Genomic DNA, 121,896 nt, shown 5'->3' with positions numbered 1-121,896 from the left:
GTCAGTCGAGAATTCGTCTTGCAATCTTTTCCTCTTTGCAGAAGGACACAAGTCTGGTCAAGTTGGGGCCTGTCACGACGGAGGGCTGACTCGACCTTAGGCTGTGAGCTGCAGTCAGATGAGGTCTGCGAGGACGCTGCTGGGCGACGAAGGCATCTGCGCCCAGACCGCGGACCTGCCCGGGCGCAGGCGTCCTGGTCGCCTCCAGGGGCTCTCCCAGTCCGCTTGGGCGGGCGGCGAGGCTTCCAAGGCGGGGAGCCTACCACAGATAGGTGGGAATCGTGAGAGGGAGCCCTAGGCCGTGTTAGCATCATAGAGACCGGAGGAAGCGAGGCCAGGCGAGTGCTGGGCCTTGAGAGCTCCGCGCTTACAGAAGGCTGCCTTTGAACCCAGTTCAGGCGCTCCGCAGAAACCACAGCGAGGAGCAGCAGTATCTAAGGACCTTAAATCCTCCTTTCCCGGGTGCGGGGTGTGGGGAAGACCAGGGAGGGCTGCAGGAACGACCGCAACAAGCTGATAGAGGTGAAGGGGCCTGGCTCGGGTCCCCAGTGTTGAAGCCAGAGGTATTTATTTAAGGTGACAGAGGCATGCCTGGGCTTGGCAAGGAGATTGGACGTGATGGGCCATTCCCGCAGCCGGAAAGCCGGAGAGGTTAGACAGCGGGAGCGCACGCCCGCACAGCAATCACTGCGTTTCTAGACCCGCCCAGCGGTTTTCCCGGGCTCTTGGGCACCCGGAGCCGCGGCCCTCCACCCCGCCCGTCTCGGGCCATCACCCCGCCACCCTCGCCACCCCTCAGCCCGCATGCCGGCAGGGGGCGCCCGCGCGCGGCTAAAAGGCGCGGCCGGCGGCCGGCGGCCTCAGTGCGGAGCGCGGCGGCCGCGGCGCGGACAGGGAGCGAGCGGCGCGGGGCCTGGGCGCACGGGTGCGGCGCAGAGCGCTCCGACGCACACCGACGGCGGGGACCCGACGGCGGCCCCTCTGCGCTCCCAGGCTCCAGCCCAGCGCCCACCCGGCAGACGCCCGGCGCAACCCGCCGCGCACCCCGGGCTCCCGATGGCGCCCGAGGTCGGGGCGTCCCCGCGGGCTCGGCTCCCTCTGCCCTGGGCGGCGCTGCTGTTCCTGGCCGCGCTGCTGCCAGTCGTCTCCTCGGCGGGGGCTCCAGGTATGCGCAGTCCCGGCCTCGGCCGCCCGGCTCTCCGCGCCTCCTCACCGCTTCCCTGTCCGCCTTCCGTGCGCCGCTCACCCGCCTGTCGCTCGGGGGACCGCCGGCCTGCTCTGTACTGGCTGCATGTCCTGTCACTAACTTGTGCGTCCTCATCGCTCGCGAGTCGGGGCGCGGAGGGGCGGCTGGGGACGCGGGTCCGGGCGTTCGGAGCCTCGCGCGCTGGAGGCGGGCCCGGGGACACGGTTGGCGGCATGGGGACCTCAGCGCAAAGCGGTTTCAACTTTGCCGTCGAACGCCCGGAGTCGGGAGACACAGCAGTCTAACATTCCGGGAACATTCCGGCAAAGAAAAGAAGGGGGGGGGGGGGAATGAAAGAAAGGCGACCTCTCGGCTCTGCGGTGGGGGGAGGGGTGACGCTTTCCTTTGCCCAGAATTTCCCCGTGGGCATCCTTCTTTCCTCCAGTTCACCTGCCCCGAGGCACGGATGCCTGGTGAAGGACGGCACTCGGGAGACCAGAGGGAGGCAGAGAGGCAGGACTGTTCTCTAAGGGCACGGGGAAAGCTGTGGGCCGCCGCGGGGCAATCGGGTACCTCGGTGCCCAGGGAGAAGCCGCGCTCTTACGTTGCATCTCGGTGGGAAGTTTGGAGCTGGGAGGGGGGCATCTGTCTTGAGAGGAGGGAGAGGGGAGAGGGAGGGTCATTTCGGGAGAAGCTCACCATTCCCCGAAGGCTGAGGCTGGAGACGGGGTGGATGATTGCTTTGGGGGCCGAAATGTGAGAAACGCTTTTCAGAAAATGCAAGCGCGCTGTTTTCAGATTTCTTGTACGTTTCCCACAGAGCGAGACAAATTTTTCATCCCTAAGCCGTTGGTGGCCCTTGTTTCCACCTCCTGTGCAGGCATTTTCACACTTGACACTGTGTGGCTTTTATTTATGTCATCGGTTTGAAGTCGACATTTTTGTTGACACTGCTTACTCCCAGCTGGGTTATAAAAATTCAGATGCGATTCTAAGGAGGGCTGCTTGCTTTATGACGCTATTTAGTGTGTCGACTGCCCTCCTACTACAAGGGAAAAGGGAGAAGTTGGGGGTCACGTTGCCTTCTGAGTCTTTTTGGTGGGTGCATCAGGCATAACGCTTGTCTCAGGGTTATGCCCAGCGCTGGGATGCTAAATGCCACTTTTTCATAAAACGAGGGTCCAGTTGTAGGTTGTTTTCGTCTCTGTTAGCTACTTCTAGGAAAGCATTCACTGAATATTTGTCTAGTACTTATCAAGAATAAAACTATTTTAAAGCCTTTCAACGTCCCCCCCTACAACCCGTGGCTTTTTTTTTTTTCTAAATTAAAATTCTCTGAATTGGAAAGAGTTTTTGTATCAGAAAACAGACTGAAAGTGGAGCCAGTGCCACCCTGGCATTTTGCAGCCTTGTACCTGTTAGGTTCCACTGCCACCTGCCCGACGGGTTTACATTTGCGTGGGTCCGAAGTCTGGGCGGCGTGTGATCGCTCCCGGAATCCTGCTGCCTTCCGCGTGCTGCTCCTTGGCTCGCCTTCCGCTCTGTAAATCACTGAGCTGTGGAATGTGGGAGCTGGAACGCTTACTGGCACTCCTCTCTACTGTGTTGACGTGGGATTTGCAAGAAAATGATGACCAGACTAGAAGCAGACAAAGGAGGACAAACACATTTTGAAATGCATATCTACTGCATTTAAATGATAGAAGGAAGCGACATCGCCTGCAGAGAGCTCCACGTGCTGGGGAAGAAATCGGGGGGCACGTAATTTATTCACCTGCTTCTCTGGAAGGCTTCCTGCCTGTCTTGCTGTAATAGCTGCAGTCACTGCTCCAGACTTGTACTCTGGTACTTGCAGCAGGGCTGTGGACACACTGCTTCCTCTCTCACTGAACGAATGCATGGGCTTAGCGAGCTGCTCGAGTCAGGCCCTCCCCCATCCCCCAGACCTTCGGGATCAGAATCCCTGTCATGAAATCACCCAGAGCCACCTTCCTAGTGGCTGACCCATCACAGCTCAGGGGAGCTTTCCTTAAAACAGACGTGATTTGCAGGGCATGCTGAAGATCTAAATAAACCCTTCAACTTGGTGGTCAATTAAAATGTAAAACAAAATCAGCAAGTGATGCATGCTCCCCCCTCATCCCTACAATAAAATACTACGCAACAGTTAAAACTGTGATTGCACTTGCCAGTCTGATAAGATACGTTTTTCTAAAAACACGTGAGGACACACATACTCCCATACATTTATAGTGGTTATCTTGGGATGGTTTTGGGTGATTTAAAAGCTTTTTTCTTTAAAGCTTGAGGACCCTTTCAGGGAATCCACAAGGTCAAAGCGATTTTCAAAGTAATACTATTTGCCTTTTTCACAGTGGTGACGTCTGTAGGGAGGGTACAAAAGCTTAGTGAGAAAACTTCAACTGCGGGTGCTGCAGTGTGAATCTTAGCGTTGGTGCCACCGTGAGCTGGTAGTCACTGCATTTTTCAGGCTTTTGAAGTTGAGAAAGGATATGCCAGTGTCAATGAAGAATGTCCTTCGTGCAACAGTAAAAATGATTAATTTAACCAGATCTCTACCCTTGTATGCATGTCTTTTTAATATTCCGTGTGGGGAAATGGGAAAGGCGCAGAAAGCAATTCTGCTGACTGCCCAGGTTCATCAGCAATCCCGCAGAGAAGCAGTCGTGTGACAGTTTGGCTTGTGAGCTGAACCAGCCGCTTCTTTTCAGGGACGCCACCTTCACCGGAAAGAATGGCTGCAGACAGACCAGTTATTTTGACTTGAGTATTTGATAGACATCTCAAAACATGAACGAAGGCGGTCTGCCACTTCTGGTAAAATAACTGCTAGTATGTCTTGCCAGTGAGAAAATTGAGCTGTCAGGTGAAAACTAGAATTTTGCCATGTCAGCTCCAGTGTCCTAAACTTGAAAGCTTCCCAACACTTAGAAACTTTCCTAACAAGGTAGGTGGTGATATAAAAGAACGCGATTTTGAAATACTGTTATAAAATGTGTCAGCATTTAGATGCTCTGCATAAGCAAGTGAACTGGTAAATCCAAGTGACCCATGCACAGTGTTACAATATCTTGCCTGGCTAAAACGTCCACCAAAGTGCAAAATAGCCCAGTGGATTTTTAATGGAACAAAATGTGAAAAATTCTTTTTATGGTTTCAGATTGTACATTGCAACTAACCTTTAAGAAACTGCTACTTGATGAGTTTTGGTGTAGTATCAAAGATTTTCCAAAATTGTCTGTAAGGCTATTAAAATACCTTTCCCATATCTGTATGAGGTCAGATTGTCTTCAGATACTTCAGCCAAAACAACATACTGCAATAGGTTGAAGGCATAATCGGATAGGAGATCCCGCTGTCTTCTATGAAAGAGATTTGCCAAAATGCCAAAAAATGCCATTCTTCTCATTTTCTTTGTGTTTTGGAAAACAGTTATTTTTCATAAAATACAGTTTGTTATGTCAGCTTGTAATGGTTTACTATTGCTATTTTAACATGAATTAATAAGTACGTAGTTTAACCTCTTCCTAGATTTAATTTCTGGTCAGTAGATACGGATAGATAAAATCCACAAAAACACAAACTCTGTGAGATCCTCATTAATTTAAGAGTAGATAGGAATCTGAGAAAAGGAAGTTTGATAACCACTGCCTATAGAGGGGATGTAGGTTCAACATCAAGGCGCCTGGGTTTGAGTCTCAGCACTGCCATTCACCTGCTGTGTGGCTTCGGGCCAGTTGGTCAATCCCCACTGGACCAAGCAAATGGAAAGATTCCTTCCACCTCTAGAAGCCCTCACAGATTCTCCTGTGGCCCAACCTACATGCAGCTCTGTAGGGTCCCCCTCCTACTTCTGTCCTCTTTGAGAGGAGTGGGTGAATACACCCTTTCCTTTTATCTTGTACATTGGAGCCCCTCCTCCCCCAGATGAAAGAACTGTTTTATTTGTCAACTGAGCACACGATTCATTAGTAGGAATTAGAGGTTGTAATAGAATTGCAGAGTGATAATTTATGTCTTTGGAAAGTTATCACTGGTCAGTTCCAGATCATCATCTTACCAAGACCGTTCATAGCTCTATTTAAGACACAAAGGCCTGAAAACCGGCCCTGTTGGGGGTGAGGGCTGGAGGGGTGTATTCGTTTCCTGTTGCTGTTATAACAAATTACCACAAACTTAGTGGCTTAAAATAACACAAATTTATCATCTTACAGTTCTGGAGGTTAGAAGTCTGCGATGGGTCTCATTGGCCTAACATCAAAGGTTTTGTTTCTCCTGGGGCTCTAGGGAGAATCCGGTTCTAGACTTTTTCAGCTTCCAGAGGTGCCCGCGACCCTCAGCTGGTGACCTCTCCAGCAGTGGCGTCACTGCACTTCCATCCATGCATCAGCTTCTCTGACTCTGACCTTCCTTCTCCCTCTTTCACTTAGAAGGACCCTTGTGATTACATCGGACAACCTCCCATCTCCAGATTGTTAACTGAATCACATGTGCAAAGTCTATTTTGCTGTGTGAGATCACACATTCACAGGTTCTGGGGTTACGACATGCACATCTTTGGGGACCATTATTTTGCTACTGCAAGGGGTGAGGGTGTGGGTAAAGGGAGCCTAGATGTAAGCATTTCAGGAAAGGCCCCATCATGATTTGCTGATTAAGGAGCAGAGCTCTTTTCATTGGTCCCTATGGAATTTAGGAATTTCTTGAGTTCTAATAAAACTTCTATTCAGAAGATTTTATTTCAGTTAGAAAATATGGACGTGAGTATTTAAATGTATAAAGATAAAGGAGAGAAAAGAATACATATGTATGTGTATTCACGTGTTTAACCATAGAATATTTATGTTAGGATACATCTGACATTGAGACCTTGGCTGCCTTTGGGGAGAACTGGGTAGCTGAGGGCAGAGAATGGATATTATTTCATTATTTTGAATAATTTTTTAAAATATTTATTTATTTATTTGGTTGCACTGGGTCTTAGATGCGTCAGGCGGGCTCCTCAGTTGCAGCATGCGAACTGTTAGTTGCGGCATGCATTTGGGATCTAGTTCCCTGACCAGGGATGGAAACTGGGCCCCCTGCATTGGGAGTGCAGAGTCTTAACCACTGTGCCACCAGGGTAGTCCCTGTTGCATTATTTTAGTAGACATATTTTAGAGCATTTGGATTCAGGGAGATATTGGTTAAACACATGGCGAACATCGTTTTTTCCTAAGACATTATCCTTGTCTTAGTTACAAAGAAGATGAATTTAAGTTAATTTGGGGGAATTGTGTTATTAGTATCATCTTATCAAGGAAAATTCTGCAGTATGGATCAGGTGATGAAAATTTTGAAATTGTGAATAAGGAATTTTTGTGCCCCTGAGTAGTAGGTGATGCCACGTGGAAGATGCGGAAGACACAATTTTCTCCCAGTTCCTTCCTTTTTCGGCTCCTGGCCCGGCAGGCGGCAGCACTTGCGGTCCACAGCCCTTAGAGGGCGCTCGGGGCCTTCCCGCCGCGTTGCCCCGTTGCCGCCGCCCTCTGGCTTCTCGCGTTCCAGCCCCCGTCGCCGGGGCTTTACAGAGACAAGAAACTTAGGACATACGTTCAGTTACCTGCTTTGGTTTTCCCTTAGTGTTTGCCCTTTTTTTTTTTCAATTTTGCTACTCATTGGAGTTTCCTTCAGATATTAAGCTGGGAAGGACAACTCACTCACTGAGAGTGGACCTGCCTGCAAGTTACCAATTTTCAGTTGCCCGTTGGTGAGAAAGAATTTGAAACCTAAACCTAAAGCTGGGGTCAGCTGCTGGGGTACCCCTGTTATATCTGCAGGTTCTGGTCAAAGCTGCAGCAGCTGCAGGATGGGTGAGCACAAGGGACCCTGAGGGGAGGTTGCCTCCTGGGCACTGGAAGTCAGTTTTGAGTGAGTTTGGGTGAAACCGTCTCTTTCAGTATCTCCCCTCCATGCTCACTGGATTCTCTTTGTAACCAGAGAGAGTAATGCAACTCCTAAGACAGGTTTGGAAGTGCACCGAAATAACTGGAGAGCTGCTAATTCTTCTCCTGTGGCCTCCTATGTGTGGAGGCCATGATAACATCATCATAATCCTTAAAGTACAGTCTAGTTAATCCTGTGTTCACCTTTATGAGGAGTTCTTAGGTTGTGTCTCAACTTTCTTTTTAATATGAACTGGCAGTTAAAAGTGCCACAGTTTACCATTTCCCTGTATGTCATTTCATTTCATTTTCACTGCAGCCTTGTGAAGTTGGTAACATCCTCATCTTACCCCGAGGGGACTGTCCCAGAGTCGGACATCTAGTTGAGTGGGGGTCCTGGGATTTGGACTCCAGTCTCCTGGATTGAGACCCCACGTTCTTCCTGCAGACTCCCCGGCTCCCGCTGGCTTGGACGTTTCCTATGTCGGTCTCTTCGTTAGGCCGGTACAACCGTTTCTGATTTGCTCTGGATGCCCTTCCAAATCTGTGCTTTGGTCACATTGCTGTTGAGAAATGATTCTGTCGTACACGGAAGCATGTTAAACTCTGGTAGGGCTTAACTTCAGATGGGGTTTTAGTGAACCCTATTCCCTGTTACAAAATCGATTTGGCATTTGGATATAAGCAAGATCCTTATTGTGGGGCGTGCCCTTTACTTAGTGGGCCCTGGAGGCCAGTGCTCTGTGTCTAGTTTGTTACATGAACCCTTCAACCTTTAACACAGGGCTTCTCTGGGAATGTTTGACCCGTGTGATGGAATTCATAACCCTGAGCCGCTGGCCTTGGATTTTCACCAGAAGGCTCCCAGGATTCAAGTTTGATTACAGCCGAGGGTTAAATCCAGGACCAGCACTGAGAAGCAGGAGCAGCTCATCTGTGGGGTTGACAGACCTGCACCTGGTGAGACTGCAGTACTACGAGCGTGAAGGGTTTCAGACTTCTCAGAAGAGAGGCGTCATTGAAATGCTGGGATTTGTCTTTTAGGAATTATTCTCTGGTGTCACAGCTCTTCATTCACTGCAGTAGCCCTGACCCAGCCACTCATTTGCACTGTGACCTTAGGCAGGTCATGACTCTTCAGGCCTCAGTTTTCTCATCTGCGAAATTAGGGGATTGGACTAGAGATGTGGAGAAGGGCCCCTTCCAGCTCTCACTTTGTGGGAGTTTCCATTGGAAGGTGTCCATTCATTCATTCATTCATTCAGCAAGCACAGGAATGCCGAGTCCAGTACACACAGTCCGTCTGTGACAGCACAGGCATGGGGAGGGCAGGGGAGGGTACAGGCAGTGGGATGCGTGTTAGGACTGGAAGGTCCAGGACAGCTGTATTGTTTCGTCACAGGCAGATGGTTGGCCAAAGCCAGCAGACATGGATCGGGGATGCACCTGTGTTGCTGTTGTGAGAAGGGTGGATGGTGGGTCCCTGCACCCTAGTGCTGTGGCTGGAACCACTTAGCATCGTAGTAAACAATCTGAGCAGGTATGCAGCCACGACTCCTAATTTGAGACGACACCGCATTTGTCTGCAGGTGCAGTCCCACTGACAGTCACCCGCAGCTGGACCACCCAGCACGGGGCAGGGCCAAAGAGGCGGGAGACCTGCTGGGTCACGTGTGGCCTCCTGGGAGCTCAGAGGAACAACCTGAGCCAGGCCAGGCCAGGTGAGGGCGGCCCCGGCCAGGCGGGCCCTGCCGGCTGGGATCTGAAGAACCAGACCTGTTGACACCGATGGGTACTTTGGGTCGACAGAGGGGAAAGCTGCCGGCACAATCTCACGAGGGCAGCACCACCTCATCCTCAGTGTTTTTTTGTTCGGTATGCGGGCCTCTCACTGTTGTGGCCTCTCCCGTTGCGGAGCACAGGCTCCGGACGCGCAGGCTCAGCGGCCATGGCTCACGGGCCCAGCCACTCCGCGGCATGTGGGATCTTCCCGGACCGGGGCACGAACCCGTGTCCCCTGCATGGCAGGCGGACTCTCAACCACTGCGCTACCAGGGAAGCCCCCTCATAGTGTTTTATAAAACAAAATCCTCTACAGCGAAGGCTCAGGCTCTCCGGACTAGCAATGGCCCAGCTGTGTGGTCGTCACACTGATGCTTCCACCTAGAAAGTGGAGAGCGTGGGTGAACCTGTCACACGGAGGCCAGGGGGGCTTGCTGTACTTATTGTAGGTCAGCGTAAAGACAGCTTTACGGGAGCATTTCCCCAGGCAGAAGGGTCAGGACTTCGGACGACATTATGTGTGTAAAAGGTCGTTTTTTTTCATGGTTTTTAAAAGTTTTTATTTTCAGAGAGCTGCAGATTCCCTTGCGTCACCCAGTTTCTCCCGAAGGTCACATCTCGTGTGACCGCAGTGCACTGCCCTGGTTGGGGAGCTGCCACTGGTGCAAGTCATCAACTTTATTCGGAGCTCACCAGTTTCACGTGCTTTTGTGTGTGTGTTTCTGTGTAATTTCAGCACACGTGTAGATTGTGCGAGCACCAGAGTCAAGATACAGAACACTCCATCGGAAGGACCCCTCCTGCTTTCCTTTTATAGCCACGCCCACCTCCCTTCTTCCCCTCCTCCTTGGCAACCACTAATCTGTGCTCCATCTTTGTAATTCTGTCATTTCAAGAATGTCATATCAGGGACTTCCCTGGTGGTCCAGTGGTTAAGACTCTGAGCTTCCACTGCAGGGGCGAGGGGGCTCCAATCCCTGGTCAGGGAACTGGGGCCAAAAAGAAAAAAATGTCATGTCATATCAATGGAATTGTATATATAACCTTTTGAGATAGGTAAAAGCCTATTTTTAAAAAGTATGTATTTTTGCCCATTCTGCTTGAGATCACTACAGTTAGTTTGCAAGTATTTTGTGTGTACTGAGATATTATGGTGAGTAATTTGGCATGGCAGGGAAGTACTACGCCCACCCTGGTCCAAGCCACCTTACCTGGATTACTGCGATAACCTTCTCACTGGTCCCCCTGCTCCTGCCCTCTTCCCCTACACTCGGTTTTTAAAACAGCATCACAGGGGCTTCCCTGGTGGCGCAGTGGTTGAGAGTCCGCCTGCCGATGCGGGGGACACGGGTTCGTGCCCCGGTCCGGGAAGATCCCACATGCCGTGGAGCGGCTGGGCCCGTGAGCCATGGCCGCTGAGCCTGTGCGTCTGGAGCCTGTGCTCCGCAACAGGAGAGGCCACAACAGTGAGAGGCCCGCGTACAGCAAAAACAAACAAACAAACAAAAAAACGAAAAACAGCATCACAGTGATTCTCAGGATGCATGATGTCACAGAGCCGTCCACCTCTCTCAGATAGAAACCGAAGTCCTAGCAAGTTTCAAGGCTACACATGATCATCTTCCTCACCAGGCCTTCCCTCACTATCAGCTTCAGCCCCTGGGCCTCCTTGCTGCTTCCCTAATGTGCTAGGCGCCTTCCAGCCCCAGTGCCTTTGCACTTGCTGTTCCCTTGGCCTGAACAACTCTCCATAAACATGTGTGGGATATCCCGCACCGTTTTCAGGTTCTTTATGCCGTATCATCTTCCTGTGAGGCCTCACCTGACCACTCCCCACCATTTAACAGTACAATCTTACCCACACCCCACAGCACTTCTTATCCCAGTTTTATTTTTCTCCTCAACCTCTATCACTACCTGAGAGTGTGCGTATTTCACTTGTGTGGTGGTAATCGCCTGTCTTTCTCCTCTGGAACAGAAGCTCCATTTTGTCAGTTTTGTTCACTGAATTCTCCCCATTGCCTGGAACCCTGCCTGAAAATAGTGGGTACTTAGTAAATATTCACTGAATGATCAGATATGCTTTCTTTGGTATTAATTACATATGATATACATTCAATCTCTTTATGTCTGTTGACCTGAGGCCAGCAGGATATGTGTGGTTTGTGGGTGTGGGGCAGGCCCCTGCATGCCTCTCACTCTAACCTGTGGAGTCAGCACACGAATTTTGAGGAGTGTTGGCTTGTGTTGGAAGTCCCGTCTGCAGCGGGAGTGAAGAATCTTACTTACACGGTATTCTTGTTTCCTAGGGCTGCCCTAACAAAGGGCCATAAACGGGGTGGCCCTTTAAACAACAGAAATTTATTCTCTCGTAGCTCTGGAGGCTAGAAATCCGAAATCTGCAGGGCAAGGTCATACCCTTTCTGAAGGCTCTAGGGAAGAATCCTTCCTTTCTTAGCTTCTGGTGGTTTCCAGAATCATTGGTGCTTCGTGGTTTGTAGGTGTGTCACTCCAATCTCTGTCTCCGTTGTCACGTGACATTCTCCCTGTGTGTCATCTTATAAGGATATTGGTCATACTGGATTAAGGCCAACCCTGGTCAAGCATGATCTCATCCTGATTTGATTACATCTGCAAAAACCCCGTTTCTAAATCCCGTTCACAGGTACTGGGCATGAGGGCTCAACATATCTTTCTGGAGGACGCAATTCAACCCACAACATATGGTGTGCCTTCATACCAACACAGTTCCTTTTCAGTAGGTGAAAGAATTCACACAACTTCCAGCCCTGGGCCGTAGTTGAGAAGTGGGCAGATGTGAGTCACTGTGTTGCATTGTGTGCTGAACTGTCGACCCAGAGCTCCAAACACCTACGCACGTTCAGTGAGCCTAGTTCATAGATCCAGCCTGGCTAAAGCCTTCGTTCATAAAGTAAGTAATTAAATAGTTAAATCAGGTCTGCTATGGGCAAGTTACTCTGTTAGGCTCTAAGGCACAGGCTACAAAGACTTAATAAAGAAGTTGGGATTGATGCAACAATAAATAATGGCCTCAAATGTGATCAGTGTAGCAATACAGGATCATCTAGTACTTTCTAATCAACTTCTGCCTGCCAGACAGGGTGTTAAGTTCTGAATGTTTTTACACTGATAACACATAGAATCGTAAGATGAGCAGGAGAAATCACCAGATTTGTCCGAGGACTTGGCCTGGCAGGTGCACTTGGAAGTTGACACAATCTACGTTTTTTTCCTATTTAGTAAAAGTTGGGATGTGTTGCTGTCTTTCTTTTATCGAGGTTGTATTGTCTAGTGGAGTCTTCTAGGTGGTGTGATGTGGCAGCCTTGCTCTCCCAGAGTGTCTGACTCCCTGACATTCTTTGTGTGACGGAAAGCCACCATGTTCTCTTTCTGCTGTAATGCCTCCCTGGCCCTGCTGTTGATAATACTATTTTCTACCCTACCCAACGATTTCTTTCTATTATTTTCTGATAGACTGGGAGGATTGAAGCATCTTCTTACATTGAATAACTCTCAGAAGCCACATACATAGCTACAGATATCCAAGCAGACCATAGTCAAAGGGAAGAGAAAAGAGGGACAGAGAACACCAAGCTCCTTGACTTTCCTGAGACCTGGGCTGATCTTATTTTACGGTTGTCATGATGACATTTTGACTGTAACACCCAGGGAGAGAGAGGCCTGGGAGATGAGGCACCCGCTACCGTCTCAGTAGACTGTGTGTCTCTTGTAGAACATGAGGGCTGTCTGGGATGAGTTCCATAGGGTCTGATGAGGCTCTGAAGTTGTAATGAGCTTTCCTTGCAGGGAGCAATTCAGGAACATTGTGAGGGTTAAAGGGTAGGCTGGGTTAGAGTCTTAAGAGATTAAGTGTCCTATTAGAATGCAAGTTGTGGAAAGCAGTGGCCATGGGAGAAACCTCTAGCAAAGGCTGTCCTTGAGTTCCACTGGTGCCATACTTTGTTCTCCGATCATCCTAGCCTGAAGAGGACGGTCTGAGCCCTGATAACGTTTATTGTTAGCAGCACTCAGATGATATTTAATGTCGACACCCTCGCTCTTCCGTTCGGATGCCAATATAGTGCTTTGCTCAGGAGACTGAAGACCTTTGCCTTTCTTGTATATCTGTGATTACCTCACTTGTATCCCTGGGCAGCGCCTTGCCTAGTAACCCTGCATCACCCAACTGAGTAACACATTCATAGATGCTTACCCTTGAAGGTGGGGGAAACCTATTGGAATGTGGGTAGAACCGTCTAGTCGTGGAAAGCATTGAAGACCATTTTAGACACGCAGTTGATAGGCAGATTGAAGAGGGGAGATTGGATCAGGTTACCCGACTTTCAACTGTCAAGATTTAAAACTTCTAAGTATATTATGTAAGCGTATTTCCTGAGATTGAGGGAAATGAGGACCCACAGCCCACGCCTGCTGTGTGAGGAGGGGGCGCTGGCCAAGAGCCCAGGTACTGGGAATCCTGCCGGGTCGTTTTCTATTGGGTTGTAATTGGTGACATTGGTCCTTCTGTGGCTCTTCTGCTTACTGTTGTATCTCACTCTCATTGAGTGCTTTATGATTTTCTTTCACACTTTATTCTCACAAAAATCCTTGGAGGGTAGCTATAGAAAAGGAACGAATTAAGTTTGATATTTGCAGAGTGAAACATCGGTGGCATGTTTGCTTGGTTGGGGGGCTTTGAATGGGAGTGGACACGTCCTAATAACAAGCGGAGAAAAAGTGAGCTCTTCTGAGCCTTTACTCGACACTGACGGACATTCCCTTCTTCCTGAAAACCTCTCCACTCCTGTCTTCCAGGATGCAATTTGAATCCTGATTCTCTCCTTTATCACTAATGTTTCAGATTTAAAACATTTTGGTCCCCGTCATCCTTTAGACACCAGTGTTCTTTGGGTTTCATTGGAGATGCTAAGTAGACAGTTGGATGCGCTGGTGCTCAGAGGAAAAGCCAGAGCTAGAGTTATGAATTCGGGAGCCATGAGCACATGGGTGGTGTTTGCAGTCCTGGGACTGGACATGCTAACTTAGTGAAGGCCCAGGAGGTGTACGCAGAGAAGAGGGGCGTCCAGAGCGGGGCTTGGAAGCACTGGAACGTTTTGAGTTCTGGCAAAGAGGGAGGAGCTGCTGAAGGAGACAAGTGATGGGAAAGGGAAACCAGGGAGTATGGTGTCCTGGAAGGTGGGAGACTGTGGCTCAGGGAGGACAGGAGAGGTACTTCCACGAGGAGAATGATTCAGCTGTTGCTGGAAGCAGCGTAAGTGAAGGAGTGAGAAGGAGAATTTGGCAGCATGACATCTTCCTGACACTTAGAAGAGCTCGTTCAGTGCAGTGAGCTCACGTGTCCCAGTGAATTCAGCTTCCACTAGTGACTTTCAGTTTTATACCTTTGGTTCTGATTTCTCTCCAGGCCTACATTTATTCCTTGTAGTTATAATGACAGCTGAGAGGCAACCAGGTATAGGAGGAAGAGCATATGGTCTATGATTTCAGACAGGCCTGAGTCTAGTAAGTGACCACGATCACTTACTAGCTGTGTGCCCCTGGCGAGTCACTCAACTCTCTGAGGCTCAGTTTCCTCATTTATACAAATGAGGATACTGTTTGGGTCAGCAGATGTAAGCTTTTACGTATAGAATGGATAAACAACAAGGTCCTACTGTAGAGCACAGAGAACTATGTTCAATATCCTCTGGTAAACCATAATGGAAAGGAATATATAAAAGAGGAACGTATACACATGTATAACTGAGTCACTTTGCTGTACAGCAGAAATGAACACAACATTGTAAATCAACTATGCTTTAGTAAAAACAAAACATTGAATAAAAACGAGGATACCAAAGCACGGTTCACTGGGTTGTTACGGAGATTCAAGAGCTAGTGGTTGGTCATGTGAACTCTTTTTAACCACCTCTGGATCCCCAGCGCGTAGCCCAGAATCTGACACGTGGTAGGGGCTCAGTAGATATCTGCTGCAGAAGTAAATGAAGTGGCTGGCGCTGAGTAGCTACACAACAAATGTTCACTTCCTTCCTTCTCTTTTGCTTCTCTATTTTTTCCTTTTCACAAATGGTCCCGTTGCAAAACTTACAACGTTTTGCTCATTGGGTGTGTTGTGCATTTTTTCATCTTCATCGGTAGACGGTTTGCCTCTGCCCATTCGTAACCAGTAAGTGATTATCTGAAATATTAAAACATTTTAAATATGAAAACGTATTTCAGAAAGTGATTATCCTTAGCAATCTGGGTTGTCACTGGGTCCATGTGGGGTTGGCTTCTGGTCATGTCTGCCTCATTTACTCTGTTTCATACCTTCCTGTCCACAACATTTGCTTGGCCTCTCTTCTAAGGGTATTTTTCAGGCAGCTTTCTGAGTAAGATGAGCGGTGATTATAGCGACAGTAATGCCCAAGTGTTTAACATAGTTAGACAATGACTTTCACATTTTGGGACAAGGAATGAATTTTCAGGGAGGTTTTTTTGGCTGGCACGTCAAGCAGTTTGTAGTAGGCTGAGTTTAAGCTGCACCAGCTATTTCTCAGCTGCGAATTGAATTTGAAGAATGTGCAAAAGATCCCACAAAAGCCTGGCAAGTACTGGTTTCTTGTAGGGTCTCTGATGCCATCCAGCAGCAGGGAGGAGTCCTATGTTCCCTTCTCACATCTAGGCATTTTCTTTTTAGGGTCCCTTGTTTTCCTGTTGTCATAGATAAATATGTCTGTGGAATTCCTCCAATTCCATTTCCCTAAACCATTCTGGGAAGCTGGTGGTTTAGATGGGGAAGAATTCTTGTTTTTGTCTCTGGAACAGTAGCTTTTGCTTACATTGGTTCCTGAATAAAATGGCCACAAGGGCTTTAAAACCTTAACTCCTAATGTTCAAATTCTGCCAGCTCTGCTGGTTAAGTTCACCCTTTCTGGCCACATCATGATCTGGGTAGCAAGTCCATGGCATACTGACAAATAAATCATTGACACTGTCAAAATTAAATTCCTCAGTGTGTGTGGAAAAAAAAAAAAAAGACACATAAATGTATAAAACCAAAAAAGAAATTAAATTCCTGGAGTGGATCCCTTAGAAACACCAAACAGAATGAAATTAAAGTTAAAGCAGTTCTCATTTAGAAATCAAGAGAAAAAGTGATTTGTGTTTATGGATCCAGAAATGATGATATCAGGTAGCAATGGACTGGGCTGCTGATAACACGATATCTGGTGAGCAGTGGCTCAACAGGTTAGGGAATTGTTTATCTTACTCACCAATAAACTCGGGAGCAGAGAGGTTCTCAGGGACCCAGGATCTTTTTGTATTTCCACTCTGCCACCCCAGGCCAGGTCATCATTCTCAGACGTGTTACTTGATTGACGTTCCAAGATGGCTGCTGCATCTCCCGGTATCACATTGACATCCCGGGGAGGGGGAAATGGAGGAAGATACAAAAGGCAAAAGCACAGGACAGCAGATCCAGACCCTTTGATAATGCTTTCCTGGAGGTGGCGGCAGTAACTTTCTCATATGTCATTGGCTAGAATTGACCACATGACTACCCTTAGCTATAGGGGAAGCTGAAGGGTTATGAATATTCAGTATCTCAGCCTCTACTATAGAAGAAGGCAAGGGAGGAAGAAGCAGCTGGGCATGGCTCTTGGGTACCCCACCCACAGTGTCTATACAGCAGTTTCTGAATTCAGTGCAAACTGCTAAACTGTTCTTAATTACTTGGGAAACTTGGCTTGAATGGGACTCATAAAAATTCAACTTAAAACGTCTCAGAAAACATCCTGAGGGAAAAGGCAGATTCATTTTAAGAGAATCCTTTGCGCTGGAGAATCTGACTTTGGCTTTGCCGCTTGCTGTTTGTTTTGAAACAGAATTCTTTGCTGCTTCATTTTTGGGTCAGTTTTTGTGTTTTTCTGCTTTGTAGATCTTTCCCAAGGTGCTGGGGGTCAGGAGAGAAGAAAGAGAGAAGATAATGAAGGGGAATAAAATGAGGTTAAACTATATTAGCAAGTATTCTGGCTTCCACTCTTCACCCCAGTATCCCCCCAAGTACAAACAACCAACCTAGAATCTAGAACATTCTAAGCAAACTTTGTCCATTGGGAGCTGTGAACCCTTGAGGTGATGCGAGAGTGTTGGAATGACAGCGTTGTTTACCAGCATCAAGGGACTGTGGCTGTGTTGAGGGTGCAGGTGGTCTTGGCTGGGAAGTTGGGGGCCAGCTCCTGTGGAGAAGGGGACAAAGGAGAAAGCGCTGTCCATGTGGCATTGGGCTCTTCCCTTGGGAAGTCCCCACGTGCCCACAGGAGTGCCTGGTGGCCTCAGGCGTGACCAGCTTGTGTGCGGCCCCCAGGGGGAGTAGCTTCCCGAAGCCAAGTGTGGGGATCGGCTCAGCCCATGACCGAGGCTGCCTGAAGCCGGCGCAGGGTGGAGGAGGCTTGCACACAGCTGGATGCGGGTGCAGTGGTGCTGCCAGCGAGAGAGGGTGGAAGGGGACTCAGACAAGCTCTACCTAAGGACTAGCCAGTGGCTCGAAGTTTGAGATTTGGATGGCTTCACCATTTGGCTTCTTTGAGCTAACGGAGACAAAATGTGATTCACAATTGCATTCAGTGACCATCCAGCACCCGTATAAGCACAGTGGCATGTACGCATATGAATTTGGCCTTTTCCTCTGACTAGAATGATGCTTTGTTGTTATCAAAATACTGGAAAATGCCCAAGGGGCGAGGGACCTTGTGGGGAATTCAGGTTTAGCAGAGGCTGCTGGCGTGCTGAGCAGGGGTGCAGTTGCACCCAGGGCCCGGCTGGCCCCTCTGGCCATTAGGAAACCGGGACTGATGCTCCAGCCGCACACGAGAGCTGCCCGGGCCATTTGGAATCTTCTAGCTTCTCTGCTCACATACACCCTTCCCAGGTAAATACGACAGGACATATTTGCCATATTTGGGGGCATGGGGTAGAATGTAGAATCCAGTAAGTCACTATTAACCTGGAAAATTGACTGGGTTTTGAGGGATGTGGACCAGGGGTGAAGTCCGGAGAGCCCTGGCTACCCTTGACCTCCCGAGGGACCCGGAGCACCTGCTTGCCTTGGTGTTTCTCTCTGCGTGCGGCCGGTATGTGTGGATCCCCATGGTGGGCTCAGAGGTTCTGTCTGCAAAGCTCTTTCAGCTCCCTGGAGTGTTTTTTACGTTTAAAGACCCCAAAGATCTAGAGTTTGGTTTCATTTTTTATTCAGTTATACCTAAAGAACTGTGACGACCGTGGGGAACACTTTGATGGAACCCCATGCCTAGCGTGAAATGTCAGAAGAGGAGCCAGGCCATTATTTTCATACTCTGACTCTGTCTACCCAGCCCCAGATTTTCAGGTGGAAAACTCAATCAGCCACCTGTAAATTTTACTAGTATCAGTTTTACTTCGCACAGTTGCAAAAGACCATGTACTTCCCCCCTCCCCTTTTTTTTGGAAGGGAAGGGTCATAACTATTTGGCAAATAGAATTCCAACATCCATTTGAAAAATTATTTAAAAAGCAGTCATTTCAGTGTTTTGCGCACATGCTGCCAACCATCTGGTTGTTTCTGCATTTCTGGATAGCCCTGTGCTGTCTGGTATCTTATGGATAATTGTTGAATTTTTCCAGCTTTCCTGGGAATCATAGTCAGATTTGTAGATCACATTGCTTCCTCCCCCAAGCTACACTGCAATTTCAGTACGTCCTAACCTTTTTTGGCGTATCGATTGGATTTTTGGTCAAACATTTGTGGTTACACTGAGATCTGTGTTTTCTTCATTTCAGAGTCTGGGAATTATTTGGCGGTTTTCAGTGGAAAGTCAAACTTGAATTTCAGACAAAAGAGCAGTAGAGAGACTTACACAAACCTGAAGGGTTTTTTTGCATTAAAGAGCAATCCTTGGTATACTTAAGAAATAATTTTAGCATTTTGGGGTTTTAAGGGGCCAGTTTATTTCCAAGGCTTTTAACATTCCTTTGGGGGTTTTCTCCTTAACCAAGTTTGTCCTCTCCTGCTTCTCGGCCTCCGCTGCCAGACTGGGTGGGCTACGAGGCGTCCTCAGCTAAGAGTGGCAGCCGTCCCTGGCTGGTGTTTGCCTTAATTTCTTTGGGTGTGTCTGCACTGGCAGCCTTTTGTGACCAAATGTACTGGCTGCTGGGGTAGCTTCAAAAAAGTTATTTTTGACTTCCATAAAAGACTTAGATTAATAGGCTCTTAATCCATTAGGTTCTGACTGCAAGTGGCGAAAACCCAACTCGAACTAATTTAAATTCCGGAATTCATGGCTTGTGGAACCGTACCTTGGGAAGGGCAGGGGTCGAGCTGGTCTTAGGGGTGCCCAGACTCTTTCTCTCCATCTCTGGTCTCTTCGCCGTGTGACAGCAAGAACTGGTCACCCACGATGCCAACCGAGAGCAAAGGCAGTGTTCAGGGTCCAGCTCCAGTGAGAACAATTCCTGTGAAGTTTTTGGGGTTGGCTGGGTCACAGGACCAGAGAGGTCTGTTACCAGAGAACTGGGGGAGGCTTCACTGGGTAGGGAAAAATAATATGTGTCCTTCACACAGCACATTTTTGGTTCCCTGCCTTACAGAGATTTTAGGGTCTTATTAGGAGTCTTTAGGAATGTAGGGAGCTGAGAGACTTTGGATTCAATTAGTTTTAGTCCAGGGAATCCTGAAGAATTGACACCAGTTCCAGTGAAAGATGGCAGAGGTTGCAGTTCTGAGAGAACCCTGACCCCGCTCTGGGCATTTGAATGAATCTCTTCTGGCTGAGGAGAAACAGGATAAGAAGTAAGGGAATAAAGCAATTTGGGCTTCACATCTTTCTATTTTATTTAAGCTGTGAGGCTGAGAAGCCTTCACTCTTGGACTTTTTTTCCCTGGGACTTTTGTAATAGGAGAGACAAATTGAAACGGGGACTTTTTTATGTTGCTAGTATTATATTTTCAGAGTATTTTTATTTTGTCATTTTATCTCGTTGCTGAAATCCCGTGGGCTATTTTGGACACCATGAGGTGGGCAAAATTTGGGACTGAAATAGGAAAGGGCAGAAGTGGATTTTCAGGCTAGAGGTCAACTTGGCTTTGGACTTGGTTAAAGAATGAGCCTTCCTCATTTCAGAGCTTTTTGGGGACCTGGGGGCGGGCAGTCCCCACCTACGACCCCAGAAAGATACTTGGTGGGACAAGTGATTAGTACTGGGGGAGGCTCTGAAGGGGGGGCAAGTGGTCCTGACCCTCGCTCTGAAGAGGCAGCCGCACTTGGCCTCAGGTTGAGGTCACGCCCAGTGGGCTGAGGGAACAAGCTTCTGGGGATGCTCCGCGACTTCCATCGTCCTCTCTTCATGTTTGCTTTGGCCTCTGTCCTCATCCTGTGCTCCCTCCCCTCCTTGAGGCGTGCAGATTGGAGGGGTGAGTGGTGAGAGCCCAGTCTCCATTGGTCTACTTTCTCTACTCGGTGGCATTCACGAATGAGAAGAGTCAGGCACACAGGTGTCCTCGTGGAGGCTGCTTTGCTGTAGGAAGGCTGCATTTGGCTCCAATCCTGCTTACCCATGGGGAGTGCTGGGTGGAGGCCCAGGCCTGTTGCTCTCACCCAACCTGTGAGGCAGTGGTCCTGAGCTTGTCTGCTCTGCAGGCTCGGCTGTGTCTACCCAGAACTGGAGACGGGAGGGGGGATGGGAGGGGGGACAGGAGGCGCGATGGAGGTCACACATTAGATCCACCTTCTCCAGTGCAGCCTCCTCAGTAATAAACCTGATAGTTTGATTTCTGACTCCTTTATCTACTTTCTCAAATTGGTTGAGCTCAAATGTTCCTAAGGACCGCTTTTGTCCCCTACCCTTCAAATCCTGGAAAAGCTCCTTCACATACTTAGTCAGGTGAGATAAAATTATATGTGATTTGTTATTTATCAGCTCAGCTCATCATTGCTATCTAACGTCAATCTATAAATTGTGTAGTACAATATGACCGTGAGTTTTGAGATACAAATCTATTTTTCAGATTTAGTTTTCAAGTCAAATCAAACTATCGTTTGAGTCATTTCCCTCAGTAAGTATGCAGTAGAAAACTCAAAGAAGAAATACTTATTTTTCTTGTAATGACTGTGTCAGTTATTGTCTCAGAAAATATTGGGTTCTACCAACTAACATTTTATCGGTGGATTTTCCTACCTCAGCTGGCGGGTAGCCTCCTTGTCTAGATGATTCTGTGAGAGGTTGCTCTGTCCAGTGCAGTCACAGGAATGAAAGGATTTGAGCTTGTTTTTCAGCTACTGTTCTGTTTCTAGATGGTAGGTTGACTGTAAATGCAGCTCAAAGTATTCCTTCATTCCTCTGATACTCGTTGAACTCTGTGTGCCAACGCTTTGGTGTAGCGGATTTGACTAAAGTCCACTTGGAAAGCTGTGATGGAGCAGGTACAGAGGAAGCATGCAGGTGGCTTAATGGTGGTCTCACAACTTCTCCCTCACGTCTGCCATCCATCTCCCTTCCCTTCTCTTTTTGCCTGTCTGGAGAATGTAATGAAGTAACTGGAGGGTGTTTTTTAAAAGTAGAACAAAGCAAAACAAACAAACACAACACTTTGGATCCAGAAAGATCCAGTTACTATTCTGAATCACAGTCTTCAGCAGGATTTCCCCATGGATTGTGTCATTTTTTTGAATCACTTTTATCCTGGATTCATTTTATGAATGGATTCTGAACTTTCCTTCTCTTAATCTGAGAAGTAGCCCTTGACAGAGCTCCCTTTCTAGGAACATATTTATTTCCGGCTGTTGCAGATAGGTGTGTACCCTTAAGGATGGGTGGTGAGTCTGAACCAAGAGTTTCATTTTCAACACGTTCAGTTTGGAACTCACGTGGGCCTATCAAATAGGCAGTAGGGACTCTCCGTCTGGGATGGTTAGGGCAGAGCTGGGCATGTGGAAGTCATTGACTGTACGAGTAGTTGAAGCCTAGGTAGCACCTCACACTCCCCTCCCTAGACTCATCCTGAGATGGGTCCTCCTTCCTTGGAGCCTAGGCAAGTTTTTTTCACAACTTTTGGGTCTCTTGGGAGAGAGAGGGAATTCTGGAGGTGGGAAATGAGTCCTTGAACAGATCTGTACCTCAAGCCTTCGGGGGCTGGGTTAGTGCTGGTTCTTCTCCAGGCTTTAGCATATGCACCTTGACCTGGCGCTCTTGCTGATGGACCCAGACTCCCACGGAAGCCTCAGCATTCACACAGGACATTGGGAAGTTGTCAGGATCAGCAACTAAATGGTTTCTTCTGGAGTTAAGGTAGAGGTCACCAGCTGGCTGCCAGTGGACTGAGTCTGGCCAGCTGAGGGGTGTGTGTGTGTGTGTGTGTGTGTGTGTGTGTTTCTTCATATAGTGTTTCTTAAAACTTAAGTGAATTAGTATAAAATTGGGAGACTTCACACAAAAATCAGGATTTCTAGCTTCTTAGAAAAAACTCCCCAGAATATTGGACAGTCTGGATCCTGAACTCCTTTTGGTCAACAGGTGCCAGAAAGTAAATTGTGCCTCTGGTCGGAGCGTTACAGTCCTTAATATGTCTTCGCTTACTTGTTTCATCTTCCTGTCCTTGGAGGTGTTTGGGTTGGGGACCCTCGGTTGACCTCATTAGTCTAAACCATCCTAACGTCTTTCTCTTCAACCCATTAGCCATTTAAGTGAGTACTGAGTGTGTGGTCCGTATCCGATGCCCAGAGAGATGCCAGAGTGGGGAGGTGGGGAAGGGACAGGTGAGGAATTGAGCCCTGTCCACTATGACAAATGAGCCCTGTAGATGTTGGGCAGACCAGGCCGGCCGTGGGACCTAGCTCTGGACCCAGCCTTCCCGAGGGCTTTTGTCAGCCCTGGAGAATCCCTTGAGGCCACTCTGCGGACTCTCTGAGGACCGACACTGCAGAGCCCTTGGAATCTTGAACTCCATCCTTGAACAGATGTGCATGCATACTTGGACCCTTCACCAAATTGGCCTGCTAGGCCCTCTTGAATGAGGCCTGGAGTTTGGAGCCTAGACCAAAGTAAGAACTCTGGGTGCTGACTGTCTCTACTTTTTATTCTCCAACGGACCAACAGAGGTCTCATGGGAGCCATGGCATGGAGATGTCTAGCTTGGCAATTACCAGGTGTCTGATATATCATCAAAATACCATTTTGCCGCTCAGTACCTGGTAAAACATTACTGAATCTGGATGAGGTTTACTGATATGAACTGTAGGATGACTCTGTCATGGTATGAAATTGCTCGAGTCATAGCAGACTCTGCAGGCCGCTGCTTCTGTCTCGAGCACCTTACCGTCTATCTCCATCAAAGACAGCCTCGAATGGGGGGTGATGGGGAAGGACACGGACAGGAAATTCTTTTTGTTTCCTCTGAAATCCCTTAGGGTGCCGCTTGAGCTCACGTCCTCCTTTTGCCTTCTGTGGAGATGAAAAAACAGCTTGTCACAGCCCTAACCTGTCACACACACTCTGTGAGGTGCCCTCCCAGCATCCCCTGTACTGGGTCATGTGATTCCTGTTCTATTGACTTTGGGTTTGTCCTTCTTCTCTTTGGAGAAGCTGTTCGTGGCATACATGGCTTTAAAGAATATACCCCTGTATCATCTTCATCAGATGAGAATACTGAAAAGTATTACAAGAGGGTTCAGTGCTTCATTTATCTAGCAGACAGGAGGGTCTGTTCTAAGTTTCTAAGAACACTTAAAAATAAAGAAGGAGCCAGTGTATGTCGTGTATCCACTTTATGCTACCGGAATGCTGATCTGGAACCCAGAATGCAGTCTGCAGACCCTGAAACCAATTTCACACTCCTTATGTCTCTACTTCACATTTAAGGAATGAAGTCATGAGACCTACAAAACGATGACCACGAATAGAACGAACTGCTGTGTTTCTAGCCCCAAGAATAAGTCTTCTGTCAAGTAATCCAAGTTCACGCACATTGATCTGTGCCTGCTTCTTCCTTAGATAGAGGCTGGTTTGATGAATACTCTCAGAGCGCAGGCACTTGGGGGGGGAGGGGTAGGCCTGGAATGACCACAGATTTCCTTTCATTTAGCCCCCTCCTATTCTTCTTTTCGTCCAAGCCTTTCTGAGGCATGGGTGATGTTGACTAGGCAGCATCGACAGTGATACCAATTTTAAATATCAGAGTTGATGAGAACCCAGGGAATGAAAATGTCGCTTAATTAAGTCACTGTAGTATTTCGTTTACTTGGCCCAATTTGTATGTGTGTTGGGGAGTTGGGTGGGGGGACGGGTTATGGTACATGGGTCTAAAGCCTTTGGAGGATCTTAAATTCAGGACTGATTTTACAAGAAGATTGACCCTAAGGCTGCCTCTAAGGGATGATTCCAGGGTCCCCAAAGGTCTTCGTGTTCAAAAACGACCTTTATTAGGTAACTGTCCAAGGCCTAAAATGTCACCATTAGAAAGTTGTTCCTTTGGCCTAAGATTTTGTTGTAAGAATGCAAGTATTGTTCACTTACTCCATGCCTTCCAGAGAGAGGAGAGGATGAGTACAGGTAGCAGGAGGCAAGGTGACTGTAGGTGAATGCAGGGTACCCCCCAGAGGGGAAAACGGCTGGGAAGGTGGGATAGATGGTGGAGCAAATGATGAACGCAGCTGGAGGCCTCACAGTTGGTTTTAGGATACTAGTGGCTTCCTAAATTAATTTTCCATGAGTGTGGTCATTGGTCATTTATGAGCAGGGACAGAGTCTGAGGGTCTGTGAGCTGTGGACACAGCAGGATTTGCATTCGGTTCCACCCCTGTTCCACACAGCTGTGTGACTCTGGGCAGTTCTCCTAACCTCTCTGTTCCAGGCCTTGCTTTCTTCATCTGCCACATGGAGGGAGTAAATAACACCTCTCAGGTTGTGTGTGTTAAGAGCACCTATTGCAGTGTAAGTTTCAGGGCAGAGGGTGGCAGGTGGTAGGCACTCAATAAGGCCTCTTTTCCTGTCCATTACCCTCTCCCATTTTTATACTTCAGAGTTGTTTTGCACCATATGGCCTTTTTCTTAGTGCACCGTGCTGATACAGGCAGGTATCGAGTTGAGACACGCTGATGGTACTTGATCATTGGCAAGAGGAGAACAAACAAACTCATGCATGGACCCACTTGGAAACTGATGGGGTAAGCGGAACGCAGTGATGTGCATTGGGTTTTGGCGACCCAGGGGGATCTGCCTCTTGTTCTTCTTCACTTTCCTCATCTTACTGGAGCTCCTTGAGGTTTTTAATGCTCCCCTGTGCTGGGCTGATGCAACCATTTGACTGCGATCCTCATGTGACTTAGAAATTATTCCATGCTGTGTCCAAGGACAGATGTAAGGCAGAGCAGGAATGAACAATGAGCATATTTATAGATTGTTCCTCTTTTCGGATGTCAGCAATGAACATAAATCATCTTCAGACCCAGGCCGTCGTGTACTGATTGGATCGCTCGCACCCAGAGGAAAATGTGATGGTGTTAGGGCTTCGCAAGTCACATTTCAGACCATCTGTCTGAAGGGAGGTTTGGAATTGAACTGTAAAGAAAAGCATTATTCACTTATTCATTCATTTGTTTTCTTCCTTAGGAGAATCACCTAACCATGAACATCCTTTCATGGTGCTGGAGTCCTTGCTTTGTTTCCACCGATATTTTGGTCAGGGTGAAATATTGGATCCCTGGGAATGATTTCTGCAATTGTGGGAAATGGGGATTGCAACTAGAAAAGGTCAAACACGTGGCAGAGAAGGAGGGGAGGTTTTTGTAGTGAAGCCTTGGGAGAAATAAAGGAAACTGAGGAAAGGGAGCCCCGGTCCTCAGACAAAGTAAATCCTGAAAAGTTTCTCGGAGGCGAGGAAGGGTCAGTGAAAATTACGGCAGAGTCGCCATGATTGCTAATTTGAAATATCCAGAAACTCACTAGTGTGCTGTCTTTATTGTCTCCTCAACTCAAAATTTCCCCGATGGTGTTAAGCTTCTTGTCTGTGCTCTCTCCCATCTCGGGTTTACAGGACCCTCACCTGACATTGCGGAAGGAATGCTTTCTGGGGTCTGGTCCGTGCTCAGCTTCTGACACTGTGTTTTTGTCTCCAGAGTGGACATTCTTCCTCTAGTGCCTCGAAAATTATTATATTCATACTCTATTTTTTCATTCCTTGAACTTCTTTAGTGGGCGTCCCAGGAGTTCTCTCCTTTTATCATTTTTACTCCTGAGGCAGCAGGGTAATTTGGGGAAGAATAAGTGATATATGTTAGAATCAGCCATACTTATTTTGTTCAGAATCTTCATTGGTGTTACAGTCATATACTAACCAATCTATATGTTATCACGAAACACTCCTTTTTCCCTTTCTTCTTCTATGAGAGTCTAAATTCATTTTTCTTAATGTTACTAAGTTTAAATGTTTCTGTGTTTTTAAGATTACTTCCCCCCACCCCCGAGAATGCCTTGCATCATTGAATAATCAGTTTCAGATCCAGATTTGCCCCAGAATTGACTGTTGCGTGAATATTAGCATCTGTTTATGTTATGTTGCATTGCAATATCGGTTACATTATGAGCTGAGATATTTTGTTTGACAAAATGTTATGTTTCATTTTGGTTATTTTTGAAAATCAAGAACACTCTTTTGGAACTTCATAACTGGAGATAAAAATGTGCTTCTTCATAATTTGTCCTTCCTCTTCTGGGACAAGATATGGAAACATTTAAATTAGCTACATGCAGGTAAAACCAGCGGGTTACCTCTCTTTCAAGGTGTTGATCTTGGTTTGTTTTCTTTGTGGAAACGAATGATTCTGTTATCTCACCTTGGATACAATGGAAATTCTTCCTGATCATGAGAGTTCTATGTTATTCTTCTCAGAGTTGTTCGAAAGATTGTCCAGCTGTACCATGTAAAATCCTAAGAATTTATTTCATACATGAAAGCTTCTGGAGAATATGTCAAATTACTATTTCATTAATCTTGCACTAGCAAGGCAGCATGATCAGGCTGGGGAACGCCTAGAGTTTATTTTGATTTGCTTTACTTTTGGTTTAAATTTACCACCCACGGTTCCCTGAAATACATAAAAGCTTGTAGGTTTGGTATGTCTGTTTTGCTGTCGCACTGTATTGATGTCCAAATGTGATGGTACTTAAAGCCTTCAGGATCAGACAGATTGAGAGTCATTTCCTCTTTCGCTAACCATGTCAGAGAACATTGGAAAAAATTCGTTTTCCCAATCTGCCCTTCCCGTGAGTTGATAGTTGCGCTGTTTGCATAGCTGACCACCCACTGAAGCCAAGGCATGTGAAACTGCTGTCCACTAAAATGGGCCTGAAAGTCACGTGGGACCCACCCAAAGATGCTACCAGTAGACCCGTGGAGCATTACAACATTGCCTATGGGAAGTCACTGAAAAGTCTTAAATACGTCAAGGTGAATGCGGAGACACACTCCTTCCTTATTGAGGATGTGGGTAAGTGACACTCTGGTCTTGTTACTGGTCAGAACTAACTGTGCACCTACATTCTCCTTCCATTCTCAGGGTGACTATTTGTGGGACAAAAATGGTACCCAGTGGTTCTTCGGGGATGGACAGCCAAGGTCAAGCGGCTGTTAAGCAACAGCCTTCATCTTGCCCTTGGGCTTCCCCAACCTGCATTTGAAGTCCAGTACTCCTGGATCTCTCTCCACATTGGTGTAGGGAACAATTTTTAGTTTCTGGATGTGCTTTTGGAAAATACATCGACCCTTTTTTATCTTATAGGAACTTGACAACTGGACAAGTCTGTAGCCTGATCTTGAGATTTCTAACTTATAAACCATGTTATAATTAGGGATTACTCAAGTAATATATCCCTGTAGGGGTGTGTGATGTGTCATGCTTTGCCACATGTGGTTCAAAGATATAACATTTCTCGCCATTAGATGTGATTCTGGAAGTTTGGGGTATTTAGCATTTTGCCTAAACATATTCTTTTATAAGGGCAGGTGTAGGTGGTTTTGAACTTAGGCTTTGAGCTGCCTCCAGTGGATCCTCTATCTTCTGCTTTTTTGGTCCCACTGGCCTGAAACCCTGTTTATTCTACAGTCATCTCATGGTCCAACCTTAAGATGGATCATAGGAAGTAACAGAATTCAGCACCTGTGACAACCAGGTTCCCCAGCGGCCACGTTAGCATTCTGCTGCCTTCCTTCAGTGGATCAAAACCAGCTCGTGGCTTCTTAGTTTCCTGGTCACCGTCCAGTACACTTACTCCTTCTCTACCTCCTGCACTGTGATATTAAACTTTCTGGGTAGCAGAGCAGAAAGTGCACGGAGGAGAGACAAAGAGGGACAGATTCCCGTCTTCACGGTTCCAGCGAAACATACGTTTCACCGGATCTGAATCTCCTCCACGTCACTAGGGCCCCACAGGGTCCTACTGTGAGGTTAAATGGAGTTTCCATCCCACCAAAGGCACGAGCAGCGTCACATGTGCTTGCTCAACCCTTGTTAGGGTTGCTGCAGAGAAGAAAAACATGCAGAAAGAAAGCCCTAGAACTCACTGCAGACTGTGAGTGTCTCCCCAGCATCTTTCTGATGAGTTAACCGAACAGAATCAGAGACACGCTGATGACATTTCTTTGAAATACGAATAAGCTCAGAGCGAAGAGAGAAAGTGCCTGGCGAAAGCTGGTTTTGCTTTTTGTCTGAACCTAGAGCATTTCCCAGTTAGTCCGGCAGGTCGTGCCAAGCCCTCAATGCCACCGGGCCCTGCCGTGGTCAGACAGAAGGCGGACCAGTCTTGAGCATAGCAGGGGTCCCAGATGTGTAGCTGCCCCTGGGCCTCTGGCTTGAGAACTGAAGTTTTGTGAAAGGAACACTCCTCACTTTGAGCAATGCAATTAACGTTATTGCCTTTGACGGAGCTCTTACCTCTCCAACCCTGCATGCCCTCAAGTGCCCACAAACTTTCATCTCTTCAAGGAATCGGCACCTTCACTTACCTTTCATAAGATAATAATTCATTTGGAGGAAAACCAGCACTACTAGAGTTTTGCTTTTCGAAGCCGCCAAGTTCAGGGTACCCTCAATTTGTAACACGGTGTCTAGGTGTCCTTTTGCATCCCAGCAACCTCAGGGTCTCAGCCAAAGAGACCTTCGCTATGTGTCCTTGACCTGTAGATGCACGTCAAAAAATGAAGCCCAATTATTTCACACTTAGCATATCCAAGATCCCAGGAAACGTTTTTCTAGATTTTTGTTGAAATAGTCAGAGACAGCATGTACACATAGTAAGGGAAATATTTTATTATGAAAAGAGGAACATTCCATGTAGCTTTATTTATTGCATAAATAAAGATTTCCCATGAAGATTTCCCATGCACTAAATTTTACGAGTTACGCTGAAATTTTCTCACTATTTTTTGGAGGTTGCCATTTGGAGTTTCCATTGGGAAATATTCTTCGTAGTTACTAACACTGTGGGTTAAACCAGTTATCTAGTGGACAGTGCATGCCTGTTTCCTACATTGATTTCACATTAAAAAAACGCAAAAGCTTTTCTTGTTGACTGTTCGTGAATCCAGGTTTATTACACATGTCATGTACTTTGTATTAAATAAATTTTGTGTTCTTTTGGTCAGATGTGCTTCAGTTGCCTGGGATGAATGTCAGTGATTTTGATTAAAGAAAAGAGAGAAAGCTATAGTTAGACTGGTCACTTAATTCAGATTTTTATATTTGGTTATAACTGGTATAAGGAAGACGGTGACTTAAATTGTCATTCTTGGAGATTTGAAACGGTGGCTTGATATAAACCATATGTTTCAGAGCCGGGGGTAGTGTACTTTGTGCTGGTTACTGCAGAAAACAACAGTGGAGTGAGCCGTCCAGTTTACAGAGCTGAAAGCCTGCCTGGTAAGTCTTATCTAGAATTGGAGGCTGTATTTTTGTGACTTAGATTGGGAGATTCTTTGCTTCATCAGGTCAATACAAATCTAGAATCATTAAAGAGTTCCCAAACAAGAAATTTTTAGACTTGTATGGCAAGCTGAAAGATTGAAAACTAGGAGAGATTTATCCCTTCTTTTAAAATAATTTTGATGTAGGTTATTAGCGTATTGTCTTAAATTTCGGAGTACTCATTAGCGTAAACTATGTATAAAAGACCAAAAATGTGTGTTGTCCATACAGGTTAGGGGCCTAGTCACTCGTATGGCCTGAGCAGATCCTTTGGAAGATTGTTGAAGAGACCATTGAAATATGCATTTAGGGATGCACTGAAATGTGGACGACACAACAGTCCTCCTTTCTAACTGTCAAGTTACATTTTCCTAATTTAGGAGGTGAATGGATCAAGATTGATGGTTTTCCCATTAAGGGTCCAGGACCATTTAATGAAACCGTCACAGGTACTATTTGCTCATTCGGTTCATGTCTTCACCGAAGCACCATCTCAAAAGAGGGCCGTGCTTCTGTCACACACACATGTGCTCACAAACCTTCATCCGGTCCCCATCGCTAAACTAACACACATGCCGCACGGTTTTGGTCGATCTGCTCTGCACCGGATGGACCAGGCTGCAGCCAGTCTGCAGTCTGCACTCCTCACTGCTCTTTCATGTTCTGGTGTGGGGGCATGTCTTCGTCTACATCTGGGGATGCTGTTGCGCTGTTAACAGGCAAATATGGTGGTTGAGATGGCAGTCCTGGCCTGATGAGGATATTTGCACCTCTTCTACCTGTGGATGCAGAAATGAATGGGGCCCACCAAACAGTGGCCTTGATTGGCTGACATGCTACATCAAGGCTTTCTCTCTTTTCTTATCCATGGGATATCTTGTGATATGTTAGATAACCTGCCTTCCATCTCGGCTCCATATTTGTATATATGTGTGTTTTATCATTTGGATGTTGATGTTGTCTGGCCATATTGTTTTACTTGTTGAGAGACGTGTTGACATTTCCTGTGTGCTTCATGAATATATTTGATTCATGGTTAAACAATAATGCAAAATGAAAGCAGTTATTTCAGAGTGTGGTTGGGTGATATCCCAAAGGCAGTGTGGCAAGGAACAGTGTCTTTAAATACATCGATCTGGTATTGTTGTTGAGAGGAAGGTGAGTATGTGGAAACCAATGACCCTAATCTGCTTCTCAGGTCAGATTTGATGGGTGTAGGCAGTTTTCAAAGTCTGCTTTAGACAAAAAGAGAGTGGAAGAACAAAACAACCAGAAAAGGAAACTGGATTTCTAGGAAAGGTGATATGTTCTTGTTTAAATACATTGGATGTGAGGGGATGTAGTGGCGATGTCTTATAGGTGATTGGAGATGAGGGCCTGAAAGTTGGAAGAGAGAAGCAAGAGGTAGGTATGGGTTTAGGAGTCATGCTGTAGAGGGAGAACTAAAGCAGGGAGAGTGATGAGTGGGTGAGAATTAGGAGAGACAAGAGTAGAAGCCAAGGATCAAACCTTGGAAGACATTGACAGTACAAGAGTCAAGAAGGTAGTAGTACACCTAAAAAATGTGCAAAATAGGAAAGGACGTTTATTTCAGAGGTTGTCTTCCCCTAAAGATACACGTGTAAACATTCACAGGCACACATAAACCTTTTACTGACAGATGTACTGTGCCTTGTATTTGAATTTTATACTTTGTATTTTAAATAACCATTTTATTTTTATCATCTTCCCGATAGAGTTTTCTGAATGGCAGTTTTAGAACAAGTAATTTCCTTACTTTTTCTTAAGTAGTTAATTTCTTATGCCTTCTTTAATAGAAACAGGTGTGTGTGTGAGAGTGGGTGTGTGCGTCCTTTCTGAGTAAGCACATGTGACAGAAACCCTGGGAATTGGGAACCACAGACGATCATGCCCCAGCTCACTCTTGGTTTTATGGACTGTGAGATCCTTTAACCTCTCTGCAGGAGCCTCTGTAGGCCCTAGTTGCCAAAGAACGCTCTGCTATGATACATAACGCTGTATTTGCCATACATGATGTTAATAAAGATGCTGGAAGAAATTGCTAGCCAAAACCTTTTGCAGTATATGATATAAAGCAGAACTTAAAAAAATGCATATACAGAATGCATAGACTTGGTTACAGTGCTCCAGAAAAGAATTACATTTCATTGTTAATGAAAAAAAAATAATTTATGGGAAATTATCAGTAAGGGATCAACATGCATCTGTACCTTTTTTAATATGGCCTGGGAAATATGCTATGCTATTTTTCTGAGGAAATTGTTAATATATGATAATCCTGTTAAACAAAAGAAGTACTATTCTGAATTCCAGGTATCTTCATGCAAAGGAAGGGATTTGTCCTAGAAACGCAGACATTAGCATCTGCACCTGGTGTGAGGCCCCAGGGGTTGGCTCTGGTGCTTTGATCAGTAATACCTCACGTTCTTCCAGTGTTTATTTGAAACCAGAGGAAAATCCGTTCTTTTATTCTGCTGGAAACAGTGGTTTCAGTTCAGATTTCAGAAGGCCTCCTTTGCTGGCTGGAATCTATCTTCACCTCATGGTCTTTACTTAAAAACAGGACTTTAATTATTTAATTCATTCATTCAGGGCCTGCGGCTTTCCAGGCAGAGTTCTGGGTGCAAAAGACGCCACAGTGAATAAGATAGACAAGGGCCTTAATGGCCTTAATGAAGACTGCGTTCTAGTGGGAAAGAAAGACACTAAACCTGTAAGCAAAAAGTAATGCATACAACCTGTATGAGTTTGGTAGGGATGCCGTAACAAAATATCGCTGACTGGTTGCCTTAAACAATAGATATTTATCTTCTCACAGTTCTAGAGTCTGGAAGTCCAAGATCAAGGTGTCAGCAGATTTGATTTCTCCTCATGTGTCAGCGGATTTGTCTCTCTTTGGCTTGTCTTCCCTCTGTGGGCATGCATCCTGGGTATCTTTGTCCAAATTTCTGCTCCTTCTAAGGACACCAGTCAGATGGGATTAGGGCCACCTTAGTAATAAGCTCATTTTAACTTGATCACTTCTTAATAGGCCCAGTCTCCAAACGCAGTCACATTCTGAGGTAACTAGGGTTTAGGTCTTAAACATAAAAATTTGGGGGGTGGGGAGACACAAAATTTAGCCTGTAACAGAATCATAAATTCTTTGAAAAACCAGCAGCGCTGTGAAATAGAACAAGCAGGGTGGCGGAGCCTGGGGGGTGCTAGGAAGACGGCTGAGAGCCTATGGGGACCGTCTGAGAAGCCACAAGCGGGGAGGAAAAGTGTGCAGGGAGTCCTGGAGGTGGGCTGGACCTGAGTGGTTCTCAGACGGTCACTCAAGCAAACGTGGACACTCTCAGGACTCAGAAGACGATAGGACCAAGCAACAATGCAACTCTAGGGCAGAAGTTTAGACTTCCTCTTTGGGTAGCTCATCTCATATCTTTTTGTTAGAAAGTGTTCTTAGTATGTAAATGTAAAGTCTCTCCTGTTGAGTTGTAAACCCATCTGCCTTTGTTTCGTCCCAGGGAAGAGGTGCTGCAAGTCCCTTCACTTATTGGAATCCTATTATTTAGTTTTCCTGCAGACTTTTCTGAAGTTGTTTTAGCTTTTTTCCTGTGACGGGATCTGGGTAATCTGCTCTGTGCAGAACCAGGCACTGGGAGTCAAAATGAGGACCACGGTCCACCTCTGCTTCCAGCCAGCCCGGGGCCTCAGAGGACAATTCATCTGCTCTCACTAGCTCTTCAGCTGGGAAATTTTAGCTCTCAGTAGGATCACATGTATTTTTAATAATGTTATGGTTTTCTAGCAACCTAGTCCTTTGTGCTTTCCTTAAGCGATGGTGCCCAAACTAGACATAAAATAGAAGTCAGATTGATGCCTCATATTTTCTTTACATTATACTTAGTTCATGAAGCTTACCTTTTTTTTTTTTTTTTACAGTTAAATTATAGCTCAGAGTCAAGTTCAGCACAGGGTTCACAATTCTCTTAGGCCATTTCCAACCAACACTGGCATGATACCTGTGGTCCAGCCATTACTTTCCTTATCACAGTCACCCCCTGATCCCCAGGTTGCTCTCTGAATTCAGATAGCTTGAGGGCACTTAGCTTATTGTGCGCCTTGCCACACCTATGTCCTGGACTGCATCCACCCCCGTGACAATGGTCCCTTTGATAGTCTCACTCCTGTGACTCAAGATGAAGTTGCTCCCCTCCACAATCTAGAATCATGAAATTCCCCATCATCTCACTTCTTCAGTGCCCTCATGTCAGAAGCTTGTTTCAGATCCAATCAGGCTTTGGGTCTGTAGACCCTTCCCCTTTCCAGAGTCCAGAAGCCGTCTCCTGGCTCCTTTCTTGCTTAGTTTATCTGGGTCCCCAGCATTTCAGCCGCACTCGTGTCAGCATGGCCATATGCCAGACACCCCCTCCCCCCAGCTCTCTGGTTTTCCCTCCTGCGTGCTAACTGCTGAGCCTTGTGGGAGAAATAAAGAGCTAAGCTGGTATGCATTGTGACAGCTTCTTATAGCTGGTTTTCTAACTTCATCTGGGCCCTCGGCTCTGCTCGGCAATGATTTGTCCTTACTCAGTTTCCTTTCTTTCTCCCACAGTGGCTGGTCCAAAATTCGGCCACTTTCTTCAGGCTCCTTGCCCCACCTGCCTTCCTATCACTTCTAGCAAGTAACCTTGTTTCCTGCCTCCCTGGGAAGTAAAGGTCATCAGGGTGACATCTCTTGTCTTCCCCCTCTTGACTTCTAAGCCTTCACGGCTCCCTTCCCTCCCCCTGGCTCTGAGGAAAGTTTGCTGTTCTCTTTCAGGCTGACTCGAGACACGGAAAGCTTCTTTGCAAGCGTGGTTAGACCCGAGGGCTGTTCTGGGGTCGCATTCAACTTTGGAGCCTCCCCTCCCCCATAGGAGCTGGCTCAAAAGCTGATTGGAACAGGTGTCAAATTATTTGACGCTGAAACAGTGAAACTATGAAACCCCGAAAACCAAAGCTTGGCCTCTTCCCTTTCTTCCCTGGCACTCCTTTCATAGGAAATGTCTGTGGACATATCAGGAGGGCATGCCCCGAGCATGCGTTTTGGTCTTTTCTATCAGTAGTTCATCAAAATGAGCACCCATCTCCAGGTACATTTTCTTGCTAGTTTGTTTATATAGATGTGACTGATGTGGAATTTGAAAATTCTAACCCATTGTCTTGAGATGGGCTCCTTCCCTAATCTCTTAACTTAGAGCATAATTACCCCATCAAACCGTAATCGTCTCCACTGCCCACTGTTGCAGCCCAGACTCAGGCTTAGCCAACAGTGAGAGCTGACCTTCTGAGCCCCTCAGACATACAACGATGGGGCTCCCCAGGAAGGCTCCAGGCTCTGTTCTAAGAAGCTTCTCAGGTTCTAAGCTTCCTTCTAAGGTTCTAGGGTTCCTTTCAGCTTTGAAATGTCATGAATTAATGACACTAAGGCACTTTGAATGAGTGATCCTAAGCTTTGCAAGCAGTTGGGAAGCGTTCCTGAGAAATGGCTGTTTCCCTTAGTCTCCACCCTACTTGGAGTGTCTTAGGTCAGCAAATCCAGGAAGCGTATTAGCCAAGGAAGAAACACTGCATTATAGTTTCTGGGTGTTGGGGTGGTGACTGAATGCACAAGGGTGCCCAGGATAAAGAACTGTCTCCAGTGATACGCTGGAAGTGGCACCCTCCCCTTCTCTGGCTGCAAATGGCAGGCATTCTGCCAAGTGAGCCAAGGAGACGGTCGTGGTCACTCACTTAAACTGATGTGTGTGTGTATGACTCTGGGAGAGAGTAGCCTGGGTGGTGCAGCAATAGGCGAACCACAGACAGCACTGCCGCCCTGGGCGGTCGTCAGATAATCCTGGAGCCAGATCCCGGGGCTGCTGAGTGTTGGACTTGAGCTTTAAGTGTAGCCCAGTTCAAACTTTTTAATTATGAATCAAAGACTGTCCTCTTTGCACGCACTGGTTTCAATTTAACAATTCTTTGGCCCACAGGGAATTAATACTGTCTGTGACATTATATTTTCAGTAGCTCCCTCATGCAATTATTAGTGTTTTTTTAAGTGTGCAGTGCACAGGGCAGACCTGGTTTGTGGTTCCTGGTCTGGGTGGTGAGCTCTTCTGGGGCAGGGCAAAATGATTTACTCATCTTTGTATCTCCAGAGCCTGGGCCAAGCGCACAGTATGTACTCAAGACATGTTTGTTGAGTGAAATGAATTTGGAGGCTGCGTCTTCTCCACACTTGTGCTCTGGAGGACGTGCAGTGTGTCAGGAGGTCGGGCACCCCCGTCCCGTTTAGCTGCTGGCTCTGGGGCTGGCCCCGGGCAGGCCACTTTGTCGTCACTTTGCGGTGCTGTCATTAGTCAGAGATCCTAGTTCTTTGCCCCCCGTTTCTTGGCGGGGCCTGGGGGAAGGATGGCGTTGAATGCATTTGGAGATTGGAGCTCCTCAGGCCTGGCTGCTCTGTGAAGACACGGTCAGATCCACCTGCTGCGGGGTTACCTCTCTCCACGTTCATCCTGGGGCTCAGGTCTCTATGTGAGGGCCTGTTTCAAAGCTGCCTCTCACATCAGAATGCGGTTAGACTTCACCAACCTTAGAGGTTGTTCTTTAATCATAAAAAGTAGGCAGTAGAGGCTTGTGTGCAGAGCTGTTGAACGTCATTTAGCCAGACGTTCTTGGGTGGGAACTCGGGAGTCTCAGCCCAAACAAGAATGCCATGGGAAGGACTCAGCGCCGGCCAGCTGCCCGGAAGAGGCAGCAGTGGTGAGCAGCCTTCCAGGACAGCAGGGCTGAAACCCACATTTTGCGGTGTTTCATCTCCGTGTCTACACTGATGAGTGTAAATATCTGTGCACAGATTTTCCCTTCGGTGAACTGTTAGGAAACGAGCGACTGTGAGAGAGGCCCTTTCCTCCCATGGACAGGCGCGTATTTCAGAGGCTGGTGAGTGGCTGCTTCGAGTGGGTGGGGCAGGGGCTGTGGACAGCTGGGGAGATGAACTGTCCCCACTGTCCCCACGTGTGTGGCCTTGAATGGAATGTCGGCCGTCCTTGCCGTCGAGTCTTAGAGGAACCTGCAGTACTTAATAAACCTACTGGCCCGATAAGGCCAGCGTCTTGGGGGCTGGATGCCACTTTCTGACTGCGTATCTGTCACCGGCTTTTCTTTCGACGTCTGAGTGAAAAAGAGGGTGGGGGGGGCAGTGATGTCACTGAAGAGGGTTGCAGCTTCTCATACAGGCTCCCTGCAAAGGAAGCTGTCCGTCCTGAAGGAAAGCACTTTCTTTTCTCAGTTGTCAACCTATTCATATATTGTAACTGGATCTTTCATTTGCATGTTGGAGAGCGCTAAAAATTGAAATAATGAATAGGAAAAAGGTCTTTCACACCCAGGAAACAACTGCATTGCTGAGTATCCTACTCCCAAATGAAACAAATGCAGAAGAGCTTTAGACGAAAACAAACCAAACCAGAAAAAAGCTTTGAATAATTTTTCTTAGGATTTTTAACACCCTTTCCTCTTAGCTTACATCGACCAGCAGGCTCTGTGTCCTCTGTGAGTTGAGGAAACGCCAGGTGTCCACATTTCAGCCGTTAAGGAGCTCAGGAGAGGATGATTGCCTCCTTTGCTTTCTGTGGCCCTCTTGAGTCCTCAGGAAGTGTGGCTGAGAACTGAAGCACCACCAGATGGGCCCAGCAGATGCTTCTAATGATGTGTTTTCACATCCCTCGTGGAGGAAGCTTTGCAGCGGGTCACCTGCAGGAGGTCCCCGTCCTTCCTTCCACCCTGAGTCAGGTGAGGCTGGGCCAGGGATGGGGAGTGAGTGAGCTGGGCCCAGGCAGGTGGCTGAGCACGTCGGCAACTGTGTCACTGTTCCAGGCTTGTAGTTGAGCCACTGCCCTGAGTAGGACGCAGAGACCTCAGCTCTGCCTTTGTGGTGGTGGAGAAAAATTATTGGCTTAACGTAGGGAGAGACGCCCCTCAAAGGGCTTATGATCTGTAACACTGAGGGATGTGTCCATGCAAACAGTTATAGGACTGCTGATTTCTTGTTCTGGTCGTAGAGCACGGCTTCGTCGCCAGCTTGTGCAGAGTTTGCCTGTGTCGTTAATGTCCGGCTGGCTGCCATCGTGGGGCGACCTGGCCTTTGCAGCCTCAGTCCTGTGCGGTGACATTGATGGTGTAATTTTCACTGATATTCATAGCACCACTGGGGTCAGAGTCAGCCGCTGATTGGCATTTTTGGATGACATCCTGAAGCTGCTGACGTACCGGTCATTCTTGGGGCTTCTCAAACTGGGTTCTCAGAACTCGGGAGAACGTGGCACTGCCAGGAGTCCAGGAAGGCATGAGGTAAACGACGCAGATCCGACGGCTAGTGGTTTCTTGATGGCCGGTTATTTAAAATGTTATTTTTGACTTTAAAACAGACACCAAAATATTATAGAGTAGTCTATAAAATTCAAATGCAATTTTGGGATAAAACCGAGATTGGGGCTAAATTGCCACGCTCCAGGCTTCTGGGGGTTGAGCTCATTTTCTCTGCTGTTACATAAACCTTGGTGAAGCATCTGAGGAGCTCTGTTCAGTGGTAAAGTGAGCCAGCACTTTTGTGAAACAAACAGCCGAACAAAACAACATGGTTGGAATGGAGCGGTCCTGGGTTGGCTGAAGCATTTGCTTTGTTTCTGAGACAGTCCTGCTGGATTTTGAGGACCCCACTGGCCTGTGGGGTTGGCCTCTAACTGCACCGTCCCTTTCTATACCCCACGTTGAGTAGGACTCCCTGTGGCTTCCTCATCTGGTGACAGCCTGGCTGTCCCTGCGTGGTCCTAGGAAGCAGGAAAGAGGAGTCTCTGTGAAACCTGGACGGGGGGCGGCAGAAATCTTAAACCGAGGGCACTTGGGTTTGTCTGTATTGAAAGTTAGTTTTAAATGCTTTATAAAAGGCTTCCCCAATCCTTAACATGATTCGTAATTGACATTGATCAGCTCGGGGGAGATCAAGGTTTTTTGGTTTCTTTTTTCTTTCAAGACCTTCTCTCTTCTCCCAACCCCTCAAAAAGCAGCAGCGATGGACTGACTCCAGGCGATGGTTTAGGGGTGCTGTTCTGGTGTCTCTGAAGGACGCTGAGATGCGTGCCTGTCACACGCATTCTCCCCTTGGTGTCCACAGTGCCTCCCGGGATGAGTCAGGCAGCCAGGCCACTGGGGTAGCTGACCAAGTACTTGGCCTTTCATCAGATGGTCGCTCCTCGGAGACGGAAACACGGATGAATGTAAGGGGACTAGTGTGATGAGTGGATCCTGACGGAACAGATGGACCCAGCTTCCCTGAAGAGCAGCTAGGCCCTTGGGAAGGAGCTTGGCTGGCATCTTCTGAAGCAGGGGTACCCACGGCATGAAAGTCTTAGGTGGTGATGCCTGCCTCTGCAGACCAGTCCTTCACCAGAGGTGTCTGAAAAGCACCAAGGGGGCCCTCGTCCCAGACGGGCGCCACGCTTATGCCACAGCGTGCTGCTGGCGACGCCAGCCCTGCAGCCACCGTGAGCTTCAGAATAACAGTGCGGGGAACCAGGGCTACAGCTCCGACAGACCTGGGTTCCGATGCCAGCTTAGTGCCTCTTGCTGCCCGGCTTCAAGATTCTCCCTTAATCTTCCTGAGCCTCGCTTTTATTGTCTGTCAGTGGGGTGTTTATTGGGTTATTGTGAGGGTGCTTGTCAAATGACTTACGTCGTAGGGATCCAATAGATTAGGAAGGTTGGTGGTGCTCTGACAGACGCTATTCCAAAATGAAGCCACGAGCTTTCCTTTCTCCTTGTTAAATAGCTGGGCCTGTCCGAATAGACAACAAGTCGGTACGTCGTTCAATGTACTGAGGTCCTGCAGAGCTTTGGGACTCATCAGAGGTGTTGCAGGAGGATTACCTGTCAGAATTCAGCCAGGAAGAAGGAGCCCTTGGCAGACAGAGGCTGTGAGGTGTTGCTGACCTGCCCCCGTGTCGGGGGGGCAGGGGACCCAGACTCACAGTGAGGGCAGCAAAGCACGTGTCTGTCTCCTCCGGCTGAGAGAGCTCATGTCACCCCCTCTAACGCATCTTCCCTCCCCCTCTCCTGCCCCCTCTCCACTTCCTAATCATGCTTATTCATCAAAAGCACATACAAGCTCTGGAATCTCACCCAGACAGATAGACGTGGGAGGGGGGTGTGTTTTCACAAGCCCTCAGGTGTTCTGATGCACAGTGCAGCCTGAGGACGGCGCCTTGCGGCCGGAATCCTGCCCACCCTCCGACCAGCGTCCCTGGTGGCCTTGAGGTCTGCTGCTTGGGGAGGCTGCCTGGGGCAGAGGTTGGGCAAGTGGAAGGCCAGTGGGCACCCCGGCATGAGGATAAGGGCCATCTTCTCAAAGCTTGGAGGTCAGCACAGTGGGAGTCAGGTTGGTCCGTAAGTGGGACAGACCACTTACTCTGCGAAGCTCTAGACTGAGTGATCCCTCACATTCTCCTGGAAAACGAGAATGTCCTGCTAGCTGAGACCAGGCCAGGGAAAGCGGTCCCAGACAGCGGTGGCCGTGTACTTTTATGCCAACGAAGAGGAGGTACCTGCTCAGAGTGATTGGTAACTGAGATGCTGGTGAGGGCAATGAACAGTGCTTTCTATTTATGGTGCAAAAAAGTCACCTGGATGGAGACAGCCTCATATTGTAGAGGCTTTGGCAGTAAGTCCGTCTCTTTTGCTCACGTCTGGTTCTTTGGAACCCATTTTTTTAGTGCCCACTGTGTGTCAGGCATCACGAAAGGCTTTGTGATACACCCACAGCTCACTTTCCGGAAGGAGCCACCCACCCATCCACTGAATCTGATAAATGGGCGATTTCATTTTTATCACGACCACAAACACAACAGGCACTGTGTGCTCGATAGATGCCAGTACGATGTGAAATGCTTTACGTGGACTCGATTCCAAAACCCAGTGTGCTAGACACTAGTTTCCAGAGGAGGAAACTGAGGTTCGGGGAGGATTCTCAGAATCACACAGGCAGTGAGAGGTACACTCAGATTCAGACCCCTACTTCTGAGCCTGTGGAAGGCCATTCAGAAACGACACGTTTAACGAAGATTGAATTGTAAACGGGCAAAGCGTCATGTTGAATTTTGGATTTTTTTCTTTGTGATAAAAACAGATTTTAATTCCCTCCAATTTCAGAATACTTGCCAGTTTGCATAGCTGGCGATACAAATCGGGAGAGACATTCTTCTATTTATTTATGTTTATACATACATTTATTTATGGCTGTGTTGGGTCTTCGTTGCTGCGCGCGGCCTTTCTCTGGTTGCGGTGAGCGGGGGCTCCTCTTCGTTGCGGTGCGCGGGCTTCTCATTACTGTGGCTTCTCTTGTTGCGGAGCACGGGCTCTAGGTGCACAGGCCTCAGAAGTTGTGGTGTGTGGACTCAGTAGTTGCGGCTCGCGGGCTGTAGAGCACAGGCTCAGTAGTTGTGGCGCATGGGCTTAGTTGCTCCGCGGGATGTGGGATCTTCCCGGACCAGGGCTAGAACCTGTGTCCCCTGCATTGGCAGGTGGATTCTTAACCACTGAGCCACCAGGGAAGTCCTGGGAGAGACGTCCTAATTGTGCCTGGCTTTTGGATACTTATCATAATCTACATGGCAATTGTTTCACCCAGCTGACGTGCCTAGTGTACGGTGTGTAATCACTGTAGGTCTTCTGTGATCGACCTGTCTGTGCAACATCTACCTGGTTATGTGGTACCCAGAGTGATGGACGGAGTCTGTCCTGCCAAGTTTAAAATACACTTGGCACTAGTGGATGTGAACTTGACTACTCTTGGCAATTGTGACTTCCTGTTTTCAAGATAAAAGATTTACAGGGATTTATTAGAAAAATTTCAGAAGGCTTCTGTGAGGCTATCACATACGGTTTAGAGAAAACAGATAATCTCCTTGCAAGTGAATTTGAACCATATGAATAGTTTTTCTTCATGTGCGCATCAGCTTAAAAGAGGACTCCCAGATGATCTATAAAAGATCTATAAAAGCTGTTGAAAGTATGTATCACCAGAATTTTAAAGGAAGGAAAATTTGAGAGTACTTGAAAAAAATTGTGGTTGGCTTTTCTAAACTCAGAGATTTGAAGGATGGAGGGCTGTGTGTTGAGGGATGACGCTGTCACCTCACTCTGGTTTCCAGAGTCAGCGGCCTCTGCGCAGTCTGGGGGCAGTTGTCTGGGACAGTCTTGGGGGAGGGGCCTTGTCTGGTTCCTTAGCTACCTGCTGAGTATACTGTCTGATCCATCAAAAAAAAACGCATACATGCACGTGTAATGCCTACTGTGCAAGGCATTATGCTCTCACTTGGAAGGGGGCCTGTCCAGCTCAGAACCCTTGTCCCCCATTCATTAGCAAAAGAGGTTGGGTGTTTGGTGGGATGGTTCGTGGGTAAGGGGAGAGCATGAATGGAAGGGGCGTAGGTGGACAAGAAGGGAACTTGGCCTCAGTGGCTGAATTCAGGTCGCTGCTTGGCACTTAGCCATGTGGCCTTGGGTCTGTTACTTCACCTCTCGAACCTCAGTTTTCTTGTGGGGATTATGACATCGATCCTACTCACCTGGGAAATGTTGGAAGGACAATTAAAGTGAGCCACGCAAGAGCTCGTGACAAACTGGGAGGTTGTGTAGAGGGTAGTCAGTGTGGCTGGTTGTACTATAGCCTCAGCCCTGTTCCCAGAGCTCGCTCGGCAGGCCTCGCCTCGTCCTCGAACCCTGGAGTGGAGGGTTAGACAGCAGGCCGGAGCCTGGGGGAAAGCCTGCACAGTCCGAGGGGGTGGCATGGCCGACGTTCAGTGGGCCTGGCATGGGTCAGGGCCTCAGGCAAAAACCTGTGCCGTCTGGGACCGAGCTCCTTGTTCCTGGAAACACGCCTTTCTCCTCCTCAGGGACCCTGTCATTTGGGGGCATTCCAGTGGTCTTTTTCCTTATTACTGTTTGTTCAGAATTTTGCTATTGAGTGTCAGGGGCTGTTTGTCCTGGAGCCCAGCCCTACAACACTCCCCAAGGTCCCCCCGTAAAAGTGCGCTCTCCAAGGACGCTGGTTCCACCGTAAAATGGGAGGCTGGAAGGGTCCCGGGACAGGGGCAGAGCCGCAGAGCGGGGAATGCCATCTCTGGTCAGTAATTTATTTTTCAGCTGACTCCTGCGAGACCCATGCGTGTGTTTTCGGTAGCTTTGCCCATTTTGCTGGAGATCATCCCGGAAGTCCCACGCTGGTGTGCTGCCTAACACAGAGGACGGGAGCGTGGTTGTGTCCCACGGGGCTTTAGCACAAGAGCTGTGGAGGGCAGCCCTGAGGCCGGTCAAGACGGTGACAGCAGCGTGGACACCCACCACGTTTACTGCTGCCGCTGGGGAGATAGGCTGTGGTAGCCAACTGGGTTGGGGGGAAGCTGCCAGTCCCACTGGGAAAGCGAGCAGAGCCAATGGCCTGTGGCAGCCTGAACAGGAGTCATTTCTCACCCCCGCGTCACTGAGGTTCCCTCGAGGAGGTGTGAGCTTTTCTTAAAAGTAAAGTAAGCATCGTATGTTGTTGGCAGAGATCGTTTTCACCTTATAGACTTTTTAAAAGACATAGCCCTGACCCCTGCCCAAAGCTGGACACTCTGGAACCAAACACCAGCCGCGAGGGGTTCACCTCGGAGGGGCCGTGGCATCACCCGTGAGAGGGGCTTCAGTTTTGTGGGTGGTGATAGTTTGTATTGGGGGCGCACGGAGTAAAACATGACTTAGAAGATGTAAAGAGAATGAAGCAAGGTTCTTTGCTTCCTTTAAAATTTCTTCTCTCGACCTCTAGCCCCCTGCTTATGGCTCATGTCAAGTTTATTTCATAACTTTGCATAAATCTGAAAATGACACAAACTCCATCCCTGAAAAGTTAAACTCGGTTGTGTATTTTGTTCTGAGGAATGTCCTCCAAAAATGTGCTAACTTCAAAAACCAAACCAAAGCTTCATTGAGACTAAACATGCTCCTCCTTTTCCAGATTTTGCTTTCCATAAATGGTTTTTACAAGATATTTTCCCTATTTATGTTTAAAACACTATTCTTACCCTCGCCGCACACAAAGTCTGTTCAGCAGTGACACATGCTGATGGAGAAAATCCATGTCCACAGTCACCCACAACACTTAACAAGATTCGCCAGCCTGTACCTTTCTAGAAACACTGGATGTCACGTTGTTATGAGTATGTAACAAGAGATTCCCACTAGGAACGCATAAGGGTAATCAACTCATAGGATTAATACAGGAACTCATTCGGTTCATCAGTGCCATGGCATTAATGACTTGGACTATTGGTACTGAACACTTTGGGCAAATTATTTTCTCTTGAATTAGAGCGATAAGCATATTTGTCATTTCTGTAGTTGCTTGGAGGTCCCTAATTTTTATAGAGGCTAGACCTTGAAATGGAGAGCCCACCCCTGAACTTGGAATAACATTGAAATTGTAGTATAACCCCAGCAAAAGTGGTTACACTCACATCACCAGGGTGCAAGACCAAGTTTTGTATAGTTAGTTCATTGACTACATTATTGGATTAAAAACAAAAAACGTCTCAGTAATCTCTACTTTGTGAACTGGGGAAAATATTTGTTGAACCGTTATACGGTATTCTCTCAGTAGCCTTTAGGAATGGCGGTGCCCAGTGACTGATTAGATAGCGCCAGCTAATATTCAAAAGGATATTCCTTTTGGTTCGATTCAAGACATTGGAGCCAGGTGTCTGGGTTTTCGGAATAACCATCTCCAATGGCTATTTACTGTGCTATTGAAACTCACTAACTCATGACATTTGTTTTTGTATTTTGTGTTAGTGTTGAAATAAATGTTAGCTTAGGTGGGAATTTGCCAGTTTAATAAAATTAGTCAGAACTGATGGCGGGGTTGATATACGGAAACTCATTAGGTAACTGGATCCCCAGAAAGGGCTAGAATGTGGCCCACTGTCAGAACCAGGCAGTGTAGTTGTCACATGGTCCACAGCCCTTGTTCCCAAGCTTATCAGCTCTAAATTGATGTAAAAACAAAACGTTGAACACTAAGTATTGGCCACTGGAATGCCTTGCCTTGAGAATGTTAACAATGAGAGAGATTCTTTTTTTTTTTTTTTTTTTTTTTTTAATTTGGTTGTGCTGAGTCTCACTTGCGGCATGCCTGTGGAATATAGTCCCCTGACCAGGGGTCAAACCCGGGCCCCCTGCATTGGGAGCACGGAGTCTTAACCACTGAGCCACCAGGGAAGTCCCTAGAGCGATTCTTGAGATTTTCAGTTTAGTAAGAAGAGTTCTCTAAATGGATTCATTTAGCAGGAAGGCAACAACAGACATGGGGAATAGCAGCTGGGTTTGTCTGAAGGGGCAAGACTTGGACATGTAAGAGAAATTAAGATCAAGACCAGAGAGCGGTATTTAGTTCTTAGTGATTCGCCATAAAGACAAGGAAAGCCCATTTTTTTTTCAACTGTATAGTGGAAAAGCTTCCAGGAGGACAGTTAAAAATAGCATGAAAGTGTTTGCTGTATTTCACGCTGACCTTTTGCTTTAATAGAAGATATATAGTTTTGGCTTTAAGGGGGCAAGAGGAAATAGATGAAAAGGAACATTGTAAAACATCCAAGATTTCTGGCTGGCAGTCTCACACACAGTATGTTTTCACTTTAAGTCCTTGAGATCTCTCCGTGTGCAGTGTGGGGAGGAACGTGGACACGGAGTGTCGATGCCCTTGGGGGAAGGATGTTCTTACTAGAACTGGTAACCAAAAATGGATGTTTTAAGCCCAACTGCTAATTGTGGTGGTCAGTCTTTGGATACGCTTTCCATCCTTGATGGTGAGCTCCAGGGTTTGCTGTTTAATGGTCTCTGTGTCATGTCCTCTTTAAGAAAAGGACGTGCCCAACAAGCCCTTGCGGGTCCGAGTCCGCTCCTCCAACGACCAGCTGTCCGTGGCGTGGAAGGCGCCTCACCTGTCTGGAGCTAAGAGTCCACGCAGATCACGGGGCTTCCTTCTGGGCTACGGAGAAAGTGGCCGGAAGATGAATTATGTTCCACTGACGAGGGATGAGCGAACACACGAAATTAAAAAGCTAGGTGAGTTTCATGTTCATTGCTATTCGATGTTTTAATGATGTTGGCTGTCATTTCAAGATTTTGAAGCCTGTTCGTGACAGAACGTCGTATTTCAGTTGTAACGTTCATTTTCCAGGTATTACAGTTATTCAAAACCTCATTCTCTGTTCTATCCTCCGTCCATGCCTCCATTCTTTCCACCTTCTGTTAGTGGTGGGACAAGGCTGCCCAACAAGTGCCCTTCAGCGGCTTCCTGACCCAGTTGCACTGGGTCATTTTTCTGGCTGTGAGGGGGCGGGGCTAATGCTTTTCCATCTCGGCTCTGCTCTCATCGTTTTGCTCTCTAAGCTGCATCTTAGATCCTGGGCTACTGGACCTCGCATCCCATCGAGATGAAATGTGGTGGCAGCTGATGGAGCCTATGGACCCAGCCTGCCCTCCTTCCTCTTTGCAAACGCTCATCGGGTGAAGGAAGCATCAAAGCACAGGCCGTGGAGGCTGTGACCGGGAGAGGTCATGTGCTTGCTTGCTTGGTTCCAGGCCTGATCTCTGCTGGCCTTGCTCCTTGATAGGCCTGGACAGTGGACCCGGACCACGCTCCCAGGGGCGCAGCAACGATCCCTCACGCCTGGCGCTTCCTTGGGGGTGGAGACACTGCAACACTCGTGCAGCACTTCTGCTTTTCTCCCTTCCCTCATACCCCCTTACCTACGTGATGAGTTTCGCAGGAGGCGCTGGGCAAGCGTGGCTCGGCCCCCCCCTACCGCCTCCTCTGGGGGAAGCCAGGCTGCAGAGTACACATTCTGTTCTGCCCCTCTGTGCCTGAGTCGTGGAGGGCCCAGGGCTCCTGGGGCAGCAAGGTCTGTCTGACTCTGGGCTTTGGTGTTAGAACGTACACCTGCCCCGTGTTCTCCAGCTTAGTTTGTACGAGCCATGGATATTGTGGCCTCCACTGCTTATTCTTGTTCACTTTCTAATTAGATCAGTGCTCAGGCAAGGAAGAGGGTGTGATTTATTGGGCCTCCCCAAGACTCCAGTGGGAACGAGGGTCCTTCACGACGCTCATCAGGCGTGGCTTGGCTCCCAGCCTACGCAGTGAGGGGCTAGAGACTGACCTGGGCAGATTTGAGCTGGTGGAGACACCGAGCGGAAGCCAGGCTGGACTCGCTCCCTGGAAGATTCTCGGAAGTTACCTTCCCTGCTCTGCTCACACACCCACTATTGGAAAAGCCTGTTGGGTGCTCATGGCACAGGGTCAGCCTGGCGTTCTGGGGGCTTCACGGGGTCTCCACGTGGCGGCACAGGCAGCGGTGAGCCAGGCATGGCACTGAAGCCTCAAAATAGACTCCAGACTTTTTCCAGCCCGAAGAGACCAGCTACCTGTGTGCTTCAAAGCCGCACGAAAACAAGAGGGATCGTGGGAGCGAATGGAGAAACCCGAGCTGTGCATGCTTCGTGAAGCCTGGCTGCAGGATTAGCAGCGAGACCCAGAGCTAGAGGCTCCACACCTGGAGCCACAGAATAATCTGGGGGCTCTTCATTCATTCATTCATTCATTCCTGGGCCTACCCCTTGCCTTGAGTGGTTGTACCGTGCAGGTTAAGTGGCTCTGTTTTGGTGATTCAGGCCAAATTCTACCCAGGATATCAGCAGATAAGTAGTCACTAGTTTTGCATTTCTGATACTGTAGAGAGAGCATTTTGTAAGTGGAAAGTTTTCATTGTTCTGCATCTTTCATAGACACCACACATTAAAATGTCCTTTGGTGTCAACAAATTTTTCATCTGACTGGTTCTGTTCACTTTGTTTTCTCAGTAGTGAACCCCTGGCTCGCCTGAGTGTAGCAGAAGGATTTTTGTTTGTTTGTTTGTTTTGCTTCCTGAACTTGAGCAAATGTTGGAACTGAGGTCAGTGGTGGGCCCTGATCCTGGCCTGAACTGACAGCTCAGGACTCTGAGGCTTCCAATACCACCTGCTAGCTTAGGAATTTTCAACAAATAAAAAGCGTTGGGAAAAAAAAAAAAAAAAGCATTGGACTTGCCATTGTGAACGATCTAAGTGGTCACCTCGAGGAGGAGGTCTCACTGGACACTTGCTCCATCCTGGCCAGGAGGATGGAATGATGTGAAGCATTCCTGTGGATGTCGGCGTGGCCCGCTATGTTAGGGGATGCCTGTCTCCTTATTTTATCCCGCATAGGATTTTAATTCCATTGATGACCGAGATGCCATTGAAAGTGTGGTACTGCAAGGAATGGCCAAACGTTAAGGAAACTTGGAGAAAAGTGCTGGGCCTGCGGTCCTTGGAGTCATTCATTAAACACGTCCTCCTGGGCATCTTCCATGTCAGGCACCATGCTGGGTACCAGCTGCCCGGCGGTCCCTCACAAGGGCCGACGGTACCCAGAGTGCTTAGTGCTCACTGTTGTGAAAGCAGCTGGAGAGGGAAAAGCAGGCACCGGAGGCAGGAAGCTCGGGGCCTTTTGCGGGGGGAGGGAGGGCACCAGGGTTGAATCCTGTGGTCAAAGGAGTCCCTGGGGGCATGGGAATACAGAGGGAGAGGAGGTAGCCAGCCCAGGTGAGGTGGGAGCCGGACAGTAACGAAGAATGAGTAAGTGTACATTTGGAGTCCTTCAGAACGTTTCCACGGACCTTCAGAAGTAGTTTCTGCCACGTTACGCCAAGGTTGGGAAGTGAGGGAAAACGGTGGCTCTGACGGGGAGGGTTGGGGCTTGGGGTCCTGTGGTCCCTGGGCTGGTGATGCTGCAGTCATTTTGGAGATTTTATTTCTACCCTTTATTCAATAATCAGGAGCACAGAAAGACGTGTGCTTTTATATCACTGTGTTTTTATTATATTTCTATGAAAAAGAGACGGACTGGTGCATACCCAGCTGTCAGGTGCTTTCTCAGGCCCGGGGTCAGTGCCCGGTGAGCCCTGGGCCCTGCCCCTTCCTCACCTGCATTAGTAAGAGCCTGGGGTTTGGAGCCACACAGAGCTGGGTGTGAGACCAGTCCTGCATTTAGGCCATGACCCTGGGGTCAGTTCACCCCACTGAGCTGGTTCCTCATCTGTGAAAAGGAGACAATGAGAGTAGCTTCCTCGTGGGGCTTTGTCGGCACTAAATGAAGAATTGATGTGCAATGCTTAACGCGGCACAGAGACTAGACCCAGTACGTGTGAAACCATTGTTACAGTTTACTGCAGTGTAGACTGTTCCTTTGAGATCATCTCGGGCCAAGCTGACTTGGAGAGCACAGCACGTCAAGAACCTGGGCGTTCAGCAAATCCAAGAACCTGAAGAGGTGCATCGCAGATATGTAAGAGAGTCAATTGTGGGAAATTATTCTTTTCTTGGTGGTTCCTGATAAAAGATAAGCCACTGCTTTTCACATTTAGTTATTTGTACATGTTCCCGGATTGTGAGGTTGAATGGCAGAGTGTTTTCTTTGTTGACATTTGGTGTACTTGCCAGTAGCAGCAAGAAATGAACAGACCTGAAAGGACTCCAATGTTGAGAAGTTTAGTTGGATGTTCTATGAATTCAAGTGTTACAAACTGGATTCTTCCCTTTTATAAAACATATATTTCAAAATTCTCTGACAGAATAAGATGTGAGAGCCTCAGTCTAAATAATTTATTCATGTCACAGTATGAGTTTCACCTGCCCTATGTGTGTGTGTATTCACACACACACACACACACACACACACACACACACCACACACACACACGGGAGGGAGCAGGTTGTCCAGTATTGCCCCTTCCCTTGAAATGTGATTAGACTTCAGACGTTTACTTTACATAAACAGGGCTCTCAGTGTGAGTGTTTCTGAGCACGAGTCTCCTTTTATGTTTAACTTGACGTGCTGTTTGTAAAAACGACAGGTTTATTTTCCCACTGCCATATGGAAGTCTGCAATTCCTGCAGGCAGGACACCAGTGTTAGAAGTTTCCTTTAGGGTCTCAGTGCCGCCTTGTTAATGTGTGTTAGAAGTATGTCAGGTTGCCTCATTTTTATTCTTGAATTGATCAAGGCTGCTACAGGAAACTAGGTCGCTAGAACCTGGAGTTGGGCATTAGCAACTAGATTTACGGAAGATTAGGAGTCCTTTTAGGGGTGTGACCTTGGGCAAATCAATCCATGTTTATGGCTTTATGTCCTTATTTGTAAACTAAGAAGGTCAGATTGGAAGCTAGCCAAGGTTTCACTGGGGTCTCAGACTCCGTAGCACTTGAGAGTTGTAAGTTTTAGTTCATTATTGTAATTTGTTTCCAAATAAAGTTTTCAAGTTTCGGGTAAGTTGGACATTAGTGGGCCCAATGCACAATTTGGGGGGTGGGGTGGAGGTGAACTAACTGAAAGAACAATCCAGAAATAAAGGATGAATTTACTCTTCCATTTGCCCTTAGCTAATCTTCAGAGACCCCGTTCTGAGGATTTTAGTTCGAAGGGCACAGCACCCCATCCGGGCTGCAAGCCTGGTGCACTGGCTCTTCTTGTCTCTCTCCCTTCTTTTTGATGACAAATAAAAACAGAGTCATTCCCTCCTCTATATTTGGAGGTAAAAAAATTTAGGGAATTGTGTGGGCAAATATTCCGTTCATTTCTTTTTTAAACATTGTTCATCTTTCTTTGATGCTAATGAGCTAGAAACCCATTTTTCAGGAATTACAGGTAAAAATCCCTTCCACATTTCCTGACATAAATCGTGTTCTTTTTGAGTTTAGTTCCTACAGTTCTTGGTCTCACCTGTAGTTTTCCTGAATAAGTAGGAATGCCCAAGAGAGATGAGAAGGTAAGAGGAGAGGAACACAGACGAGCAGGGGTGTGCTTTCCAGAAAACCAGCTGCAGAACCTCATCTCTTGCTTGTTGGTCCACAGCCTCCGAGTCAGTGTACGTGGTCTCACTGCAGTCCCTGAACTCCCGGGGGCAGAGTCAGCCGGTCTACAGGGCTGCCCTAACAAAGCGGAAGATTTCAGGTATGTCTCCAAGGACGCGTCTGGTCAAGCCATGGTCTAGGGCTTGTTTGTTTCTGAATGATGCTGGCTGAGCGACAATGCACATGGATTTTGTTGAGTATAAAAGGAAACAGCAGGGCAGGCTTGGTCACATTTTGGAAGCCTGTGTGTTTCTTTTCTACTCAGAGGCTAGAGTGTTCTTGTGATGAAATCTGTCTCTGTGTATATTTGAATGGCTTCAGATCTGTCATGATAGGAGCGCCGAGCATTTACTCCGTTTAACAGGCACAGTCTGCTCCATGCATAAGCTGCCCTTGGTGAGAGACTGGGCACAAAGGGAGAGAAGGACGAGTAGGTGTGGAGGGGGCAGCGTGCAAGAGACGCACTCAAACTGTATTTCAGCTAAAATTGCCTAAAAGTAGCATTGAGAAGGGTGAGAAAAATTGTAGTAGTGTCTTGCTGGTAGCCTGATCATTGGTTACTTACGAAGGGATACTTTTTTCCACATCCATTCAACAGATATTTTTTATATCAATCATATAGTAACAAATTAAATACACCTTTTCTGATTCACGTGCCTTAATTTAAAGAGGGAACCTACAGCGTAATGATTTTCATGAATTCACAATTTATTTGAATTATATAATATAGCATATATCTATATATTATACTTTTATACTGATAATTATTAGAATGGTACGTTATATAAGAAAAATCCCACATGTATGTTGTTTCACTTTTTAAATTCTTTAATTGCTGCTCTAGAAGAAGTCCCTGTACCACTTTTCTAACAGGCTCCATATTTCCACCTTCCCCTACTTGTAGTGAAAGCCACATCCTTTTGAAACATGATCCCTGAAAGATGAAAAGAAAAACACAAAACAGACAAAAAACCCCAAAAATTCCCAGAGACTAAAAGCAAAACTGAAGACATCTTGTGAGTCTCGGTGTTACAGATTGAACAAAAACTATAAACTTTGTGACGTTACTGTATTCCATTGGAAACTGGCAAACTGAATTCTCTTTTCTGTCTGAATATTACTTTTAATCTGCCTTGGAATCACAGATTCTAAATTGTAAGGACCTTGGACTCAATGTGACTTGTGCAATCGTTGAGCTAGAATTTTTATTTCATGCCATGATTGCCCAGGAAATGCTCTGAATTGACCCCTTCTTCCCCTAAACTTTTGCCTCCTGTAAAAGTTGCATTATTTCCCAGAAACTCACGGTGTATACTGAGAAAATGCTGAGTGATTTGGAGTATCTCTGACCAAGGGCAAAGCACCTCTTTTTGTGCTACTGTTCTTATGTCGATTGGGTTAGGCAGCTTAGAATGTGTCTAAGAAGAGGAAGAGTGGGGATTTTGGGTTTTCTGCATTGACCAGTCAAATAATTGCTTGACTTTCTATTCATTTCATTTTATCTACCTCAAGCATAAGCAATTAAAAAAATAAACTCTGGGGACCAGAGGGACTCAGGGCAGAGCCTACTGTTGGGGACAGCCTTTCCATGTGCACAACTGTCATTGCAGAAGAGGATGAACTGGATGTACCTGAAGACATCAATGTCCGGGTAATATCGTCCCAGTCTGTGCTGGTAGCCTGGGTGGATCCTGTTTTGGAAAAACAGAAGAAAGTTGTTACATCAAGGTACCTTTCCTTCTTCCTTTGTCGTTATTTTCTATATGAGAGACATGGTTTTTCCAGCCCTGAAGAGACGTGTATTTATTTGAACGATTGTATTTTTGGACGTATGTGAGAAGCTGACCTCTTTTGTAGCTGACGGGTAGACTGTTGTATGACAGTCTAGCTAATCTCGAGTGTGGTACACATTGCCCACAAATCAGATTTGTGTAAGACACACAGTAGGACCTCACCTCTCATCTGTTCAAAGTCTTAACTTGTGTTTGGAATTTTCCTAGATTCTGTTTCTTTCTTTGCCCCCAGTTGTGTTTTGCTTTGTCTCATGAATGTTCTGTTCACGCACAGGGGACGTGGGTCCATCTTGGGAAGAGTCTTACCATCTTCCTGTTATCCGGGAAGAGTGGCAGCAGGAAGGGTCCCATGTAGAGTGGTGGACGTTTGCTTGATGCCTTGCACACAGTGGTTCTTCTTTAGACACTGCACTGCTTCCTGTCCAGCTCCTCTGTGTGTAACAAAGTGCACGTATTTTGTCCTAAGCCACGATCTTATGCTATTCTGGTTTTTACATTCATTTGCAATAGCGATGGAGGAAAAACCATAAGGTTAAAACAATTTTTGTGCTAAAAAGGCCACTGGTGAATGCCATTTCTAGTTAGTGGTAGATTAATAGAGTCACAAAAATTTTGTGTGTTAAATGACTAAGTAGTATACGTAGCCAACAGAAAGCCAAAGATTTGGTCTAGTCACTACGTATTAACTTTTGAACCTATTTGCAACCAGGAAAAGTGATTATACTTTAGACGATGAATGGAATATAATGCTGAGTGTGTGTGTGTGTGTATATATATATGATATATATTATATATAGAGATAGTATACATTAGATATATATTAGATATATTATTTGTACTAGATAGAGCTTCTGTCACTGTCTGCTAGTAAAAAAAGACATCTGCTTCTTGTCAAAGACCTCAGAAAATGCATAGTGATTCTCTCCCAAGCCATAGGGCCTCCCCCAACATGAAGTGTTCCTGATTACCACTGGACTTTGATTTCCAACATCTTGATGAAAACAAGAGGGCTTGAGTTTTCTTAGCAGAACTTTTATTGCGAATCGGTGTGCTGTGTCTGCAACTGAAGTCTTATCCTAACTAATTAAATATCGTAATGAATAGCACACTTTTAATGCATCAAATGCTTTCTACCGTAAAGTGGCCACAAAGAAAACTTCTTGGAAAAGCAGTCCAGTAAATGGCATTTGCAACTCTTAAATGTCAAGTGTTGAGGATGTCTTAGGTCAGGGCTTGCCCAGTATGACCATGTTGGGTCACACCGTACTTCTCTGCCTGATAATCACACAGCAGAGTTCCTTTCATAAGCGCCTCTCTCCTGCTCTGTTACACATTTTTGTTCCATCTCATGGTAATAAGTCTACTCAAAACCACATGGTGCCTTTCCTTATAGAAAACATGCCTGCTTTGGCATGAAATGAGTCTTCTTGTCTTCCTTTTCTGGAGAGCCAAGGTACTTCGGGCCAGTTCTGGTTCTTAATATCGCCTCTTCCACACAACGTACACACACACACACACACACACACACACACACACACACACACACACACCCCTAATAAGGCCCTTGCCTCAGAAAAACAGTCTCCCTTCTATCCCTTCCTTTTAATCGCTGCTTGACCTTTTGAACAATAAGACATTTTGGTGTTGAAAAGACAATAAGGTCCATCTCCTCTGGGCTATTTTAGACACATCTTCCTGGAACTTAAGTAGATCCTTTGAGCCAATAACAAAGTCAAAAGTTTAGAATTTTCTCCTCTTTGATTTCTCTACTTACCTCCAAAAGTCATCACTTGTGGGGAAGGGAAAACGTCAAGGAATCCAGTGTTCAGGTGCAGAGAATTGGTCAGAGGGGTGTGCTGTTGCCTTGCATTTTCTTACAGACAGTACACTGTGCGCTACCGAGAAAAGGGGGAGTCCGCAAGGTGGGATTACAAGCAGGTCTCCAACAGACGAGTGCTGATAGAGGACCTGATTCCAGACACCATGTATGAATTTGCAGTCCGCATCTCACAGGGTGAACGAGACGGCAAATGGAGTACATCTGTCTTCCAGAGAACACCAGAATCTGGTCTGTATTCAAAATGGCCTTTGGACTTTCAACTTGGGAATTACCACTAAAAGAAGATTTAAAGACAGTTTAAGAAGCCAGTAGCGATAAAGGCCAGCAGTGGCATTTTTCAAAGTAACATTAACCCTAAATTTTGGAAGCGTTTCTATGTATGAACACAAAGAAGTTTCCTTGGGTCCATGTTGTATCCTTCACTTTTCATGAGCATGTTATTCTGACACGTGGAGCACATTAAAACCACGGGGGGCCTCCATAAATCCCCACTGTATGTGTGAATGCCCCTGGACAACACATGGCTCTAGAATAGAGGAGAGACTCTTCTTTTTTAAGGCTGAGGTCATGTTTGCTTTTGGGGGAGAAATTTGTTCTATATTTAAGACTACAATTATTTTCTTTTAAGCTGTGTCTTTAGAAACCTTATTCAAAAGAAGTTGAAACTGGATTTTCATCTTCTTTGTATATTTCGATATTCAGCAACGAGGGAAATTCTGAATTCCTAAAAGCATTTCCCTGTGTATGTCTAACCTTACTATATGAGTTGGGAAAACTGATATAAATCATGCCAAGAGCAAGTGGAGAATTTTCTCTCGTGTGTAATGAAAGTTAACACAGCAGCTCTGCAATAAAAAGTGTGTATGTAGGGACCACATGTCATTTCCTTTTAGAATACCCATGAGGGCACTTTTAAACCTGGGATCCTTGTCCTTTTGTAGCTCCTACCACAGCGCCTGAAAATTTAACCGTCTGGCCAGTCAATGGCAAACCTACGGCTGTCACGGTAGCTTGGGACGCACTGCCTGAGACGGAGGGGAAAGTGAAAGGTAGGAACCTCATTACTTAAGGTATAAGAAGCACGTGGGCGTGAAATACCCCGAAGAGAGCCGTGTACATTGACTCTGATAAAAACTGGTTCTAATCGCAGGCTTGGTGACTCTGCACAAGCAACAGGGAAGCACCGTACCTATCAGGGGTGCTGAGGCAATGGACAAGGATGTTTCATGAGGGGTTTTCATTGTCAGTAAGACCCAGGTCATCGTGAAGATGACTTTTCATCTTGCCTCTGTGCAGGGATTTTGATGCTATTATCAAGAGGGCTGTTTTTAATTGTATGGATGTGACATCACAACCTTTAACCAAACAAAAGGACACCCTGTTTTTCACGCTGTGGGCCTTTTCATGGTGCCAGTAAGATCATGGCAGGTAGGAGTAAGCAGAAATCCCATGGGACCATAAATGTCTCGAACGGGACTATAAATATTTAATGGGCTTGAAAATCAAGTAATAAAATAAAATGTTAAATAGACTTTTCCCCTGTTTGTCAGCATTTTGAACAATTGATTTTGGGTGGGGGGGCTGGTTGAGGAAAATATGACCTTAAAATAGAAAAAAATACTGTAGATTTAAAAAAATGAAAATAGCATAGAATATCCACAGCTAGTTAAATTTTAAAATGGTCTGTTGAGAACATTAAATAAAAGCGCAGATAATTTCTTTTTAATGTAAAAACATTCAAGAACCTTTTGGAAGTCTATCTGGAGACACTTAAAAGGGTGGTGTTGAGGGTTCCCCTGACATCACCTATACAAATGTACTCTAAGGCTACTTTTTATTGTTGCTTGATTTTGGAAGAAAACTATAATATGGAACGTTTGTGTAAGCTTAAGAAAATTCAGAAAATTATCACTGATCTTCTTTGAGAATTTCTTAATTGAAGAAATTGGGTGGTTCTGTTTTATAGTCAACTTTAAGTTATCTTTTCTGACCTATAAGGATATCTTTTCACTGAACGGTAGAAATTACGGAAGGTGGAGGTAGGACAGTATTTTCTAAACTTAATGCTTTCTCACTTCCCACGTTTTGAAAGAATATATTGTACTATTCTTGTTCAGTTTTTCAGTGGAATAAATCAGAAACAAATGAAGAGAAAAAATAGTTAGGATACCCCCTTTTTAATCGTTCTTTTTATGACAGTTTGAACATTGGCTTCTGTATCATTATTGTGATGCTGAAAAGACTTCTGAAACTTGAATAAAGACATGTTTTAGCTGACTACCTTTTTTATAAAAAAAAGTTATGAAGTTATTAAAAATAAATCAGTTATTGCTCCTTTGGTGACCTTATTACCTACCATGCCACTTATTTTTTTCCCCTCTCCCACATCTTAGTTTATATTTATAGCTCTTTGGCAAAAGAAGCTCCCTGGTAGTCAATTAAATATTGCCAGAAGTAATAAATAGCTACTGAGTTTTTATGTCCGAAAGAACTCATGTACCTCACTAACCTAAAGGTGTAGTGGTGGGATTGTAAATTCATAATTATCCCGGGGCATTTTTTTATGCCTGAGAAATAGAAAACATAATAAAAGAATATACTTTGACATGGTTAAATTTTTTCCAGATGAATTGAATCCACACACACACAAAAAAAATCAGAATTACGAAATTTTGTAGACAGTGGGTTCTTTTAATTCTTACTTTTGACCACCACAAATGACTAGTTCGTTCATTTTCAATGAGAAAAGAATGCTGGTTTTTTTTGTTTTTCAGACAAATGTACTTTTTAAAGATTAGAGCTTAGGGAAAAGGACAGATCATCCAGGCTCCCCTAGGAAGTATGATAATTGCTTGGTCATTCTGTAATTTAAATTATTTTTCTTGGTTACCTCCTACTCATATTAATTTGATAAGTTTTGTAAATCTTGAGTTCATTGGCAGGAAAATAGGCATGACAGTTTTTAGTTGAGGGTGAAAATTATGCTTTAAAATGTGGCTTCCTTATGTTGCAGTTCCATATAAGCATAGAGATATATGAGTCCCTTGGACTGAATTTGCTATGATTTTCAAAGGCCCAGGGCATTATATATTTATAGATATAGCCAATTAAGGATGGAGACATGAAACATCACATAAATCCGTGACTCAGCAACTTTTCCTCACAGTTTTAAATACTGTGAAAAATCTTTATCCGAATATATTAAGAACTTTCATAATTCCTACAAAAGTGAAATTATATTCCAAATATGGAATTTATCTGGCTTAATGCACAAATGCAGATAGCCCAGATTAATAAAATGGAACTCTTAAAGGTGTCAGCAGCTCTTCAGAATCAGTTCCTAGGAATTGTCATTTTTTTCCCCTGTGGTTTCTTGTCTTCTGCATACAGTCTGTCACAGTAAATTAGTAAATAAACACAATGAAGAAAAAACCCAAACACAAGGGTAAATATTTTTGGTAAATGTATGAAGACTGGCCTCCTGGGGTCCATGTACTTAGTTTGCTGTAAATGGAAGGTTGCTAGCTGACTCCGTAGGCCCGTCTGGTAGCCTGATTGAATTGTCAGTTCACCTTCTACTGTGTCTTTATGCTCCAGCTACTGACTTGGCGTGCATCGCTAGAGAATTAATTTTAGTAATGCACGTTCTAATTCATCCTGCCCATACAGTCTGTCTACTGGACACAGGACTGTTTTCAGTTTCCTCCTTCCAACCGTCTGCCAAATCATTTCAGAATACATTCTTTCATACGCCCCGGCTCTCAAACCATTTGGAGCAAAGTCCCTCACCTATCCTGGAGAGACTACTTCTGCCCTAGTGGATGGTCTGCAGCCTGGGGAACGCTATCTTTTCAAAATCCGGGCCGCAAACAGGAGAGGAATGGGGCCTCATTCCAAAGCCTTCGTTGTCGCTCTGCCAGCAAGTAAGTAGCATCGTGTATTTGTGGCTCTCTTTTTCTCTCTCTTCGTTACTGCTAATTGTGGTGTGTTACTTTGAATCATGCTCTTGGGTTTAGAACTGCTCTGTGGATGAATTTTGGGGTTAAGGTACCATATTGATGTCTGTACTATTTTTGTGGTCCCTTTAGAAATTGGTCTCCCCAAACGCTAAAATGTTATTGATGGCTAACAGCATTAATTACTATTATAATAGTAATTATGAATTATGTAGTAATTATGTGACTAATATATTCATTATGTGATCCATCTTATATCATTGTGTAATTTGGGGTTTATGATGACAGGGAAAGAACATTAAATTTTAGAGGCAGAATGTGACATTTTTAGTTCATTTTAATGAATAAATGGCACATAAAATTTTTATAGTTTGTATGCCATTATTCTGGGGTGCAGCCTTACTCAGAAGAATTTCAGTTACCTTGTTTATCTGCTCAGTATCAAACCCCAGCAGGTTAACAAAAACCAAAATTGGAGTGGGGTGTTCCTGGACTGTGTTTTCTTTCCTGCTTGTTTACATTTACACCAGATATTGGGAGCTTCCTCCTTCATTATATGCTGTGAGGACCCACAGTATACTGCAATATTACACAGTTCTATCATTAAAAAAACCTGAAATAGATGAAGTTTGCTCTCTCTGGATCCCCCATTGCTATATAAGTCCTTCTCCCCTTACAGCATCCCTTCCCGCATTCCATCCTGCTCTCAATAAAGGGTAAATTATAGGGTACACATAATACAATGTTTTGCCTACCCCAGGGGTCTTTTTATTTTAGGCTTTATTGTGGGATTACAAATGTATCCATCATAAAAAGGATTTTAAGCAAGAAAAAAGCAAGTAAGGACATGTTATGCGGAATAGGGGACTCTTTGTAATGCCTCAAAAATTACAAATTTGTAGCTCGCCCCAGTCATTTGCAAATTATACACGACACATCTCCGTATAGCTTTCAGTATAGATCATTCAACATTTTGTGCCAGGCTTGTGTGTATTTCTTGCCTACATTGTCAAGAATGGCTATAATGCACTTGTAATATCTTGACAGTTATATTAAGAAAGTCCTATATAAGATTTTGTGCTTACGAAATCAATGAATTACTTCCAAAGTACTCATTTCAATTACTTGCAAGTACTCATCACAAGCCTGAAAAGCCCGGCTTCAAATAAGACGTGGCATACATAGCCTGATTCAATTTACAGAAACTCAATACACGTATTTTCTAGGACTATATTACTTAAAGCAAAATAGAACTTTAAAAGAGATTTGCTGTAACTGGGAAAGCAAGTGTCAGGTCTAAAGGAGGAGAAGTCATCGATTATTATGACTAATTTTAAACACCTCCATACTGCCACCTTACTCATTTTCCGTTGCATATCTTTCATATTTCTTCTTTGACATCAAATTCTTTTAAATCTATTACAGCCCCTACCAGTGAGTCTGATGTTCAGCAGAAAGCAGACACGGAAGATCCTCACGAGCCTGAAAAGCCCGAGCCGTCCTCATCTTCGCCCAAAGCTCCAGCTTCCTCAAAACACACTCGTTTGCCTGTTTCTCCCCAAGGGAGAAACGTCAAGAACCTGCTTCTTGACTTGAAGAACAAAATATTGGCTAACGGTGGGCTGCCCAGGAAACCCCAGCTTCCCCCTCGGAAGAGTGAAGGGGTGGATCCTCAGTCGACAGAAATCACCGAGGAGGAAGTGCTGGATTCCCGAGGGCACCCGCCAACCTCGCCCTCGGAGACCCAAGGCCAGAAGCCCCAGCAGAGACCACCAAGTAGACCTGTCCACCCGGTCCTCCCTGCGGGGCGGGCTCCGGGGAGAGCCCGAACGCCGGGGCTGCCCCGGAAGGACGGCGCGGACAAGCGTGGCTCGTCGCCCGCCTCTCACCCTCGCCCAGGGGCGCCCCCCTCTGCCTCTTCGGTCCCAGCCACACCCCCCGAGGGCCCCGCTCACCGCCCTTCCAGCTCTGATGACAATGACTCCGTGGACCAAGAGGAGGAAGGGCCAGCCGCAGGCTCACCGCAGCCGCCTCCCCGGAGCGCAGGGCACGCCCGGCCCGCCCTGGCGCCCGGCCGGCACCCAGCCTGGGGCGCCCTGCGCGACGGAGGCTCCGCGAACCACGGCACAAAACCAGCCTTGCCCTCTCGGAGGGCGCCCCACTCTGAGGATGGGGAGGAAAATTCCAGGGCTTCAGCCCCACCCGCGAGACTGTCTCCATCCCACGGGGGGCCATCTCGGCTGCTGCCCACCCAACCACAGCCCGGGCCCCCGCTCTCCAGGGGCTGGAAGGATGGTCACGAGGCCCCAGCCGCCAAGTCCACCGCGCCGTTACGGGCTACCCAGCCCTCCTCGGCCTCCTCTCGTCTCTCCTCAAGGACACAGGCCTCTGAAGGCGCAGATGACTCGGACGGCGGCGGTGACAATGATGCTGAAGAGAAAGGGAAGCAGGCTGAAGCCACGGCCCCGACATTTCGGTCCCGGGCGCCTGTCTCTGGACATTTCAGTGCGCTCAGGAACAGGCCCTTCGCTGCCCCCGGCAGATATCCACACAGGTTTGGCGGCGGCCGAGGACCCCGGTTACGGCCCTCCAGCTCCCCGCCGTCCACCGTGGACCCCCGGGTTCACTCGAGGGTGAATTCTCACCCAGCTTCTGACCACAGGCGAGGCTTGGGCGGCCATGAAGACAGCGAAGAAGAGGCAGGGGACGAACAGCCGCTCCCGGCCACCGTGGCGAATGACCACGCGTCTTCCTCCTCCGGGCAGCCTGTCTCCCGGGGCGCGGACCACCTGAGAAGAGGCCCTCAGAGAGCGGCGAGCCCGCAGCGGAAGGAGCCCCTCGAAGAGAACCCCAAATCCGCGGGGACCTGGGCAGGGGCGCATCCTCAGGCCAAATCTCCGCCCTCTAAGGCGCAGGATGTTCAACAGAGCACCGACGCGGGCGTGGAGGGCGGCTCTTCCCAGACGCAGCTGTCTCCTGCGCCTCGCTCGCAGCACCACCGCGGGACCCGCGTGCCCCGAAGGATGGGTGCCGGGTCCGCCGCTCCGGAAAAGCAGGCTTCCTCGGCCGTCTCCGCGTCCCAGCAGCAGCCCCGCGGCCCGCAGAGCAAGGAAGAAGGGCGTCCGCCTTCCAATCCCCAGGCCGGGCGTCCCCACCCCACGTCGCAGGAAAGCGCCTCCTTCTCAGACCCTTACTCGTCCAGAGGCAGGCAGTCCTCCCTCACGGCGAGCTCCCAGGGGGGGCTTCCCGCGTCTCCCCAGAATCAGAGCGAGGATTCCGACGACAGCGCAGAAGCGGAGACCAGGGGCATCCGGGCGCCCGCATACTCGGCGGCTGCCAAGGTCGCCGCCCCGTCCCTTCCCAAGCACCGCCAGGTGGAGGCTCAGGCAAGAAGCGCCGGCGACAGTCACCTACGCAGACCCTTAGGCAGGCCCGGCAGCCTCCACCCCCAAGCCCGCCCCAGGGTCCCCGGCAGAGCAGGGCCCCAGGCGGTGGGGAAGAAGGACGGTGCGTCCCAGGCCACGCCATCCAAAAGGGATCCCCTGCCGTCAAAATCGCAGCAGTCGGTCTCGGCCGAGGAGGAAGATGAAGACATGATGTTTTTTAACGGAGGAAAGGACAAGGACCCACTGTCTTCCTCTGTTTCAAAGTGGCCCTCCTCCTTCATCCCCAGGGGCGGCAAGCACGTGGATGGGAACATCGCTAAGGGGGAGACAGAGCCTGCTATCGTGCTTGCGCCTCCCAGAGTGAGCTCCCCGCAGGACAAGAACGCCACCCCAGTGAAGCGTCCTCTTCCTCCACCTCCGGGCAGCTCCCCGAGAGCCACGCACCTCCCGCCCAGACACGCCCCTCGCAGCCCTGCCACCCCAAGTCCCACGGAGGCCCCCCCCTCCCCGCCGCGGTTCACCACGCGCGCCCCTGCCATCTACTCGTCCACCACCCCTATGCTCTCCTTGCGCCAGCGCATGATGAACTCAAGATTCCGGAACCCTTTCTCACGTCCGCCTGTGAGACCCCCTTCCAGACAAGGTAATTTGTTTTTAACTTAACGTTTTCTTTACGGTTCTCAGCAGTGTTCGTAGAAATTCCTGAGAGCCTTTTATTTTATCGAGCATCTGCTCTGTCCAAGCATTGTGTTAGGAGCTTCGCAGATGTAACATGAGCGCATACTCATAACCATCGCCTGGGTTTGCATTGCTTCTCCTGGTCTTCAGATGAGGAAACCAGTGCTTAGGGGTCTGAGTGGTTTGCTGGAAGCCAGACAGCTGTGAAGTGGCTGAGCTGCAATTCCATTCCCAAACACTAACTCCACAGCTCTCGGCCATTCCGCTATCCCATACTGCTTCTTTGAGTTCCTTAACATATGCTCTAAATCTGAAAATATGTCGTAGCCATGATGCCAAACTCAGGTTCCTGTGTTTTACGTTATTTTTACCTGTCCCTGTGCCAGGGCATATTAAGGAGTCCACAGGAAGGAGTACCTCCCTGTGTGGGCTGGATCGTGTGCTTGTTGTTCTGCATATAAAACCCTCAGCTGAAAATACCCCGGGACAAACTCAAATGTCTTGGGTGAGGATTGCTCAGACATTGCAATCAGTGAATGTTGCTTCAAGCCTCCAGAAAAGGCATGTTGAAGATGAATGTCACACAGCGGAGTAGCAGGCCGATGTGTGACTTAGGTTGAGGACAGAATGTAGGCAGCTGTGAACTGGAGTCTACATGGACCCCAGGGCAGGATCTAAGGTATTTACCCGAAATCTGCATTCAGTTAACTGGTGCCTTACCCTCTCCTTGCATGGAATCAGGGCTTACTAGAACACTTTCGAATGAATGTATTAATATTTGTTAATCTGTGCAATATGTTGTTAATTTAGCCCAGCTTAAAGACATAGAACAGTACCCCACGTGGAGTCCGTTTTCCATTAAAACGGACTCTTTTACACAAACCTAAGACCCTGACAGTAGAGGTAAAACCCACATTCCCTTGTACATAGAAAAAACTCAATAAATTTTAATTTTTCATTAACTATTTGAGCGAGAGAAATGTCTCTGACCTGCCAATAGCTGTCAGGAAGCCCAAGCACTTTATCTGGTGGGCCAGGCTGAAGCAGAATGCTCCCGGTGGAGGCCTCAACCAAACTGCAGCTGATCAGAAAGGGTGTGAGGTGAAGAGAGAGGGCAGGTGCCAGGAGCAGACAGACAGCAACTAAGGCCAGCCAACTGGGCCTGCCACTTCCTCTCTGAACAAATACTACCCAAGCAGCCCCACTGAAGTCGAGCTTTGAGTCAGCTCTGGGTTTATGCTCTGCAATTGATGATCGGGACCCAAGCAGCTAGAAACAGTGAGCGTGTTGAGTATAATCTGTGGAGGAGAGCAGGACAGCATCTCGTACACTTTAGAGAGAATTTTCCCCATCGTTCCGACTCTCCTTCCCTCTACCTTCCAACTGGCTAAAATAAAGCTACAGCTACTAGCTTTAAGGTCTTAAGCCTTATCTGGAAAATTTACTTATGCTGAACACACTTATTCCCCCAGTAATGTCAGAAAACTGTGACTTTACCATACTTTTCATAGGCATTCATATGTGTCATGTACAAGTCACAATTTAAGACTATCATTATCTAATATATTTGAGCTATTGGTTTAAAATTCTGTTTAGTGTTCCTGTTTGAAAAGATGTGTTACTAGATATAGTTTGGTATGAAGCCAACTTTCCAGGAATGTTGAATTTACCAGGTTCTGTTGTTGGATTTTTTTTTGTTTCTGTTTTGGTTTGTTTTTTGTTGTTTTTTTGGTTTTTTGTTTTTTGTTTTTTGTTTTTTGTTTTTTTTGTACTGTGTAGGTTATAATGGAAGACCAAATGCAGAAGGGAGAGTACTTCCTGGTAGTAATGGAAAACCAAGTGGACAAAGAATTATCAATGGTCCTCAAGGAACAAAGTGGGTAGGGTAAACTTCTTTACACATACCGGTTATTTTCATGCTGTTGGAAAGAGAAAAATGGTGGGCATTGTATAATAAAAAACGAAGCGGTCTTTTTTTTCTTCTCTAGTTTTAACCACTTGTGTGTCGATATACTTATACTATATTGTTTCTTCCAGTGCTCAGAAAAATCCCTGATTCTCCTGAGTAACGAGTTTGCTTTCTTCTCATAACTAATTAGGTCAGACATGGGCCTTTGTTCCCATTTGCTTTGATTGGTTAGGAAGGTCACACAAATGTTTGGGCCAAACAGTTACAGAAAACCTGAGGCCCAGCCTCTCAGATGAACTTCTGTTTTCCCACTCCTGCCTGAGAGCTTTATTTTATTTCTTGTTATTGTTCGATTAAAGAGTATACATATTTTCTGTAAATTGTCTCAAATCCTTTGTAAAAGGAAGCAGGGTAAAAACAATTGAACAAACCAAAACTCCCGGAATCAAATAGGCAGTTTTTAATCAGATCACCTTTTGAATCTTCCAACAATTTGACCAAAATAAAGAACAAGTATTAGCGCTTTATGTACGTTTAAGCTAAATGACTTTAACTTCGTGGGGTTAAGATAAATGTTTAGGAGTTTTTGGTGGGTTGGGGGTGACAGGCAGAACACCTGACAGTGTTCAGAGTTTTAAAATATTTTTTCAGAGAGTCAAAAAATTATTTATAGTAGAATTCCCAGTCAAAACTTCCCATTTAAAACAATAAGGTTTAGGAAAACGTACTGAAGAACTTCAAAGAATTTTCAGTCACAGGTGACCTAAAGATCCATTTTATCATTTCTCAAAGGAACAGAAATTTATGGAAGGAAGGATGCATATTAAAGCGAAGCGTCATTGTAAACAATTTTGAATTGAAACGGTGTGGAGTAGATTTCAAAAGGAGGGTTTATATAAATAAGTTTTATTTTAATTACTGAGACAGCACCCAACAAAGTGGCCTGCTTGCAGGGGCTCCTCCAATGGCCTGATTGTGCAGAGTCATGGTTTTCAAACATTGGTGAGCATTGGAATCCCTGGGGGGCTTGTCAGTGCGGTCTGGGTAGGGCCAGGTAATTCTCATATCCGACAAGTTCCCAGGTGAGGCTGGGGCAGCTGGTCCAGGACCACACTTGGAGAACCAACAGTGTAGAGCATGAGTTGTTTCTTAACAGAGGTAATAATACCTTTTGTTCAAGTTTTATAATTCCTTAGAATATGAACATTTTGCATGCATACTGTATTAGGCAATTTAATTACAAATTAAATTGGTTTTGTTATAGCAACTTTGATTTTTAACACTCACAGCTAAATAGAAACATGTCATGTTCATGGCAAGAAGTTAAAACAATTCAGAAATATATGAAAAAGATAATACACATCCCAAACCACTTCTTAGAAATAACCCCTGTTAACAGTTTGGGATATAATCTGTCCAGAATTTTCTCTCTGCACTTTTAAGTTTATATACACAAATGAATATATTTTAGTTTTGCAACATAATCGGTCCTGTAATCTAAGTCTGCATCAGGATATGTCAATAAATATAGAATTTCCAAATCCTTTTCATGGGCTGCATAGTATTTCACTGGATGGATGGGCCATAATTTATTTAATCTCTTTCCTCTGTTGATGAACACTTAGGTTGTTTCCTACTTTTTACATACTACAACATATTAAATGGTAAAAGTATTTTGAACATCTTTTGAATATTTGAGAAACTTAAAACAATTTACATATTATATAGATAAGCAATTATAATATGAAATGTGACTGTTTCGTACTTTATTCTTATTAAACCTTATGAATGATGCTGACAAAAATAATGTTTCCTATTCACATATGTTCATGCAGTTGGATTAAGGTGAACATTTTGAAACGTTCAATATATCTTTTAATCTGTGTCATGGATTTAGGTCGTGGATCTTGATCGTGGGTTAGTATTGAACGGAGAAGGAAGGCACCTCCAGGATTCACAAGGAAATCCCCTTCGAGTTAAACTAGGAGGAGATGGTCGAACCATTGTGGGTAAGTGAGAGTGTTTTTTAAGGAGCAAAAGTGTCCTGACTTAGCTGTAGAGGGACAACTTCTCTCTTTCTCCTCCTACTCATTTTTTTAAAATTTTTTTTATTTTTTGCGGTACGCGGGCCTCTCACTGCCGTGGCCTCTCCCGTGGCGGAGCACAGGCTCCGGACGCGCAGGCTCAGCGACCACGGCTCACGGGCCCAGCTGCTCCGCGGCATGTGGGATCTTCCCGGACCGGGGCACGAACCCGTGTCCCCTGCATCGGCAGGCGGACTCCCAACCACTGCGCCACCAGGGAAGCCCCCTACTCATTTTTAATGGGGGCCCTTGAGCCATGTGGAAAGGAAGTGCCTCAGAAGGGGGCACTCAGTCCCTGATCCAACTGTCTTCTTACAGACTCTCCACCCTCTAGAAAAGGTGGCTCTTGACTTCATCCTTGGGATTGGGCAGCCGAGAGCAGGAGTCAGCAAAGCAGCTTCTGAAGCCAAACCCTGTCTGCTGCCTGTTATACAGCCTGGGAGCTCAGAATCGTTTTTACATTTTTAAATGACTGCCAAAAAATCCTGGAATGATAACATTTGTGACATGTGAATAGTATAAAATTCACATTTCACTATCCACACACAAAGTTTCAGTGGAGCATGGAAACATGCATTTGTTGGTGTACTGTCCGTGGCTTTCTTGCCCTGTAGTGGCAGAGTTGAGTAGTGGTGTCATAAAGCTTAAAATACTTACTCTCTGGCCCTTTACAGAATAAATTTGCTACCTTACTGTCCACAGTAACACTGAACTCTTTAGGGGTAGGAATGAAGAGGGGGAAAGAATTACTTTCCTTACTGGAGGCTTCGAGTTATTGCAGGTAATGGGGCATAACAATGAAATATTTATATATTTATATAAGGTAGTACAGAGTAATGGATAATATAAATAGCCTAGAAATTTCTGGATAGCAGCAGATACTGCTCCCTCACCTGATGTCCCTTTAATTATTTCTTTGCCTTTTACTGATGAAAATAGAAGCCTCTGAGAAGACATTTTCCACCTGCTTTTTGCTTTCCCTGTGTCCTTTCACCTTGTTGCACAGATTTTGTTTGATTTTTGTTTCAGATCTGGGAGGGACCCCCGTGGTGAGCCCGGATGGCCTCCCCCTCTTCGGGCAGGGGCGATATGGCAAACCCTTGGCCAGTCCCCAGGATAAGCCCATTTTGAGCCTCGGAGGGAAGCCCCTGGTGGGCTTGGGGGTCGTCAAGACAACCACCAGTTCCTCCACCGCCAGCACGCGACCCCCGACCACCACGCCCCCTCAGCCCACCACGACCAGCACCACGCGCCCAGCGACCACCCGAACCACTACGCGGTCAACCACCACTACCACCGCCCCCGAGCCCGCCGCTCGCATCCCCACCTGTCGCCCCGGGACCCTGGAGCGACATGACGAGGATGGCAACCTCGTCGTGGGCTCAGATGGGATCCCGGAGTGCCACCCCGAGGAAGGTAACCGTCTTCGTTGTGCCGGTAACTCATGCGATGGCGCGCTGCGTTGCCGACTAGGGCCGCAGAGACAGCGGGGCGGTGAGTGGGGTTGCACAGTGGAGAGGCAGCTGCAGGCACTTATAGCTCACGGGGTTTACTGACCGCGCTGTGTCACAACTAGGATGGCCAGACTCAGCAAACAAAAATATTGCGTGGGACGTGCTTATATGAAAGCTTCTCTACAATTCAAATCTAGGTGGGCATCCTCTGTTTTATCTGGCAACCTTTGTCACCACCCAAGTCAAAAATCTGGCTGAAACATGGGGCGTTGTTAGTTTGGACCAGTGTGCTTCCCAAAGTGTGTCCCACTGGATATTAGTAGATTAGTACTTGTTATAATAATAATTAAAATATAATAATTATTATATAGTAATTTTTAAAAATAGGTTCTGTGATTACCTGTGTGATGTAAACAAGGTTAAAGGAATTTCTTACTGTTGGACTCTAACTGTTGAATAGTCTCATTGTGAATTTTCAAGTAAAGTAGCATTTCCCAAGCATGTTTGATCAGCAGTCCCTTTGGAAAACGCTTATCCTCGCGTGGCAGCAGGGGCCGTCCACTGGCTAAGACTGAGCCCTTTCCCTGCTCTGGGACACCCAGCCAGGGCTGTCCTGCGCCCCTGCTGTGTCATCCTGTATTTGCCTCAGGCTGGAGAAGGCAAATTCACCCCCTTCCCTCGGGTTGAAATGAATTGCAATGCAGGCTGTAAAGCTTCTGTCTTTTTAAGCTAACGCAGAGTGAAGACCCTTCATTTCAGGAAATCACACTCATGCCCCGAATTCTTACATAGCATCATTGACCTGATAAACCCAATCAGTTTGAACATGAATGCTGTCTCCAAACTGGGAATTCTGTTTGAAGTTAGTCTTTCCATGGACAAGTTCTGAAGAAACAGGAACATTTGACATATCTGAAAAATTCACACCAAAGAACAAGAAACACACTGAAGAAGAGGATGATTGGGAAGAAAATTCTCACACTACCAGCTAACCCAGTGAGTACAAATTGGAATTTACCTTTGGGTTTCCGGTATGAAAATATTATGTATCTTCCTTACTTCTGCGTACGTTGATGTGTTTCATTTTTTTAATTGAAGTATAATTAGAACAGATATTTGTTTAATAATTGGTTGTAAACAGAAGAGTGACTATTTTGGATTTGGTTCTAATTACTACTGCTGTTATTATTAATATTTTACATTTTCTTTTGTCTCCTCTGATGTAGGCTTTATTGCATGTTCTTTGCATTTCCGTTGTATTTCGGGGCTTTTTAGAAGGTCAATATTTTTCTTGGTATTTTTGTTTCTTCTTTCCTTTGCAGATCATGCTAGAGATATGTATTTTTTACTTCACTCCTGTCCATTCGTCTGATAGCCTAGCCCAAGCCAAATTAGTGTCCAAGTGTTAATAATAATTTATCTCTAAAAGCAACTAGACTCCAATAAAAATAAAAAAATAAATAAAAAAGAAATGCAATGGTAGTAAAAAAAAAAAAAAGTAACAATTTACCTCTAGACAGCATTTCGAAAATAAGTACAATGTCTTGGAAAAGCAATTAAATTTGGGGAGAGCAACCTATCATCCTCAAACAATATCATAATGTACTATAATTTATGATTTTAAAAATACTTCTGTATGGCTTACCTTCCTTGTTTATTTCTGCTGCTCCACTAACAACTTTATTAAACATTTTCTTCCTAGTATCATTTCCAATCATAGTTGTTTTTATTAAAAAACATCTTGAATAATAGCTTTCTTGAGACAGAAATCACATACCATCAAGTTCTCCCTTTTAAAGTGTACAGTTTTTAGCAGATTCATAGAGCTGTGCAACAAGCAGCACTATCAAATTCCAGAACATCTTCATCACCCTCCAACACAAACCCTAGACTCATTAGTAGTCACTCCCCATTCTCTGCTCCTCCCAACTCCGGGAAACCACTCATCTACTTTCTGCCTCTATAGTTGCCTGTTCTGGACATTTCATGTAAATGGAATCATGTGAAATGTGTCCTTTTGTGTCTGGCTTCTTTCAATTAGCATAATTTGTTTTCAAGTTTCCTCCACATTGTAGAATATGTCTGTACGTCATTCCTTTTATTGCTGATTAATATTCCATTGTGTGGAGAGACCACATTTTGTCCATTTATCGGTTGATGGACATTTGCGTTGTTAACACCTTTTGTCTATTATGACTAGTGCCGCTATGAACATTCATGTACAGGTTTGTTTTTTTTTTTGAATTCCTGGTTTTAATTCTCTTGTGTAGAGTTGCTGTGTCGAATGGGAACTCTCTGTTTAGCTTTTTGAGGAACGACCAAACTGTTTTCCATCGCAGCTGCACCATTTTTATTCCCACCAGTAACGTATGAGGTGTCCAGTTTCTCTCCATCTTCACCAACACCTGTTATTATCTGTCTTTTTCATTCACAGCGGGTGTGAAGTGGTACCTCATTGTGGTTTAGATTCGTAGTTCCCTAATAACTAATGATGTTGACATAGCTATTTTTTATACTTTGTGTGTATAGGTTCTGAAATTGAAAGTGAGCATGATTAAGTCTTGTGTCTAGACAAACCCTGATTTAGGGAATTCATTTGATAAATGTTTCTTTATCATTGTACAGTGATTTCATTATGAGAAAGCCCGTGTGGTAATTTGAAGAGGATGGAGTAGCTCTTGTTTTTGTTTTTCTGGCTTCATTCATAATTTTGGAAAATAATGTCAGCAAATGATCATTAATCATCTACTCCACATGGGTTGGGTTCTGTGGGAAACACAGAAAAGTCGGTGATGTAGCTGTGCCTCTGAAACCTCACAATCTAATGCACCATCTACCTGAAATTACAGTAGATAGAAACAGCTCCCTCTCCTCAGGAAACCAAGTTGTTTACGGCAGAGCAAGATGGGATAAAGATCCGTTTCTGCAGGCCTGAGGCTTTGGTGTCTCGTGTCTCCTTTGGTTCTCTCATCTCTGTTGTCAGGTCTCATCAGTTCCCACCGCTTCTTCCTCCGTCACATTTCTTAGACTTCATACCTCCATTGCTAGGCTGACCCTATTGGCCCAACACTCAAATGATTCCTCCTTACTGGGCTTCCTTACACCAGCCTCCGTGTGCCTCCTACCCAGATGTGCAGCTCGACACACATTCCTTGAACGTGACCCAGCCAAGCCCTGCGCTTGCCTCAGAAATAGAAAGCACGGTCCCCGCTTCCTCCACCACTGGAACGCAACTGTCAGGGCTAATCCTGGAGAGAGGTAGAGAGGAAGGGAGCATCTTAAGGGGGAATTGGCTTCTAAAGACGGCTCGTAATTAGAAAATCACAGTCAAAATTGTTCACGAAAACCCTCTGTATTATCTCTAAAGTACAGTAGAGTTTGCCATTTCTTAGTTGAACACGTTCCAGTGGCCTCAACCTGCAGAAACACATCCTGTAAATGGGACAGTGAGACTCAGGACAGATGCTGATGTCAGCGGAGCGACAGTCCCAACGCTCCCCCTCACACTTCACTCCCAGTACCACCTGTACCGTGTCTCCCTGCCTCTTGCTCTGCTCTCGTGTTCGTGTTTTCTCTCCAGTACTTTTTTTGTTGTATTCGGTGTACAGTGGGCCCTCTGTACCGCGGGTTTCACATCCACGGATTCAACCAAACTTGGATTCCTTGTACTACTCTATTTTATAAAAAGGACTTGAGCGTTCACAGGGGCTCCTGGACCAAGTCCCAGTGTACATCTAGGGACGACTGTAGTTCGGTTTATAATGTACACCCACAAGTGCTGGGGCTCCATGTGCTTACAACCAATGTTTATTTACCAGGCAAATTGTGGCCATGGCACTTTGCAACCTAGTGACCTGAAATTGCTGTTGTAGGGATGATGATTTAGAACCTGTGTTGTGATCCCTGAGAGAATACCTCCCCTTCCAAGAGTCCCCTCTTCGACCCCCATATAGCCGACCATTTGTCATTATCTTCCATTGGCAAAGTCCTAACATTTTGTTTCTAGCCCTCCAATTTTAAAATCATCTTTTCACGTCTCTTAGTCTCGGCTCCCCTGGTTAAATCATGCCCCTCTTTCCCTTGAAAACACTGCTTTAAAATAGTGTTTTGGGAATAACCTTGTGTCATTAAATCATTCCAGTAATTTAAGCATTTGTTATAGAGGCCATATTGTTTGCATATTCCTGTAAGCATAGATGCATATTATATGCTTGTTTCCAGCGTATTGGTGTTCTTTCTCTCTCTTACACACACACACACACACACACACACACTTTTTTGCTTGCTATGACTTCTCTATTAAATAATAAACTCCTTGCAGTAGAGATAGCGTCCTCTGCTTCATCTCAGATTCCTCGTGGTACCTAATTATGCAGCTTTGGATATCTACATCATACCCCAAGCCATAGGCATTCTCTGTTTTCTACTGAGAAGTCTTTTACCAGCGATCCTTGTTTTTCAGGTTCCGTTTCGACAGCAGATCTGATGGTATCGTGTGTGTCTGGAAATGTTACGAGCCAGCTGAACGTCTTCAACAATTTGTAACGTGACCTTGGGGGCATGTTTTAGAAGACCATCAGTCATCGTGGAAAACAGTTCCCTCCTGCCACAGCTCACTCTCGAGACAGAAAATACAAACAGAATAATTGAAAATTCACTTGAGCTGGAAATTGAAAATTCACTTGAGCTGGAAATTGAAAATTTCACTTGAGCTGGAATTGAAAATTCACTTGAAAATTCACTTCAAATTCAACCAAATAATTTGCAAATATCCTTGGGTTTCAAACGGCTGGAATTTACCTTCTCTCTAAACTTCTAATGAGAATCTTTTTTATAGTTTAAAAAATATATCTCTGGAGCTAAGACCCGAACATTTTACGCTCATTTTTTTTCATGACTGTTTGGATAAACTACTCAAGAAAATAACCTTGAGTACCACATGGTTGGTGGCTGGTAGCTACTTTTATATGAAGAGGTGGAAGCTTTTGACATTGATTCTGGGTTGGCTTATAAAACATCCAGTTTTATGTAGCTCCAAATGCTTCAAAATGGCATTCAGGTGGGGCAAATTCTGAGGGTCAGCTTTTCCCCCAAAATTGTAAAACTATTTCATTACATCTGCAAGTTTCTTTTACTTGGAATCAAGATGGTGCTCTTTTAGAAAAATTATGCCTGACTTTATTTGGTCTTAAAACAAAAAAAGGAGCACTAAATCACTCAGTAGGATGTTTACTTTTGCCAGAGACTGAACTGTCACTCATCTCAAGAAGTGATCCAAGTTCGCAGGTGAAAGGCATCGTGTCTGTGGCCTGGTGCTGGACCAGAGCGTTTCAGCTCCTCAAGGAATTGTATTTAGTATCAGGAATCCATGAAAGAAACCCTATAGTTTCCCCTTTTCTCGTTCACTCCGGGATGCAAACATTGTACAGTTTATTCATTTTGACCTGAGCAAGAATAATAATGAAAGGAAATGAACCTGAGCTGATAATGAGGTGAAACAAGACTACATTCTTGAAAGTTAAATGGACACAGGGAGGAAGATGGTTTCTGGGACACAAGAGCCAGGTAACTCCAAACGTTAGGTGGTGTCAACCTGAAAACTGTCTAATTGAAACCAGCCCGGAAGTCATTCCTCTTGGATCCAGACATATTGACATTGGAATGACCTAAAAAAACATCGTGTCTAATCGTTTGTCTCGAAATGCCCATCCTGAAAGGCAGATCATTTACAACTTCTCTTTGTTGACTTTCATTGGACCTGTCAGAACATCCCCAGCGTCACCACCTCCATGGTGAGGCAGGTGAGGGGCGTGTCACGGGCCTCAGGTGTATGCGGGGCTTTTCATCGCAGAGGGGCCAGACAGGCGAGGCAAGGTTGCCACTGTCCTCGGCCGGTGGAGTTTGTTTCGGCAGCATCGCACTCCTGAAGTTATTCAAAGTAGGCTCAGACAAGGCTAGTAGAATGATTACACTGGTGTATCTCTCAGGAATGATCAGTGATTTCCTAGCAAGAAAACCATTCAAACTTGGTGCCTGTGATATTTTGAGTGAAGGGCGTCGGTATACTTTCTAGTTCAATTCCCCTTTCATTATGCTGCGGAATGACGATTCTAATAAAGTGCCTTAAGGTTTACAAGCAAAAGATCGGTTAGTCCAACTTTTAAACAGGGGCGGCAGTGATGAAGTATGAAGAACATAGTCTTTGGAGCCGAGGCCTTCAAGTCCAAGTCTGTTTCAGCGCTTTATCCTTTACCAGCTGTGTGACTCCAGGCATGGTATAAATCCTTTGTGTCTTTGGCTGAGAAGTGGGTATAATGAACCCCATTTATCTTATGTGAGGATTAACTCGAACAATATATATATGTGACAGTGCCTGATGCCCAGAAGGCAAGTGATAAATCCTAGTTCCTGCTTGCTGTCCCCTCACACCCCCTCTGCCTTTTAAGTGTGCCTTGAATTGAGAGTTCCGTATAATTGCTGTGGCTTCAGGTCAAAAGGAAGAAAGGAATTCCTCTGAATTTTTAAGGTGCCTCAAGATCTTACCGGCTACAAAGAAACGGTCTCCTTTTTGCAGCTGCGTTTTCCTCCCACAGGTCGAGAAGTAATATATTGATCTCCTCCCACCTTCTCAAAAAAGCTTCTGCTGAAAGGACCCAGATGGTGGACACAAAAAATGTGGTTTTTGCTTTCACTCACCTTTCTTAACCAAGTTGTCATCCATGCTCGTGATATCAGTTCAGTCATTAATAATAGTCATTTTAACCATGGTTCTTATAATTAGGGCTTTCTGGAAGACATCAAAAAATCACATATAAAAGTCTATTAATTGCATTTAGAGGATAATTTTGTAGTCACAATAGATCTCATGGTTTTGTAAATAGAGCCCTACCCGTTTGTAAAGGAGTTTGTAGTCATTGGAATATTATTTCCAAACTTCATATGCAAGTTAAGAAGTCTAATCAGTACAGATTTACCTCCTGAGTCGGTGAGAGAGGGTGGGAGCTTAGAGGGGCAGTGAAGCCGGATTGGGAAAGAGGAGAGGCAGGAGGTCACCCTGCTTCTGGAACATGTGAGTGGCAGGATCCAGGGGTTGGAGAGAATGAGGGTGCCATGAACAAAGGAGCTCCCGGAAGAAGGGGTTTTGTCCCCATCCTGGGTACCAGCTGCCACTCTCTGCTCTCCCAGAATGCCTGTTCTCAGGCCTGCAACATCCCGGGCCAGGGGGAGCCTGGGCGCCGCAGAGGTGGGAGGAAGGTCAGGAACAGCCCCTTGAGCTGGTCGGGGATGCTGGGGAGGCATCTTTGTTTCGATCCTTGAGGGCGCCCCAGGGCCCTTTTCTGAGTACAAAGGAGAGAAAATCTGGGTTCCAGCTCCCTTCCTTCTGAGGAAGCTGAGGAGCCCCTGGCAGGGGGCGCTTGCTCCCCTGGAACCATCATGGGGCTGGATCACTGTGTCCTCGGCGTGATGCTGAGAAGAGACCCTGGGGCGTTTGCTGACCCTTCCCCTCTCCTCCTTCACTAGATGAGTTCTCAGGATTGGAGACCGACACGGCGGTGCCCACGGAAGAGGCGTACGTGATCTATGATGAAGGTACTAATGTTTTTAAACACATTATTTGCATACTTTTCTGATGGGAGAATCTTATTTTAATGACTAAGTGGATGACTTCAATTTCCGTTTCCTTCGGAACTCAGGGGTGGGTGGCAATGCTTAGGGAAGGGTGGTTATACCGTCCCCCTCCAAGCTACCCCCCAATACAGGTTAACCTAAAGGAAGACAGTGTTCTTGCTACACAGATGCAGCTTCCAGACCAGTTCCCTGAGCCCCCCTTTCCCTCCCTCTCAGCCCCTCCCTCCTCTAGAGATCCTGGAGCTGCTTCATTCTGAGCCTTCCTGTCCCCCATCCACACCGTTAGTAAAATGACTTGGTTTAACCAGGTCTGGGCCTCCAGCCTTGACTCTTCCCATTCTCATTCTTTCCTTCCTCTCCTTTTCTAATTACATAAAAAAATGCAGTGCTCTAGATGTGCTGATTCTTTTTTTTTTTTAATCATAGCATGTTTTCATGTCAAGGTAAGTTTCTAAGATAAAGAATACACACGCCTTGCATGGCACCTGGAACACTCACTCCATCAATGGTAACTAATCCTGTCATTGTACTTACGACCCTGCGATGGTTCTGTGTGTTTTGTAAGTTGCCTCCGAAATTGAAGGAATTCACGTGGAAATCTTGTCCCCACCCCAGTGCTGGCCTTTGACACTCGGGATGTCTGTCCCCACTTTTGTGCTCTGCCTGCCTGCTGCTGTCTGTAGTTCCAAGGCTCTTAAATCACGAATGTGGGAATAATGTCACCTTTGATGCCATCACGATCGTTCCATGTAGTGGTATAATCCCCCAGTTTTCAAAAAAAAAAAAAAAACAATGGACTTAAAAGAAAAACAGATGTGAGAAAGCAAAGGAAGCTTTCTTAGCATCTTTGAAAATAGCACCTTTCTTATGGTTTGGAGCTGTTGAAAGGGAGCAGAGTTTTCATTTTTGTTAACGGATTAGTTCTCTGAATAGGATTAATCCTACACCCCTCCCCAGAGAAAAGCCCATACACAGAAGATAAATTTTTAAAAAAATCAAGTTTCTTTTCTCATGTGAATTTTTTATGGCTTTAAAAGGGAAAATTATTTAGGCAGAGAATGGTCTTGGACCAGTAACAGGAGCCTGCAAAACGGGGTGAATTCTAAGTTTCTGTCCAGCTTTGATTCTAAAAATCTCATTTTTCTGGTCATCATGTTTCTTTTCTTCCTTCCTTTCTTTCACCAGGAGCTGCTTTTCCGAGAGGACTGAAGTGGGAGGAGATACTGTTTTGTTAGCATCAAAGTCTGTTCAGGCATAGCATTTATTCCACGGAGCGGTGGGGTGCGTGCGCGCACGTGCTTCCGTGTAGAGATCAATCTTAAGAAGGTCTCTTTTGAGGGTACACGGTGCCCCTTTTCTGGAAGTGCCCAATTACAAAACCATCGCATCGTTTCAGATTATGAAGCTGAGACCTCAAGGCTGCCGGCCACCACCAAGCCCTCCACCCCTGCTGCCACTCCTGCTGTCATCCCCCCGGAAGGCTCCATCAGTTCCTACCCTGAAGAAGAGTTCGATCTGGCTGGAAAGAAGCGATTTGTTGGTAAATAGAACTTCCTGAATCAGAGAGCCATGGGTTTTAACTTTCGTTCCTTGAAGAAGAGCACAGCTGATCCCTTGGACTGGCCAAGGCACTTGCAGCAGTGGCTTATTTTCCCAGATGAATTTTCCATTTGGGCTGATTCAGCGAGTCATTCCTGTTTAGATGCACGTGAGCTTGCTTTCTGCAGAAGTCGGGAGGGGGGATGAATGCAGGAGAACATTTGGGATCCGACAGAACAGAGTTCAGAGAGGCTGCCTTGTGTGGACAAAGAGGAAGGAACACTTTCGATAATCACCAGTCCAGGGAGTATGAGTATTTTTACTGTAGCCAACTTTTCTGAGATGAGACTTCCACTAGGCCTTGCCTGCACTTCATTAACTTCTTCCTAAAAGATGAGCGGTTTACTGAATTGGGCTACTTAGAGTTTCAAAGAGCTGAAGCTGTTTTCCTTTAGTTTTTTTTAAATTAATTTATTTATTGTTGGCTGCGTTGGGTCTTCGTGGCAGCGCGCGGGCTTTCTCTAGTTGTGGTGCGTGGGCTTCTCATTGCGGTGGCTCCTCTTGTTGCGGAGCATGGGCTCTAGGCGCGGGCTTCAGTATTGTGGCTCACGGGCTCAGTAGTTGTGGCTCACGGGCTGTAGCGTGCAGGCTCAGTAGTTGTGGTGCACGGGCTTAGTTGCTCCGCGGCATGTGGGATCTTCCCGGACCAGGGCTCGAACCCGTGTCCCCTGCATATGCAGGCGGATTCTTAACTAGTGGTCACCAGGGAAGCCCATTCCTTCAGTTTTTTCTTCCACTCTTTTTTACATTCTTTTCCCATATAGGTCATTACAGAGTATTGACTAGAGCTCCCTGTGCTATTCAACAGGTTCTTATTATCTTTTCTCTGTATAGTACTGTGTTTGTCAATCCCAATCTTCCAATTTATCCCTCCCTCTTCTTTCCCCCCAGTAACCACAATTTTGTTTTCTGCATCTGAGACTCAACTTCTGTTTTGTAAATAGGTTCGTTTGCCCTTCAGTTTATTTCCTATAGTTTTTGTTAGCCTCAAGGACTTGTGACCTAGAAATTGATTCTATTCTTCTTTCTCAATTATTAAAACAATTTCAGGAGGATATTCTGTTTCACTAAACTGTGTTTCATTCCCTTTGGGAGTCTTCTTTTCCCATGCCCTTAATGAACTTTGCTAACAAGACAGATTAACATATTACTAAGTGGAAAAACAATAAGTTATTACTGAGTGGAGACAGGCAACAGCTTAAACTAATATCACACTTTTCTGTTTCCAAAACAAATGTTCTGCCATCAGCAGAGAACAACTCTTGCCAGCCAAGATGTAGTATTGAGTGTCTGAACCACACGTACTTGAAGAACAAGAATCTTTGTGTGTGTGTGTGTGTGTGTGTGTGTGTGTGTGTGTGTGTGTGTGTGTGTGTGTGTATCTGTTTGAAGTGCTTTCTTTTTTTCTTTTTTTGAATTTTAAGAATCTTAATTAGAAGGAGGAGTCCTGAGACAAATGGTAATGCTGGGCCATGGCACGCAGAAGCCTGGCTGAGTCCACCGAATGTGCTGACTTTTCTCTCTGTAGTTCCGTGACAGAAATAGAAATGCTTTCAGTGCTATTATTAACTGCTCCAAAGAACTCTTAAAAGCCTGAAAGGCTTACTATTGTCTGGCTATTTTCATATGCCTATAACTCTATAAAGCGTAGTAGATGGCTCCCCCAAACTTCCTGATGAGATCATGAACGAGCTCGAAAGGCCTAATTTTATACAGAGTATTGGAATATAGGGGATCTAAAAATTGCTTTCAGTCCTCACAGCCACTGAGAATGAGAACCTGTACGAAAAGATGCAATGGAACGTTTAGAAAGTTCTAGAAATTGTTACTTGGGAGCACTTGGGGGTCTTGAATGTATAAAGCTCAAATCCAATTCCTTGGATTTTCTAACTTCTAGAGCATATGTAATAAGAAGAGCTGTGGACTAGAGGGAAAAGCTTCTGTTTGCCTGCTGCTCTGGGGGCCTCTGTCAGCATCCGTAGGCTCAGCTGGAGTGTGGGTTATCAGTTCTTGTCCTGCCTTAATTCTGGGGCCCGTGTATCTACTGAGATCACGTGTATAGAGAAAGCTTGAGCCTATCCATAAATGTGAGGTAGCTATCATCGTCCTGAGTGGTAATGTTGTTAGAAGGGTATTCAGGCCTGGCCTGTGCAGACATTGCAGGTAGTTATGTGAGTCCCTGAAGTCCCAGGGAAGGCCACCCAGAACTGAGGCTAAGGCTGTGTATCTTGATCAGCGTATAGTTTTTTCTGGTCCCAAGACAGCCTAGGGAATGAACTGAGGTTGAGAGAACTCTAAGTCGGGCTGATTCACACCCTTCTAAGTTTTGGGGCGTAGGAATGGCAGAATGCTGCAGGCGTATGTTGTACTAGATTGTAGCTCAGAGATGTTTCAAAACCACCGAGGTCATAATCATGGACGTTGATGGGGCAATAAGCTCTTTTGACACCATGATGTTGAAAGATATAAATATGTAGATCCATACAAGAGGGCTAGGGATGCGCGTCCGAGTTTGGCGTCAGGGCTGATGACCCTGGATGCTTAGTAGGAAGAGGCTGAATCGGGGGGTCTACTCCTGGAGCAGACATCATGTTTCTGCCTCCAGAGAAAGCCTTCAGCAATCCGACTGGGTATCTTTGTTCTCTTCCAGCTCCTTACGTGACGTACCTAAATAAAGACCCGTCTGCCCCATGCTCTCTGACTGACGCTCTGGATCACTTCCAAGTGGACAGCCTGGATGAAATCATTCCAAACGACCTGAAGAAGAGTGACCTGCCTCCTCAGCATGCCCCCCGCAACATCACTGTGGTCGCCGTGGAAGGCTGCCACTCATTTGTCATTGTGGACTGGGACAAATCCGCCCCGGGAGATATGATAACAGGTGTGTCCAAGGCAGATGCTCAGAGTTCCTGTCAACCAGTAGGTGGGAAATACAGACAGTAAGGGATGGATGGATGATGGATGAGTGGATAGATGGAAAATGGATGGATGGATGGATGGGTACATGAATGGATGGATTGGATAAATGAATGATGGATGGATGTAAGGATGGAAGGGTAGGTTAAATGGATGGACAGATGCATGAACTGGATGAATTGGATGGATGAACGCAGATGTCTTCTTTTAAAAGGATGAAATAGAGGCAGTATGGGAAGCCTTGTGGGGTAGTATGAAGAGCACTAGATGAAAGTCACAAGTCCTGAATCCTAGTCCCAAATTGGTTTTTATGACTTTGAGCTACCTACCTCATCTCTCTGGACCTTGCTTTCCTCCTATGCAAAATGTCGTTACATCTCTTATACTCTGTAATCCTGCAAATAGCCAGGGAGTCCACAGAGCCACACTAAGATGAGATCCCACAGCATGGGTGATGAAAGAGCTCCTACTGTGCACTACCCGGAGTCACAGTCAACCCTGGGGTCGTGACAGCCTCTTCCCTTCTTTCCATGTCTGCTGGGTGCTTCCAAACCAGTCTCCGTGTCCCTGAATTCCTTAGATGGGCCCCAGATGTGATGGCAAAGTGCCCAGGGATCTTCCTCCTCCTAGGTCTTGGCCTGTGAGATGTTCATGAGTTCATTTGATTCTGCCAAGGATATAGTTGAGGATAAATTTGTTGAGATAAGTTCCTACAGTAAAGAATTAATGTGTTTTTGAATAGACCCTTCTTTTGCAAATGATTCTTTTTGGGTCAGTTAGTTATATAAGAGGAAGGAACATATGTGTGTGTGTGTGACTCGGGACTGGGGATGGTGCCGTTAAGTCAGAGTTTGACATATTATCTGTCACTATTATGCTAGTGTGGTTCATCGAATTCAAAATTTTTAGTGCTTTTGCTTTATGTCCCCAACATTATCTCTTAAAATGATAAGAAAATATCCAAGCACACCCAAAGAGCAACTTTTCTAATGGAGTTTGCACAGCAGCCCAAAAACCAGGATAAAGAACACAGGAAAGAGTGCCTGGCTATTGTGCCGGGTAAGGCGGAAGGGCCAGGGGAGAGCGAGGGTACAGATCAAGGGGGCGGAGTCTTGGTCTAACTGTAAGTGACGGTCGCCCCCAGCCTGTGAGCTGCAGAGGCTGCAGAGGCCAGCTTCTGTGAAGTCCAGCATGTTCCTAATAGAAAACGAATAAATCAACGGAAGGAGGAAAGCTTGTAGTCAAAGCAGCCAGAAAATCCTTTTATTAACTGAATATGATTTTATGAATGGCAATTTTGAAAAGCAAGCAAGTAAGCATACAGAAAAAAAATAATGGAAAATCTTAGCTTAAGCTATTTAGCTTTTGATCTCTTGCATAACAGATGTTACTTAGAATAAATATACCACTGTGCCCTGAGCCACGGGGCTTCTGAAAAACAGAAGGATGGATACAGGATGAGAGCGCCAGCCACCTTAGACATGCCTCAAGGGCTGCCGCGTGAGGAGCCTTCAGAGAACTCCCGGTAAATGTCACCGGACTTAACTCCGAAGCAGTTCCTGTATCATCCCATAGAGGGCGTGCTTCTGAAACACATGCTCTTGTTAACTTCACATCCCAAGCCTTCCTGGAGACTTTGAGGTCATCTCATCAACACATACCCTACACCTAACCCTAAACCAAACCGCAGTGCCCTAATCACGAGTACTCATGCCACGAGCATAGATAACATGGCTGAAGTATTTATAGGGATTCGGGCACTCCCGATAGAAGGTTGTGCTGATACTGCGAAGCTGTTTACTGTGGAATAGTTCAGCACACGACAGCCCTGCATATTGCAGGGCTGTTTAGACCCCAGAGGCTAAAAGAGAATATCGTGGGAGCTCTTCATCAGCAAATGAAACAACCACCAGCTCTTTTCGCTGTAGAACAGCGAGGCAAAGTGGATACACAGATACCTCCTAGACCCAAACAGAACATCACACTTCTGGGCCCACTGCAGGGCATTGGGTCCTCCATGAGATATTGAGCGCTCTGCTGGTTTCCACCAGCTGTACTCTCTTGCACAGGCGGTTGAGTCAACATGTAACCAGGTGGTATCCAAACGATATGAAACTCCTGCAGAGTGAGTAGGCCGTTGCTTTCCCTGATCAGTCCCAGTGAATGAGGCAGTTACTCCATCAGGAGTGACTCCATAGGAAATCACCCACATGATGGCCTCTGAGTTTTTCAGGACAGGTTTTGATAAGAACAGAGAAAGCAGGAGTTACACGTGCTCAGATAGCACATTATAAAAATTCAGACCCAAGGATAAGCAGAGAAACCCGCGTAGCATGTGGGACGAAGCACAGGGTTCTGATGGAGTTGATTTCAAGGCGGATTAGCCGGGCAGACCCGTCACAACGGGGCTCCTCGGGCACATGTGTGCGGATGTGCCTTTGTTATATGCAGCATGTGTGGCTTGATGCGGCTGTCCTCAGAGGAGGAGGGAACCCTGTGGAGAGAGCAGCAACCCTTCCCAGGTCGCCATGAAATATTTGTTGAAAAAAGAGAAGAACGAATTCCTCCAGAAAGCAGCGTGGAAAGGCTTCAGAGCCCAGTGCCTCTGCTTCTGCTCCCTGTGTGCTCGGCAATTAGCTGTGTGACTCTAATCCACTCTTTCCATCACCAGAATAGGTCTTAATGGAGGCAGTCAGAGAGAACAGGTTGCTAAATGAAGTCGTTTGCCTCTTAGATGCTTTTGATGCTGTTGATCTTTTCCTCCTTGACCTGCGATCCAATTCTCTCAACCCGAGTCTCCCTCGCAGGCTCACCCTCTTTGACCAAACACTAAAGGTCGGACTTGCCGAGGGCTTGGTCCTCAGTTCTCTTTTCCTCTTACTCTGCGTTCTCTCGCTCCAGGATGTTACCCACGCACACGGTTTTAATTCATCTGGGAGGGGAGTCATTGGTTTGTAGCTCAAGGCCCAGCCTGCCTCTCCTCTGAGCCTCAAACAGTAAAATTATGTCTACTTGACATCGTCACCGGGATGTCTCCAAAGCGTCTCAGACTCAGCGTGTCCAGAATGAAACTCATGATCCTTCAGAGCCCCAGACGTGCTCACCTGGGCTTTCTATCTCAGAGGAGCCCTCACTTTTCCACCCATTTTTTGCAAGCTTGAAGGTTTGGAGTCATCTTAAAATCTCCTTTTATTTCCCCTCCATATTCAGTTCATCACTAAATCCTGTCGGCTTCACCTTTCAGGTTTCTCTTGCATGCATCCATTTCCCTCCATTAACACCACGGAACCTGAGTTGTCGCCGCCTCTCACCTGGATATTGTGACAGCTGTCTAGCTAGACCATCCCATCCATGCCCCACACCGTGTCGGTCCTCCGTTTTGCACCAGAGAGATGCGCTGAAGACGGTCTTATTGTGTCACCCCTTCAACGCGTTCCCTTTCTTCTAGAATGAAAAGCAAAAGCCTTCGTGACCAAAGGGCCCTGCATATTTTCTCCATTTTGTGCTTCCTCAGCTTCATTTCTTGTCGCCCCTCCTCCCACCCTGCCACTCGGAGGCTCCGCCTTCTCCTGGCTCCTCCCTCTTCAGCATCTTTGCCCAGGAATTCCCTCTACCTGGAATCCACCCCACCTCCTACCATGCATCTTAGCTGCTTCCCGTCCTTCAGTCATCAGCCCCATTTGGGGGCCCTGGGGGAGCTCTGCCCACCCCCCGTCCCCCAGCACGTGGGCTGCTCCTTAGTTCTCATCACGGCTGTGTAATCCTGTGTGTCTGCCGGCCTACTGCTCCTGGAGTTACAGATAAAACGAGTCGCCGTTTGACCTCCAGCACTTAGTGCAGGGTTTGACACGTAGAAGGCACACAGTAAATATTTGTTGAATGAATTAACGAATGTGAACTTGGACTGGCTTTTTACCCCCTCTCTAAGACCCAGTCTCCTCGTGTGTCAGAATGAGGGCAGGGAAACCTATGTACTAGGACCAGGAGAATTCATCGAAGTAAGACTTAATCCAAAGGATTCGGCATGATGTTTGGCGCGTAGAAAGTACTTGACAACGATTTCCTTCCAACGTAAGTAAAGAATGTGTGAAGCTGTGACATGAGCTTCCCTTGGCCTAACGAGGCAGCCTTGAAGGCTGGGCAGGTGTCAGGGCTGAGGGCCCGCCTGCTGAGGCCCATTAACAGCAGATAAGGCAGAGAAAAGAGCTGCCTGACTGTTGTCACTAGACATCGAGGTCAAGGGCAGGCAGAGATATTCAACAACTAGAAACTAAAGGAGAGCCGATAGCAGTAGGTGAGGAGATCACCCACCGTAAGTCTGGGGTCTTTTAGCCACACACACGGCATTCACCATCACGGCTTCTTCGTTTCACCTGAAGGACGATTGTATATATCTCTACCAGGAGCTTCTTAAATACTTGTGTGGAGGTCACTGCTCCTTTCTTCTGCTGCGTGCTCACAGATGTTATCGGTTCTAAGGAGATGAGGAAGGCCAGGGAACGTGGGAGATGAGGACACGGAAGAGAAGTAGGGAACCAGCTCGTCATCAGGAAGTGTCTTTAATTTTGTCATCTGCATCTGGTTTCACCAGTGGGTACCAGCGTTCTATCCCATCTGACCCAACACACTCCCCTTCTTGACTTCTCACACAGAGCTGCCTCCACGCCACTGTTTCCTTCCCATCATCCTCCCCTGGGTTATGCCTCTGGTGTGATGTGTTTCCTTGATGCTCATTGGGTTCTGCCTCCTTTCCACTTGTAGGTTACTTGGTTTACAGTGCATCCTATGAAGACTTCATCAGGAACAAGTGGTCCACCCAAGCTTCATCAGTAACTCACCTGCCCATTGAGAACCTGAAGCCAAACACAAGGTATGAGGTGTCAGTCATTTACAAACAGAAAACGAGACCTATGTGCCTGGTCATGGATATCCTTAGGTTGAAAAGAAAAGGATTAATCAAAAATGTCTTTATGGTTTCTTTTGAGTTCTCTAGTTAGCTCTCATAGACTGTCAATGAATGCTCACCATATGTCATGTATTTTTCTTAGGGGAAAGCACTGTGGGCACCGTAATTGTTAGATTATTGTATTTCTATTTTGTTCCCTATTTTCCGGAGACTAAAACTACCCACCGTTGGGGAAGGAAAGGTTGCTCTGTGTGTTGAAAGGGGATTGATCTGTTTGTACTCACCCCATGGTGGCTTAGGCAACGCAAGCTTTGTACGTGACACGGATGGAGCAGCAATTACTCAGACTCTATACTGTACAAGTTCAGATCATTCAAGAAAGATGTATTTTACACATTAATAACGGTTACAAGAAGCGTGCAACCTAGTCGGGGCAGTGGCTCGCTAGCCAGAGGGCCATCTGAGAGTGAGCCCCCAGCGTGAAATACGCAGAACTTGCTTCGAGGGTACAAACAGCATGAGTGTGCATTTCCTCTTTTATACTGTCTGGTTTTGCTGGTAACAGCCATCAGGAAAGAACACAGTGGTCGAGCTGTGGTATGCTTGTAGACTGGCTCTCTGGGAAAAAAAATCAAAACAATAACCACTGGTTTATGGTATTTGCCAGTTTCTCCCACCGTGGCCAGTTCTGAGCTACCCTGGCTCTGCGGAACGCCTGATGTTTAGCGATCGGCTCTCTGAAGCCTGTAGAATGGCTCTAGCACACCGCGGACGTCAAGCCCCTGTGTTTCCATAGCGAAGTGTTCTAAGAGAGTGACTTGGACCCAGGGTCTCCCATTTTTTTATAGAGTCAGAGGAACACAGAGGAGATTGGAACAAAATACTCTCCTTAAACAGAAATGTGTTGAAAGGGATAGAAATTGGACAATATCCTTGGGCGCTGAGAGACTTCTGCACTAGCGGAGAACTTTCCTCAGGGCCTGTTAATGTCCTGGGCTCCCTTGGACTGCGCTTTCATAAACTGTTATAAATTTTGAGATTCAGCAAATAAAAAACAGGAAACTGAGAGAGCACTTTTCTTAGCTCTTCTCTGATAGTAACGAAAAGTTGATTCATTGCAAAAAGAATAAAACTAAAGAAAACGAAGTCAACGTCCCATTTTTTTATTGTGGGCAGAGTGAATGTTCTTACAGCACAGCCTCAGTATCAGCTGAAAGAGGCCTTGGGATGTTTGGCCGCATGGCTCCTTGCAAATCCCAGTCCCCTGCACCCTCCGCAGTCTAGCGTTCCTGTGGCAACTTTTGGTACCAAGCTGGTGCTGAGTTGTGAATAATATCAGGGCCCGGTTATGTAGGATGGTTGATTCATTCTTTCAGTAGGTATGACTGAGCGTCCGCGATCCACCGGTAAGTGCTTACTGAGTGTCTGCTCAGGCCAGGCACCGGGCTCCACACCGGAGAGAGCAGTGGGCGTGGGGAGGACGTGGGGCAGGGGTGCACAGTACACTGTGGCCCCTCATGGCTCGCACAGCCTGGTGGAGACACATAGTTTATAGACGCATAAGTATGAACCTTCCCCGGCCAGTGTTGTGAGGGAGAAGTACACTGTGCTCTGAGGGTACGATAGGGGGCTTTTTGCCTGAGCTTGGGGGTTAGCGTGCAGTCAGGTGAGCTTCCATGGGGGGTAAGATAAGCAGCACTTCACCTGGAGAAGGTGGGTGAGCAGGTCAAGTTGCTCCAGGCAGAAAGGGTGTTGGGAAGCCAGTGGGTTTAAGGAAGAGAAGGAGGCTGATGTCGGGGGCGGGGGGGGGGGAATGGGGAGGAGAGGAGGCTGGAGGCTGGACCAGCCGGTCCCAGAGGGCCCTAGTGTCCCCTGAGGCTCAAGTCCTGCGTCCACTCACACTGAGCGCCCTGATAGACAGGCTGGGAGCAGCAGCCGCCTCTGCCCCGTGGTTCGCGCGTCCTGCGGAGAGAGTGGGCCGGCTGGAAAGCGGGGTGTGTGCTTCCTGCTACAGAGGCTTCCTCCGACCCCCCAACAGCTGCTGAACTTTTACAGCCCGGGAAGCGTGCCACGATGTAAGGACGCTCATTTTTCCCCGCGTTTCCCCTAACGCAGGGCGTCTCCGATGGGCTCACTGGGGTGTCCACGTGTTTATTCCACAGAGGCTGCGTCTCCCCACCCTCTGCACAGTCCTCAGGGCTTCTCAGGACCCCCTTCACAGTCCTCGTAAGAGACGCAGAAGTCGGTCCAGCCCAAGAGAAGACAGGATGTAAAAACTGGCTTTGGTTCTTTGTAACTGGATCTTCTTTTTGACAAGTTTAAGTGGGCATTGCCCACCTTATTCACCCAACTTAGCCCTGAATCACTTTCTGTAATCTTCATATTGTAAGTCCATACCTAAAGTACAGAGATTTGTCACCATGGAGGCTGTTGAAAAGAAGGCGCCAGAAGCTTGTAGAAGAAGGCAAGGCATGGATTGCTTTTGTTACTTGGGTGAGACAGAGACTCTTCAGGGTATGAAATGTACATTTTAGTCTGTAGAAAAAGTCTTATGTGGTTTTCGAAAACAGGAATTTTACTCCTTTCATAATCCCACGTTGTTTTTCAGTTCAGCATATTTAAACTTACTTTGACATATTAGGCGAGTTCAAGTGGAAATACATCTTTAGAACTGGGCCATGTGGGCTTTGCGGAGCACTGGAATTATTGTGTGGACAGGAGGGTAGATTTGGGGAATACGTAGGTTTCAGTGGTAAAACAAAATGGATACAACCAAGAAATCGGAATAGTCTCTCGGGCAATTGGTCATCCCTCTGCCATCTCCTCAACTGCACAGGGTGTTTCCCTCTGTGGGTCTGGGGAAGAGGTAGCAGCGTGGCTCCAGGGATGGCTTGAGAAATATTCAACAGAAAGGTCCCCTGTAGCCTCTGAATATCAGTGTCACTCTCTAAGTTTCGATTTCCTTTTTTTTTTTGCGGTACGCGGGCCTCTCGGGGCACGAACCCGCGTCCCCTGCATCAGCGGCGGACTCTCAACCACTGCGCCACCAGGGAAGCCCTCCTATTTTTTTAAGGAAAAAAAAGTATCTGTAAAGTTGGACTGTTATCATTGATGTATGCCCAACCCAGTGCTTGAACTGCTAGCAGAGTCTGCCTTTAACTCCACGACCGCTAAGTTAAAAGTACGCACAACTGAGGAAACACGGAATGCTGAGTGAATTGAGATTTGGGAATTCCTATGTTCTTAATTGTGCATATCTCTTTTATAAAAAAAAATGACATTTAAAAAAGGATTCTTTCCTACATGAGATGTGAATATACTTTCTTGGAAAGCTTAAAAGAAGACTTGATTTTACCGAATGGGCTTTTCTTTGCTCTCTGTTTAATCAAACCCCAAGTCAAATATCTCTGTGTAACTGTGAGACCAGAGGCTCCCTTGAGGTTCTCAGAAGCTCAGAAACTCAGGAGGCTTGGTGCCAGGGCAGAGGTGCCGCGGACACATGCCTTTGCTCTCTAAATGTAAATAATTCTCCTTTTAAAAATTTAGGGTGTCTTAATTAGTGCATGTGATCTGTGTGTCTGACAATCAAATACAGGATTTTGTAACATTGAAGTGTAGCTTCTGCTAGCTGGAAACCAAGACTCCTTCTGAACTCTCTGAAGTGGTGGAGAGCTTCCCCGCACAGGGATTTTTTTACCCACCTTCTTTACCTGGAAGTGTTGATAGTTAGGGGCTAAGAGAGCACAGATGACACCTGGAATCCCAGAGGGGAGGACAACACAGAGAGGAGCAGTAGGTAGAGTGGGTCTTAACTGTGTTGGTTTCCAGTATTTTCTCATCACCACTTTTGGTCCTAGAGCTCATCAGAGTCCAAAGTAAGATGCTCTGGGACTCCCAATCTACCTGCTTGTCATTCTCCCTCTAGATGAACAGGCTGATTCAGACAGTGTGCTTTCTAGCACATTCTCTGTTCCAAGAAAAAGATTAATCCACAGCAAAGCCTCTGCAGGCCTTTTCCTCTTCCCCTTGCCGGACTTGCTTCTCTTTCCTCGAGGCACAGAAGCTGGAAACTCAGTGACTTTACGGCTCCAGAGCCAAGCATAGCACTTGTCCTGCACCCAGAACATTGTTGTCGTGTTAGTTCCCCCGAGGAGACCGGCCTCAGGACTGCTTAGCCTTCTCCCTGCCAACAATGGGTTTGCATCATCACACTGTCAAACATCCTGCTTTTTCACACACAGTCCAGTGATTAGAATTAGGTTACAATTGGAATTCTGCTTGGTAAGCGTTTCACCGCTCCATCTTCCCCCTCCAGTCAGTAGAACTCAAGGCGGGACAAGAGGAGACCATTGCATCCAAGGACGGGCCTGCGCGGGGCAGTTCAACCCTTGACGCTCTAAATAACACACACAATCTAAGTGGCCTGTTTGCCCAGTATGCCCCTCTGTTCCCATTAGTCACATGTATTGTTTTGAAAAGTTATTCGAAAATGAGAAAGTTTAGAAATAACATGAAGAAATAGCAGTGGTGTACGCATCTGTGAAAAACAGGACTCAAACCCTGCCACGGAGCAGGTGCTGAATAGTTTGGGTGTTTGTCTCATTACACAAAAATTAAACAAGGTTCTCTTTCAAAATATGTTTTCTTCCAATTTCAGGTATTATTTTAAAGTTCAAGCCAAAAATCCTCACGGCTATGGACCTATCAGCCCTTCAGTCTCATTTGTCACAGAATCAGGTATGGGTGACTTCATGTCCTCGTTTTTTTCCTTTTCTTGAAAACAAATAGTCTGAAATCATGTCTACAATAAAATAAAAACTGAAGAAGTTAAATCCTCTTCTCTTTAATCAGTTCATATTGGATGTCATTTTATAAGATAAACATGATTTTCTTTCTGCTGAGCTAAAAGTTGGATAATAAAATTTAAAGTAATCTTCATTGGAACTGCCTGGGAAGTGAAAAGGTCAAGTTCCAATGAAAAGGGGGGGAGAAAATCTAGTTTTCAACCATGTGGGAAAGGTAAGTTTGAATCTATCTGTAGAGATTTAGTTACAGAGATAAATTCCTTTTGTTTTTTTAATAGCAAACAGCTGAAGAGCATAAATGTCATGTGACCTGAGGGGACGTTGCTTCTTTCAATTAGTCACATCTCTAAGTTGCTTCCTTTACTAGGAGACGAAAATGTCTCTACTTAACATGGAGGGTCTAATTAAAATACTGTCCATCTTGCAAGCAATATCACTCAGAGGATGTCCCTACTTTGGGATGCTGGTGTGCAGAGCTCTCAAGCCCTTCAGTGAAATGTCCCCGTGGTCATGGTCTGAGGCAGTACACACAGAGCTGCCCCATGGTGGCAGGTGCCGGGTTGGCAGCCTTTCTTGTGTAGGAAGCCAGGCTGGAGAGTTGGTACCCATGGTCCCAAGACAGGCACTTACAGAAGCCCAGCTGGGTCGGCTCCACACTAACGTGGCTGTCGCTTCCATTTGGTTAGATTATTTCCTAAGAGCAGGAGAGTAAAACAAGCATTTACACTTACAGCTAATGGTATGTCACTTTATTTTATAGATAGCAGATGATGTCAGAATGAATGGTCTGTACAAAGGGGCAGCACAAAGCAGATCTGGGGGGACGAAAATGTTCTGTGTGTGATCGTGGTGGAGTTCCATGAGTCTATACGTGTGGTAAAAATTCATAGGATGTGTACCCTAAAAAAGTAATTTTACTCTGTGATAATTAAAATAAAAAAAAAAGGATGGCCCATGTTTACCTGGCCTGTATTTTATAAAAATGAACTTCTTCTAAAGCAGAATTCCTTATAATGTAATTTCATATTAAGTGGCACTATTTGGGCTAAGATATAGACATGTTTTAAAACAGCTATATTGAGGTAGAAATGGCATACAGTAAACTGTTCATCGTCAAGATGTACAGCTGAGGAAGTTTTGGGGTATGTTTATACCCTTGGAGCCATCCCGGCAGTCATGCTGGTGCACAGCTCCATCACCCCGACAGTTTCTTCCTGCTGCTGTACCATCCAGCCCTCCCTTCCCTCCCCGTGTGCCCATCCTCTCCCCTCTTCTCAGGCAACCACTCATGGGCCTTCTGTCACTATGGATTCATTTGCACCTTCTAGAATTTTGTATCAGTGGAATCACACAGTGTGAGTTCTTTCGTCTGGCTTCTTTCACGTAGCATCCTTTTGAGATCCATCCATGTTGTCATATTTATAAGTAGTTCATTCTTTTTTATTACTTAGCAGTGTTCCATTGTATGTGCCACAGTTTGTATCTATTCACCTGTTAATAGACATTGGATTGTTCCTACTTTTGGACTATTACAAATAAATCTGACATGAGCGTTCATGTACAAGTATTTTTAAGGACATATGCTTTCATTTCTCGGGTAAATACGCAAGAGTAGAATGGATGGATTGCATAGGAGGTGTGTGTTTTTACTTTTTTAAGAAACCACTGAACTGTTTTCCCAAGATGGACACGTTTTAAAACATAATGAGTATTGAATTATTTTGTGGTACCCAATGTCAAAATATTATTGTCAAGGACCCACACCATCTATATAAATAACAAGACAATATAAATAGAAAAGAGTATTTCTTGAAAGGAAATGCCTAGAAAGTAAAAACTAAGGGAATGTCTTGGCATCTGTCAAATGAATGTTATACTTTCTTTATCTATTCTAGCTTGGGTAGTTCTTTTAATTACAAAAAAAGACCATTTCAACAGTTGCATGGCTGTGTGATGTAATAGTGAAGCCAATTATTTATTTTTCTTTCTACAGATAATCCTTTGCTTGTTGTGAGGCCACCAGGTAAGTTTCTCTTCTTGATAAACTTGACATTCTAGTAATCAAGTTGAATATTGAATACGAGATTGTTATGGTTACAAGTAGACGCGCTGAACCGTTTTTGTATTTTCGTAATTTTCTGACAACTTCTATGGTTTCTTTGCACCCATCATCCTAATCTAGGGAAAAGCATGTTCTGGAAATTTTTAAATAGGGCCATAGCAGCCAATATCTATAAAAACCATTATGGGTGGCCAGTATCTATGAAAATAGATAACTTTATTTTCATAACCCCTTTGAATATTTTAAATTGCTGAAAAGATAGCAAAATGCATTAAGTGTACGACAAAATTTTACTTTGTTTTTCAAATAAACCAAGAAAGACCTATTGCTTAAGTTCAAGACTGGTCTTATGAGTGACAAGAACAGGAGGTGCCCGTGCTGAGGGATTTTGGGGGTGGGGAGGTAGGGTGACGTGCCCTGCAAGGTCAAATTTGCCATCATAGCTTATGTTCCTTGGCTTAAATTAGGCTTTTTCTTACTCTGAGAATCCTTTATAGAAATGCAAACACGTTAACTGCATTCAGGTACAAGGAACTCCCCAGTTGTACTTCAGTACAAAGAAAGAAGAGAAAAGACAGACAGAGAGAGAGACCACTGGGAGGTGGGAAAACTGCTCAGAAAAGCCCTGAGAGAAGGGGAAGTCCCAGTGAATAAATCAGATTCTCCGGTATTTTGTGCAAGAATAAACACTGTGAGACGCCATGACTTAGAAGGTGTGCTGTGTGTCGTCCAGGTGGTGAGCCCATCTGGATCCCATTTGCTTTCAAACATGACCCTGGCTACACGGACTGCCACGGCCGACAGTATGTGAAGCGGACGTGGTACAGAAAGTTTGTGGGAGTCGTTCTTTGCAATTCACTGCGGTATAAGATCTACCTCAGTGATAACCTGAAAGGTAGGTCTTTAGGGATGCTGTGCTATGGGAAGGTGTGGAAAGCTTTTAGTTTTTCAGATGCTAACTTGACATAGCAGGTGCATCAGAATGCATTTGAGGTATGGACCCATCACATCTCAGTCTGGCTCAAGTGCAAGCCAGTTTTGCAGGCTCTATTCTGGAGTGACTAGTATTTACATAGGTACCCAGGAATATATGTATATATTTTAAATCTACTACTTTTTAGGAATGAAATCCAAAATTCTCTTGGAAACTTAAAGGCTGCTTTTTCTTTGTTGTTAATCCCATAACGTTAACAATGAAGACAAATGGCCTTTAAGTTTCTTTAAGGTATGAGTGTAAGCTGGAAGTATTGAGGAGAAGTACCCCCTACGATTTTTGCCATTGGAACAACTTTACAGAGAAACAATGTGGATGGTGAAACATATATGAGGTGCACTATTTGTTCTGTGTCCAAAACTTACACTGTTTTCATCATGGTAGGGGATTAAAACAAAGAATAACATAAGTATTTACTTTGAACTACTAACATTTCAAAGTACCATTTCTCCCCCGCTGGTTTTAACTCACCCACTTACCCAAAATTGTTTTGTATTTCAAAATTTGCACAACTTTTAATTTTTCTAGTACATACATTTAAAAAGAAAGAAAACTTGCCCTCAGCTGGTTTATATGTTGTCAGACGTCAGGTTTTTTGTTGTTTTGTTTCTTGCTGCTGCTCATCATTTCTAGATAATGTCAAAATCTCCCCAACCATCCCCCACCCTTGCAATTTCTCCATGTACATGCCTCTCCCTACAACCAGTCTGTTCGTTTCTTGCTGCTCTTTTTTCCCTCTTGCACACTGTCCTTTTGCTCCGGGAGAGGCTACACAGCCATGTCTGGTATCCCAGGGTTGAGAGAAACACCTTTGCCCTACTGTGCAGCTCTGGTTCAGGACCAAGGACAGCGCCTCATGCTACAGACATACCCCCTACTTCTAGTTATGTACGAAAATAGTTTCTTCTATTTTTCTAGGTATTCATGCTTTTCATAATTACTTCATGATACGTTCTCTGCCTATCAGAGTTTCCTCCTTGTTTTTAAACCAAAGAGTAGAAAGGTCTCCCATCTACGGGCTGAAAATGCCTATAATATTAGGAGTTTCCATTTAATGAACAATTGCTAAGTATTTAGCACACATGAGCCTGCTGAATCCTTATAACACTTTGAAACCGGTGCCATTATCACCATCTTTCAAACATGGAAAGTGCGACACACAGAGCTGAAGTCATGTGCCCACTTCAAAGCTTGTGCAAATCCCTCAGCCAGCGCGGCGGTTCTGGAGCAGTCAGTGACTCATCGCCTTCCTTTACGCAGATACATTCTACAGCATTGGGGACAGTTGGGGAAGAGGTGAAGACCATTGTCAATTTGTGGATTCACACCTGGATGGAAGAACGGGGCCTCAGTCCTACATAGAAGCCCTCCCTACCACTCAAGGTAATGTGAACCAAGGCCCAGTGTAATATACTGGGGGGTGGAGAGGAGGGCTGACATAAGGAGAAAATTCACTGTAGCTCTGCAAATGGTTTATCCATTTGAAGATGGATATTAGCAGAATTTTGGAGCATAAAAATAAGGAAGAAACAAAATACTCCTACCACATGCTGGGTTTAGGGTGAGCCTTGGAGAGGTAGGGACACAAAGGAATATTAGACCTTACCTCTACCCTCAGGAAACATGGTCAGTAATTGGGAAGGGAGGATAAATATGTGAAAGGTAACTAAGAGCAAGCAACTTAAAGTACAAATAATGACAAGAGTTAAGTCACATGATTGTCGCATTGTCAGGTAATTGTGCAGATTATAGTTACTCTCTGAGTTCAAAGGGTGGGGGCTGGGCTTCCCTGGTGGCGCAGTGGTTGAGAGTCCGCCTGCCGATGCAGGGGACACGGGTTCGTGCCCCGGTCCGGGAAGATCCCACATGCCGTGGAGCGGCTGGGCCCGTGAGCCATGGCCGTTGAGCCTGCGCATCCGGAGCCTGTGCTCCACAACAGGAGAGGCCACAACAGTGAGAGGCCCATGTACCACAAAAAAAAAAAAAAAGGGCGGGGCTGCCGCTTGAGGCTTCCAGGGAAGGTTTTCAGAAGAGGCAGAGTCTGAGCTGAGTCATAAAAATACATGCAAAGATTAGAGGGCCTTCCAGGTGGAGAATGCCATGAACAAGGGTCCCAAGAAAGAAAAAATAAACAAATACAAACCAACCATGATATGCTTCAGGAGCTCATGTATCAGCTATTTCATGATGGCATTGCAAGGTGAAAGTAAGTGTATTAATCTCAAAGTTAACAACATGTAATACATTACTAACTGCCCCAAGCCCCCAAATAAACAAACAGAACAACTGAATGAAGTCCAGCAGTTTAGTGACCTGGCATTTTTTTAAGATATAAGATGCTCTGATCTTTAACATTTTTTAGTTTGGAAAAAAATACCATAGGTGGTACAAAGATTACCCATTTTCAAAAAATTAAGATACATTAAAATACACAAAACAGTAAAACAAGTATGTTAGGCAGGGTTCTCCAGAGAAACAGAACCAACGGGAGATGGAGAGAGGGAAAGAGACAGAGGTGGAGAGAGGGAAAGAGAGAGACAGAACAAGATATATGTTAAGGAACTGGCTCTATGATTGTGGAGGCTGGCAAGTCCAAAGGCTACAGGGTGAGCCAGCAAGCCTGCTAGAGACCCCGGGAAGAGCCAATGCTGCAGTTAGTCCGAAGGCAGGCTTCTGGCAGAAGACCCCTCTCTTCAGGGAAAGTCAGTCCTTTCCTACTAGGGCCTTCAACTAATTGGGTGAGGCCCACCCACATTGTGGAGAGTAATCTGCTTTACTTAAAGTCTGCTGATTGAAATGTTAATCTCATCTAGAAAATAATTTCACAGAAACACCTAGAATAATATTTGACCAAATAGCTGGACGCCATGTCCTAGCCAAGTTGACATAGAAAATTAACAATCACAATAAACATACATAATATACCACATCTCTTAATTGTTTCAGGATCTTGCAGGGCCCCAGGGTTAGTATTAAATGCATCATTTGTATTTCACTGTGTTTCTGTGACTGTTCTGTCATGGTTTGGGCTCTGAACAGAGGTGCTGGTTCATCAGAAACTCACTGGCGGAATGGCAGGTAACCTTTCATCTTACAAGAGGACACAGGGCCAAAGGAGTGAGAGCAGTTGTTGAGTTGCCAACATTTTTTGAGGAGGTTGGAGCATCACTTCTTCTTGAAAGGAGAAGTGGTCAGAACTGCTACAGGATTCTTTCCTCTGAGAGGTTTACTTGAAAGATCTGAAAGTCTACCGCGGATTCCGAGAGGTAAATCTTGGAGGCCTGCGGTTCTAGGCAAGTCAGGGGCCCCAGATTCTGTGGGAATCTTGGTTAAGGTTGCTTGCCCAACTCAGGGCCTGCCCTACTGGGAGTGCTCCATTGTGATTGACTAAAATGATCCTCCTCTGTGGAGAGAGAGAGAGAGAGAGAGAGGCGTCACACATGTGGAGACTGGATTATTCCCACAAGTCATCCTTGGGGTAAACCTCTGAGGGTGGGTGTTGTGACTCCACACAAAAATGGTCGTATTTATTTGGAAGTAACTTTTGTCACAAGAGCAACTTATCAGAAATCTTCTGTCCGAAAGGAGGTTGTTAGGATGAGGATTCTTCCAGTTGGTTCAGATGCTTTTGATGCTACGATGCAGACACCAATTCCAAGTGTGGGTTCTTTTCCCGCACCACCAGGCAATTCTCCAACACCAGCGGGTGCTCTACAGTTCAAATCTGTACTGAAACCATTTACCCAGAGAGAGCATCAGATGCCACAGTTTCAGACCTCAGTCCTACAAGACTGCCCCCCTTCATGCACTTTAGATGCCAATCACAGTCCACCGTGTCACCTGTCCTTCTGATAAGGACAGGCTATAAATCAGAGGTTCCCATGACCCCCTCTTTGGATTTGATTAACTTGCCAGAGGGGCTCACAAAACTCGGAGAGACATTTCACTTACTAAATTGCGGCTTATTATAAAAGGAGGGAACTTGGGAAGAGGCAGGTGGAGGAGATGCATAGGGCAAGGTATGGGGAAGGGCAGGGAGCACCCAGGCCCCTTCGAAGCACCACTCTGCCTGAATCTCCGTGTGCTCGCCAACCTGCAAGCTCTCCGAACCTGTCCTTTGGGGGTTTTCTGGAGGCTTCATTACATTGGCACAATTGACGAAATCATTGGCCAGTAGTGATTGAACTCAATCTCCAGCCCCTCTCTCCTCCCTGGAAGTTGTGGGTGGGGCCGAAGGTTCCCCCCCACAATCACACGGTTGGTTCCTCTGGCGACCAGCCCTCATCCTTAGATGCTTTCCGAAAGTCACGTCATTAGCATAAACTCCGGTGTGGTTGAACAGGGTTTACTATGAATATAATAATATTCCACACACCTTTATAGCTCTTGTCACTCAGGAAATTCCAAGGGCTTCAGGCGCTCTGTGCCAACAATGGAGATGAAGACCAAATATACATTTTCTATTATAAATCACAATATTACTGATTATTCTTTCCCTTTCTTTCCTTTTACCTTCCAGGCTACTATCGCCAGTACCGCCAGGAGCCAGTCAGCTTTGGCAACATAGGTTTTGGAACCCCCTACTACTACGTGGGCTGGTATGAGTGTGGGGTTTCCATCCCAGGGAAGTGGTAACCACAGGACGGTCGTGCTGGAAGCTCGTCCTGCCCGGCCCCCTCGACTAACCTGCACTAGAGCCTGTGAGCAGGAGAAGGGATGGTGTCCCAAGCTTCACTGTCCCCAGTGTCAGCAAGGCCACACGGTGGACACCGGACACTTCAGGCATCTTTGGTCTGGAGCTCAGTCCTACTTCTTGGCCTGGACCACACACAGGATTCAATGTTGCTGTTGACTTTGCTTCTCCACATGTTTTGCTTATAATAGCTCATCCCAGAGACGGCAGACGTGCGCAGCTACCAGGACGCCTGGTGTGATTTTCATACTTTTTAGGCACAAAGTTCAGACACTTTGGCATCTCCAGGGATCAGCGTACACACGCTGTGCCTGCTTTGTGGAACGCCACCCATGTTCTTTTTTCTCACTGGACCCCTCCAAAAGTAGCTAAATTTAAGCTTTGGATCCCTTTCTATGCAGTAGAACTGAATTACTAAAAATGCCACCAAAGGAAATGTAGCCTACTTAAGATTTATTCTATGGACTTAACCCACCACTAGACCAATTGTATCAAATCTTACTTGTAAATTCTCAATTTTGATATATATATATATATGTATATATGCATATACATATCCACACTTGTCTGCAAAGACTGATTAAAATTGCTAAGTTTGTACTTGTTCACTAGATAAATGTGTGTGGGACTTTTTGGAGCAGAGGTGCTGTATATTAACATCTTTTTAGAAGGGTCCAGAGAACAGGTACTCTGTATAACACGGCAAGAACGGCAAGGCACGTGTTCTTCCTGTGAGCGCTGCTGAGCTGTGGAAATGACTGGGATGCAGCGATGCTAGCTGTGAGCCGGTGGCAAACTGCGTGATTGCCACCTTCCATCCTCGTGTGAGAAATGGACTGGTGGTCTCTGTGTGGACACATCCAGTCAGTTTCCAGATTAAGATTTTAGGTCCCAGATGATTTTGAAATCCAGTTTAAAAAGACTTCTTTTGCCTTTCCCGCCTAGCTCAGTATCTACTCCTTGAAATAGAAGCATCTTAGCCCTCTCAGCTGCACCACGAGAGGGTTTATTTAATGACACTTTAATTCTTCTTAAAACGTCGTGTCCTTTCCACGTGAGTGGCACCTCCGCGTCCTCAGGCAGCTCTGGGGAACGGAGGGTTTGTCTTTCCTAAGTTTCAGGGTAGAAGAACCAGTAGTGGGAACGAGCCAGAGGCAGACACACTTCTGGGGCCCGGGGGCTGTACCACTACGTAAATGATGTAATGGCAGAAAGTGTTCCACCTACTGGAATCAGTTATTTTCGGTGCCAGCAGCGTGTTGAGGTGAAGCCTGATGTGTCCGGTAGGTTTGGAGATAAAACAGGAAACAAGTCACTGCGGGATTTTTGTGATGGGGCAGCGGGAGCTGACATCTTCCCCAGTGGCCACAGTTCCTTCTTCTACGGTAAACGACAGTGAAGAAAATGCAGGCGTTCTGACAATCTGGGAAAATACTAGAATAGGAATCTTCTGGGTTTCTGGGGCTCTTGTACATAAAAGGGGAATTGTTTTAAAGGGTGTCTAAAAAACACCTATTTTCCACACTAACATTCAGACATGCTTCACAATAACAAGCAAGGATAAGATCTTTAAATATAAGTGAATTTTCCTAATAAACCCATCTTTGTTCTGGGGCCTCCCGCAGAAGAGATGGGGGATCAGGTCCAGCATAGAGGTGCAGGCATTTCTCCTCCGTGATTCACACTTTCATACACTAAACGTCGTGTTCCCTGTCGGCCTCACCCTGAAAGGTTTTACACTCATTTCATACACAGAAGGACACGTTTCCCTCAGAAGGATTTTATCCTTACTTCCCAGAAATACAAAGATTTCACTGGTGTTCATTCAGGCAATGTTTTTTGAGCCCCACCTGGAACCTTAGACTGTATTTGATTCTGGAAAGCTGAACTTTGATTACAAAGAGATGTTTGCAGTTCTTTATAGAAATTACTGCAAATCCCAGATGATAGCACAACTGAAACAAAAACACTGAATTTATACAAAAAGGTGATAGTATTCTCAATACTCTTGCCAAATTAGGTTATGCAATAGTTCAAATGAGTCCACCACAGTGGTCACATCAAGTTTCTAGTGCTGTGTGGTCCTGGAGGACACGTTTTAGGGACTCCATTGGCAGCAGGATGCCAAGAAGGGGACATTCAAGATAGTAGAGGGTCTGGAAACCATTCCATGTCACGTTAGAGTTTAATTACCAAATGAGCCTTGTTGGAAAATACTGAGCTGTTCATTGCTAAAAAACCTTAAACATAGCTGGAAATGTCTAAACTTGCAATTTGAGGCCCTCAGCCTGTTTTTAATTGGCCTGTGAGCTCAGAATGGTTTTTCTATGCATTTAAAGGGTTGTAAACAAAACAAACAAACAGTCCAAGCAAAAACACCAATAATGTGCAATGGAGACCATGTGTGGTTCCAAGGCCTAAAATATTGACCCTATAAGACAGTCTGTATAGCTGTAGATAAGAGTTTTCTTGAGGTTTAAAGAAGGCTTTAGCAAAGTCCAGATTTTAAAACTAGCACATGCTACGTAATAGATGTTTGTTGGCCCTTCTCTGACTTGAGTTATATTTATTATCTAACTAGCAAATCTGAACTCTGCATTGAGCAGTTGATCAGGGTCCCCCAGTTTCCTGTCGGTCAAGCCCTCTGTGCTGTGGTCTAGGGAAGTATTATGGTCTCTAGGGGACTTCATGCATACTTAATATAACCATTTGGTTAGAGCATAATTTCCAGCTTTTACCAGATGAGTTTTGACTTTTTTTTTTCCCCTTTTTGACCTATTCAAGCCATGTATCTTGGTCAGTTCAGGAGAGTGGGGAATTTGAGAATGTGGTGATGAATGGGGTTAAAACGCATTTGCCTCTCTGCACAGAACACAGATAATTATAACCCCACTGGTAGTCCAATGGTTAGGACTCTGCACTTCCACTGCTGGGGACACGGGTTCGATCCCTAGTCGGGGAACTACTAGATCCCGCATGCTGTGCAGCGCAGCCAAAACAAAACAAACAAAAAAATAAAGATGAGGAAGCTGAAGAAAAGGACTGTTCAAGGATACACAGCCTCAGACTGGGTGGATCCGGCCAGAATGAGCCTTGTGAATGGTTCCTTTCAGTATATATAGTTATGTTAAAGTCAGGTAGAAAAGTAAAACTCAAACAATGCAAAAATCCTTCCTTAATGAAAAGCACAAATGTATTTCTTACAAAATTCTAAAACAACAACAACAGTAAAACAATTCCACCAGAAGAATCAGCCCACACTTCTGCAACAGAATACAGGTTGTAGGTGCCTTATAATCATCTCCTTAAGATGTAACTATCTTGCAGTTGGAGACGAGAAGTGAGTCTAAAAATATCTTCCCAATCACCCCATGTCCCCATTCTCAGATTAGGCTGAGTCAGGAAAATTGTATGAAAACACAAAGTGTACTTGTCATGAATGGCGATCGAGTTTAAATACTAATTGTAAGATGATCAATGTGCACATTTAAAACATCATGATGAGAGCTAAGCACATAAGGATTTATGATAAAAGGGAAATAAAATCAACACAGAAATGGAGGCTGATAAATTTAACACACACAAAAAAATCCTTGGTCCAAATTGGGAAAGCAGTTCTCTCTCAAGAAGAGATTGTTTGTTGGCCAAGAACAGAAATGCCCTCAAGTGTTAAGGAAAGGGTTTAAGTGAGGTTGGACCACGTGGTCTCAGGACAGGGAATAACTTGCAGGAGGTGCTGCCAGGTCGTAGAGGTGAGCGAGCAGGTGTTCTTGCCTCCCTGTCAATGAACAAACACGCGCCCCTCCAGCCTGCCAAGCCGTCTGAGTCCCTCTCAGCTCCCTGTGGTTTTCTGCAACTGTTTGTCAGACCACGCCCATGGTCTTCACGCTCCACCCCGCATCGTCACTCACCTCTATCCTCTTCCCCTCCTACTTCGGGAGACCCCACCTCACTTCACCAGGCAGATGGCAGATCTCCATGCACCTGCAGCCGCGTCCATCCTGCCATCCTCACAAAGAGCTGCCCCCTCCGGCCCAGGACCGGACTCTGATCTGGAACTGCAGTGTCTCCCTTTTGAAAGATCCTTCCCCAACATTCAGACGTGCTTAGTGCTTCTCATTTAAAAAAATTTTTAATTCGAATTAAAAAATTTTTTCAACACCCGTGGTCCCCTTCAGCTACTCCCTTCACACTGTGCTGGCTTTGAGCTCAGTTCCTGAATTAATCACCCCCATTCCATCCCCTCACCCCCCACTCCCCTGTATTTCTTACACAGCCACACCCTGGCCTCTCACAGCTCAGCTCTCCCAGGTCTCTCCTGGTGGCTACATCCTGTGGACACTGGTCAGGCTATTTCTGTTGTGATCTTTCGGCGGCACGTGACAGCGTGTCCTTCTTGAGCCGTCTCCTACCTGGATCTTCCCTCCCAGCTCCAAAGGCATCCGAGCCTTCCTGGTCCTTGTTTAAGGGGCTTTGGTGTTTCAGGGTGACTCTGGCCACTTTCTCCCCTGGCTTTTCTTTCAAAAGCCTAAACACATAAAGAGATTATTTGAGGTGGGGGAGGAGGAAGGTGGGTATTATGGGGTCTTTGTGGAGTGGGGGGAAGACGGGTAAGAGCAGTGCAGCAGACATCCCCCCAAGACAGGGGGAGGACGCTGGTTGGGGTTCTAGGAGGAGCAGGGCCCCACAGACCTCTCTCTCTCCATCTCCCTGGGAATACAGCGGGGTGAGGAGGACCATGGGGAGCTGATGAGGCTGGACCTGGGTGAAGGGAGGCTTCCAGCTCACCCCATCCGAGCCCATCCCACCCCATGGGGCTGGAAGCAGGAGGGTGTCTGCCTTCCAGGGCCATGGAGGCCTGGGTGGTGGACACTGCATTAGTGACAACCATGCCTCTCTTTCACAAAGCAGATGTCAACTGAATCCAAAATACACGCCGGACATCCTTCTAGACCCTTTTCCAGGCTGCAGGGTGCCCAAAATACACACGATCCCTGCCCTCGTGGAGACTGTATCCTCGCGGAGCAGGCAGAAGACACACAAGCCAGTAACCAGGTGTCAGCTGGTGGAAGTGAATGGGACAAATAGAGCAGATGACTGTGTCGTGGGCAAGTGGGGACCTAAAGCAGTGAAGAGGCTCCTCAATGGCTGGAGAGAAGGGAGGTGGGCATGGAGGGAGCACCAGCAACACCTGAGACCGAAGGGTTTCTGCCTTGGCATGTGGGATCTCAGACTTGACTTTTAAAGGCAATAATAAAATAATGCTCATTTTCTGGTCTTTGAATTCAGTAGAACTAACCTAGTCAACCTAGTTATGTTGCTAAAACTTTGACACCGTAAAGGAAAATGTCTTGTTCCTGTCCCACCAAGGGAGGGCTGACCCCAATCCAAGTCCACCCATCCAACTAATCACCCGTCTTCAAGATCCACACATCTAGGGGAGAGGAGAGGGACAGCAGGGGTCGTGCACCCAGAATCACCCAGCCAGGCCTCGTCCATCCTCTCAACAGTGACTGGCTACTGACTTTATATTTGGGTGGAAAAAGGGTCCTTTTGTAATTTTCCCAGAACAAAAGGCATTTACTTCATGATGAGCTGAAATCTCCCTTCCAACAGAAAAATTAATTGGTGTCTACCTTTCCTGGAACTTTGCCATACCAGTTTCCACTGCTCACTGAATTATCAGTTTTATGAAGGCAGAGGCTGTAACAGAGCAGGACCCTATGGGGCCTTCCCAGAACAGATGCCCCCCCACCATGTCATCTGCCTGCCTTTTGTCTGTAGAAAACTTTTAGTCAAAGAATAAGTTTAATCAGAGAAGTGAGAAATTGCAGAAAGAAAGGAAAACAGTCAGGCAAGACACAATAATCATAGTTTAGCCATTAAACAAAGTCAAGGACTTCTAGTTCCTCCTCAAGAGCTATAGGTAATATCCTGAGTCATAACCTTTGAGCTGTTTTTCAGATACTAAAACCCCCACCAGGTGGAAGAAGTTAACTGTGTGCTGCCCGCAAGCACAGAGACCCCAGACTGGCTGGAACCAGAAGGTTGATGATATCGACTCCCAATTACATCACCACGAACCAGTCAGAAGCATGTCCACGAGCTGATCACACACCCCACAATCCCCCTCCCTCACCCTGTTTTTAAAAACCTTTCCCTGAAAGTCTTCGGGGAGTTCGTGTCTTTTGAGCACTAGCTTCCTGGACTCCTTGTTTGGTGCCTGCAATAAACGCTGCACTTTCCTTCAGCACAACCCAGTGTCAGTAGATTGGCTTTACTGTGCGTGACCAAGCGGACCCAAGTTTGGTTCGGTAACAAGGCCACATCTGTCATTTCATTTACTATATCACATCCTGCCATCTAACTCAGAGCCTGGTGCTCTGTGCTCTTCTCTAAGTGTATTTCTTCCATGTGTCCTACTTTGTTCACTCTGCTGGCCCTGTTCACTTTGTTTCAGAGAATTTGAGGCCAAGATCATTTTCTCAAGGAAGTCCCATTGCCATGGAGAAATCTGTCCAGTGTCCGACAATGGTCCTCTGTTAGCTTATTTCCAGTTCTGTGACAATGTTTTTGGTTTCTGTGACCTTTTTTCCATTTAGAAATTGGAGATGAGATACACTGTAGGTCATTTGTAACATAGAACCTGGAATATAAAAGGTTGGTAAATCAAGCCTATTTCGTTTTTTTCTTTCTATCTGATAGCAGGGAGACTTGTAGTTAGGCCAAAAAAAAAATTGAGCAGGGAAGGAAAAACCCATGCAGATAGGGGTCCCGAGAAGTTTACTCCTTCCCCTGTCTTCCAGAAGGCTGGTTGATGCCAGGTAGTAGAAGGGCCTGGGTGGGAGCTGTGTCTCAGGCTAGGGAAGAGGTGGCGAGAAAGATTCTAAAGATGGACTTCTATGTTGACTTCTTGCCTTCCTGCTCCTCTCTGGCCTGTCTTTCATGTCTTTGCAGTCTACTTGTACTGGACAGGACCCCTCAGAACACCTGCAATTTACACTTCCATCCACTGTCCCTTTCTGAGAAAAGCAGCTTTGTGAAGGAGCAAAAGTTGGCTACACTGTCCAATCCTCGTTGGACAAGAACAGTTCTGGAACTACAGCATGACAGTAGGGAATGTTGAGATGCATCCATCAGATTACATATCCCTTATGGAGTTGATAGGTAGGTAGATAGTAGATAGATGAATGGATGGATGGATGGATGAATGGATGGATAGATAGATAGATAGATAGATAGATAGATAGATGATAGATGATAGATTAGGGAGAATAACAACATCAGTGATACCAAGAGAGAGGCTCAGGGAGCAAGAGAGACACTGGAAGAGCCACGCTGGTCTACAGGTACCACATCTATCTGTTTGGTCCAGATGTTTGCTCTCAATCAGAAACCTTGGTTTCTGCTCCACAAATTCTTCTCTATCCTTGCTGTCTGCAACTGTTGTCCCATTTCTTCAAAGATGATGCAGCCATCTGAGCAGATATAGACCTTATATACATTTCATTAATTAAGCAAACATTTATTATTTACTAACTTGTAGAAGGCCCTGTGATGATGGATTAGTATCCCACCAGTAAACAGATGTCACCTTCAAATTAGGATAATTAAAGGAGGGTTAAGAAAGGGATTGTTTATGTAGGTGCAGGTGGGGAAGCACAAGGAATAGTGCACCAGTGGGCTGTTACTACCTGCAGCTTGGAGGGCCAGAGGGATGAGTGGTTGGCAGAATCCAGGAGAGTCTGACAGACAAGCCCAGCTTTAGAGAAGTGATGACCTCACTCAATGGATCAAGCAACCCTGCGGGGAGGGAGCCCAGGTTTCCTCCTGCTCACTCTCCTCCCTTCCTTTTCTCTTTCCCCTTCCTCTCACCTTCCCTCTTATTTCCTGCCAGGGTCCTCGTTACCCAAAGCCACCTGGAAGCCAGGTGGCAAGGAGGCTGGTTGATGAGGTTGAAACAGGTTGGCTCACGCCACAGAGAGCAGGGTGAAGAAAGGAAGAGAACAGGTCTGCAGAGACACGATTAGAGGCATCCACCACTTGTGGGAAGTGACAATGCATTTTTTGCAATCATTCGTTACTTTCGGCCCATTATGATACCATTAGCAAAAAGTAGTTAAAGACAATTTTTAGAGAGCTCATTTAAATAGAAAGGGCCTTCACACTCCCTTTTCTTCTTGGAGCTGGTAGACTTTCAAGGACATTTAGTTTAAATCATTATACAGTTAAGGAAACTGAGACCCGGAAAGCTGAAATCACCTGCCAAAGGCACACAGCTAGTTACAGGCCCTGCTCTCCCAGCAGCAGGAATGGCAGGTGTGAGCACCTGGCTACCATTCCCATTTCCCTGATTGAGACGGACATTGCTAGTTGATCAAGGCAGAAGAAGCCGCATCACTGTCAACACCGGCCTCTCAGCGGTGCTCTCAGTTGAACAGCACCCGTAGTCAAATTCAAACATGCTTGCGGTCCCCACACTACACTGTCTCATCCCTGTAAATGTCTCTTGGGCTTTTTTTTTGGCCATGCCGCCCAGCCTGTGGGATCTTAGCTCCCCAACGAGGGATCGAACCTGTGCCCCTTGCAGTGGAAGCGTGGACTCCTAACCACTGGACCGCCTGGGAATTCCCAATGTCTCTTAGTGTTGATTCCTGACAAAAACTAAACTTTCCTTCTCAGGGCCCCATATTGTGTGGTTGGAATGGAAGAGAAATGATAGTTCGAATGAACTCAGCGTTTTCCGCCCCAGGTTTTGCCTTGGTTGGCAAACTTGGCTTTGTTCAGCAACAGGTTGTCATTTAGGTCGATTTATCAAGGATTTGCTCAGCGTTTGTTGGGTACTCAGCACTGTGCTGTTTGCTGCTGAGCCCAAAGGGAGAGGAGCTGGGTTTGTTGCCCTCAAAGGTCCAGTCAGCTTCGGGGGAAAAGCACCCACGCCTCGCCCTCGCGCGGGGCTGAACCTGGGGTTACTCCTCCCAGCCGCCTCCTGTGAGCCCAGACTCAGGAGCGCTCTGTCTCCTCCCGTGTCCGTCCCTGCGCATGTGCCGCGCACGCACTCTTCATGGCCCTCCCACCTGGCCCTGCGCAGGCATCGCTTCCGGACCACCCGCCGCCCTAACAAGACCCCAGTAAGCCCAACCCCACTACCAAACCTTGGAAGGTTTGGAAATGTATGGATTTGCCTCAGGATGAAAAGTGCAGCAGTTCACAGATGGATCTCGAAAGCTCCCTATGGGAGCTGGTCCTGCCCTACTAAACTGAGATTCCTTCAGGAATGGCTGTGTATGGCCAGCTGCTCCCGGGCACTACATGCCCACGCTGGCCCAGGACTTCACGGGACCCAACCGCAGACCCAGGGCCATGTCGGGAGAGTGGATGCAACCTAGCTTGTGCCCTCAGTACCTGGTGACGTTTAGCAACAATGTCAGGCTTTCTCCACTGTTCAGCGTTTATCCATCCTTTCTTTAATTCAACAAACTTTCCATGACAACAAGTGCCATGGAGTGTGAATGAATAACAGACACATAGAGTTCATGCCCATCTCAGAGTTCACACTCTACCCTAAAACAATACTTGAAAAACTGGACTTTTTTTGAAGCTTGGTGAAATAATATCTAAGTGATGCGTATCTTATGTTTGTTTCTCTGTGTGCTGTCATCTCTATTGTTCTATGTCCGTGTAAAGCACAGCTGCTTTGAGCCTCTCTAAATTCCATTTCCAACGTTTCTGGGCTGCCTTGTTGTATAGGAAATATTTATTTGGTGACGACTGCTCTGTTCAGCTTTTGATACTGAATTGGAAAATGTGGTCTCTCCTTTGGGAATGTTCTGGTTAATGAAAAACAAATGGTGGTCTGAGAGGTACAAAGCTTGTTGACCAGTCCAGAAGATTTTCTTGGTATAAATTCACGGCTTTTTCTGTAGTCAGGATATTTCATGTACTGACTGAGTTGGAATATACCTTGTAATCTGCTTCACAGTTCAAATACAAGGTGAATACCATTAATACATCCATCCATACCTCTATAAGAGCCAATTGTCCTTACTAAGTTCCAGAGAACTTTCCAAGTACAGATTCATTCTTTGTTTTTATTTTTAAGCCATTTTATTGAGCTATGAGTAACGTACAAAAAGCTGTGTATAATTAATATATAAAACTTGATGAGTTTGGAGATAAAAGTCTACACTTGTGAAACCAACACCACAATCTATGCCACAAACGTATGTCTCACCTTCGAAAGTTTCCTCACACCCTCTTTATTTATTATTATTTTCGCATGTGATAAGAACACAGTGTAAGATCTACACTCTTGGGGCTTCCCTGGTGGCGCAGTGGTTGAGAGCCCGCCTGCCGATGCAGGGGACACAGGTTCGTGCCCCGGTCCGGGAAGATCCCACATGCCGTGGAGCGGCTGGGCCCGTGAGCCATGGCCGCTGAGCCTGCGCGTCCGGAGCCTGTGCTCCGCAATGGGAGAGGCCACAACAGTGAGAGGCCCACGTACCGCAAAAAAAAAAAAAAACTACACTCTTCGCAAATTTTTAAGTATATAATCCAGTGTTACTATAGCCCCTATGCTGTACAGTGGATCTCTATGACTTACTCATCTTGCATAATTGAAACTTGCAGACTACTAACTCTTCATTTTCCCCTCTCCCAGTCCTTGGCAACCACCATTCTACTCTCTGCTTCTATGAGTCTGACTATTTTAGATTCCTCCTATAAGTGGAATCATTAGTACATGACCTTTGTGACTGACTTATTTCACACAGCTTAATGTCCTCTGGGTTCAAACATGTCCTCCTTTTCTAAGGCTGAATAACATTCCTGTGTGAGTGTGTGTGTATGTATAATGTGTTTTTATTCACCTAAAAATTTCTTCTGTTCAGTAGAATTCACGCTTTGTAGCGTATATCTCTGTGAATCTTGATAAATTCATACAGTCATGTAACCACCAATATAATTAAATTCCATCACCCCCCAAATTTCTATTCCCCATCACCAGCCCTGTCACCAACTGACCTGTTTTCTATCTTTATAATTTCACCTTTTCCAGAATGTCATGTAAAAGGGACCATACAGACTTCTGAGCCTGCCTTCACTCGGAATGAGCTTAATGCCTTTGAGATTCATACCTGGTGTTACTACATGGAGTCATCCTTTCACCTCCTGAGTACTGTTCCATTGTATAAATACGCCACAGTGTGATTATGCACTTACCAGATGGAAGGACATTTGAGTAGTTTCTGATTTGGGGTGCTTGTGTATAAAGCCGCTATAAATGTTCGTGTACAGGACTTTCTGCGAACATAAGCTTTTATTTCTCCAGGAGTGGACTTTCTTAGTCATATGTTAAGTGTGTGTGTGTTTGCCTTTGTCTGAAACTGTCAAAATGCTTTCTAAAGTGGAGTACCATTTGCATTCTTACTGGTAGTGTGTGAGAGTTTCAGTCGTTCTACATCTTTGCCAGCACCTGGATTTTTCTATTTTAAAACTTTAGCCACTCTCACAGGTGTGGAGTGATGTCTCACTGTGGTTTTAATTTGCATTTCCCTAATGACTAATGATGTTGAGCATCTCTTCATGTGCCATCCAGATATCGTCAAAGTGAAGTGTCTTAAAATATTTTGTCCATTTCTTTTAATTGGGTTGTTTACTTATTTTTACTTGTTTACTATACGAAACATAAATGTTTTATATAGTCTGGAAATGAGTGTTTTGTCAGATACATGATTAACATGTATTTTCTGCCAGTGTGAGGCTTGACTGTTTACTTTTCTTAACAGTGTCTTCTATATAGCACAAGTTTTAAATTTTATTCATTTAGTTTATCAAGTTTTTCCTTTTATGAATTGTGATTTTAGTGAAATAATTAAGAAATTACAAAGATTTCCTCTTATGTTTTCTTCTAGAAGTTTTATAATTTTAGCTCTTAGTTGTAGGTCTATAATCCATTGTGAGCTAATTTTTGTGGAAGATGTGAGGTATAGGTTGATGTTCTTTTTCTTTCTGCATATGCAGAAAAAATGTTCTAACATTATTTGTTGAGAAGACAAGCCTTTCTCCATTCAGTTGCCTCTATTGAAATTCAGTTGATATGTATGTGGGGGTCTATTTATGGATTCTATGTTCTGTTCCATTGGTTTATCCTTACATCAATACCACAGTCTTTTTTTTTTTTTTTGTAGCTTTGTAATGTCTTGAACTCACACGAGCTATCCAACTTTGCCCTTCTTTTGCAAAATCATTTGCCTATTCAAGTCCCTTTGCCTTTCCATAGAAATTTTAGAATCTGCTTGTCAGTTCCTACCAAAAAAATGTATTGTGGGACTGGCATTACATTGAATCAATGATAAATTTGGGAAGAATTCATATCTTAATGATACTGAGTCTCCCAGTCCATGAATTTGATATATCTTTTGATTTATATAGATCTTATTTGATTTCTATCAGCAATGTTTTTAGTTTCCAGGATACAAATCCTGTGTATATTTTGTTGGACTTATGTCTAAATAGTTCACATTTTTTTGGCAATACTATAAATGCTACTTAAAAACTTTATTTCCAATTGCTTATTGCTAGTATATAGAATTACAGTTGATTTTGTATGTTGGCCTTATGTCCCCAATCATGCTAAACACACTTATTAGTTTTAGGAGACATTTTTTGACATCTTGGAACTTTCTACATAGGCAATCATATCATCTATGAATAGAGACAGGCTTATTTCTTCCTTCCCAATATATATGCACTTTACTTCTTTTTCTTGCCTATCACTCTGCTAGGACCTCCAGTATGATGATGAATAGGAAAGGTGAAAGAAGACATCTTTGCCTTGTTCCTGATTTTAGGAGGAAAGCATTTAGTCTTTCACCACTAAGCATGATGTTAACTGTAAGCTTTTCTTGTAGATTCCTTTTATCTTGTACTTACTCTCTTTTATTCCTAGTTTCTTTTGAATTATTGTTATTAATGAATATTGAATTTTGTCAAACTATTGAGATAGTTTTTATTATTTTATCTGTTGATATAGTGAATTATATCATTAGATTTCAAATATACAACCCATCTTGCATTCCTGGAATAAACCTCATTTGGCCATGATGTAGTATTACTGTTATTTTAATATACTGTTAATTTCAATTTTCTAGTATTTTTGTTGAGCATTCTTGCAACATGCTCATGAGAGATAATAAAAAGTACAACTCTTCTTCTCTGACGAACAGTCTGCCCTTAGTTCTTTGCTTTCTGAGAGCCAACCACCATTCCTAAATGCAGGCTGTTTCCTGTGTCTGTTGCCACGTTAGGGTGGATGAAATCCTGGCATTGTTATGGGCTCATTAATCACCCAGAACCATTGCTCGTATGCTTAGGTTTTGAATAAACCCCAAAGACATTTGCACAGCCTCTGTCTGCAGTTTTGAATGTCAACCACCGAGTAATAGAAACTTTGTTCCTACATCAATGATCCGTCTATATCTCATGACTAAAATTTTATTCAGCTGGAGCCAAGAAGACTGTCTTTTCCTCGTGAAAAAAAGCTAAAGTCACTTTTATTGCAACTGGCAAATAACAAAAATCTTAATTTAGTCTGAAATCCTAACCTCACTAAGTTTTAGTGGCTTCTGATCTGGGCCAATACAGCAGCTCTCAGCTTATAAAGGATTCATACTTAGAGTTCATCTTCCTTGGTTTCTGCCATGATAACCAGTGTAAAGCAAATATCTCTAGATTTACTCCCCCCGCAAAAGCCACCAAGATCCTCTAAGACTTCTCTAAATGTTTTATCACATATTGCTGACAGACCCTCCTTAAAGAAAATCACCTGAATTTTGCTGCCATCATAGAATGACTTCTTAAATTTATTAAAGGTGGAAATAAAATATATATGTATCAGATTGGAATTATGAAGTTATACATGTCCATTTCGACAGAAAAATCAAGTTAGTTGTAGTATCTTTTGGAGGAAAGGCCTTCTTGAGTGAATACTGCTTGTATAACTTTTTCAGCATTGTACACCCAGCACGCAGCCAGGCCTGAGCACTGTGAGAATTTGCTAGGAACTTATACTTAATGACATCCCCTTAGGGTGTCTGTAAAAACTGTTGCAGAGCACATGCACTGAGCTGCTATAATCACACATGTAACGGTGTATAGGTTGCACACTGAGCAAGAATGTGGAAAGACCTAAAAAGATTTTTGAGGACTCGGTCTCTGCTTTCTATTAGTTTCCCCATATTTCAAATAATCAAAACCTGTTGCCAAATGTGAAATAAAATTGAACTGTTAACTTTCACTTACAAGAGAAGATACAAAGTACTTTGCTTATGAAACGTACCAAGTTACTCAAATGCCCCAGAACCACCGTCTGCTATGTCTTCTCTGCTGACCACACACTGGGGTCCCACCAGCCACAGAGCTAGGTGAGACACAGGACCTTCCAAATGGAAGCGATGCAAGGAAAATCTTAAATCTCATCAACTCCAAAGTTTCTTTTCTCTTTCAGAGTGAGGAGAAAATTCAGGTACAATAAAGCAGTGAGAATCTTCATAAGAGACTGCCGATAAAAAAAAAAAAAAAAGCAGGCGAGGAACGATGATGAGTGGGTGGATTCTGGTCACGGAGATGTTTTCATCCCCTCTGAGTTGGGCCTGTGGCTGTAGAAGTTGACCTGGATGGGTCAGTAGGATGTAAGGTTTGTGTGACTCTTGCAGAAAGGCGTCCATACATCCAGAGCTTTACTTGTTACGAACATGATTGTCCTTATTTAAGCGGACAATGGCCATTACTGTGGCTCTTCCCAAATATTCTATTCTCCTCTTTCCAAGCACTGAGTAGGACGGCAAATTCCTTGTGCTGCCAGCAGCAGTGATGTGCACCACCTCCAAGCAGAAGCACTGAATTTCCTGAGTGAGGCACTCCCTTTTCCTGCTTTGAAGGTCACGAAGGCAAGTGTTGGCATGGATCCTTGACCATCCCGGATTCTGGGTGACCACAGTGAGCGGAGTGTCTCCAACTCATCCTGCATGTGCAGCAAGAGCAAAGGACCCACACCTGTTGTGTTTCTCCTGTGATACGGAGGTCATTTATTAGCACAGCAGAGATTTATCTTTGAGTTCCTTACAAATTCAGGTCAAAATACACGTGAGGGGGTAATATTTTGGAAATGTTAAGTTTTTTTCTTCCCCTTTTTCCCCCTCTATGTCATGGCTACTTCTTCTGTGTTCATTGTCTTGGGAGGGGGATGTGGTGGTGTGAAGAGCAGATATCCATTCATTTATTAAGGTATTAACTCATTTTGTAATTACTTATTGAGCTACCTGACAGACACAGATCTCAGTGCTGAAGATCAGCCTTGAATAATGGAGCCTGTGATCTCTCCTGGCTTTGCGTTTCCAGCGTCTCTGTTGGGAAATGGAGAGTGCAAGCATCAACAAGATAGTGGATGGCAGGAGCTTTGAGAAGAATGTGGCTGGTCTTCTCTTTTCCCTGGACAGTGGTCCTGCACTCCACCTTCTGGCAAGGCAGCAAAGCCTGGGGAAGTTGGGAAGAATCTGAGGGGGGCTCGATGGGGTAGCTCCACAAGAGCCCTGCCCAAGTGGCTAGCACTTGGGGAGGGACCAGCAAACCCAGGCAGACAAGGCGAGTCTCATCAAGGTTCCCCAGCCAGGAGCAGAATTATCCCTGTGCCCCAGGGGGAGGGATAGAAGTAACAGCTAAGCCCCTGGGTCTGCAAGAGGCCAGTCGACAGGACTTACAAGCATTGATAACCACAGACCCTACGATCAGAGGGCGATCTCAGCAGACACCTGTTGAGCAGACAGAACTGAACAACGTGGACCTGTCTCCTCCCACATGCACGATGGCTTAGCTCAATGCACGCTGCAGAAAAGGGGAGGGGCATCCAATGAACGGAGATTCAGTTTTTGCCACCCGGTGGGATCAGGGTAGTGAGGCTCAGAATCAAAGGTGCATTTTTGGTCACAGAGTGGCTGAGATTTATAACTACCAGGCACAAATAAGATTTCTTCCTGGAGACAGTCTGTACTTGAAACCCATGCTGAAGACCAGCAAAGCAAACTCAACGTGGCTGCAAGTAAAAGTAACCAATCAGGGCTCAGTCTGCCACTGACCTGGAAGAAGACAGCACAGAGAGGTGCCTCGGCGGGTCAGCTCCACTGCAGGGGGAAGACACGGCTTCTCCTTTGGCCCCGTGACCCCCCGCACTCCCCACCCCCGGGCTTCTCTCCTCCTCTGTGGTCTCACCTCTTCTGCCCTTTGCTGATGTCCCCTCTTCCAATGAGTCTGGAAAGCCCAGACTGCCCCCAAGGTCAGCCTTAGACCCATCTCTCTTCTCACACCCTGCAAAGGATGGACTGTTTGTGCCCCTCCACCCCAGGATTTGTATGCTGAAGCTCTAATCGCAGTATGGTGGTGACAGGAGGTGGGGTCTTTGGGAGGTGATTAGTTCATGAAGGTGAAGCCCTTATAAGAAGAGACACCAAGGAGCTTGCTCTCTCCCTGCCATGTGAGGACACATCCGGAAGAACGCCATCTGCGAGGCAGGAAGGGAGCGCTCGCCAAAACCCAAACATGCTGGCCCCCTGCTCTGGTACTTCCAACCTCCAGAAACGTGAGAAATAAATGTCTGCTGTTTAGGCCACCCAGTCTATGTTATCTGTCACTGTGACTCAGACACTTTCTACTCTATTTTCAGCTTTGTGCTGAGAATGGTACGCTGTTGAGGAGAGCTGAGAGCAAAGCTCCCTGGGAAGGACAGTTAACTCAGAAATAACATCGTGGAAAGACAGCATCCAGTCTCGTGATGTTTGCAAATTTCTGTGGAGTTGGCTCCTTTCTGTGATCTAATTCATTCCTGTTCCCAATCATTCTTTTAAAAATGTTCGCAAATCAATTTTCCATGATCTCCATTATCTACATCCCCATTTTTCATGACCACTGATAACTCAGCAGCCAAGGACAGCACAGTTACAAAATACATTTAATTTTGTTTAGATTTAATTTTGTTCCAAGATTATGCTTTGATACCCTGAAGATAAAAAAAAAAAAATTAGAAACCATGGGTCAATTTAAATTAACTTGTTGAGAGATATTCTCAGAAGAAATCTAGAATATTTTTATTTTTAAGTGTTGCTGAAAATATTTTTGGCCTCTGAGTATATATGCATTCTCCACTGAGCATTTACTTTGATGATCCTATCTAGATGAACCGTTTCATTCAATTTGATTCAGTTTGATTTTATTCAGTTCAACTCAACTCAATTCCATCATACTAATTGATATCAGTTAGTATGATGGAATTGATGTAGGTGATTATTAGCACCTACATTTACATATAGCAATTTGCTAGGCATTCAGTCATGGTCCCTGAATTTGAAAATTCGTCATCTAATTGGGAAAGGGAACAACTGCAAGATTATTTGTAAGCCAAAGCATAGTAATCAGAAGAGGCTGGGGATGACAAAGATGAAGCAGTCATACCACACTTTCCTCCCATGTCCATGGCAGACATCGCTAATCACTGCTGCATTATCTCTGTGGCCAGTGGTGACCTCAAGATCTTTCTTGGTCAGTCACGATCAATTAATCCATATTGGTATGTTAACTGAGCCTCTTATCTATCCCTGGAATAAATTATATAAGTGCTCAGATGAATTCCAAATTGGAGAATTTCATTTGGGTTTGTGCCTGAAAGTTTTTTGCTTAAGAAAATAAAGTAGCTTGGGAATTCTAAGGATTTGTTGTTCAAGAATGAATTAGAACAACATGAGTTTTTACTGAGTTTTTCCCAGTCAAAGCACAGCATGAATGTATACAGTATTGCAAAGAAACATTTGAGAGACTAATCAGAAGGTTTTGAAATCTGTAATTGAGATTAAAATTTCAAAATCTGCAAACTGTATTGAGGCCCAGAAGCACAAGTTTCCACCGTACTTTACCACTATTCAATTACGTGATCTTCGGGAATTCTCAACCCTTCGGTCATTTGAGCCTCATGACTGGGTTGGGAAGCATAATGTTTTTACAGCAATTTTTTCAAAATAATCTGAATTCAGCATCCTAATATAAGTAACAGATACAAATGCAACATTCCTGGTTGACGCTGGGGCTTGGAGCCTGGGCCCGGACCCCTGTCATCTGCCCTTCAGCCTCCACCTCAAACTTATGGAAGACCCTGAAATACCTGCAAAGAACGTTAGCAATTTGAGGAACATATTTTGAAGACTCCTAGACAAGAGATTCTTTAGATATTCTTCCAGCTCTACACATGTTAATGAGTGTAAATCAGCTAGATCTGATTCAATACAGTTGTGATGGCGTTGATAAAAATAACAAACTCTGGAAATCATTTATATAAAGGGAAGATTTGAGCAGATAGAGCAGGTAGTCAATGCTTTGTGCTGTTGCGGGCCACTCATCACTCACAAGGTCCCGGTCTGGGAACTTCTGTGCAGCCCATCTGACTGTTTCCCTATTACTCTGCTCCTTCTACCATGTGGCAGTGTGAGATCACTTCTGTGTATATAAAATGAGAGAAATGAATAAACTTTTAGTGGACTCGGAGGCCAGGTTTTAAACTTCAGTCTATTTTTAGTATTTTGACATTTTCTCCTTGACACCAGTTCAATAGCACATTAAAAGCCTTTCCAAAGGCTGTATTTATCATAAATACAGACTCATTGGATCCTGCAAGTCATTGGGACATCAAGGTCATGAAACTTACAGTTTGGCTACCACTTCTTTGGTATAAGTAAGAGTAAAGAAGTTATAAATGAGAAGCAGAATCTTTGATCTCTACTGGTAGCAGAACAGGGATTTAGCGATTTGGCTCTTGCATTCTGGGGTCTAGAGTTTCTTAGGCCCTGACAGCTCGGGGGATATGGGGAGCCTTTACAGCTTAGTAACATCAGGCCATTCATGGATTCAGTCCTGCTGGTTTTAGGTTGGAATCACACAAGGAAAAAAAGGCAAATTAAATCATTTAACACAATCCTGCTTTTTGATTGCTCACATGTAAATAACTAAAGAGAACCCGGAACATCTCTTCTCGGACAAACTTTCACAACAAATTTTCCGAGCTCTAAGGTTCTGAAGAACTGGATCTCTCACGGGGGACCCAGGAACTCACACAGACACTAGTGAGTGGCAAAAAGAACATAAAGAGAAATAAGCTTGGGCCACATTGAACAGGACTGGAAGCTGGTATCAGTCCTTGAGCTGGAGGTGATGAGCATAGGTTTTTTTTTTTTAATGGGAATTGCCTTTAAAAGGGGAAGATTGGAAGAGAATCAGATGTGCTAGGAAGTGGGGTTTGGAGCTGGAGATTGTATCAGACTGATCCTCACCTGCATTTTCTTCTTCTGGTTTCCTGACCCATCTGTTTACAGCTCTCCAGCACGCTGGACCGAGATTTCAGTGGGCGTGGCCTCCCTGCCTGTCAGGGCTGCGCAGTCTCAGTTGTGCTCTTAGGAAATGCACCTTCCCGGGAACCCATCTCAAACCTCTGAATTAGAATTTCTGAAGGTGGTTCCTAGAAACAAGTAGGTTTTTAAAGGAAAATCTTCAGCACTGCTTCCTTGGGGAAGCCTTCCCCGACTTTGCTGTAGCATGGGCTGCAGTGCTGACTGTACACTTATTTGCATGATTATGTGTTATTTTCTGTCTTCCCCGCTCAACCAAAACTCTACAAGAGCAGAGACTGTGTCATTCTCACTCACCGTTGAAAGTCAGGTCTTAGCACTGCACCAGGCACATCACAGCTACTGAATCTGTTGAATGAACAAATCAATGAATAGGTAAACAGGTGAATGAATGAATGGAGGGCTAGGGGAATGAATAAATGAGCCGCTGGGTTTGGGAAATGCTATGGCGGTGAAAGTCCCTTCACAGGTTAGCTTTTCTGATCTCTGCTAACATCATACTCCTTATTACGGGTTGTACGTTGTTATGATTATTACGGGAAGGCGGAAAGAAAATTAGGAGTGGAATTTGCAAGATGGATAAAAATATAAACTACATAAAATTTTGTCAAAGTTTACTCCTCTGAGTGGGGATCACTTGGTCACATTTCCAGCTCAAAGGGGGGCAACTGATGTCATGATGAGACTGATGCGGCCCAAGCTTTGAGCCAATCTCATTGTCTTTCTTACGATATCCTGGGTCTAAAGGAGACGCCCCTTCTGATTGTTTATTACTTACTGAATTCTGTCATGAACCATGTTCACACACTGAAGCGTCAGAAACTAAAGATACCATGCGATTTTACACGGTAGAGAGCCCCAGACTCAGCTGTTGAACAGAACTGGTTACTTTTCAAGTGAGTCTCAGAACCAGGGTGAATGTATAAGATCTTGCAGGGTTTACACAGTTTTCAAATAACCTCATCAGAGGGCCCAGAAAATGGCAAAACAAGTTACTCCAGGACATGGGCTAACTCAGCAGATGTGACTGAGACAGGAAGGAACAGGTCTTGGTTCAGGTTTACGGCAAGTAAGGGGCCCATCCCTTTCAGAAGTCGGGAGACGTGAGCGGTCTGGAGGCTGGAGAGCCAGGCCAGGCCTACAGTCAGAAGTCAGAGCAAGCTCTCATAACTAACGTCGATACCTAAGACGGGGTCCAGAATCCATAATCCAGGATTACCAGGGCTCTGGCACAAGCCTGTGTGCAGGAGTCCAGAGTTTCAATGATTATGATCCCGCTCAGAGGTCATCCCAAGTTCAGAGTCAACAAACGCTGCACAGCACAGGTGCTGGGCGCCGACACCTCGCAGTTAATCCTCACCCTAAAGTTAGAAACTTGGTCTTACCACGACTACCTATAGCTGAGATTGGGCAATAGTTCCAGATAATAGATAAATAAGAATAGATAAATTAATAGATAAATAAATAATAACATTTTTGAATATTAATAACTTATTAACATGTATTAATTCACTTGAGTCTCAAAATTCAATAAATACTTACTAAATGCCCTCTCTACAACAGGGAATACGCTAGGTGTTAGGGATTTAAAGATAAGTAAAACATTGTTATCACCCTCTGATCTCAGAGTCCAGAATAGTGGTTCTCAACTGGGGTAATTTTGCCTCCCGAGGGACATTTGTCTGACAACGGTTTTGGAGGGGGGGCAGATGCTAGCAGGTCATCCAGTAGGTAGAGGCCAGGAATGATGCTAAATGCTCCACAGGACACAGGGCAGCCTCACAGCAAAACATTATCTGGCCCACAATGGCAATAGCACAGAGACTGGGAAACCCCGAGTGAGAAAGTGACATCCACACGTAAAGCTGTAAGTGCAATAAAGTGTGGGACTCCCCTGGTGGTCCAGTGGTTAAGACTCCGTGCTCCCAGTACAGGGGGCGAGGTTTCGATCCCCGGTTGAGGCACTAAGATCCCGCATGTCACACGGCGCAGCCGAAAATAAAAAATAAATTTAAAAAAAAGTGTTAGGCACGTGATGGTGCCGGGATTGTACAGGATGCAGTGGGGATTCGACGGACAATGTGATCATTTCTACTGTGTGGGGGGCAGGGAAGTCTGCGAAGACTTTTTGGAAAAAGTGGGTCTTGAAAGATGAACAGGCGGTGCCCTGGCAGATAGATGGGGGGGCGGGTGCAGGTACACGCCAAGACCAAGGGCGAGGAATGCTGTGACCTCCTAGGTCTGGGAGACTGTCCAGCCCTTGGGGTTAGGTCCCATCCAGTTACAAAAACTACTTTCTGAGGTGTCCAGAAAAAAAGATAATTGCACATCAGTTTTGCCCTCAAGGAGCTCATATTATATAAGACCAGTCATACCTGTAAATCAAAATAATTCCTTTCGTCAAGTTTTCGTTTTGACACAGAAGTGAGGAAACATAAATTAAGGACACTTACAATATCAACTCTGAAGTGTGTTCTAGCCATTCGCCATTGTTTGATTCACTTTGAAGTGTAAGGGCAAGCCCATGAAATTGATCTTCCCACTTGAGAGCTCAAAGTTTTCGTATGAGAAGTACACAAAAATTAAATAACTGCATAGTAAGCTTCCTTTACCAAGGAGGGCATAATGAGATCAAAAGCCTATAAAATATTTTTGGAATTTGCTAGAACTTACTGAGGGCTGTCACTTTGTTCATAATACTTTCTCCCTTCAGTCCTATCCCATAGAATTAAACCCCGCCTGAGCAAGCCAGCCCTCTTTGCTGGATATTCACCTACAGATAGAGGCTAGGGAAGTGCTTTATGGAAATGCTGCCTTGTATAGTCAGAGCTCGAATGTTCCCCCATATATGAAAAAAAAAAAAAAAACACAATAATGAGACACCAGGATAAAAGAGAAAGATCAGTGTCTGAGAACGCAGGAGAAAATACACTAAGTAAAGCCTTGAGCGGGAGGTGGGTTACATAAAACTCTGGCTGATGTGGCACAGGCTTTCCTGAAACCCTGTTATTCGAACTGTCTTCTTATGGCATAGGATAGGGTTACAGGAGCGCCATGTGCCGGGTAATTGATTGAACCGTTAAAAATAACAGCATAAAAGTTTAGAGCTTTGGTGGGCTTGATTCTTTTCAGAAGAAAGCTGGACTTGCAAAAGTGCTGAGGTGTATCTTTGCACAGTTCTATAAAACTGTGGTGAGAAAGGGAAATTTATATTGGAACTCCTCCACCCGTCAGCTGAATTTCCATTACGCTGTTCACTAGACTGCCCTGCTGGCTGCTGGCTGACTGGGACATGGGAAAGAAGCTCAAGTCCAAATGCACGAGGCTGCACCTCAGCCAGCCACTGGGAAATTTACCAGAGGAGGACATTTTCGCCAGGAAAGGTGAAGACACATGTGCGACATGGGGACGAGAAGGAAAGAAGGTCCTAAATCACTGATGAACTTTCCAGCAGCAGAGATGACAGATGGTTTTATGAGCAGAGACAATCTCCTGCCTGGTCAGATAGTAGAGAAGAAAATAAATGTACCTAACGGCTTTCCTGTGTGTAAGAATGGCAGCCCCAGGACTGCTGGAAACCTCAAAACATTTATAAAGCAGTCTTCCTAGGGCGCTCTCTGAAAAGAGAAAACACACCGCCCTGTGTTTTCTCGTCCACAGATGTGGTGACTGAGCAGTGCTGATTCCTGGAGCCTTGTCCTGACCACAAGGTCAGGGGCACTTATGTAAAAGAGGTGGAAAGAGCATCCGTGCCATGATTTGGAAAAATTGGGCTGTTATCTTTTAAATCATTGCTTATGTATCCCTCTTGCTGTACTGGCTTCTTCCTTCACTGAGTAATTTGACTTTTCTTCTCATACCCCATGTTCCAGGGGAAGGGGAGGGAGAGAGAGACTCTGTCACTGGAGGGGTCCGTCTTCTCTTGGGCAGATTCCTCCTTGCACGAGGGTGCCCTGGCAAGGGACACCTGTGGGCTGAAGGCTCCCAAGGCCCCTGCCAGGTCTGCCGAGCCCTGATCCCTGGCAAACTCACTGGGCAGCCTTTTTTCCATCTATCCTTGTATGTGTGTAATCGTCCACCTGGATGGGGCACCGTCTACTTGTTCCCTCAAGGATGCCGTATGTGCTGGGGGGGCCTGTCTGCAGCCCCTATTCTCATTGAATTCTTGTGCAGACCAGTCTACATACATGTCCTCCCTCTTCCCACTCTTGCCCTGCTCCTAATGCTGCAGGATCCTGGAGGCACTCCAGCTGCTAGACCTAGAATGCAGAGATGGGTGGGGGCAGCCCCAGATGAATTGTTCCCGTTGGAATGGCCAAATAGGTCCTGGCTCATGGCTGGATGCTGTGCTGTTAGCTGCTCTCCTGTGTGTGTGTGTGTGTGCACATGTGTCCATGTGGGCTCCATGGGAGGGTGGTAAGCCCTTGCCTCGTGAACATGGACAGTCGAGGCTTTTGTTACTCAGGACCATCCCAGAACTGGGAGGAAGGGAAGAGGAACAGCCAGAGATAGACCAGGTTGCCCCGTGCTTGAAAGCAGGCAGAGAGGTGGAATTCTGGGAATGCAACACCGGTTCAGCACAGGCGAGAGTGCTGTGTGTACATGGTCGGCCCCTGTGCTACGCAGAGGCCGTGAGGGGACTGGGAAGCCGTCCCCTCGAGACCCTGACCTAGTTTGGAAAAACAGTGGCTTAGAGAGCAGGATAGACTGGAAAGAATCCTGCTGGAAAGAGTCCTGCAAGTAGACAAGAGGCACACTTTCTAACCCCACCTTTGC

The 121,896-nt window shown here is 45.7% G+C and overlaps 1 protein-coding gene and 1 long non-coding RNA gene across 3 annotated transcripts; both read left to right on the top strand.

Moving 5' to 3' along the window:
• The first annotated feature begins 789 nt into the window (after positions 1 to 789).
• Positions 790 to 98,284, top strand: FNDC1 (fibronectin type III domain containing 1). 2 transcript variants are annotated; one of them, XM_027082135.1, is made up of 23 exons: positions 790 to 1,165; positions 27,261 to 27,455; positions 29,796 to 29,882; positions 30,308 to 30,376; positions 45,906 to 46,112; positions 50,976 to 51,074; positions 52,585 to 52,702; positions 54,648 to 54,835; positions 55,549 to 55,656; positions 58,342 to 58,530; positions 59,989 to 62,592; positions 64,407 to 64,507; positions 66,434 to 66,545; positions 67,650 to 68,036; positions 75,596 to 75,664; positions 77,100 to 77,243; positions 79,953 to 80,183; positions 84,980 to 85,088; positions 89,782 to 89,861; positions 91,923 to 91,952; positions 92,725 to 92,886; positions 94,246 to 94,368; positions 97,505 to 98,284. In XM_027082135.1, exons 1-23 carry the CDS (start codon positions 805 to 807, stop codon positions 97,618 to 97,620), a joined length of 5,889 nt encoding a protein of 1,962 aa, XP_026937936.1. In that variant the 5' UTR covers positions 790 to 804; the 3' UTR covers positions 97,621 to 98,284. The 2 variants fall into 2 exon arrangements, with proteins under 2 accessions (XP_026937936.1, XP_026937947.1); XM_027082146.1 differs by lacking the exons at positions 27,261 to 27,455; positions 29,796 to 29,882; positions 30,308 to 30,376.
• Positions 68,046 to 73,509, top strand: LOC113607095 (uncharacterized). Its single transcript, XR_003427805.1, has 2 exons — positions 68,046 to 69,070; positions 72,537 to 73,509. It is a non-coding gene; the product is annotated as an uncharacterized LOC113607095 (long non-coding RNA).
• Positions 98,285 to 121,896: the final 23,612 nt, after the last annotated feature.

The sequence above is a fragment of the Aethalodelphis obliquidens genome, unplaced genomic scaffold (genome assembly GCF_003676395.1).
Source record: "Aethalodelphis obliquidens isolate GAN/ISIS:26980383/991018 unplaced genomic scaffold, ASM367639v1 scaffold3, whole genome shotgun sequence".
In the NCBI taxonomy this organism is placed as follows: domain Eukaryota; kingdom Metazoa; phylum Chordata; class Mammalia; order Artiodactyla; family Delphinidae; genus Aethalodelphis; species Aethalodelphis obliquidens.
Note: the sequence above shows the minus strand (reverse complement) of the source record. Positions and strands in the feature narration are given on the sequence as shown.

Bases quoted from the DNA above. Each gene is read 5' to 3' on its own strand.
- FNDC1 (XM_027082135.1), top strand. From the start codon at position 805: ATGCCGGCAGGGGGCGCCCGCGCGCGGCTAAAAGGCGCGGCCGGCGGC. The intron at 64,508-66,433 runs GTAGGGTAAACT...TCATGGATTTAG, and splicing joins GTCCTCAAGGAACAAAGTGG to GTCGTGGATCTTGATCGTGG. The intron at 89,862-91,922 runs GTATGGGTGACT...TTCTTTCTACAG, and splicing joins CTCATTTGTCACAGAATCAG to ATAATCCTTTGCTTGTTGTG.